The sequence below is a fragment of the Strigops habroptila genome, chromosome 7, assembly GCF_004027225.2.
Source record: "Strigops habroptila isolate Jane chromosome 7, bStrHab1.2.pri, whole genome shotgun sequence".
Taxonomy (NCBI): domain Eukaryota; kingdom Metazoa; phylum Chordata; class Aves; order Psittaciformes; family Psittacidae; genus Strigops; species Strigops habroptila.
In genome coordinates this window covers 378119-500014 of record NC_044283.2, presented here as the reverse complement: position 1 = coordinate 500014, position 121896 = coordinate 378119, and the positions used below count along the sequence as shown (strand labels likewise).

Below are 121896 nucleotides of genomic sequence, written 5' to 3'. Positions count from 1 at the left end.
TTTGGAGGGTGCAGTGAGGGGAGAGGAATTCACTCGATACCGGAGCGACGTCGGGAAAGGGCAGAGGCTGATGAGTAACAGAGCTGGGAGGTGACATTTCCAATGGCGCCGGACGGGGGGAGGCCGAGGTCATGGAGACATGGAACGGTTTGTGTTGGAAGGGACCTTAAAGCTCATCCAGCCCCAATCCCCTGCCCCGGGCAGGGACACCTTCCACTAGAGCAGGTTGCTCCAAGCCCCTGTGTCCAACCTGGCCTTGAACACTGCCAGGGATGGGGCAGCCACAGCTTCTCTGGGCACCCTGTGCCAGCGCCTCAGCACCCTCACAGGGAGGAGCTTCTGCCTCAGAGCTCATCTCAGTCTCCCCTCGGGCAGGTTAAAGCCATTCCCCTTGGCCTGTCCCTACAGGCCCTTGTCCAAAGCCCCTCTCCAGGTTTCCTGGAGCCCCTTTAGGCACTGGAGCTGCTCTAAGGTGTCCCCTTCAGGAGCCTTCTCTTCTCCAGGCTGCCCCAGCCCAGCTCTCTCAGCCTGGCTCCAGAGCAGAGCTGCTCCAGCCCTCGCAGCAGCTCCGGGGCCTCCTCTGGCCTCGCTCCAGCAGCTCCATGTCCCTCTTGTGCTGCTGCCCCAGAGCTGGGTCAGGGCTGCAGGGGGGGGCTCCCCAGAGCGCAGCAGAGGGGCAGGATCCCCCCCTCGCTTTCCCTGGACCCCCAAAGGGAACCCCAAGAGCTTTGGGTGTCTGGGGGTTTCCTTCACCTGCAGCAGTTCAGGCCTCACCCCCACAAGAGCAGGGTCACTCTGGGGGTCCCCATCTGCACACGTAGAGTCCCAGCCCTTCATGCCACCGGTTGGTGCTCAGAGCTCTCCTGGGGGCTCCATGGGCTCCAAGAGGGGTCTTGCACCCGCCGTCCAGCGCCACCAGTGTGCGGGGCTGCCCACGCCATGGTTGGGTGTCACTGGAGAGTGGGACCAGGCTGGTGGCGTGGAGGGGACATGGGGCACCACAGCGTGTTCTGCCCTGACCAAGTCCAAATCCCTTTGTCTGGGGTGTGGGTGCCATTTACCTCCTTAAATGTGGACCTTTGAGACTGCAAATGGGGACACAACAGCCACCAGGCACCCTGGGGTGGCAAATGTGGGGTGCCCTGCTCCGGTCCCATAGGGTCTTGTGCCATGATCCATTTGGAGCAGCTCCATCCCCGTCTCCCTCAGCACACACATGTGGGACCTGGTGTCACCTCACTTTAATTTAAGCCCATCGCCTCCTCGCCCATCACCTCCTTACCCATCACCTTCCCACCCATCACCTTCCCACCCATCTCCTGACCCAGCCATGGCTCCAGGCAGGGTGATGGCATCTCCCCTACCCCAGCTCCCATCTGCCCCCGGTGGGGCGGGCGAGTGGCCGGGTCCTGGGGAGGCCACTGGCCACCCGGGCTCTGAAGGGGACCTTGTCCCTGCTCCCTGGTGGGGAGCACCCGGATGGAGCCGCATCGAGGTCCTCGTCCCCTGCGGAGAGATGGGGAGAGGTGGGTGAGAGCGAAGGGAGAGCCGATGGGGACCCAGCGCTTGGCACCAGGAGGGACCGCAGAGCATCGGCGGGGGTGGTGGGACAGCGAGGGGACACATGGTGTCACCTCTGCACCAGCCATGGAACCAGGGAATGGGTTGGGGTGAAGGGACCTTAAAGCTCCTCCAGCCCCTGCCCCGGGCAGGAACACCTTCCACTAGAGCAGGTTGCTCCAAGCCCCTGTGTCCAACCTGGCCTTGAACACTGCCAGGGATGGGGCAGCCACAGCTTCTCCATTCAACCCATTCCAACGTCCCAGCACCCTCACAGCGCTGATCCCAGAGACTCCTCCCAATCCCTTGGGATGTTCTCCCTCCACAGAGGGCTCATCCAGCCCCGTTATCCCCCCTTCCAAGCCCTTCTCCGTACCAGGGTCCGGCCCTTCCGCGGCCTCATCATCGCTGTGCTCCTGCGGGGCCACATCCAGCGCACGGCGCCGGCGCTGCAGGATGGCCTCGAGCTGCCTGTCCCTGCCCTTGAGGCTGCTCTGCCGCGCTCCAGCCCTCCTGCTCGCCCTCCGCATGGCACCCTGGGGACCATGGTGCGCAGCAGAGGTGCTGAGGGGCAGCATCCAGGCGCTGGGACCGCAGGGATGACAAGGGACAGGGGATGGAGCTGGGGACAGGGATGGGGCTGCTCACCAGGATGCTCTGCAGCTCCAGCGCCGCGCTCCTCCGCTTGCTGCCCGCCACCGATGCACCCTGCAGGAGGGGATGTGGCCTCATCCTGCCCACCATGGGGCTGCTGGTGCTCCCCAAACCCATCCCAAGACCTGGGGTCCCCCCTCAGAGCATCATTCCATGGGATGGGGATCCCATGGTCCCTCCTTACCTGTCCCAGGGGGTCCCGCTCCTTCGTGGGCCTCAGGACCACCCCGTTCTTTATCCGCTCCATCATCTCCTGCACGGCTCGAGCTTTGGCATCCTCAGCTTCTGGCTTGCCTGGGCAGGGAGCACCACACTGAGACCCCACACACTCATTGCAGGGTTCAGTCCCTGCTGGGGCGGTCAGGAGATGCCACCTCCCTGCGGTGTCCCCATTCCCATGGTCCATCCCTTGGTGCCAAACCCAGCCATGACCCAGGGCTGGTACCACCCTGCTCATCCCCAACCTGTGCTGGGACCATCACACGCTGGGCAGGACCAGGGATGCTGTGGCCTTTGGGGACTGGGGAGCTCAAAGGGTGTCCCTTCAATAGCACCAGGACCCCTCAATGGCACCAGGACCCCTCAATGGAACCAGGAACCCCAAATGGCACCAAGACCCTCCCAATGACATCAAGACCAGCAATGGCACCAGGACCCCCCAATGGCACCAGGACCCTCTCAATGTCACCAGGACCCTCCCAACGTCACCAGGACCCCCCAGGGGTGCAATGGGGTGCCATGGGGGGGTACTTACAGCACTGCCGGTTCACCAGTCCCTTCCTCTGCCTGATGGCCAAGAGCGGGCTGGAAGGGAGAGGGGAGGTGAGAGCCCATCCGAGCTGCACCGGGGACCCCACAACACCAGACACGATGCCCAGTGACCCCCCACCCATGCCCCATGGGGTCGGTGCCTGGGGATGGCTTGGGGACAGCCCCCAACATTGGGGGGGTGAAGGTTTGCCCCCAGCCCCACTTATCTGCTATGGTACCCATGGGGGTGTCCATCTGTGACACTTACTCCACGGGCACCGCGGGTGCGGGTGGTGGCAGCGGTGGTGGTGGGGGGGGCGCAGCCACCTCGGGGGGCCGGCTCTGCAGCGGTGGGTCCTGCGCCAGCTTCTCCTGCAGCAGCCCCACTGCAATGGGGTGAACTGAGGGCTGCTGCCCCTCGGAGCCTGAGCCCATCCCTATGGGCATCCCTATGGGCAACCCTATGGGCATCCCTTGGGCATCCCTATGGGCATCCCTATGGACATCCCTATGAACATCCCTATGGGCACCCCTATGAGCATCCCTACAGGCATCCCTATGGACATCCCTATGGGCACCCCTATGAGCATCCCTACGGGCATCCCTATGGACATCCCCATGGACATCCCTATGGACATCCCTATGGGCACCCTCATGAGCACCCCTATGGGCATCCCCTTGGGCATCCCCTTGAGCATCCCTATGGACATCCCTATGGACATCTCTGTGGGCATCCTCATGAGCACCCCTATTGGCATCCCCTTGAGCATCCCCTTGAGCATCCCCTTTAGCATCCCTATGGACATCCCTATGGACATCTCTGTGGGCATCCTCATGAGCACTCCTATGGGCATCCCTTGGGCATCCCTATGGACATCCCTATGGGCATCCCTATGGACATCCCTATGGGTATCCATGTGGGCATCCTCATGAGCAGCCCTATGGGTATCCCTATGGGCATCCCTATGGGCATCCCTATGGGCACCCCTGGGGCTCCTGCTGCACCCACCTTCCTCCTGCAGCTCCCGCAGGCGCTGCTCAGCCTCCTGCAGCCGCGTCCTCAGCCGCAGCTTCTCCTCCTCAGCCACAGCCAGAGCTGCCCGGGCCTCATCCAGCTCCTCTGGCTCTGGGCGCTTCCCCAGCTGCTCCTCCAGCTCTTGCACCTGCGGGAATGGGGGCGCTGGAGGGGTCCTGGGGCTGGGGACCACGGTGCTGTCCCTGCCAGGGACGTGGGTGCTCCACAACCCACATTGGCCTCTTGCAAGGAGCTTCAAGGTGCAGTGAGGACAGTTCTTGGCTGGGTGATGGCAGCTTGGTGGGTGCTAACCCAGAGTGGGGGCTCCCATTGTGTGGTAGCCCAGCCATGGGACCTAAAAGTGCTAGTGGAAACCCATGGAGGAGCAACCCGTTTGGGCACCCAGCATGGGATGGGCATGGAGAGGGTGATGGGGGGTCTGGAAGAGCCTCTTTAGGTTGGACATCCATGTGGGATGGGCATGGAGAAGGTGATGGAGGGTCTGGAAGAACAACCTCTCCATGCAGGTTTGGCACCCAGCACTGGATGGGCATTGAGGAGGTGTTGGGGGGGTCTGGAAGAACCTCTCCGTGTTGGGCACCAGCATGGGATGGGCATAATGGGGGGGGTCTGATCCCGGTCACATCCAGTTCCCGCATCCAGAGGAACCTTCCACCAGCACCAAAGTGGTGCCATGACCCATCCTTATGTCACCCCCTGTGTCACCCCCTGTGTCACCCCCTGTCACCCCTTGGGGACGGCCCTGACCCGCTGGTGCTGCTCCTGCTTGGCCTCCTCCAGTGCCCGCGTGAGGCGCGCCACGTCCTGCAGCGCCGCCAGCAGCTGGGCGCTGGGCCCCGCGCCCTGCAGCAGGATGGTGCTCTGCCTGCTCGCCTCCTTCTTCTGCACCAGCATCTGCCGTGGGGACAATGGGGTCAGGGAGTCCACAGCAGGAGAAGCGCCCTTTCCCAGGGGGAAACGGGCTTTGCTGCCCTTTACCTGGAGGCTGGGAGTGAAACCCTCATAATATCACCCCAGGGAATGATGATGGGTGCCCAGGAGCATCCCCATCCCCTTGGTGCTGAGCCAGCAGTGGGCTGAGTGTTGGGGTGTCTCCATCATAGAACCCCAGACTGGTTTGTGTTGGAAAAGACCTTAAAGCTCCTCCAGCCCCAGCCCCTGCCACGGGCAGGGACACCTTCCACTAGAGCAGGTTGCTCCAAGCCCCTGTGTCCAACCTGGCCTTGAACACTGCCAGGGATGGGGCAGCCACAGCTTCTCTGGGCACCCTGTGCCAGCGCCTCAGCACCCTCACAGGGAAGAGCTTCCCAATATCCCATCTCCATCTACCGCTGAAGGACACCGGCAGCATCAACCCCTTGGTTTCCCACTCCTATGGGTGCCTTTTCCCCCCCAGCACCCATGGCCAGGGTGTCCCAGGCCCTGCCTGCACCTCATGGGCGAAGGCTTCCGCGTGCAGGCGCAGGTCCTGCTCCAGCTCGAGCTGCTGCATCGCCTCGCAGTAATCCTGGGTGATGATGTGGGACACTGCGGGGACAGCGAGGTCTCAGAGGGGTCCATGGCACCCCAGGGACCTCAGCACCGCCACCTCCATGCATGGGGACACCCATGTCCCGGCGCTGCGCCATCCATTGCCATCACCAGTTCACCGGACTGGGCGGCACTGGGAGCTGCCAGCGGGAGGGGACACGGCCATGGGGCCCCAGCACCCATCTCACCTCTCTTGAAGGACCTCAGTGCCCGCTGGCTAGTGGCCAGGGCAGCCCGCAGGCGCTGCTGCTCCTCCTGCCCCAGCTCCAGCTGCAGCAGGACGAGATCCGGGTTCATCCGGGGGGTCCCACCACACCAGCACCCCCCAGGACATCAGGGAGATGGTGGTGGGTCCAAATTGGGGTTTCATACCCAAACCCCCTGTCCTGAGCTCAGCAAGGAGCGACAGGGACGAGCAGGAGGTGAGGAAGGAGGGGAAGGGGCTGGGAGGTCCCATTGGGGGTCCCAGGAGGTACCTGGTCCTGCAGGTCCTGGTTCTGCTTCTGCAGCTCCTGGACCTGGATGGTGAGGTCCTTCCGCTGCTCCAGCAGCCAGGAGATCTTCTTCTGCAGGTCTGGGAGCAAAGCAGGGAATGAGGGGTGGGAATGGGGAGCAGGGACCCACCAGAGCCCATTCCTGGGACTGGGATGCCACAGGGACCTCCCCATCTCGCCCCCATCCTGCTGGAAGCTGGTTCTGGGAGGTGACACAGAGGGACACACACATGGCAATGGGGTGGAAGAGCATCCCCAGGACACATGGGCCGTGCTCAGCACCCTTCTCCCTGCCCAAAGCTGCCCTGAGCATCCTCCAAAGGGTCAACCCATGGGCAAAGACGTTGGATCATCCCCACAGGGAGGGTTTGGCTGGAGAGGGGTGTCCCTGAGGGTGCATCTCCCAGGCACTGACATACAAACACAGCCAGAAGTGGGAAACAGGATGGGAAACCAGGATGGGAAAGGGGGAAGTGGAGCAGCAGCACTTTCAGTTCAGCTTTTCCCTTAGGCTTTAGATTCACTTTCTCCTGATTATCCGGAACAAGGACCAGGAACATCCTAAACCTCAGGGCCAGGCTGAGCCAGGCTTAGGGAACGCCGGGCTGGTGCTTTGCTGCTTCTGATGGGGATGGGATGGGACGGCGATGGGGTTGGGGATGGGATGGGATGGGAATGGGATAGGATGGGATGGGGGTGGGGATGGGAAGGGGATGAGGAAGAGATGGGGATGGGATGGGATCCCCTTGGCTCACCCTCAAGCTGCTGCCCATAGCACTGGGCAGGGTCAGGGTCCTCCTCTGGGGGCACCTCCTCGAGCCGAGCTTGGGGGGCTGTTGGGGCCAGGCTGAGCCTCTTCAGCTGCTTGTTCTCCTGCTTCACCTGAGGTGGGATCATGGAATGGTTTGTGTTGGAAGGGACCTTAAAGCTCCTCCAGCCCCAACCCCTGCCACGGGCAGGGACACCTTCCACTAGAGCAGGTTGCTCCAAGCCCCTGTGTCCAACCTGGCCTTGAACACTGCCAGGGATGGGGCAGCCACAGCTTCTCTGGGAAAAGTCTGTGCCAGCGCCTCAGCACCCTCCCAGGGAAGAGCTTCTGCCTCAGAGCTCATCTCAATCTCCCCTCTGGCAGGTTAAAGCCATTCCCCTTGGCCTGTCCCTACATCCCTTGTCCAAAGCCCCTCTCCAGGTTTCCTGGAGCCCCTTTAGGCACTGGAGCTGCTCTAAGGTCTCCCCTTCAGGAGCCTTCTCTTCTCCAGGCTGCCCCAGCCCAGCTCTCTCAGCCTGGCTCCAGAGCAGAGCTGCTCCAGCCCTCGCAGCATCAATACATTGACACTGTGTTGATGTTCCTGCTGCACCCACTGCACTGGGTGCGCTGGGGATGCACCAGCAGCCTCGCACCCACAGGGGCTGTGGGCACTGGGGTGCTGTGGGGTGACAGCAGCGGGGTCACAGTGCCCACCCCTACCTGTGCTGCGTAGGCTTCGGCTCGCTCCCGGCACGTCCTCTCGATCTCAAACTCGGTCTCCAGCGCCGAGAGCTCGGCCAGCAGCGCCTGGGATGCTGCAGAGGTGCAGGATGGATGCAGGGACCAGCTCAGTGCCGCAACAGGGGTTTTCCCACTTGAACTCCCACTGGCTCCGTCAGCACCAGCTCCAATGAGGGCTGAGGTCACCCCGAGGCACAGGACCGAGCCAGGATGTGGCTCTGGTGGGATGGGGCTCACCTTGCTCCAGCTCGGCCAGGCGCTCCTTGGCTTCACCCGCCTCCTGGGCATGGGCGGGATGCTGCAGGAGAAACATGCCTCTAGTATTCCATTGGGATTGCATTGGCTTGGGATGGGATTGTGCAGGGATAGCATTGCATTGACACAGCATGGCATTGGCATTGCCTTGGCATGGCATTGCATTGGCATGGCATTGGTTTGGAATGGCATTCCATTGGCATGGGATTGCTTTGGGCTGGCACTACATTGCCATAGCCCTGTGTTGGCACAGCATTGCACTGGCATTGCACTGGCACAGCATTGATTTGGCATTCCATTGGCACAGTATTCCGTTGGCATGGCATTCCATTGGCCTGGCATTGCATTGGCATGGAATTGCTTTGGCACAGCACTGTGTTGGCATGGCATTGCATTGGCATTGCATTGGCATTGCATTGGCATGGCATTGCATTGATATTCCATTAGCATGGCATTCCATTGGCATGGCATTGAGTTGGCATTGCATTGGCACAACATTGCGTTGCATTGGCATTCCATCAGCACAGCATTCCAATGGCTCAGCACTCCCGGGTCTCATCGAGCCCTGAGCCCCCCGGATGCTGTGGGTGACGATGTGCCCATGACACTGGGTGATGGCACCAGCGCCAGGCCCAGAGCCGCGGCTGGACCAGCCCTGCACCACCCCAGGGCAGGAGGGGATAAACCAGAACATGAGCCTGTGGGTGATACCTGCACCACGGCTGCTTCATCCTCCTCCTCCTCCTCCTCGCTGCTCTCCGCCTCCAGGATGGCTGCAGAGGAACCAGAAGCACATTGGAAGGTCCCCAGCGTAGGTGGAAACCCAGGAGGTGTCTCAACCCTTTGCTCTCATCATGCTGCTCTGCAAGGAGAGGGGCTGAGCCCCCCTGACCCTCCCTGCACCATGGGCTGGTGACGCCTCTGCTGCCAAATTCCTGGGGAGATGCTGGGAAAAGCCATCCCGGAGCATCCTGCTGCCGATGAGCACAAGAGGTGCCACCACAGAGGGATGCCTTGATGGGCTCGGCTGGTGGGGGGACACTGGGGTGACGCTTGGGGCTGGACAGTCCCCAGCACCACTGAGCTTCCCCCCATCAAACCAGCCCCGTGGCACTGGGGTGAATGGGTTTGGGGGGTGAGACCCCACTGAGGGCACAGGGAGGAGGAGCACATCCCTATGGGACCATCACTGGGGGGGCTGGTGGTCCCCAGTGATGGGGACTGGGGTGCTCTGTTGGGATGCTGGATGGGGGTCCCTTGTCCCCAGGGGCTCTGGGGTCTCCCTTGCTGGGGCAGGAATCCAGCCCCTGCCACAGACCCTTCCCAAAACAGCCTGAATCTGGTGGGGAATTCCCTCTGGAATCTAAATCCACCCCCCCCGTTTGTAATCCAGCCACTGGTGTGGGGACCTCACACTGCCAGCATGGGCTGGGGGTCCCCATGGGACACACCGGGCACTGGGACCCCTCACCAGGACCCCTGTGCCAAGTGTGGGGCTTGGGATGTGCAAAGGCTGCTCCCCGCGGCCTCAGCTCTTGCGAGATGTAGATGTTTAAGCATGAAAACACCAGCAAAGACCCTAAAAAGGAGCTGGGATGGGAACCTCCCGCAGCCCTGAGCAGCAGAGGGAGGGAGGGATGGATGGATGGAGGGATAGAGGGATGGATGGAGGGATGGACGGACAGAGACAGAAGCACATCACGCCTGGGAGCTGCCTGTCCATCTAAATACAACCCTTCACCCCTTCGCAATGGAGCTGAGCAGAGGAAATCCCCTCTCCAAGCCCAGTTCAGGGCTGGTTTCACCCCTTAAGAACCATCTATGAGCCCACAGCACCCAGAGGCCATGGTGATGGTCGCAGGGGACAGCCAGAGCCACCCCACCATGGGATACCCGTCCATGTGTGAGCCCATCGCATCGTTCGGCGCAGGGAAAGGACCTTACCTGTGAGCTGCCCTGTGCCTTCTTCAGCCCAGGCCATGGTGTGGGGCTGGTGGGACCCAGCACCCTGAGCCCAGCTGGAGCCTGCTGCAAGGAAGTGAAACCCCCAACGTCACCAGTGATGATGGGGGCTGAGCACCCAGCTCCAGGCGGAGCTGGTCCTGCCCCAGCCACAAGCCAGGGCTCAGGGGGAACTGAAACTCCTTCTGCCCCACCTACGAGTTGCTTTGAGCCATGAAGGTGCTGAGGGTGCTTCTGCATGAACCTCAGCAGCAAACACCCACCCTGGTCATCACCAAGTAACAAGTGCTGAGGAGATGTCAGTGGTGATGGGAGCTTGGGCAGGGTCCTGCCCCTCTGCACAGGCAGCCTCATGGGATGGGTAAAGGGTGCAGGCAGGCGGATGGGAATGGACCAGAACCCCCCCCTATGTGCTGGGCTGCAACCCCAGAGTGTGAGCAGCAGGTCAGGGAGGGGATCCTGCCCCTCTGCTGCGCTCTGGGGAGCCCTTAGAGCAGCTCCAGTGCCTAAAGGGGCTCCAGGAAACCTGGAGAGGGGCTTTGGACAAGGGATGGAGGGACAGGCCAAGGGGAATGGCTTTAACCTGCCAGAGGGGAGATTGAGATGAGCTCTGAGGCAGAAGCTGTTCCCTGTGAGGGTGCTGAGGCGCTGGCACAGGGTGCCCAGAGAAGCTGTGGCTGCCCCATCCCTGGCAGTGTTCAAGGCCAGGTTGGACACAGGGGCTTGGAGCAACCTGCTCTAGTGGAAGGTGTCCCTGCCCGGGGCAGGGGTTGGAGCTGGAGGAGCTTTAAGGTCCCTTCAACCCAAACCGGTCTGTGAGTCTATAACCGGGGGTGGGGAGGAACCAAGCCCAGCAGAAAGCATAAAGAACACAGAGGGGGTTTGGTGACCACACTCGTTTTATTAGGCAAGAGAAGAGGTTTCTCACCTCTTTTGGATGCTGGTGCCAAGGATGCTCAGCCCCCTGCACTCTCCTGGTATCTAACCCCAGCCAGCCCCACTGAAGGGAACTTTGGCTGGTCTATATGGGTTTTGGGGTACATGATGCTGCTCCCCAGGGCTGGGGGGGTCACAGGGATGTGGTGGCTGGGTCCTGCCCTGGTGCTTTGGTCTCCCGTGGGTAGTACTCAGCCAGGATGCTCTCGGGGATGCGCTTCAGCAGCTGCTTGGGGAAGATGCGCAGGAGCTGCCACCCGATGTCCAGGGACTCGAAGATGCTCCGGTTCTCGTAGGGACCTGGGAGGAGAAGGAGGCAAAGGAGATGGAGAGATGCTGGGGGTCCCCATCCGGTCCTGAAGCTCGCTATGGGTCTGGTTCTGGGGTCCCTGCGCCTCACCCTGGCTGATGAACTGCTTCTCGAACTTCTGCAGGAACTCCAGGTAGAGCAGGTCATCGGCAGAGAGCGCTTCTTCCCCCACCACCGCCTTCATCGCCTGCACGTCCTTCCCGATGGCGTAGCAGGCGTACTGCGGGACAGACAGATGGGTGTCAGGACAGATGGACCCTTATGAGACCCACCAGTGCAGCAGGGTGGGGAGCATGGAAGGGTTTGTGTTGGAAGGGACCTTAAAGCTCATCCAGTCCCAACCCCTGCCCCGGGCAGGGACACCTTCCACTAGAGCAGGTTGCTCCAAGCCCCTGTGTCCAACCTGGCCTTGAACACTGCCAGGGATGGGGCAGCCACAGCTTCTCCATTCAACCCCTTCCAGTGTCCCAACACCCTCATAGAGAAGAATTTCTTCCTTGTATCTCATCCAACTCTTCCCTCTTCCAGTTGGAAGCCCAAATTCCTCATCCCATCCCTCCATCCCTTGTCCAAAGCCCCTCTCCAGGTTTCCTGGAGCCCCTTTAGGCACTGGAGCTGCTCTAAGGTCTCCCCTTCAGGAGCCTTCTCTTCTCCAGGCTGCCCCAGCCCAGCTCTCTCAGCCTGGCTCCAGAGCAGAGCTGCTCCAGCCCTCGCAGCAGCTCCGGGGCCTCCTCTGGCCTCGCTCCAGCAGCTCCACGTCCCTCCTGTGCTGTTGCCCCAGAGCTGGACCCTCAATCTCCCCCTCAGAGCTCTCCTTCAAGCCAAAGAGGTGCCAAAAGCAAGTGCTTGAACCCACCATGACCAAGAGCACCAAGATCTCAGCCCAAGCAGCAGGAGGTTGTTCATCCCCTTCCTGCCCATCCCTTACCAGCTGGTTGGAGACATCCCCATGGTCCTTCCTGGTCATTCCCTCCCCGATGGCCGACTTCATCAGACGAGACAGGGAGGGCAGCACGTTGATGGGGGGGTAGATCTGCAGGGTGAGAGGGACCCCAACACATTCTTCTGTGCCCCCATGCAGGCACGGGCACCACTGCCCCGCTTTGGGCTCCCAATGCCCTCAGCACCCCCATCCTGGTGCTCTCAGGTGATTCCCAGCCCCACATGAGCCGGGAATGGGCTCGGGAACGAACCTGCCTGTTGTGGAGCTGCCGGTCCACGTAGATCTGCCCCTCGGTGATGAAGCCCGTCAGGTCGGGGATGGGGTGGGTGATGTCTGGGGGAAGGCAGGGAGGGGTGAGCCCCAAAAGCGGGTCTGGCTGCATGGCCAGGCATGGGACATGGCCATGCCCCATGCTGGGGGGTCACCAGAGCAGCATGGCCATGGGGAAGGGGCATTGGCCTGAGGTTGTGAGCAAGAGCCAGTTCCCCCATCACTGGGCTGAGAACTGCTTGGTTTAGGCTTGGCACCCCCAAACCAATGTCTGCACCCCCATACCCTCCAAATATGAGTCACTCCATCACATCCTTTGGCTGAAACGCAGCGCTCTGCTCCAGCTGGGGACCAGAGGGATGACTTGGGGGGGGAAACAACCCTAAAGCATCCCAGTGAGCTTCGCTATCCCAATGGATCACTCCGGATCCCCCAAAGCCCGCCCCGGGCGCCGCTGACCGTCGTTGGGCATGGTGAGGATGGGGATCTGGGTGATGGAGCCGCTCCTGCCCTCCACGCGCCCGGCTCGCTCGTAGATGGTGGCCAGGTCCGTGTACATGTAACCGGGGAAGCCGCGGCGGCCCGGAACCTCCTCCCGGGCGGCCGATACCTGCGGATGGGGCTGGAATGAGGGCTGGGGAGGGGGGGAGCACCCCAAAGCACCTCCCCAGCACCCCGAGTGTCCTTGGTACCCTGAGCACCCGCAGCACCATGGGCACCCCAAGTGCACCAGGTATCCTGGGCATCCCGAGCATCCCAAGTATTCTTGGTACCCTGAACACCCCCAGCATCCTGGACACCCCAAGAACCCTGAGCACCCCAATTACCCCCAGTGCCATGGGCACCCTGAACATCCCAAGCACCCCAGGTATCCCTAGTACCCTAAGCATCCCAAGCACCCTGAGCACCCCAAGTACTCCAAGTATCCTGGGCACCCCAAGTGCGCCCAGCACCCTGGACACCCAAACATCTCATGTGCCCCAAGTGTTCATAGAACCACAGCATGGTTTGGGTTGGAAGGGACCTTAAAGCTCATCTAGTTATTCTGGGCATACCCCAGGTACCCCAGGCAACCTGGGCATCCCAAGCACCCCAACTGCTCTGGCAACCCCAAAGCACTGCAGGCACCCTGAGCACCCCAAGTACCCCAAGCACCCCAGGCATCCCAAGTGCCCCAAGTATCCTGGGCACCCGAAGCACCCACAGCACCCTGGTCACTCCAGGTATTTCAAGCTCCCCAAGTACCCTGGGAAACCCATGGGTCCTGGGTACTCCAAGCACCCCAAGTATCCCAGGTGCTTACAGCACCCTGAGCACCCCAAGTACCCTGGGAACCCTAAGTACTCCAAGCATCCCAAATGCCCCAAGTATTCCGGGCACCCCAAGCACCCCCAGCACCCTGAGCACACCAAGTACCCTGGGGACCCCAGGCACCCCAACAGGGCATTTCTCACCCCCAGCCACACAGGGAGGACTCGGATGGATCCCAGGGACAGGCACTGACCTCCCGCAGTGCCTCGGCATAGGAGCTCATGTCCGTCAGGATCACCAGCACGTGCTTCTCGCACTGGTAGGCCAGGAACTCGGCGGTGGTGAGGGCCAGGCGGGGGGTGATGATCCGCTCGATCCTGCCAGGGGACAGGGTGGGCACCCTCAGACCCCAACTCCCCTTCCTGAGCCCCCCTGCAGCGGGCCGGGGTGACCGGGCACCCATGGGCACCTCCTGGGGTCCCTGAGGTGGGACTGGGCGATGGCCCACCCAGGGTTCCCAGTGCTGCAGGATGTGATGGGGACCCACAAGCTGTGGGGTTTGGTGACAGGTTCCCTGCCTTTTCACTGCCAACAGGCCAATGGGATCCTTCAGTGAGAAGGAAAAGGACGATGGTGATGAGGAGGATGAGGAGGAAGGAAGAAGGAGGAAGGAAGAAGGAGGAAAGAGGAAGGACCATGTGCCAGAGCCATGGGTTTGACTCACGTGGGGTCATTGGCCAGGTTGAGGAACAGACACACGTTGTCCATGGAGCCGTTCTCCTCGAAGTCTGACTTGAAGAAGCGAGCTGTCTCCATGTTCACCTGCCCCAGCAGAGGACAAGTGGTCAACAGGAGCGGGGTGGCTCCACGCATGGGGAAACTGAGGCAGGCAGGGATGCAGCGGTGCGGGGAGGTGGCAGCAAGGCTGCCGACAGGTCCTGTGTGTGCACTGAGGGCCCCAGGCTGGGCTGTCCTGCCCCAACTCACCCCCATGGCAGCGAAGACGATGGCGAAGTTGTCCTCGTGGTAATCCATCACATCCTTGGACTTCTTGACCAGCCCGGCCTGGCGGCAGATCTGCGCCGCGATCTGCAGGGGATGGGACAGCACATGGACCCCTCAGAGGGGTCACAGCACCCCCCGGGACCAGGATCCGGCCCCATGAGGGGCAGGGGATGGAGATGGAAGGGACCAGCAGAGAAGGGAACAGCCCACGATGGGCTTTGCTTTACTGCTTGCGGTGATGGGGAAACTGAGGCACGGGGTAGCGATGCACCAACCCATCACCCTGCATGGATGGGGGATCACAACAGACACCCCAAAGTGTGGGTCTGGCCCATCATGGTGAGCAGAGCTGAGCATGGAGCCAGAGCATGGCAAGGGGAGAAGGAGAGATGCAGAAGAGTCTCCAACCCTCCCAAATGCTTCCTCTTCTATCCTCATCTTCCTCTTCTGCCCACCACTGGGGTGCAGTGGGGGCTGAGCACCCCATGAGGACCCACCTCGTTGTGGGGGAGACCAGCAGCAGAGAAGATGGGGATCTTCTGGCCACGGGCGATGCTGTTCATCACATCTATGGGTGAGATCCCCGTCTGGATCATCTCCTCGGGGTAGATGCGTCCATGGGGGTTGATGGGCTGGCCTGGAGCAGCACAGGGAAATGAGGCACCTGCACCCACAGCACCCCAATGGGGAGGGATGGACCTCCCCATGGAGCTGGCTTCCCTCCCACAGCACCCAGAGCCATCACCATTGATGTCCAGGAAGTCCTCAGCCATCACTGGGGGACCACTGTCGATGGGTTTGGCAGAGCCATTGAAGACCCGACCTGCAAGGAGAGAGCTGCTGGTCCCCAGGAGGACCCTGCTGCCCCATGGATGTGGGGTTCCCATCCTGCTCCCACGGGTGACACCACAGACCCTGGGGCAGGATGATGCCAGCATATGAGGCCAGGTCCCCAGAGATGTCCCCAAGCCACCCTCCATCTCCTTCCCCTTGGGTTCCTCAGCTCCTGTCCCCAAAGACCTCTCCAAACCACCCTCCATCCCCTCCCCTTGGGTTCCTCAGCTCCTGTGCATGTGAGGTGACACCAAGGCCCCCCCAAAACCAGCACCAAGGGGGGGCTAAGGGGCTCCCAGAGAGCTTCTGCATCACTATTCCTGCTCAGCCTCATCGACCAGCTCAGAGCCGCGGGATCAATGCTGATCATGCCGCATCCCGCAGCATCCCACCCGCTGCCCCATGGGACCTTCTTCTGGTCCCCAGCGGAGCAGGAGCCATCGCCCTTGTCAGAGCAGATCAGGCTGATGCAGGGCTGGAGCACGGAGCATGAAAGGTCAGTAACGCTGGTGCTCACCGGCACGAAGAGGCAAAGCTCTGGGGGACCCCAACCTCGTGTAGGGGGAGGAAGACGGGGACCCCCCTTTGATATGGGGCAGGGAGGATCGGGATGGCTCCCATCCCATCCTGGGTACTCACAGGCGGAGCCTGCACGGGGATATGGAGGGATCTGCTTGGGAAAGGAGCGGGGGGGTTCGTGGTGCCGGGGAGCCGGGACCTGTCTGGGCATCACCGCCCGCAGACAGGCTGCCCTTTGCGCTGCCCTTTGCAGCAGGGCCCTGCCCGCCCCCCCGCTGCCGGCGCGGGGGGAAGGAGATGGCAGGAGACGCTCATGGAGCGATGCCGAGTGTCAGCCGGGTCCCTGCGCCGGGAACCGCAGCGACCCCTGCGAGCCCCGGGGCTGCTCCGCGGCTGATGCGGCCCCTGATGGGGCTGGGGGGGGGGGCAAGGGCCTGGGGTGGAGCTTGAATAGACGCCAGGGGGGTGCTGGGGGGCTCCAGCACCCGGTTCTGCCCGGGTGGGGGTCCCCATGGCGACAAGGGAGATGGTGCCCTTTGGGTGCTCACACTTGGCCACATCTTAGGGCTCAATAGCAATGGGGAAGGTCATAACATCATGGAATGGTTGGGGGGGACCTTAAAGCTCATCCAGCCCCAACCCCCTGCCACGGGCAGGGACACCTTCCACTAGAGCAGGTTGCTCCAAGCCCCTGTGTCCAACCTGGCCTTGAACACTGCCAGGGATGGGGCAGCCACAGCTTCTCTTGGCACCCTGTGCCAGCGCCTCAGCACCCTCACAGGGAAGAGCTTCTGCCTCAGAGCTCATCTCAGTCTCCCCTCTGGCAAGTTAAAGTCATTCCCCTTGGCCTGTCCCTACAGGCTCTTGCCCAAAGCCCCTCTCCAGGTTTCTTGTAGCCCCTGGAAGCTGCTCTAAGCCCCCCCAAGATGCTGGGCCTCCTAAGGTTAAGGTAACGAAGGTGTTAATGGCACAACCATGGGCTGAAGTTCTCCTGTCCTCATCCAAAAACCTTCTCCCAGTCCAGCCCAAGCCTTTCCTCCTGGGATAACTGGGCATAGAGCACCCAGGGGGATGTTTCCACCCTGTATGAGGGTGACTATCACCATCTCACCACGTTGGATGTGACCCTCCATCCATCTCACTCACTGGATGGGACTGAAGAGCATCCCCAGGGATGTGCTCAGCCCCTCCAAACTACCTGTGTTATGTCCCCCCCATATGGCTGTGCCTGGGGGACAACCCCCCCACCCCCTGCACCGTGCTGTGCAGGGGCTCAGCACCCCTCAGGCTCACCCAGCATGTCCTCGGACACCGGGGTCCGCAGGATGTCCCCGGTGAACTCACAGGAGGTTTTCTTGGCATCGATTCCAGATGTTCCCTCAAACACCTGCAGAGACCCCGAGGGCAGGAGCCCGGCGGGTGGCAATTAGAGGGGATTAGAGCGCCGGGAATGGGGGGGGCTCCATCTATCGGGATGGGATCCGCTCACCCAAAACCCCATCGGGAAGAGGTGAGAAAAGAGAGGGGAGCCCCTGGGGTTAAGAAAACCCCCTTCTGAGGGGCTCCAACTCCAAGGGGGGAGCAGGGGAGGGAGGGACCACCCTCTGTTAACGCATCGAGCCCGAAGGCCTCGGGTCTGGTGCATTAAACCAGAGTGGTTTGAGCCGTATAATATTTGACACCATTTATATGAATTAACCTCCAGATCGCTGCTTTAATTAGAGCTGTGCTGCTCCAGGGATAAAGGGCAGCTTGGGAATGCCGGGAGCATCCCCGGAATGTTGGAGGCATGAGGGCAGGTGATGGGCGCAGCACCGAGGTGGGTGCAGGTACCTGCAGGTCACCCTCCGAGGAAGCTGCTGCTGCAAAAAGCACCTTTTTTCCCCCTTTTTATGCATTTTTTTCCTGTTTTTATGCTTTTTATCCCTATTTTTCCCCTCCCGAGGCTGATTCCCTAATAGGATTAAAAGGGCGCTGCAGAGGTCCAAGTGGCATTAGGGGAGCGAGGTTTGGTGCTCACTGACCACGTTGGCCATGCAGCCACCTCCGTGGGTGGCTGATGAGGGGACACCCAGGCAGGAGGGGACCTGGATAATGGTCCTCTCCATGCTCCTGGATAATGGACCTTTCCTGCCTGGATAATGGTCCTGTCCATGCTCCTGGATAATGGAGCACGACAGCCCCAAACCAGCCCCAGTGCTCCCAGTGAAACCCTGCTGCAGAGCTGCCCCAGTTTGGGGGTACCCCAGGAACATGCTGCCCACCCTGGTCCTGGTCCCATAGAGGGCTGGGCGTGGGATGGCTGGTGGGGCTGAAGTTATCCTGCTGGGATGGAGCAGGAGGCAGCCTCAGGAGGTTCCTAAGGAGGGATTGGGGGTCCTAAGGAGGTCGCAGCACCACCTGGATAGGCTCTTCCCGTTGGGGACACTGGGGGGGACCTGGGTGTGCAGCTTGGGTGCTGGGTGGGCGGCAGCAGGATGGGGACAGCAGGATGGGGACCAGCACAGGGTCATGCCCACATCTGTTCCCTGCATCCTGCTGGTGCTGTGCTGATGTCATTTTGATTTGGTACCCAGATGCTCCCGCTCGGAGCAGGCAACAGCTCCATCCGCACCGGTGCCACATCACCAACCCCGGCACAGCTCCCGAGGGGCCATGGACCAGCCAGGAATCACACTGCCTGTCCCAGGACACAACCTGGAATTGCTGGGACAAGGGTCCTGCCAGCAGCAGCAGCCACCGCTGGAGGGGGACAGAGCCCCAGGACAGAGCCCCAGGGCATGCAGCGCCCTGTGTTCCCATCCCACCTCCTCCCCATCCCACCTAGTTCCCGTCCCACCTCGTCCCCTGTCCCATCACCCTCCCATCACCCTAAACTCACCTGGACGATGGCTTTGGAGCCCATCACCTCCAGGACCTGCCCGCTGCGGTGGGTGCCATTGGGCAGCATGAAGTTCACGATCTCAGCATACTGGGCAAACTGGAGGGACAGGGACAGGGTGAGATGGGTGGGGGGGTCCTCTCCTTCTCCCCTCTCCCCCCAGACCACCCCTTGCAGCCCCTGCCCACCCAGGAGGAGGCAGCGCAGGGAGGATGCTCCTGCCGCATCCCTATAGTGCTCCGTGCCTCAGTTTCCCCGTTACTGTGGGTGCTCCCCTGGCCCCAGGGGTGCACTCAGGCCCACCCAGGACCTGACCACTCACAAGTTCAACCCCTCTCCCCGCCCCGAATCAGACAGACCCATCACACTGTCACCACCATCGGCCAGAGGGGATCCAGCACCCATGGGGGACCAAGGACATTGAGTGACCCCCTGGTCCCCAACCCAGCCGGGACCCCCGGGGTGGATGGAGGGGACTTCTCTGCAGCCCCTTGGCTCTGGTGGCAGCGCTCCGTGAGCCCAGCCCTGTGCCGTATTCCATCTCCACCTCCTCTTCCTCGCCCCCAGCCTCCAGAGCTGGCGCCGGCACTGTGAACTTTGGACTTTAATTCCTCTCTAAAGACCTTTCCATAAAGGACAGTGGAGGGAAGGAAACCTCCGCCAGGGCCCGGCTCTTTCATGGAGCTGCTTCATTTCCATCCTGCCAGCTCGGCCTGAAAGGGGCCTTGGAAACAGCCCCCGGGCAACAAAGCCCCTCGAGGGTCCCGCTGGCCACATGCCGGGTGCCCAGACCCACCCAAGTGAGCCCAGCCCTGCTCTGCGAGCAGGGACAGGCGGGTGACACCGAGGTGACACCCGGTGCTGGGGGCATGGGATGGGATGGGGTTTGTGTGGTGGTGCTCAGACCAGGGTCACTGGTGGGGCAGAGGGACAGTGGAAAAGGGACAGGGGTTGGAGCTTGGATAGAGGCACAGGGGACACGGGACAGGAGCCAGAGCTTGGGCAGGGGGAAAAGGGACAGAAGTTGAAGCTTGGATAGGAGCATAGGGGACAGGGAACGGGGCTGGAGCTTGGATAGGGGCACAGGGGACAAGGGGCAGGGGCTGAAGCCCAGGCAGGGGCAGGAGCTGGAGCTTGGATAGGGGCACAAGGGACAGAAGCCAGAGCTTGGACAGTGGCACAGGGGCCAAGGGACAAGTGCTGGAGCTTGCTCATGGGCACAGGGGACAGCGGACAGCAGGTTCCTGGGTGCTGAGGGACACGGGGCCAGCGCGGGGTGCCCAGGTATGGCACACACACAGCCACCTGTACGCTCACATGTGTCCCCATGCCTGGGCACACACGCTTGCACATGTGTCCCCATGCCTGGGCACACACACTTGCACAGCCACATGAGTGTTCAAGCTGACACATGTGCTCTGCTGCTGCGCGTCCATGGGAGGGAGCTCAGAGCTGGATGAGAGAACCCAAGAGGAGGGGACAGCCCCGGGGACAGGGGACACGCTGCCAGCCGGGACCAGGGCATCACGATGGTCCCCATGCATCCCACAGTGACACCATCGAGGGGTCCCCTCGTCACCCTCCAGCAGACGGGTCCTACCTTCACGTTGTCCAGCACCACCAAGGGCCCGTTGACACCACAGACAGTCTGGTAGGCTGGGGGGGAAGGACACATAGTAAGCCCCCAGGGTGAGGGGTGCTCGCACCATCGCCACCCCCAATTGTTGGGTGCTGGGGCAGGATCCCCAGCACCACCCACTGCTGCTACCATAGAATCCCAGCCTGGTTTGGGTTGGAAGGGAGCTTAAAGCTCCTCCAGCTCCAACCCCTGCCCCGGGCAGGGACACCTTCCACTAGAGCAGGTTGCTCCAAGCCCCTGTGTCCAACCTGGCCTTGAACACTGCCAGGGATGGGGCAGCCACAGCTTCTCTGGGCACCCTGTGCCAGCGCCTCAGCACCCTCACAGGGAAGAACTTCTGCATCAGAGCTCCAGGGCTGCTCCATCCGGTCTCCCCCAGCCCGTGTTTGTGCTGGGGATTGCCCCCAGCCAGGGGCAGGACCTTGCCCTTGGCCTTGATGCACCTCATGAGGTTCACATAGTCCCATTTCTCAAGCTAATCGGCTAATTAGCCTTCTCTCTGGTACCCAGTTCCTCCCAGTTCCTGCTGGTCACCATTCAGCAGCCTGGAGCTGCCACACCAGGAGCTGTCTCTCTGCCGCCAACCTCCCGCCTTTTGTCTCCTTTATTCCCAAAATGACCGTTTTCCTTTCATTTCCCCTCCAGCTCCTTCACAAACAGGGTTTTGTTGGGCTCTTTTCTTCTCTCCCCACGTCCCCTCTGAGCTCCAGCTCTCGGGGAGCCACCCACATGGGATATTGTCCTATGGCCATGGGGATTGTCCCACTCTCTCCCAAGCACGGTGGTCTCCAGCCCAGCCCTGATGGCTGCCAGATCCCTCGGGATCTTCCTGGCTTCACTTACACTGCACCGGGCTGTCCCATCCCACTGAGGGCATCGGACCCTCTGGCAGCACTGCTTGGTGCCATATGGCTGTGGCACTGGATCATCGGCCAAGGTCTCTGCCCATCCATCCACCCCTTCCCTCCCTCCCTCCCTCCCTCTTCTCTCCCTCCCATCCATCCATCCATCCATCCATTCATCCATCCATCCATCCGTCCATCCATCCAATTAATCTATCCTTCCATCCTTCCCTCCTATCCATCTATCCCTCCATGTATGGGTGGTGGAGCCAGGCAAGGCCGGTGCCAGCACCAGCTCCAGGTACTGGTTCTATGGCCAGTTTCATGGTTCCAACTCCCTCATCTCTGTGGTGGAAAGGGTTCTATCACGATAGAGAAGGAGATCACAACAGTAAGACCAAGTGACAGCCCACCAAAGAACTTCAGGGTTGGGGAGAGACCAAGGAGGATGAGGAAGGGGAAGAAGAAGAAGAGAAAGAGGAGGAGAAGAAGGAGGAGGAAGAGGGATGGGGGAGGGGAGGGGGAGCCAGGCAAGACCAGTGCTTGTGCCAGTGCCAGAGCCACCATGCTCATGGCTTCAACCCCCTCACCCATGCCCGTGTCTGCAGTGAAATGGGTTCTATCCTGATAGAGAAGGAGATCACAACAGTGAGACCAAGCAATAGCCCACCAGAGAGGTTCAAGGTTGGGGGGACCGAGGAGGAGGAGAAAAAAGAGGAGGAGAAAGAAGAGGAGGAGGAGGGAAGAAGGAGAAGGAAGAGGAGGAGGAGGAGGAGGGCTGAGGAGGGGAGGGGACCCCTGCCACCGGAAAGCGCTAATTCCGCTAATGAAGCCGCTGAGCTGTGATGCCCGGGGGGGGGGATGTAGCATCGGGGTGGGTGGGCTGCGGTGGCCGGTCATGGCGGGGGGCACGGCCGGGAGCGGGGATAGAGCGGGGGGAAAAGCGGGATGCAGGGGGGAGAGCAAAGAAGAAGTCTTTCAACGTGGCCTTTCCACACCCCCAGCCCCAACTTCACAGCTCCTGTCACATGCAATCTCCGTTAGCGCTGACACTCACGCACTGGTAACCGCCGCCGCGGCCCCGGTGACAAAGGGGACCCGACCCAGCTACACCCGCCACTAATTGCTCCCAGTCAGTGCCGGCGGCCGTCACCGCGCCACACGCCTTAGGGCTCTGCTCCAAAGTGCTCCCGGCGCTCCCGACCCGCTCCCGGGGGCTCCCGGAGCCCCGTTTGCCGCAGGGAGGGGATGGACGGGACCCCGGCTCCATCCTCCTCCTGCTCCAAGCCTGGTGAGAAGCTCCCGAGGGAGTCGCCCCCTCCACGGAAGGGATTGAGGATGGTTTGGGATGAATTTGTCCTGCAAACTGCTGCTGTCACCTGCACAGTGATGGTCACCTTGGCCTCTAGGATCGGGTGTGCAGGGAGGGATGCTCATCCCTATCCACCAACCAAGGGGCTTTGCACAGCTCCTACCCCCAATTTCAGACCCCTATCCTGAATTACAGACCCATATCCCAAACTACAGACCCCCACCTTGAATTACAGACCCCTATCCGGAGTCACAGACTCCTATTCCCAGTTACAGACCCCTATCCCAAATTACATCCCCCTATCCGAAACTACAGACCAGCAGGCTGCATATAACCACCAAAGCCTCCAACCCCTCTCCCACCATCAGCCCCACATGAACTGAAGCCCATGGGGTGGGCAAAAGGGGCACCCAGCTGCAGCAAAGATAAGAAATGGGACTGATAAATACCTCCCAAATCCCAAAATCCAGTAGTCCAGAGCAAGGACAGGGATGAGGAGATGTCTCAGCAGGTCCAGAGCCACCCTGGGGCACGAGGATGGGTCTCTGGTGTCCCTCAGAGACCTGCATAGAGCAGGGGTCCCACCGCACTGCCCCATGGGGCAGAGTGGCCATGGGATGCTTTGGATCAGGCTGGGTGCATCCTGCATCCTCCTTGGATGCTGCTCACCACTTCACCTCATTGATGCCAAGTTTATAACCACACTCCTGTGCCAGGCGGGTGCTTGAGGTGCCACCCAATGACTTCAACCCCTTTGAGCTCCAACCCTCAACCCTTCCCATCCCAGCACCGTGGCAGTGCCCCATCCACCGGGACGCATCCAAGAGCCGGCTGGCCTCATCCTGCCGCAGCCATTGAGCGCGGCAGCCCCGGGGCTGTCCTGGGATTTTTCCGACAGTCCCTAAGTGACCGTCCTCCCCCTCCCCAACCTGCCCATTGTGCCGCGGGTCACTTTGTGCCGCGCTGTCAAACCCACCGGCTGCCCCAGCGCGGCAGAGCCGGTGAAAAGCCCGGCGGGGGGTCACACTCTATGCCACTAATTAGGGCCCGGCCGCCGAGGGTTCCCATACACACCTGCACGTCATGGGAGGGGAGGCAAAGAAAGGCAGGAGCAGCCAAGCGTGAAGCCAACGAGCCAACGCGAGGAAGAAAGAGCCCCAAAACACATCATTTGTGGGGCTGGCGCTGGTCTATGGGCCACAGACAAAACAGGGCTGGTGGGGGAAGGAACGAGCCGGGATGTTGACGGGTGATGGAGGCACCAGATGGGTTAAGGGAAGGAGATGGGCCCAGGAGGAAAGTGATGGAGAAGTGATGGAGAGGGGAGATGTGGGGCTGGGGAGTGCAGCATGTTGTGGGGCAAGGGATTCATGCCATGGGGGATGGTGGGGATGGTGCCATGGGGATGGGAGGATGCACAACTTGGGGTCATGGGAACAACCAGCCTGGCTGGGCTTGGCCAGCAGTGGGATGAGGGCATGCAATGACTGCAGCCCCCGGGAACACACCAGCCCCACCACCAGCCCCACGAACCCACAGCAGCCACCATCTCCTCTAGTCATGGCAAGGACATCAGCCCAGCTCTGCTCCCCAGTGGTCTGGAGGGCACAGAGACCCTGGCCCCTTCTCCAGGTTATCCATGATCGGCAGTGCTGGGATGCGGCAGCGGCAGCACTGGGGATGGGGTGAAGTGCTGGCTAAGCTGGTGAGGTGGGAAAAGGGCCATGGGAGCAGCAAGCCCACATTTCCATCACCAGCAACCCCCATCTCCATCACCAGCATCCCACTCTCCATCACCAGCATCCCACTCTCCATCACCAGCAGCCTCCCTGAGCCCCACAAGCCACTCCCCGCCAAGTGCCCCATGGCTCCTGCATGAAGGCTGGGGGGACCTGGGCTGAGGTCAAAACCTGGTACAGCCGCATGAGCTCAGCACCCAGCCTCTGCCCAGCACAGCCCCAAGGAGGGACATGTCAGGGTATCCAGGGCTTGGGGATCTCCCTGGTTCCTCCTCTCCTGCTTCCCGTGTCCCCACTGGGCAATGTCACATCCCAAACCCAGCAGCCACAGCTCCCAGAGGCACCATCCCTGGCCTGGGGCCAGCACCATGCCTGGACCTAGTGCTTGGTAGGAGATGAGCATCATGGATAACAGGGCTGGTTGGCACATGGCAAGAGAGAAGCCAAGAAGTGTCCCACCAAACTGCCCTTATCAGGCTGTAATTGCACGGCACAGCCAGTGTGTCACTGGGCTGCTGCCCATGACGTCCTGCTCCATCCACTCATCCATCCATCCATCCATAGAATCACAGAATTACAGAATCAACCAGGGTGGAAAAGAGCTTCCAGATCATCAGGTCCAACTGTTCCCAGCACTGCCAAGGCCACCACTAACCCACGGCACTGAGGGCCTCGTCTACACGTCACACTTCCAGGGACGGTGATTCCACCATTGCCCAGGGATAATCCCACCCATCCATCCATCCATCCATGCATCCATCCCTCCCTCCCTTCCTCTCTCCCTTTGCCCCCCAGCCCTTGAGTCACTCCCAGGCTGTGCTTACTGAGTTTAAAGCACGCTGTGGGGCAGGCCGTGGGGCACCCCATGTGCAGGCAGCCCTGAGCCCCCGTGCAGGCGGCGGCATTGCTCGTTGGGCTGTTTTCTGTAAAGATGAGCCAAGCCAGAGGCCAGGAGGTGGGAAGTGATTCTTCCACTCGCTGTGCTAATGGATCCGCTGGGAAGCGGCTGCTGATCCTGTCCTGCCTCTTGGGAGAGCTCTGCCTGCTCCTGCTCCTGCTCCTGCTCCTGCCTCTGCCTGCTCCTGCCTGCTCCTTGCCCTGCCTGCCCTGCTGCCCTGCTCACCCCTGCTGCCCATGCATCCGGGCGCTGGGCTGTAGTGGGGATCTGATGGCTGCTGCCGTGCCCAGTGCCAGGCTGGGACCCTGTGCTGGGAGCCCACACTGCCGGGAGCCCACACTGGCCCCTCACACTGGAGGTCCCATTGTCAGGAGCCATATGGGGACCTCAGGTTGCCATCCACCCAGAGGGACCCCTCAGGAGCTGCTATTACCCACCACCACCCATGGGCGCTGCTGGGACCCAGCCCCTGGTCCTGGTCCTGTCTCCTCCTGGCTCGGGCCAAGAGGGTCCAGAGGATGCTTAAAGGGGCAACTGCTCTCAGCCCAGCGAACCGTGTCCCATAGGTGCACCCGGTGCCAGGGGGAGAAGTCACCCATGGGTGACTCCCTGCTGCCGGCAGACACGGCGGGAGCCGGGCAGAGCCGGCTGAGCTCCGGGCGGCGCCGGTTCATGGCAAGGGAGGGGACAGCGAACAAGGAAGGTCACAGTGAAAGTCCTTGGTGGCTCCGAGCCTGTGGACGGGGTGCCGGGGGGGCTTCGGGATGGACGGAGCTGCAGCACCCATGGGTGCTGCACCGGAGACCCGCACAGCACATGGTCCTGGGGGTACGGACTCAGGGAGGTCACGGTAATGCCACATTCCATAAACGGGTCCCCACGGTGTCCCACATCCCCACTGGAAGCAGCACACGGGGGGTCCCCCAGCTGTCCACATAGATGGTGACCCCCAGGACAGACCCCAGCCACACCCCGGCAGGACCCATGGGACCACCAGCACCGTGTCAAGATCCTCACTGGGGTGGTGGAGCCCCGGAGCACCAACAAGGGTGGGTGGTGTGTGTCATCCCATGCCACGGGGGTTAGTACCAGCTCTATCACCCCAAGGGGCACCCATACCACCCAGAAGCCGCAGCCCAATGCACCCACAGCCCTTGGGGGGGCTATGACACCTTCCCCACCTTCCCCAGCCCCAAGGGGGGTGACAGCCCCACAACAGTCCCTGTCACCCCCCTGTGTACCCTCCAAGCCTCCCCCCCATTGACAAATGGGGGTCCCCAGGGCCCGGAGCCCACCCGCCCGGCGCACCCATGCGGACCCCCAGCTCGGGGTGCACTCACTGAGCCGGGGGCTGCGGCTGTAGTCGCGGGTGACGGCCAGAGCGTGCTCGCGGCCCGCGGGCACGGCGGGCACCGGCGCTCGGGTGGTGGCCGTGGCCATGGTCGCGGTCCCGGTCCCGGTGCTGGTCCCGGTGCCGGCAGCGCTCCGGGATTTGTACCCCCCGCCCCGGGCGCAGCCGGTCCCGGCCCGTCAGGGCCGCCCCGCCCGCGGCACCAGCCCCGTGTTGGCTGTAAACAGCGGGAGGGAGCGGCCGGAGCGGCTCAGCCCCACAGCGGGCGGCGGGGCGGGAGGGTGAAGGTGGTGGGAGGGTGGCGATAGGAGCAGGGATAGGGGTAGGAACTGGGGTAGGGATGGTGTGGGGGTAGGCATATGGATACGGGATAAGAGACTGGGGCAGGGATAGGAATTGGGGAAGGGATAGGTGTGGGGATAGGGATAGGGATGGGGTGGGATAAGGTCTGGGGTAGGGTTAAGGGATGGGGATAGGCATATGCATAGGGGTAGGGAGATGCATAGGGATAGGGATAGGTATAGGGATACAGATAGGGGTAGGTGTAGGGGTAGATGTAGGGATGGGGATAGGAATAGGGGTAGGGATAGAGATGAGGCTGGGGACAGGTACGGGGATACAGACGAGGATGGGGATGAGAATGGGAATGGGGATGGGGAAGAGGATGGGAATAGGGATGGGGATGCAGATGGGAATAGGGATGGGGATGAGGGTAGGACTGGGGTTGAGGTCAAGGATGGGGATACAGATGAATGGAGATGGGGATGGGGATGGGAATGGGGATAGGGATAGGGACAGGGATGGGGATAGGGATGGGGATGGAGACAAGGATCAGGATACAGATGGGGGTAGGAGTAGATGGGATTGGGGTGAGGACAAGCCTGGGGCAGGTTTGGGGACAGGATTGGGGCAAAGACAGACTTTGGGGCCGCATTAGGGGCAGGGATGGGTGTAGCTGGGGGCAGAGCTGGGGTGCAGGTGGGGGTGAGGGGTCTGCACCCCTAAACCCCCCACAGGCTGTGAGTGTCTGTGGAGGGGCTTGTGTTGGAGTGATGGGTGATGGGACCTGTTCATGGGGCAGCTGGGGACAGGGAGATGGGCCGGGGGGGTATCCCCAAGTGTGCATCCTCGGAGGGGTCACCAATGCTCCGGGATGAGGGGGAGCAGGGAACAGCGGGGGGGCTTCCAAATGCTAAAGGTCTCTACCACTGGGAGAGCCATAGAGCAAAACTGATGGAGGAGAAGGAGGAAGCAGGAGCCAGGACATGACTTTTATTAACCACTAAACCCATAAGAAACCACTTTCTTCCTTAAAGTCTTACATCCATAACTTCTTTTTTCCCTTTATTTTCCCCTTTTCCCCCCAGTTGTACCAGTCAGGAGGAGCTGTTGCGGTGGAGCAGAGTCAGCATCCCCATGGAGCCCTTCAAATCCCCTGGGACAGCTTCACTGGGCTTCTTGGCTTTGGGAGAGGAAACCTGGGAGCAGCAGCAGCTTTGGATCAGATTTGGGGTCTTTGGGAAAGCAGCGTTTGGGCTTAAATCCATGGAAAGAACTTGCCGTTCACTGCAGGGCAGCCCATGGCCTCGCTTCCCATCTTTTCCTTTGGGTGCTGAGCAGCAGGAGGAGGATGCAGGAGATCCATGAGGATGCTCCGAGCTGGGAAAACACACCGGAACACCCCAAAATTCCCGGGTTTTGGGGGCTCCTTCAACAATAAAACTGGATCTGCCTTTGGAGATGCCCCCAAACCTCCTTCATCCATGAAGGCAAAGGGGTCACTTCTCCATCAAACCAGACCATTTGCTCTCATTGAGGCCAGGATGGGAGGAACTGGGGATAAGCTGGGAAATTCAGCAGCTCCAAGGGGGAAAATAAGGAAAAGCAAAGCAAAGGGAGTCCTGGGGGGGTGTGTGGGGTGGGCAGGATTCCCCCACCTCAGTTCGATGCCTTTAAATACCACATCTGCAGAGCAGGGAGGGATGAAGAACAGTGATATAAACATGAACGAAGTGATGAGGGAAGGGGGAAGGTTCTTGTCCTGCCAAAATCCCAACCCTTAGCTAAATATGCCATTGGGAATTCGGGGTTTGAGCATCCCAGGAGGAGCAAATCCCACATCCCGGGAAAGGGGAATGACACAAGCCCATGGGAACACAAAGGAGTTCAAGGAGGAACCAAACTCATCCGAAACTTTCCATAAAATCCTTTATTTTAAATATCTCCCTTCACAATCCGGGGCACACGCGAGATGTGTCCCCCCCCATTGGGACAGGGCAGGGGGGCTGCACCCCTCAGGCCAGGCTGGGGGTCAGTCCATGGTGATTGTGGTTATTAGACATCAAACCGCAGCGGGGGGATGCAGGAGCCCCTTGGGTTGGGGTTTGGGGGGATGAGTCCCATGGCAGGTCCTGAGTGATGGGACAGGTCTTGGGGCATCACCCAGCTCCTGTTACAGCAGTGTCACCCCAGGGCTGTGCCATGGAGCATCCCGAAAGGTGATGCCACCACAGAGCATCCAGCCAGGGTGGTGCCACCAAAGGGTACCCAGCCAAGGCGAAGCTATCACAGCTCCAAGCCCACCATCAACCCTATGGAGCTCACACCTCTTCCCACATCCCCAAGCCTGAGAGCAGCCCCAGCACCACACACCCGAGGCCAAATCCTGCCCCGTGGGAAGTCGTCCTCACCCTCTGGGATCTGGGTGCTGAGGTGGGAAGAGCAGCTGAGGGTGCCCCAGGGCCCTGCTTGGTGATGGGAGGAATGGGAGGGGGTTGTGCTCAGGATGGGGCTCACTGCAGTGACAGTGCTGAGCACCCAGCACCCCAGGATGGGGCTATGGGGGCTTTGGGTACCCACTGATGACAAAGAGCCCCCCTGGCCCGACCCAGAGGGGCAGATCCAGTGTCACAACTGTCCATACATCCATATCCCCCTTGGTGGGGTATCCTTGGGTCAGGGGCTCCTCAGCATCCCGGGGGCTTTGCCACACTGGGACAGCACCAAAAGAGGATCTAGACGGTGGTTTAGCTCAGGACAAGCCTGGGGCTGTCTCATGAGCCAGGGTGGTCACTGAGACATCACCAGCACCATCAGTTCCCCCTGAGCCTCCCATCTCCCCTCAGAGGATGAGCATCCCATGGGAACAGTGCAGGGGGACTGGGATGCTCCAAGACAAGCTCATCCATAGCACAAAGCCCTTTGCAGGTGGGGAAACCGAGGCCCAAGGACACCGTGGCCAGGCAGGGACAGAGCCCAGCACTTTTGGGGTGCCCCCTTGCTCCCCGGGGCTTCAGCAGTGACCCCAACACCGACTGGCAGCCCAGAGGGACCAGGGCTCAGGGGTCCCATCTGTAAGAGGCACCAAAAGACCACGGGGGCTCCAACAGCCCCCGAATGTCCCCCCGGAGCTGCTCCTCTCCCAGCCCACACAGCACAGACCACAGCATCATTTTCCAGACCCCGAATGGGTGATACCTGCAGAGGGGATGATGTGGCCCTGGCAGATCCATCAGGACGAGAGATGCGGGATGGGGCAGCACCGGTGACACGGGACACACAGGACCCCCCCGACCAGGTCCAGCATCAGCACTGGGGCGAGGAGCTTCAGGGTGTCCTCCACGGCTGTATCGGTGTGGATGGGGCGTGCACACTCACACACACATGTGCACACTTACATACATGTGTACACACTTACATACGTGTATGCACACTTACACATGTGTGCACACTCGCACGCACACCCGGACGGGTGATCAATGGTTTTCCACATCCTATTTGCCAAACCACCCCCGGTGCGGGATGTGGGGTGCATGGAGGCGGGGGTTGGTGGGTTTGGGGGGAGCCTTTTTGACACTCGTTTCGGTTTAAGGGCTCGGCTTCTTGCTGGGTATGGAATTGTCTTTCCTTTCCAGGCGCGTGTAAGGCTCGAACGCAGAAGTGCCCAGTCCATAAGCGCCAGGGAGGTCGTGGAGGCTGCCCAGGAGCGGCGCCCCGAAGCACAGCGCGGAGCCCGGCAGCCTGGGCGAGGAGGACGAGGAGGAGGAGGAGGCGAGAGACGGGACCTGCAGGCTGAAGGCTCCCGGTGCGGGGGGGCTGCTCCCGCCGCTGAGCCCCGGGGACGTGGTTCCCGGCGTGGCCAGGCCGGATCCGTTGCCCGTAGGACTGGCGATGGGATGGGAGGTGGGAGAGAGGAGGCTGGGGGGGGCCGGGACGGGCAGGAGCCGGCCCTGCTCCAGCAGCCGCAGGATGTTGCAGGTAGCGAAGGACTCGGAGGTGGTGGCGGAGCGTTTCTCTGAGTCCCGGCTCTGGTCCTTCTTCTGCTTCGTGCGGCGGTTCTGGAACCAGACCTTCACCTGCGGATGGGGGGGACGGGGATGGGAGGGATTGGGAAGGGGGGGACACAGAGAGGCACGGACGGAAAGAGAGCGCGGGGGGGCCGGGAGAGAGGCGAGAACCGGGAGAGAGTGAGAGATAGGAGAGAGAGACGTGTTAAAACAAACACCCCAGCGAGATCCAACCCCACCACAGGGAATGCTGCTGCTTCCAGGGAAAGGGCAAATTCAAATGGGAGCCCAGGGACAGGAGCCTGGGGATGGGAGCCCAGGGATGGGGACCATGGGGATGGGGACCTGGAGATGGGACCCTGGGGGTAGGAGCCCAGGGATGGGACCCCAGGGTAGGAACCCTGAGGCAGGAGCCCGGGGCTGAGGCGCTGCCCTGTGCCGGCTCTTCCAGGGATGCTGAGCTATGGGACGTGCTGGATTCTCTGCTGTGGTGACCATCGAACCCAAATCTGTGCCCCCATCTGCAAACCCTTCCCTCGCTGGGCCAAGACACGGGGCAGAGGGTCCCGGGGAACATATTAGGGGACAGGGTGGCTTCTGGTGGCCGTATGGAGGGCACAGACCCTCTTCTGTGCCCCAACCCAGCTGGGGACATCCCCAACCTGCCTCTGGCCACAGTAAGGAGCCCATGGGACCCCCCTGACCCACACAGATGGGACGTGGACCTGGTCCCCAGCCCGTGGCTCCCATCCCCCTGTGGCTGCCCCCCGCTTCTGTCCCTCCCTGGCAGAGCAGAGGGGTAGGAGAGGCAGAGACAGACAGAGAGAGGCGTGAAGGACCAGAGACGGACGGAGATGGAGGTGAGGGAAGGAGACGGATGGGAAGACACTTGGGTTAGAGCGTGGCGGATGGTGAGAGGTGGTGGCACGTGTGGGGATGAGTCGGACACTGTTGGGACACCCCCAGAGTAACCCCAGCACATGGCACAGGCTTGGTCCCCTCTGCCCTCGGGGGGAGCTCATCCATCGGGAACTCCCTGGGGCAGGACAGTCACCGGTGACACAGCGCTTGTGCATCCCCAGCACAATAGACCCACTGTACAGAGCTAATGGAGCATGGAGAGATCGCAGGCCCCCGGCCCCTTGCCAGGGATACAAGAGTCTGGGGGAAGCCAAAGGAGGATGGGGATGCTCCAGGAGGAGCAGCAGAAGGTGCTTCCGGGGATGGGGAGACACCAGGATCATGAGGCTGAACCAAAACCTACTGGGACTACGGTCACTGCCAGCCCATGTCCTACCCCCCCCTTATCCACAGAGTCCCGTGTGGAAGCTCCCGAGGACATTCCCATGTCCCCAGCCATGGAGACCCAATACAGAATTAGCAGGTTTCTGGTGGGGACCTCCGAGAGCTGTGGAATTCCAGGCACTTCAGGGCCCCAAAAGCACAGGACTCACACAGCCCCACAGCCCTGTGTCATCTCCATGAGGATCTGGTGTACACTGGTCTGTACAGTAAGGCACAGCCCCAGCACCCTCCACCCAGAGCATCCCCCAGCTCTGGAAGAGCAAGGCTCAAAAACCCCCTTCCAGCACCATTATGTCCTTGAGGATGGGCATGAAGTGCCCAGGAGCTGCCCCATGCTGTGCACAGCGGAGATGGCACCAGCACCGCCCTTCCCATAGCCAACACCAGGACCCACAGAGCAAGCTCAGCATCTCCCAGTGTTTCCCAGTCCCAGCCTCACCTTGCTGAGGATGGATATTGAGGGATGTGTTGGAGCCCATCCTTTTGGATGAGGATCATTTCCATCCTGAGCCCCAAATCAAGGTGCTCCAGAGCCTGGTGGCCACACACCCAACCCAACCCTGCTTCCTTCAGCCCAGCTCCAGCGCTGGGAACCCACCACCAGCATTCCTCCCACTGCCCCGGTGTCTGAGTGCATCCCCCCAGATACTCTGAGATGCTGATGGGTCTCAGGGGCCCACCGAGGCTGCTCAGGGATCTCCAGAAGCATTTAGCTTGGAAAAAGACCTTTAAGATCATTGAGTCCAACCATGAACTTAACACTGAGTCTGTCACTAAACCATGTTTCAGTGTGAAGGGAAACTGAGGCACTGACAGCCCCTGCATTGCAAAGTGCTCTGAATCAGAGCTTCTAACACAGGAGGAGGCCACAGGACATAGAATCATGGAATCACAGAGTGGTTTGGGTTGGAAGGGACCTCAAAGCTCATCCAGTTCCAGCCCCCTGCCAACAAGGGCAGGGTGTCAATACAGCCCATAGGGGATGAGGACCCATTGGGTTCCTCCTGATCGTCCCACAGGAGGTTCTCCCATCCTCATCTCACCCCTGTGCTTCCCCTCTGCACCCATCACCCCTGGACACCATGACCCAGTGTGAACGTGCTGCTCTAAATAAGGTTTCCTCATGCCTCATAGACTGACGTGAGCTTTGTGGTGCCACATCAGACGAGCAGGGTCACAGCTGCCTTCATGGCTGAAGTTCATACTCAGCTTGTCATTAATTAGTAGGTCCATGTCCTTTTCATCCCCCATTACGATCAAGCCCCGAGTTCCTCTCAGTGGAGATGGAAATAGGCTCAGCCAGATGCAGCCCTTGACAAATCCATGAGTAATTCCCCCCCAGCCCTGATCCTTCTTCCAGCAACACCCTCCACGTCTCCCCTCGGTCAGTTTCTCCTTCACACCACAAGTTCTCTGCTCACTTTCTGCTCAAGTGATGAAACTCATCCATAGCGAGAGCTTTGCCAAAGTCTGCTTTGATGACACTGGCTTCATGTCCTTCCTCTCCTCCTCATCCAAGTCACTGGGTGAACTGGGATGTGCAGTAACACCCTCCCCAGCGCTGCCCGGAGGAAGGGCACGAAGGACCACGCTGGTGGGTACCACATCTCAGCATCTATGGAGGAGATAACGTAGCCCTATGTGCAATGCTTTGTTCCTCAGTTACCATCTGGTTGATAACTGAAGGGCTGTGGGATGAAACCAGCCACCTCCAGCTCTCCCTCCACAATGGGGGATGAAGGAGAAAGTGGGAACAAGGACACCCTTTCCCTGGGAATAGAGAAAGTGGGGACAACTCCCAGATGGATCACTCAGGGAGAGAAGCCTCCTGCTGCTCCAGAGGAGTCCCAAGAAGAGCCCAAAGCTCCTGACGGCTGTAAGTCCCTGGTGTGGGGCTGTGGGTCCTGGGCCACATATGTCAGACCCATCAGGTCAGGGCTGGATGCAGACAAAGAGACAACAAGAAGCATCTGGATGCATCTGGACGAGCAGGACATGGGAGGTCATGCGTTCACCAGCAAGGAAGGAGCTCTCAGAGGACAGGAGGTAAGCGGATAGAGGAGATGACTGTGACAGCCCCAGGAGACGCAGCACGCAAGAAGCAGCCTGATGCTGAAGGTATGAGGATAAGCATGAGCTGCAGGTTGATAAGGCTGCAGGAGCGTGTGGAGAAGGAGTCCTGGCACTGGGTGTCTGATCCATTACTGTGACTACATCTAGTGTCACCCTTTCCATGAGGTGAGCGAGCGGTTGGAGGGATCTCAGGATGAAACCCCTCCTATTTCTGGATCTGGAAATCCTGCTTTGGTCTCTGCAGCAGGAGAGGAGACTGGCAAGAGCAGGGGACTCCTCGTCAGGGTGGGCAGAGGCAGCACATTACAGGTACAAGTCTAGTGCGAGGTGTCCCTGCTCATAGCAGGGGGTTTGAACTAGGTGATCTTAAGGTCCTTTCCAACCCAAACCATTCCATGATTCTATGATTCTATGTCATAGGCACAAGACAAGGTCTAAAAGCATCCAGCTGGGACATGGGTGTGGAGTTCCCACCTCCGGCACCAAGCAAACTGGATGCTCATCCGTCTTTTCCACCTAACCTGCAGGGGAATGTGCTGCTTAGGGACAGCAATGCTTCTGCTTCACTTCATGCTGAGTGTTGAGCATGGGTGACTCCTGACTTTTTATAAGAGCAAGTAGGGACAGGACCAGGGGAATGGCTTTAACCTGCCAGAGGGGAGATTGAGATGAGCTCTGAGGCAGAAGCTCTTCCCTGTGAGGGTGCTGAGGCGCTGGCACAGGGTGCCCACAGAAGCTGTGGCTGCCCCATCCCTGGCAGTGTTCAAGGCCAGGTTGGACACAGGGGCTTGGAGCAACCTGCTCTAGTGGAAGGTGTCCCTGCCTGGGGCAGGGGCTGGGGCTGGAGGAGCTTTTAGGTCCCTTCCAACTCAAACCAGTCTGGGATTCCATGATGATTCTATGGTGGATCCCCACCTTCCTTAGGACCTGTAGGTGCTACAGAACATGACCTGCAATACCAGCAGAACAGGAAGGAGATAACCCCAGCGCAATAACAGGTCTGTCCCAAACCAGCAGAGTCACCCAAAACCTTCAGGACTCATCATCATCATCACCAGGACTCATCATCATCATCACCAGAACTCAACATCTCCCTGACCCACCATAGCTGCACGTCCCACATACAAGATTGTGTTTCCAGCTGCTCTTTTCACCACATCCAAAGCTGAAGATACCTATTGCTTGGTGCAAGGCCAATGATTTCCTTGCTGGTGGAGAGGCCGGACGTTGTGTCCATCCAGCAACGACCATGAGCATGATGCCTCAGCTGCATAGTGGGTGGAAAAGCCATTTGGAAGCTTGGAACCTGCTGCTTGCTCCTCTCAGGAGATGTTTCCTCATGTGTAGTGTGAAACCCAACTGGTTTCACCCGCAGCACCACGGACCTTCCCACCCCATCACCTTCTCACCTCCTCGTGAGTCCTGCTGTCACCAGCAGCACAGGAGAGGGCTCAGCCCCTCCAGGACCTGTGGCTGGAAGTTCGTCCTTTGCTACGTGCCTCTCATCACATTCCCATCGACAGGGAGCAAGGGAAAGAGAAATCACAACAAACACATCCCGAAGCTGCCAGGAGGAGGGTCCCAGTGGAGCTGGTCTCAGCCTGGTGCCACAGCTCTGGAGTAGGGACTTAAAGCTTGAACATATATATATGATACATATATAGTATGTATATATCATTATATAAATGCTGATATCTTCCCTTCTTCCCCCCAAAGCTCCCCCAGGCCTGTTCCCACCCTGCTCCCCCAAGCACAGCCCCAAAGCCGGCGCTGCCCCAGCGCTGAGCAAGGAGAGGGGCAACGGGACACACCGATGGCCACCGGGAAAGCAGCGCAGCAATTCCCTGTGCTCCCAACAGCTCCTCCCGCAGCCAGAGTGTCCCCAGGGCCACCGGCCGCTCGGAAAACACGTGCCTGGGAGTGGGAAGAGCCCTGGGAGAGCCGGGGCAGAGATCCTGCATCCCACGGCTGTGCTGCTGCAGCATCCCCTCTGTCTGACCCGGGGCGGGGGGCGAGGGGGCATTTTATTTACTCTATTTTATTGTACTTTATTGTATTTATTATTTTATTGTATCTATTACTTTATTAATTTTATTTTATTCTCCTTTCTTTCTCTTCTCTTTCCTTCCCTTTCTTTCTCTTCCCTTTCCTTTTCCCTTCTCTTTCCTTTCCTTTCCTTTTCCTTTCCCTCTATTCTGTTTTTCTATTCTATTCATCCTATTTTATTCCTTCCATTCTATTCATTCTATTCTATTTATTCCTTCTTTCTATTCTGTTTATCTATTCTATTCATCCTATTTTATTCCTTCCATTCTATTCATTCTATTCTATTTATTCCTTCTTTCTATTCTGTTTAGTTCTGGGTTTAACTCTATTTTCTTTTCTATCCTGTTTTACTCTATTCTTTTGATTTTATTTTAACTTCTATTCTTGGTTTTCAACGTTATTTTCTATAGTTGATTGTATTTTAAATGCACACACACACACACAGAGTCCCTGCTATGTCCTGACCGAGCTGCCGGGGGTCCAGTGACCTCCTCTCAGCACCCGCCACCCTCCGGGGCTCTCCCTGCAGGAAGGATCCACCCTCAGGAGCTGCTCCGGGAGCCCTCGGGACGCTCCTCGCTGCTGCCCGGCCTCACCCATCGCTGCCCGGCGCGGGGGGAGGAAGGCAGGAATGCCGCCCGGGAAGAGAATGCGACTGGAAATCTCACCGAGCATCTGAGCTTCTCGGGGCGCTCGGCAGAGGCAGCGTGTGTCCGTATGGGCTTGCGAGGCAGCGGGACGGACACATGGACAGCAACCCCCCCCTCCGCTCCGCTGGGGCCCTCAGCACCATCCTGCACCGGCGGGCTGAGCCGTTTCCCGCATCACAACCGCCGCACGCTGTGCACACACATGGAGCCATCCACACGCGTGCACGGAGCACCCACACGTGCGCACAGACCCCCCCACCGCGGAGCATCTGCGCGGGGTCACGTCTCCCCACGGATCCTGGCACGGCGCCGGGAAGGGAATGAACCCGGGCAGCGGGATCCCGGCGCCCGGCACGGAGCCGGTGGCTCGCAGCCATGGCACAGCGGGAGCGCCGGCACGGCGCGGCGCTGGGTGTGCTGAGAGCGGGGCGCCGGCACCGAGCACCAGGAGGAGCCTGGAACCAACCCGGGGAGCTCCTGAGGCCCGACCCCTCCAGTCCCATCTCCGGTGCCGGGATGCTGCCTCTATCCCTGCCCTCCATCTAACACCCCTGAGCCACAAAACAAGTTATTTCCAAGCAGCTAATCCCAAAGGAGACCCCACACCAGCAGGCTGAGCTCCCTGTATTCTCCAGGGATGGAAAGGTGCATCACCCATCACCCTCCCTTCTCTTCAGATTACATTTTATCTGGCACCAAACGGATGCTTTTTACCAGTTTGTGGTTGAGCAGCAGTGGGGTATCGCTCCTGAGGGATCACAGTTTGCCAGCGGGAAGCCAAAACCCCTATCCCTGCCCACCCTGGTCACGCCAGCTCATTAAACCCTGCTCACACCAGCACCCCCCAGAACCGCTCAGCATCCCGGTGCTCAGCAGCCAAATGGCGTGGGATGGTCCTCATCCAACCCGGGACATCCGTGAGCATCATCACAGATTCCGACGCCAACACCAAACGGCGTGGGATGGTCCTCATCCTCCCTTGGGACACCCATAAGCACCATCCTGGATCCCAGCACCCACGCGGGAAGCATTAGGGAATATGTTATGGCTTTTCCATGGTGTTTACTCTTTGGCAGCCCTGCCCCGGCGCTGACCCCGGCGCCATCACGTCACGCGTCCCACGCTGGAACGCCGTCCATCCGGGACTATTCCCATCCGCCGGCCGAGGCCATTTTCCTCACCGGGATTAGCTCCCGCCGCCATCAGCTGATGCCCGCCGCGGCACGGGGGAAGGTGGGACCAAGCTGATGCACCAACGTCTCCCCACGGCACCCCGGACACCCTTCTTCCTCCTCCTCATCCCTCCATCCCGAGTGGTGCCATGGGCTCGCAAGGGCTCAGGCCCGAGCGTTGCATAAGCCATCGGCTCGCTGCCCAAAGCTGCCTCAGACAGAGGTTTCATAACACTGCAGGACACGTCTGCCTCTTCCCAACACAGCAGAAACAGGGATGGAACCATCCCTCAGCATCTCCTCCAGCTCCTCTGCACCCCAACAGCACCAGGGGCCACCCTATCTGCACAGCACACCCCAAACCCTCTGCCATATCCCAGAACAAACACATCTGGGGCTCTGCTTCCAGCCATACCAAGCTCCAGCCTGTGTGCTGGGGATGCCTGAGGTGGGAACTGACCCCAACCCACCGGTAGCCCAAACCCAGAGCAGCCTCTTGATCCCAAATTCCAGCCAGAATCACGCCCTCGGCTTGCTTTTGCTCTGGATTTCAGGATATTTATTCCACAGCAGGAGAACCTCCCGGGTGCTCTTTGCAGATGGAAATGAGAGGAAGAAGCAGGGAGAGACAAGGATGGACTGCTGGGGGTGAGGTGTCCTCCACCATCCAGCCTGGTGGCCCCAGAGCGAGGTGTTCCCAGGGGATCATCCTCCAACACACGGAATGTGGTAGAGGCAGCTCTGGCCTCCCCAGAAGCACCACCAAAGTCTGATGGGTGATTTCTCCCCAATCCCAGGAAGTGCTTCCTGGGATGGATGGGGACAGCACCCAGCACTGGCCATCCCTTCCAATGGCCAGCACCCAGCTAGAGGGTGGGAACCTGGAGCATCGGGTTTGGGGTTCCTGCCCCAGCATTGAAGAACTGTCACCAAACCCAATTCCCATCAAACTGTCATTTTTAGGAAAGAATTGCTCTTAAATTCTATCCACATGGAGTACACTGAGAAAGCCTTGGAATGGCTCTGGGAAAACCCAGTCCCTCTGCAACATCTGGAACTGAAATGTTCATAGAATCACCGACTGGTTTGGATTGAAAAGGACCTTAAAGCTCATCCAGTTCCAGGATGGATGGAAGGTTGGGTGGAGGAATGAAGGGATGGAGGGATGAAAGGATGGAGGGATGGAGAGAGAGAGGGATGGAGAGATAGAGAGATGAAGGGATGGAGGGATGGAATCCTCAGAAAAGAACACACTTGTGTAGGACACCCACATTTTCTGCATGGTCTAGAAAAGGAATTTCCAACAAAACTTTGGGAATTCAGCTTTCCTTGAGGACTGCAGGCTCCAAGGATGAGTGCACTGCTTTCAGCAAGCAGAGCAGCATTACGGTCCTGCCTGTCTCTTGTGCCTTGGAGAAGCCCCAACCCACAGCTCCCATCACCAGGCTCTTGGTGACTCTCACCTCCTCCAGACCACAGCTTTCCTGCTGCTGTCCCCACGAGAGGACAACCTGGGTTGGCACAACCACCACTGCACCATTCTCCTGCTGCAGGACTGGTGGCTGTTAGCAACTCAAGGTGTGATTAATCTTTAAAGGCATCATCTTAATTGCTGGGCTATAAATAGAGCTTCCCACCCCTCCTCTGCCTCAGCTGCTTCCTCACATGTGCTTTGGGGGATCACAGGCCTGCAGGCTCCATGCTGTGAGCACAGGATGCTCAGGGCTATGGGACACCAGCAGTGACGGAGCTGTAGGAGCCTCTGCCAAGGGTGGCCCAAATGTTTGTGCCTAGGAAGGTCTGTCAGACCTGCTGTGATAGAGCCCATCACAGTGAGGGGAACACCAGGAGATACATGGGGGTCTCATGGGCTTTCCAGCAGCCATGCAAGCAAGAATCATGGACTCATGGAGTGGGTTATGTTGGAAGGGACCTTAAAGCTCCTCCAGCTCCAACCCCTGCCCCGGGCAGGGACACCTTCCACTAGAGCAGGTTGCTCCAAGCCCCTGTGTCCAACCTGGCCTTGAACACTGCCAGGGATGGGGCAGCCACAGCTTCTCTGGGCACCCTGTGCCAGCTCCTCAGCACCCTCACAGGGAAGAGCTTCTGCCTCAGAGCTCATCTCAATCTCCCCTCTGGCAGGTTAAAGTCATTCCCCTGGTCCTGGCCCTACTTGCTCTTACATGAAAGCTCTTGCTTTGCTCTTGCTCTTACAAAGAAGCAGGATGCTCAGATCTCTCTCCACTCCGTACCCCACCATCCCTCTACAAAGGGTCTTCAGATGCTGCACAGGAGCCCCAACACTCGCCGGTATCTTGCAGGAGGTGCATGGATCCAAGAGCTGGCAGCAGCGCTCCTGGACATGGCCTCCTTGGCCCAAGACACCCCTGTCCCCAAAGCTCCTGCCGTTGTGAAGGGGTGAACCACCTCTCAGCAGAGGGACAAGGCTCAGAGCTGGGTGCAACCAACCTCCTGGGTGCCCAGACCTCCAAAGGAGCCCTTGTTTGACGTGTCACCTCTCTGTCCTCGCTGGAACGAGGGCACGAAGAGCTGGCACAGACACAAGGTCACTTGACCCTGAGCCTGGCATTGAACTCCTGCCCCAGAGAGCAAATCCCCTCCTCCAGCCCATCCCGCCTCCCGTCCTGCTGGGGGATTGGGGGAATTATCTTCCCTCCATGGTCCTTCTGCCTCCAGCTCCTCTCTGCCTCCCATGTTCCATGGCACTGAGAAGGGGAACTTCACCCCTATTGGGATGCATTGCCTGGAGAAAGCTCAATGCTGGGAGCACGGGATTATGGATGGGTTGTGCTGGGATGGGCTTGGGCAGCCCCTCAAGGGCTCATCCAGGATGTATCTCCAGGCCACCTCTTGGCAAGTTAATGAAGGTACATTCCACAGGCTAATTCAATTCATTTACCACTAATCACATCCATGGATTAATGGGTTTGGATCCTGAGCAGCTTCTAGTGATGCAGAACAGGTATGGGGATCCTTGGAGGGAGGAGGTTAATTCCCAGAGCTGGAGAGAGCTGGGGCTGGTGGTAACACCCTCCTCACCCTCACCTGAGCATGGGGGACTCCAGAACTCCCCCTTGTCCCTGACTCCCATGTCCTGTGTCCCTGAATCTCATGTCCTGCATCCCTGTGTCCTGTATCTCATGTACCAAACCCCATCCTGTGTCTCTGTGTTAACACATCAGGCAATAGCCTCCTGCCTCCAGGTCTGCCAGGAAGCAGGATGTGATGCCAGGAAAGTAAAACAAGAGGCTCAAAGAGGCTCTTTAGGTGGGTTTTGCTCTGGTGGGGTTTCCTGGTCAGAGGACCCATTCATGGGGATGCTCGGCTGCAGCTCTCCAGCAGTGATACCGTCGTGTCTGTTCCTATTCTCATCACACTCTTTGCACCACTCTCTTCTCGCAGAGTGAAGATGAATCATCCTCCCTCCCCTGAACATTCACAGGCACCAAAAGCCCTCTTTAGCAGCCCCTTTGTGCTCCACTTTGCTCTCCATCCATGGTGGGATGTGGCAGGTTCCCACTTTATCCAGGGGTCCCAACAAAGAGCAAAGTCGGGAGGAGCTGACAGGGGGAAGGTTCCTAATCTGGAAACCATGATAGAACGCAGTGAGGGGATAGGAAGGATCCATCCCACCACCCTAACCATGACCACAAGGCAAATGTTAACCAGGAAAGGGCCATGATGGTGCTCGTTGGGAATCCACCAAAACTTGAGATGGAGCAGCTATCCCATATGTCCTGGGAGCTGCTCCTGGGTAACACTGGGAGGAAAACCCCCAAAAGCACTCAAAATAGTTGAAAGTGTTGGGGTTGTCGCTGTCTGAGCTGGTGGACAAGGAGGAACCTGGTGGGACAGGAGTGGCTGATGGTGACTATCCCATCTCCAGGCCACATCCACATTGGACCATGGCATTGGAACCGCTCAGTGCCAGGTCTTGTAAAGCCCTGCGGTCACTCAGCAATGACCAAGGAACCCCCTTAGCCATGGATGGTGAAGGACCAGGCTGGGAGGTGATGCCTGAGTGTGCAAAGAGCTTGAAACCATGGTCCAAGCGGACCTGTACCCACTAATGAGAGCAGGAAACTGTCCCCAGGCATGGTGGTGGTTGGGATGCAACAGGGATCCAGGATAGGACAGCTGGGAGTTTGCTGCAGGGAAGGAAAAGCTGTGAAAAGCAGGAAAGGAATTAAGTAAGACAGAGATGAAGGAGAGAGATGGGAAAACAGAGGATGCTGAAGGAGGAGGGAAGAGGAGACAGACGTGGTCCATGGGTGTGAATTTGCTCACTGGGTGCTGAAGGCAGCGAGCAAGCAGGAAATAAGTGGATGTTAGTCCCTATGGAGAGGGATTAATGTGGCCATTCCGGCTCCATGGAGGTGACAATGGGACCAGGGCTTTGGCTGGGACACTGGGAAGAGGGACCCCCCCAGCTCACTGGTGTGCTTTATTCCTTATCCCAGCACCTCCTCACACCTCTCCTACCAAATAAAACCTGCTCCTGACCAAAAAACACAAAACACCCGTTCTGCCACCAAAAGATCCCAGAGGAATTCTGTTCCATGCTCCCCATTGCAGGACCATGCATGGAGAGTGTCAAAGCACCACAGAGCAACAGGAGCTTCCCAAAACCAGCCCCTTGGCACACGCGGGAGGCTGGAGCCAGGGAAGGTCTGGGAAAATTGGATTGATTTCCTATCTGAATCCATGGATCCATGTAGCTGTCTCCAAAGGCAACTCAGTGGCCAGAGGAGGGGCAGACTGGGCTGACTGGATTATTCCATCATTCCCAGTTGTTATGCACTGCAGTCTCTATTACAGACATCAACATCCCAACCTCTCCCACGCTGGGATCCCTCCATATTGGCCAAACATCCCTCGAACAGAACCAGGAAAATCCCTCCCCGCAGAGTCGGGAATGTCAGGATGGAGAAGAGGTGCCCATGCAAGCTATGGGTCCACAGGGATAGTCCCCACAGCATTCCCATGGAGGTATCATCCATCTGGGAGTGGGAGACCAAAGCCACAGGGATGGGGAGAGACGGGGATGCAGGATCCGGGTGGGATCCATCCAGCTCATACGCAGCCAAACACCCGATCCTGACAGCACCCATCCCACATCCAACCCCACTCACCCACCCTGTGCTGTGGGTGCTCAGGGTGCTCCTGCAAGCCTGCTGAAGGCTCCCCGTGGAGCCAGGGGATATTTCCCATTGGGAAGCTGTGCAGGGTACCTGCAGACCCCACTCAGGGCTGCCCCAAGAGCCACCCAAAACCCTAAACTCCAGCTCAAGAGAAAGGGGTGGATGGAGAACCACGTAGCACCACACACGCTTCCCACCGGACATGCTCCGAAGCATTCCCCCATCCCGACAAGCACTGAGCCCCATCCATCCTCATGGATGTGGGATGTTCAACCCACCCCAGCCCCATTCGCTGCCCCTGTCTCCCCTCACCACGCTGGTGACCATCACACGTGGAGCCCATGGGGCTGGTCCCACCACGGCCCTTACCTGGGTCTCGGAGAGGTTGAGCTGCCGCGCCAGCTCCGTGCGCTCCCGGCCCACCACGTACTGGCAGCGCTGGAATTCCAGCTCCAGGCGGTAGAGCTGCTCCGCAGTGAAGGATGTTCGTGTCCGCTTGGGCCGGTCCAGGTCCAGGCCCTTGGGAAGCACGATCTCCCGGATCGTTCCTTTGGCATCTGTGAGGGAAGTGGGGAAAAGGGTCAGGAAAACATCTCCTGCGAGAAAAACCGCCAGGATGGGGAGGAAAGGGACTGGGAAAATGGTCCAAAATGGTGTTTATTGGGAGGGTAAAAGCTGAATTAAAGCTGGTGCTGGGCTCGCTGCAAGAGCGACTCTGAAAATCCCTAAAACCAGAGCTAAAAGAGCTGACATTCCACAATTCAGGATTCTTCCGGCCCTAAATGCCTCATATTTATAAATCTCCAGGGAAGGGTAAAAAGATGGAATTTGGGTGTCTTAAGGAGCTAAATAGAAACCAAAAAGGTTTTTAGGGAGAGTGTTTAATCACAGGGATAACCATTCCTGAGAGCCAGAAACTGAAGAAAAAGGGTTTGTACCAAGGAACAGTTCAAATGAAAGCTTTATTTTAATTAAAAATCTATTCTAATTTGTATTTCTGCCCTTATTGGGAATACTGGGAAAAAAGTTCTCAATCACCATTCCCTTCTTTCCAGAATCATTCCCACTAAAGGGATACTTCCTTCAAGAGCAGCCCCTGGCTCAATGTGGGGACACAGACACCGGAGGGTTTAGCTCCCACATCAGCCCACACCATGGGATGCTGCTCACAGCCCTTCCAAAGGAGCTCCTGACAAAGCACTCCCAGGAAAATCCCTGGAATCATGAGGTGCCAGGAAGACTGTCCCAGCTCCACGGGTGGGGATGTGTCCAGATGAGCTGGGATCTGGCACCAGGGATTAAAATGAGGCTTGGGAATTGCCCACTGGGTTCCAACCAGCCCCCAAACCCCTCATTTTCCTCATCCCTTGTGCCAGCTTTCCTTAAGCAACTCCAGTGCTGGAGCAGAGCCTGGATTCGGGAAGCTGCAGAGCTCCCCATTTCTCCCCAGTGGCTTTCCAGCCACAGAAGCCACCGTGGGCTCCAGGCCTTGCTTCCAGAGCTGCCGGCTTCCCATCCCAGAGGAACCCGAGCTCCCCAGCAGCCCTGGATGGAGGTAAGTTGCTTTCTCTCCTTCCAGCTGACTCAGGCATGAAAGGATTATGGAATTGCTGTGGCAGGAAGGAGGAGAATAGTGAGGAGCAGCCCGGGAAGGGTGACGGAGCTGGTGTGGGGATGGTGGGGATGGTGTGGGGATGGTGGGGATGGTGCAGGGACAGTGGGAGCAGGGAGCAAGCACAGACATGGGAGAAGGACCCCAATCCCAAAGCCAGTTCCCAGCCTACATAATGGTACTCGCGGGCTCCATTCCACACCCCCAAGCCCCACAGGTGAACATGGGGCTGTTGGAAAGGAAAGGGTTTGTCGGTGCGTTGGAGGTATCTCCGGTTGGGAGATCCCTGGTGGGATCAGGGAACCATTTTGCTAAGGGAAGAGCTCTCACAGAGACGATGCCTGGACCACATCCATGCCCATACTGCGGTCCCCAGCACAGCAGCAGCCAGGGCTGATGGAGGCGCTCCCGCTGCAACTGCAGCTGCAGGATTCGGCCCCTCCATGATGTAGGCATTATTATGGGTATTATTTATTGTTATTTCCACCCTTCCCAGCAGCTGGACACAGCTCAGAGGGAGGGGAAGGGAGGGGAAGGGATGGGATGGGACACAGCCTGTGGTGCCAGCCTGGCATGGGAGAGGCAAAACCCTCACTGCAGCCACTCACTGCAGCCCTATTGCACACCATAGACCTTCCCTGCTGCCCATCCATGTGGATTTGGGGGGCTCGGAGCCATCCCCTCATGCCAGCAAGGCCACACCACCACCCTCCTTGAGGCACCCCATCTTGAGAGCCTTCCCCCATCTGGGATCCCACTGGATCCCAGACCCACAACACCCACCCAGGGGTTTCCAGCAGCCTGGTGGGGCCTTGGGGACACATTTGGCTCTTGGGGATCAGGCTGCACCCGTTGGCAGCACATTCAGGACAAGGTTTGGGAATGACACCCCAAAAGAGATCTGGTGCCACAGGGATCCATCTCTCCTCTGCCACAGCAGCTGAACACAAGGCAGGACAGGCAGAGGTGAGTTTTGGGGTACAGCCCCCTCCAGGGCAGGGGAGCAGTGATTTCAGAGCCCGCACTGCAGCAGGCCCAGAGGGACTCATCCTGCACATCAACACATGCAGCAGAGTCAGGCACATGCAGGTGCTCCCATTCCCCAGGAACAGCGGGGAGGGGAGCACAGTACCCCCCAGCACCCCAGAAAGCAGCGGGGTCCCTAAGGCTGAGCGCAGGAACAACCCCAGGAGGTGGTGGCGGGACACCCCGGGATCTGAACTCCCTTTTCCAGCCTCCGTGGGGCTGCAACAGGACCCGAGCGGCTCCTTCGGCCAGTCCAAGCCCCATTAACACCCCGTTAAACACCGAGCCGGTGCCGGCCCGTACCCGCCGGCCGTACCCGCGTCCAGCGGCCCTGCCGCCTCGACGAGACGGGGATGGCCGGGCCGCCATGGCCGCCCCATGGCGGAGGCTGGAGGCTCCGTCCCGCACGGCCGATCCCCGGTACAGCCCCGTACCGAGCTTGGGGGAGCTCCGGGGACACCCTCGGTGATCCCAGCGCATGAAGGACCCCGCCGCTTCCTTCAATAGGAGCCTGTCGAAGGCGGAGGATGCTCCGGGAGCCCCGGTACCCACCAAAGCCATGGCGGGCGAGCACCGGGGATGGGCCGGAGCGGGAGGGAGATGCCCCCGGATCAGACCCGGCTCGGGAAACATGTTATATATAATATAGGTATTATATTATATATATATGTATAAAAAATAAATAATAATAATAATAAAACCACCCTGCAGAAAATCAACCTGGAGGCGCATTCCGACACCAGCCTGTGCCCGGCACCGACCCGTTCCCGGGAGCGGGACCCCGCGGGCCCCGTCTGTCCCTGTCCCCCCCAGACCGGGTGTCCCCGCCGCGTCCCCCCGCTCGCTCCCGGCCCCGTCCCCGTTCCGTGGCGGCGTTTCTTGCCCGCCACCATTTTGTCCGCGCCGTGGCGGCTGCAGTAAGATGGTGAGAGCAGCCGGTCCCCGGGGCCGGGAGATGCGAGGACCCTGCTCCGGGCACCGGGAGGGACCCCCCGGGCCGGGCCCGTCGGGGCGGCCCCGGTGGGGAAGGGGCTGGCGGAGGAGAGGCCTGACCCCGGCCTGACCCCGGCGGGGATGCGGCAACCGGCTGGGCCCCGGCTACCACCGGGACCCCGGGGATACCCTGGGGACATCCCGGCACACCCCGGGGTGCGCTCCCCATAGCCGCCCGCACCCCCGCCGAGGTGCCCGGGGAAGGCTTGGGCTGCAACAACCGCTCTGTCGGAGACAGGAGCCTATCGCGACAGCCGGGAGAGAGGCTTCGGTGAGCGGCGGTGCTGTTTGCAAAGCCGGAATGCCCGAGTCGAGCCGTGCCAGGCCGAGAACGGACCCGGCTCAGGCCCCGCCGGCCCCGGGCGCGGAGAACGGACACGGCCGAGCCGGGGCCGCGGCTCCAGTCCCTGCCCGAGCGCAGGGCTTGGTGCCGGGGCAAAGGCCGGGCGGCCTCGGCGCTGCTCACCGAGCGGCCTCGGAGCTTCTCCGGGCCCCGGCGGGGAAACGACGACACCGGGGGGGGAACGGGCCACCGAGCATCGCCGGGACGGAGCCGCGCTGCAGCCCCGGAGCCCCGAAGCGGGCAGCTCTCGGCACCCGCCGCGGACCCCCAACTTCGGGGGGTCACCACAAGCCCGGCGAGCCCCGGGCCGCTGGAGGGTGGTCGAGAGCGGGATGCACCGGCCCCGGGTCCCGGAGTACCGGGCCCGTTGGGTCCCCCAGCCCAGGGCGAGCAAGTGGTATTATAAAGAGGAAAAAATAACATAAATATATATATATATAACCCCTCACTCGCCGCCGCTCCATGACGCTTTTCTCCTGCGACAACGGTTTAAAAGCGGAGCCTAGCGCTCGCACCCCTTTCCCGCTGCTCGCGCATCCCCCCGGCTGTCCCCGGCCCCATGCCCCGGCCCGCGCTCGGTCCCGGAGCCGCACGGCGGAGCGGGCTGCGGACCGGGCCCGCCGCACGGAGCGGAGCCGGGGGAAGCCGCGGTGGCGGCGGGGCCGGGAGGCCGGGGCTCGGAGCCGGCCAGCGCCCGGGAGCGGCAGGGGATGGGCTGGAAGCGGGGCTGGGGATGGAGGCTGGGGGGTTCCCCATCTCGCTATCAGCCACGGCGGGAAGCGGGGACGCGGGAGGCGGCGGGGAGCGCAGGAGGGGAGTGCCCCGGTGTGGGAAGCGGGGCCCGGGGCCGCTGCCCGTACCTCGCACCAGGATGCGGCGGCAGTAATCCGCCTCGCCGGTTCCCGCCGGGCTCTCGCTGTCCGGAGCGCACTCCTTGGAGGAACCGGGGCTGACCGACGACGTTCCTGGGATGTCCTTGAAGCCGCCGCCGCCGCCGCTGCGCAGGGCGTTCTCCAGCTCCGCCCGGGTCCGTGCCTTCTCCCGGGACCGCCCGGTAGCGGAGGGCTCGGCCCGTAGGACGGGGCTCCCGCCGGGCTCGGCCCCTCCATCGCTCATCCCTGCGGGTGCCGCGGCGGGATCGAACATCGGGAGGGAGAGAAGGAGACAGAGGGAAAGGGAGAGAGGAGGCGAGGCTGGGCGGGGGGGCGGGGAGGGGAGCCCCCCCCAGACCCCTTCCCCTCCCCGCCCCTCCCGGCCCCCCCTCCCGGGGCTCACCCCCATAGCTGGAGACCCCCGGGGCCGTCGCCCTCCCGCCTCTCGGCGGCGGAACAGGCTCTCTCCCACTCGGGGGGGCTGGCACTTAAAGCGCACCCCCCTTCCCCGCTCCACCACGAAGGCGGGGGGGTCCCGGGACCCGTCGGGGCGTCCCGAGAGGGGGCGAAGGGGGTAAAAAAGAGTTTAAAACTTTGACAACCGGCTGAAGCCCCCCCCCCGAAACCCCCGTCCCCAGCTCCGCCTCTCGCCTCACCTCGCTCCGGGCGAACTTCAGGCCCTCCGGTCGCCGCCGCTGCCCTTCCATGGGGCGCCGGTGCCGGTGCCGGTGGAGAGAAGCCGCCTGTGCCCAGTCTCGCCGCGCTGCGCTGGGATTCGTGTGCGGGGAAACCAATACCGGGAGGTGGGGAGAAGCGAAGGGGGGGGTATTTTAGGGGGAGGAGGGAGCTGCGGAGGAAGCGGCCGGGGTGGGACCGGAGAAGCGACGGGTCCTTATTCTGCCGGCCCTTTCCCCCCGCTCCCCGCGCACCGCTGCGCATCCCCGGCCCCGGGAGCGGGCGGCCGAGCCCCCGGCGCGGCGGGAGCGGTTCGGGGGCAGCCGAGGCGCGACTTTAAATTAACAGCCCTCACAGGCGCAATTTCCTGCGCTCCCCGTCCCTGGCACCGATTGGTAAACAAAGAGCCCCTCGGCGGCCCCGGGACAGGGGGTACCCACTTGTCGGGGTTTCACCGCGGGGAGCACCAGAAGTTTCAGCCGCGGTGGAAACGAATAAAGAGATAACCGGGTCCCGGCTCTGTTCCCACCACCCGCGCCCCTCGGGATGCTGGGGGGCCTCCGGTCCCCCTTCCCGCGGTGTCCCCCCGCAGCCCGGTAGGCCGAGGGTCCCCGTTGCCACCGGAGTTACCCGGGATCGGGCAGGGGGGAAGCCCCGAAATCCCCTTGCTCCGACATGGCCGCTCCCGGTAGCAGCAACCCCCTCAGGCCGCCTCCGGGACCGGGAGCAGAGTGAGCCGCTCCCCGTGCCCACCTGGAATGGACGCGCCCCCGGGCACCGTCCCAGGCCGGGGGTCCCCGTTTCCAACGGGGAAAACGGCGGAAATGCGGCGGCGATGCCTCAGCCCGGCGGCGGGTGGGGGGACCCCTCTTGGCCTCACCCCGACCCCCTCAAATGGAAATGGTTGTGATTGACGGTGGATTAAAATCAATCAATTGGCTGTTGATGCAGCTGCAGCACCCCCAGAGCTCATTCCCCAGCGCATGGGGGTCCAACAGACCCCGATACCGGGGCCGGATACCGGAGAGGGCTCGGGCTGGGTCGGTTCCACCGGGGAAGAGCCCGGCGGAGCCCGGGTTGGGCTTCGGGCAGCGTCGGAGGGTTCAAGGCTTCCAAATCTGCCCTTGGGCCAGGGTCGGCCCGAGTGTCCGTGTCTGCGGCGGCCTGTGCCCGTCCTGGAATAACGGGCACAGCGTGGAGAGGGTAAAAATAGAGGGAAGAAGAGATAAAAGAAAGGGGGGATGAAATAAAAGGGAGAAAGGAAAATAAAAGGGAAGGTGGAAGGAAATAAAAGGGGAAAAAGGAAAATTAAACGGGGAAAAGGGAAAACAAAAGGGAAAAAATAAAAGGGGAAAGGGAAATACAAGGTGAAAGAAAATAAAGGGAAAAAAGAGAAAATAAGGAGGAGGAATAAAGGGGATAAAAGCAAGTGAAGGTGGGGAATGAGATAAAAGAGGAGGAAAGGAAAATAAAACAAGCAGAAAAGGCAGAGCAGGGGAGGGCTGGAGGAAGGGCCGAGGGCGAGCGGGATGGAGCCGCCGGTTCGGGGTAGGGGCTGGCGGCGACAACCGGTTCCCTGCTCCCGGTTCCCTGCTCCCGGTTCCCGGTTCCCCGCTCCCGGTTCCCGGTTCCCCGCTCCCGGTTCCCCGCTCGCGGTTCCCCGCTCCCTGAGCTGCGGCCAGGCCCGGGCTCCTCTCCCGAGTGTGGTTCCTGGGACTTTGGGCAAACGATTCCTAACGAAAACCGGGATCAGCCACCGCCACCCACAGCACTCACATTCCCAAGGTCCCCCCGCAGACCCCGGGCACCGCTTTAACGCGTGAGGACTGCTCCGGGCCGGTTTCCAGTGGGGAACCGGGGGGCAGCCACCTCGTAACGAAATCTCCTCCCTCCGCAGAGCCCGGGCACCGGCCCCGCCGCCCCAGCCCGGTTGTCCCGTGATGAGGGTTAATGGTAAGGGGAAGCGATTTGTTCTGCGTGGGTCTGAGATCTCGGGAGGGCAGCGGAAGGGAAATACGGCATCTTAAATCCTGCGGTGGTAATCATTATTAATAATAATAACTACAAATTATACTGCTCCTCTGTCTCCTATCAGTATTAGTGTTGATGATCTTGGTTTTGCGCGATTAGTATCATCCTTCTTCTTTTTTTCTTCTTCGTCTTCCTTTTCTTCTTCTTCCTATCCTTCTCTTCCCTTTCCTTCTTCTTTACTAATATTATCATCATTATTATTATTGTTATCATCATTATTATTATTGTTATCATTATCGTTGTCACCATTATTATCGTTATTGCTCCTATTTTCTCTCTCCCTCCCGGCCGTACGGAGCAGGACCGAGCCCGGGAAGCCCATCCCGGATGGAGCAGCCCCGGTTCAAGCCCCGGTTCCAGCCCGTCGCCGCCTCCGGACACCGACACCCGCAGCTGCCGACTCCCCCCGCTCCGAGGCGGTGAAGGGATGAAAACGAAAATCCCGATATTCCCTCATTTTCCCGTTTTACGCCCTGGCGAAGGGCCGCGGAGCTCCCGGGCCCGGCACCCCCGGCTCGCCGGAACAGAAGGTAACGGAGGGCCGGCCCGGTACGGCTCAGCTCGGCCCGGTGCGGCTCAGCTCTGCTCGGCTCTGCTCTGCGGGGCTCAGCTCGGCTCAGCGCGGCCGCGTTTCCCCGGGCCCAGGGCCCACACCGGCGGCCTGCGGGCCCCGGGCCCGGGCGATGGGGATGGAAACGTTTACCGGGAGAGGAGCAGGGGCTTCTCCCGCCGCCAAACACGGAGGGATCCTCCTCATCCTCACCGCGAAGAACCCGGGCCCAGCCCGGCGGTCCCCGTTGCTACCGAGGTTCCCCGGTGTTGACGCGGGTCCCCGGTGCTACCGAGAATCCCCGGTAATGTTGAAGGTCCCCAATGCTGCGGTAGCAAGGCCTGGGCCCGGTCAGGGCAGCGGAGCGCTAACTGCCCGGGGCGGCCGCGGGGACCGGGGGGAAACGGGAACGGGGACAGGGGAACCGGGACGGGGACGGTCACGGTCACGGGGGGTGTGAACGGACGCGGGGGAACGGGAACGAGGGTTGTGCATGAACACGGGGGAATGGGAACGGGTACTGGGGAACTGGGATGGGCACGGGCACGGTGGGTGGGAACGGGCACGGGGGAACGGGAACGGGCACGGGGGAACGGGTACGGGGGTTGTGAACGGACACGGGGGAGTGGGAAAGGGCACGGGGGAATGGGAACGGGCACGGGGGAGTGGGTGCGGAGGGCTGTGAAGAGACATGAGGGACAAGATGGAACGGGTACGGGATGTGTGCAGGGGCACTGGGGGACTGTGTAAGGACACGGGGAAAACGGAACGGGCACGGGGAACCGTGTGAAAACACGGGGGGACCGTGCAGGGACACGGCGGGGCTGTTCATGGACACGGGGAACCGTGTGAAGACACGGGAGGATTGTGCAGGGATACGGGAAAAAGGTGCGTGGACGCGGAGCAAACGTCCACGGACACAGTGTAAGTGTGCACGGACAGTGTAAGTGTGCACAGACAGCGTAAGTGTGGACGGCCCCTATGTAAGTGTGCACGGACACAGTGTAGATGTGCTCGGACACACGAACACGGGGCAGCCGCGTGTGAGCACCGTGTGACCGCGCACCGCCCCCTTCCCGTGAGGTGGTTGTTTGGGGGGGCTTTTTGTTTGTTTGATTGATTAATTGATTGATTAATTAATTGATTGATCGTTTTAAAGCACCCAGAGGAGCTGCACCCGCAGCGTGTCCTGTTCCCCGATACAGCCGTGCACGGACACACCATAACGGTGCACGGACATGGGTGAGTGTGCACGGGCACACCATAACGGTGCATGGGCACCCCGTAATAGTGCACGGACACCAGTGAGTGCGCATGGACACACCATAACGGTGCACGGACACAAGTGAGTGTGTATAGACACCCCATAATAGTGCACGGACACCAGTGAGTGTGCATGGACACACCATAACGGTGCACGGACACCCATGGTTGTGTACAGACACACCGGCGGTGGACCCGTGCAGGACAGGCGGGCGGCCGTACCGTGCAGTACAGCCTCGGCGGCTGTACCGGGGTCCCCACCGATGCTGGGGAGTCCCGGCGGCACACGTTCGTCCCGAGCCCTCCCGGGGGTGCCCACCCCGTCGTGTCCCCCCCGTCCCGGCTTTGGTAGCGCTGATTTCGTTAGCGAAGCCCAGAGCCCCGGGTGTCCCCGGGAGCGGGCGGGTTGGGGACACTCCAAGTTGGGGACACCCCCCCGGGGCTGCGGCCCCCCGCACGCCCCACCGTACTCCCCCCGCCCGTGGGTGCGCTGCCGCCGGCCCGGCCCCGCTAGGATCGAAAGATATCGAACGAAATCAAAGGAAATCAAACGAAATCTGGGCGGGCCGGTACCACAGCATCCCCGGCACGGCTGCCCAGACACCCCGGCACCGGATGAACCCGACGGTACCGGCGGTCTCCGTCTATCCCCCCCGGCCCTTCCTCTGCCCTCGGGGATCCACACCCCAAACGAGTTGCCTGCTGCGGGGCCATCCCAATGCGGGGAGCGGCGGGGCCGGAGCCCCCACATCCCTCCGCACCCCTCGGACCCCGCTCCCGGGATTCCGTCCTCCAGCACCCCGGTTTCTGGGATCCCCCATCCCACCACCCTCTGCTATCCCGGCTCCCGGGTAATGTCACACATATCCCCCCCCTCCAGGTCCCCACCGTCCTCAAGACCCCACAGCATAAGGTGGACTCCGGACCATGGTCTGGAGGACGGGGGCATCCCCCAGCAGCCCCAGCTCCACCACACCGGTTTATCAGTGCCTCAGTTTACCCTCTGAGGGGTGCACGGGACCCGGGGGGGGATTGACGCAGCCGGAGCCCCTCTTGATTTCGCTATTGGGAACACTGGCACGGCTGGTGCCATCCCACAGCCAAGGCTGGAGGCACACGCGTGTCCCCAAACCAGCATCTTCACTGGAAGCATCCAGAGCACTGAGGGATGCAGAGCCACAAGCTGGGATGAGCCAGCGGGCACTGAGATGGCATCCAACAGGGAAGACAGGGAGGAGGACGATGGTGAGCAGGTCCCCCCCATTGTGCCCCCCCATCCAACTGCTTCCCAGGGTGTGGAATAGGCTCCCAACCCCATTTCATGCCCTGGGCACCCATCACTTCTCACACAGGCAATTCCAGTTAATGAGCAGCAAATTAACATCACCTGGGGCCTTGTCACACCTCCTGCATGAGGGGGGGCCTCCTGTGGTGGCCCTGGTTGAGCTGATGCTCCCAGTAGACAAGGGGGGCCCCAAAGAACCCCAATAAACCTCTGCAGGGGGGTTCTGATGGTCCATAGGCAGAGCTGGGGCTCTGCAATGGGGCTGCGGATGCTCCAGCAGCCTTCATGGGGCAGACACCCCTAGATCCCCATTCCTGGGGGGCTTGGCAGGACCCTCATGGCCATGGGAGGGCAGAGACCAGCCCTTCCTCCTGGCTTCCACAGCACAGGGGGGGTTGGTGTGGGTTAAGGGGGCTGCAGAGGGGCAGTGGGGACAAGGATGGGGGGGTCTGTCCGGCCACCCTGCCTGTGTCCATCACTGCTGTCTCAAGCCCAAAGAGGAGGTTCAGGTTGGGATGTCCCACCACAGCCACCAAGCCTTTGTGCCACAAGCCTGCATTGATGATGGTGGTGAGGAAGAAGAGGGATGGATTTAGGAGGCAGTACAGAGGGCACTGAACTTCCAGGAAGCCCCAGTGGTGGGATGGAGGGGGGTGACCCTGGTTGGGGACACCCGGGGTGGGCTGGGGACAATGCCTGCTTGGAATGGGGTGTTTGGCTGGCAGCAGTTTGGGATTAGGGGCAATTCCTGGGAAGCACAAGGACACGGTGCTGCCCCACATCTCCCACCCTGCCAGCACCCCTCATCCCACAGCGCCAAGCTGGCGTTCAGAGCTGATCCCATCACATCGCTGAGGCCTATGCAGTGGTGATGGCCACATCTGCACAGGGACATCACACCATGGCTCACCCCGAGCACATCTCCTGACCTCTGAGCCTCCAGAGCAGCAACAACCATCGCCAGGAGGAATCAGCATCGTTGTTGTGACAGCCCTGCCCTGAGCCCGCCCTGGTGTGATCCTGCCATTCCCGGGATTACTGTACAGCAAAGCAAAGCACACTCTGATTGATCCAAGGGGAAATGCCCAGTGCGCTCCTGAACGTTCCTCCTGCCCCGTGGCAAAGCCCTGGCCTCCAGTTCACCTTCTGACCTGCCCTTATTCCCTTCCTCTGCCTTTAAAACCATGTGACGGGAGGATTTGGCCTAATGTGTGTGGCTCCAGAAGGGAGGAGACGGAGCTCAGAGGGCCCAGAGGTAATCGCTGCTGCAGCGTTCCTGCAGCCGTGGGGCTGGATTAAGGCGTGTGTGTATCCTGGTCCTGTCCCAGGCCCCACCGCTGCTGCTCCCCACATCTCCAACAGCATCCGTGTGGGTCAGAGAGGTGGTTTCAAAGGATCACAGACTGGTTTGTGGTGAAGGGACCTTAAAGCTCCTCCAGCCCCAAGCCCTGCCCCGGACAGGGACACCTTCCGCTAGAGCAGGTTGCTCCAAGCCCCTGTGTCCAACCTGGCCTTGAACACTGCCAGGGATGGAGCAGCCACAGCTTCTCTGAGCACCCTGTGCCAGCGCCTCAGCACCCTCACAGGGAAGAGCTTCTGCCTCAGAGCTCATCTCAATCTCCCCTCTGGCAGGTTAAAGCCATTCCCCTTGTGCTGTCCCTCCATCCCTTGTCCAAAGCCCCTCTCCAGGTTTCCTGGAGCCCCTTTAGGCACTGGAGCTGCTCTAAGGTGTCCCCTTCAGGAGCCTTCTCTTCTCCAGGCTGCCCCAGCCCAGCTCTCTCAGCCTGGCTCCAGAGCAGAGCTGCTCCAGCCCTCGCAGCAGCTCCGGGGCCTCCTCTGGACTCGCTCCAGCAGCTCCATGTCCCTCTTGTGTAGCTTCTTTGCATGACCAGAGCAATCCCTCAGCTCTCCTCAGTGTTCCTGCTCTGCCCCATCCTGCCCACAGCCTGTGCTGCCCTCGCTCCAGGTCGGATGCAGGTCCTGTAACCAGTGGAACCTTCTCCTCACCCTCTCTCTGCCGCAGCCCCAGTCTGCACCAGTTGCGCTGCTGGGAAGATCCAGCATCTGTCACAGACAGCCAGCAGCAGCTCACGGGGCCCGACGTGTGCGCTCCAGCTGCCAACATCTGCCCTGTCCCCGCCAGCACAGAGAGAGGAGGCACCAGCTGGAGCAGCCCGGCCACCATGGGGGGGTCAGGCAGGAATCCATCAGCTCCGGGCTGAGGGGATGCGGGAGGGAGGGAATCGATGCACATGGGGACCCTTTGCCAAGGCCAGGGTCTCGGAGGAGGAGGAGGAGGAGGTGGGTGAGATGAGGCTGTGCCATGGAGGGACCTTGGAAAGGTGATTTCCAGCCGGAGGGAGGGACCTGCCCGGGTCAGCCCAACTCCATGAACTCCTCTGTTTGGTTTAACCTCGCTGCTGCCAGATGCTCCCAAGTGAGGCAGCGGATACTGTGATGGGATGGGGAGGGGGATGCCTGCTGCCACCCTGCTGTCACCCATGAGCTCAGTGCTGCTCCCATCCCACTCCATCCCATCCATCCCATCCCACCCCATCCCATCCTGTCCCATCCATCCCACCCCATCCGGTCCCATCCATCCCACCCTATCCCCTTCATCCTATCCCGTCCCACCTGTGCCATTCCATCCTACCCCATCCCAAAGACAGAGCACAGACCCTTGCAGGGTGCTCAGGGGAATGCACTCAGGGGTCACTCTATGCGTCTAACCCCCCTCTCCAAACTGGTGTCTCCATCTCCCAGTGCTGCAGGAGCCCCTGGCTGATGGGAACTGGTGTTCCACACCTGCAGATACCTGCTGGCAGGAATCACTTCTTTTGGAAAGCTTGTGCCAAATGCTTCCAAACGGCTGCTCCGGAGCCAGGGCACCTGGTCACACATTGCGTGCCCGGTCACCCACCACATCCCTGGTCACCCATCACATCCCCAGTCGCCCAGCGTCAGGATGGAGACCTCAGTCAGCACCAGTCCCACAGACCCCCTGCATCAGTTCTGCTCCCCACTGCTGGCATTGCCCCTCATCACTTCAATGGCTCTGGAGGGGTTTTGGCTGCCTGGATGTGGGGATTTGGCCAGGGCTGTGGCATCACCCCCAGTCCCATCACCAGCCTGAGTGGGTGCTGGGAGCAGCAGCGCGATGCTCCAGCACAGGAGAACAAGCGGATAAGGGGGGATTAAGCACCTACGTGAGCGCGGTGTCCCCCCCCCCCAGCCCCCGCCGTGCCCGGGAAGCTCCAGCTCCGTGCTCCGAACACCGGCTGGTTGCGGAGCCCTGGTCCGGTGCGGAGGTGGCCGCAGAGTGACATCTAACGGCGGCGGGACCAGAGGGGATACGGCAGCCGCTGTCCGTGGTGGGGTGCAAAGACCCAGCCCCAGCTGACAGGACAGGGCTGCTCCGCATCCTCTGCCTCCCCCTGGGCACCGAGGGGTCACGTTTGGCTTGGGGACAACGGGCTCACCAGGAAAACGGGGTGCTGTGACCATGGGCTGTCTCAGAGCGTAGAATGAATCATGGAATCATGTAATGGTTTGTATTGGAAGGGAGCTTAAAGCTCATCCAGATACAATCCCCTGCCCCGGGCAGGGACACCTTCCACTAGAGCAGGTTGCTCCAAGCCCCTGTGTCCAACCTGGCCTTGAACACTGCCAGGGATGGGGCAGCCACAGCTTCTCTGGGCACCCTGTGCCAGCGCCTCAGCACCCTCACAGGGAAGAGCTTCTGCCTCAGAGCTCATCTCAATCTCCCCTCTGGCAGGTTAAAGCCATTCCCCTTGGCCTGTCCCTACAGGCCCTTGGCTAAAGCCCCTCTCCAGGTTTCCTGGAGCCCCTTTAGGCACTGGAGCTGCTCTAAGGCTGCTCTAAGGAGCCTTCTCTTCTCCAGGCTGCCCCAGCCCAGCTCTCTCAGCCTGGCTCCAGAGCTTAAAGCCATCATGTCCCCGATGTCCTATGCCCAGACCCTTGCTCCACAGTGGCCACAGGCCAGCTCTGGGGGACAACACGGAGGGGAAGGGATCACACACCAGCACAGGAGTGAACCGGTGCTGCGGTTCCCGGTTCTTCCGGGCTCTCCACCCTTCCCAATGCAGCACAATAACCCCCTTCCCATCTCATCCCAACACACTCTGGCTGAGCTTTGCTCCGGGTTTTATTTCCAGACAAAGGAATATCACATGGGGGCAGCAGCACCCCGGGGTGGTGGCTCTGGGCAGGGCACAGGAGGGTGCTGGGGATGGAGAGGATCCCCCAGGCTTGAACCACCACTGGGAGGTTACTTTTCCCTGGGTTCCTGCTGCTGGAGAGCGGCTCGGAGCCATCACAGCACGACCTGTGCCTGGTGTGAGAACAACGTCCATGGCAGAGGGATGAGGGGTCGGGGTGAGGGGAGAGGGGATGGAGATGGGGTTGGGTTATTTCCAGCACCAGCGGCTACACTTGCTCCTGGGCTAAAGAGCCACCGGTTTATGAAGCTCCATCCACCTGGGAAAGATTTGGGATGGGTTGGGAAAACTCTGCCCATGGTGGAGCCCGAGGAGCATCCCCAGAAGGATCAGCGCCCCTGTGTGCTGTGAAGCAGCTCTGGGAGGAGTTGTAAGGGATAACCCTGGTCCTTATGGGGTTCTGCTCCTCCTGCCCTTTCCCTGGCTCCATGGACATGTCCCCATGGACACCCTGTGGGTGCTCAGGGTTGGGTGTCCTCAGAGCAGGTCCCTAACCTGCCTCTGATCCTGTTGGCTCCTCAGCTCGAAGGTGTCCTCAGCACCGGACCAGCCACAGAACTTCCTTATCCTGGAAGGGAGGAATGGAACATTCCACCACTGCTTGTCCCCATGGGCTGGCTCAGCCCAGGGTCCCTGTCCCACGTCCCACCCCATCCCACCTCATCCCATCCCACCCATCCAAACCCATGCAGGGACATTACCTGGGCCCCATCTTCACAGCCAGAAGAGCCAGGGCAGCCACACAGATCAGAGCCAGGAGCAGCCCAGAGAGGACAGTGAAGGCCAGGAGGTAGGTGAGAGCTGCGGGCAGAGAGGAGACAGGGCAGAGCCACCCCGCTATGGGGCTGCCACCTCGGGGGTCGGGGGTGGCCTCCCCATGGTCCTTTCCCCCCATGGCTGCAGCCACAGTGTGTGGGGTCAGTGTCTGTGGGACCCCCCCAAGGGTTTGGGGTGCCCAAAGAGGGGTGGAGGGGACCATGGAGGGTGGATGTTGCAGCCGGACACCCCTCAGCACCAATGCCAGGTCCCCAGGGCTGGGGACAGCCAGTTGGTGGGTCAAGGACACACTATGGGGAGGGCGTCACAGCATCACGCTGGGACCCCATAGGGACCTCATGGGACACTCACTGCTCCTGCTTCCCTCTGCCCATGTCCCTCTGCCAGGGTGGGGGGAGCCACCCAGCACCCAGCACCCCACCAAGCACCAGCACCATGTTTTCTGCCTGTGGAACCCAAGCCAATGCCTCTTTGCTTATTTTTGGTCCTCCTGCATCATTCCATCCCATTTCCTGCCTTTTTTTAGCCCTTTCAGCGTCCTCCCGACTGGGGCTGCTTCAGAAGAAAAGCTCCTTGAAAGGAAATACCCAATTCCTGCAGGAAAACCTTCCCTGTTTTCCCTTCCACCTAAAAACTCGTGGCTGATTCAACCCACTTCTGCTTCTGCCCATCACCTCCATTGCTCCAATAGGATTATTCCAGGTACAATTCCCTACGGAGCCCACACAGAAAAGCACCCCGGGGGTCCCATCCCAACTCACAGCACATCGAGGGTCCCATCCTCCTGCACAGCACCCTGAGGGTCCCATCCCCACTCACAGCACCCGGGGTCCCATCCCCATAGCAGAGCACCCTGAGGGTCCCATCCCCACTCATATCACCCCGGGGGTCCCATCCCCACTCATATCACCCCGGGGGTCCCATCCCCACTCACAGCACTCCGGGGGTCCCATCCCCACTCATATCACCCCGGGGGTCCCATCCCCACTCACAGCACGCCGGGGGTCGCAGCCCCATAGCAGAGCACCCTGAGGGTCCCATCCCCACTCACAGCCCCCCGGGGGTCCCACTCACTGTGCACATCGAAGTGTGCTGTGGCCGTGGCATTGCCCAGGGCATTGGTGGCCACACAGACGTACTCCCCCGATGCCTCCAGCCCCACATCGCTGAGCTGCAGGCGGAGGGCGTTGTGCGAGGGGAGGGCCCGGAGCCCCGGCGCGGTGGCCGCGGCCCCGCTGGAGGCCAGGAGCCGCCCCCCGCGGTACAGCGCCAGGGTGGCAGGCGGGTGGCTCTCGGCCGTGCACTGCACCATGCCCACCCGCCCGCGGCGGTTCTCCAGCAACGTGCTGATGGAGACGTCCCGGGGCGGGTCTGCGAGGGGAGATTCGGCTGGAAGTGACCCCCAGTGCTGGTCCGGATGCTTAATGCATCCCTCCTCCAGTCTGGGTCAACTCCAGCTCATCCAGGCTGAGGATTCACACCCTCTCCAGCCCTTCTTTCCCATTCCAGCTGGAGATTCCCCCCTAGATCAGAGCACCTTGTCTCGAAATCTGACTTTTGAGGGTTATCTGCAGCCAACAGTAGATGAAACCCCAACATCCTCTTCCCCAGCTCCAAAGGGAGAGGAGCAGGGCAGGGAGGGGGGGAAGAAGAGACACCAGAAGGGGAGAGATGGTGAGACACAGCACAGGGTGCCCAGAGAAGCTGTGGCTGCCCCATCCCTGGCAGTGTTCAAGGCCAGGTTGGACACAGGGGCTTGGAGCAACCTGCTCTAGTGGAAGGTGTCCCTGCCCATGGCAGGGGGTTGGAACTGGTCCCTTCCGACCCAAACCATTCCAGGGTTCTATAGGGTTCTAGTGCAGACAGGACCCCAGTGATGCTGAGCTGGATGTACCCAGTATGTCAGGGCTCAGCACCCCATGGGGCCGGGGGACACTCACAGAGAACACTGAGGCTGAGCAGGGCCGAGGTGATGCTGCCCCGTGTCCCGCTCGCCCGGCAGCAGTAGGAGCCGGTGTCGGCGCTGGTGACATGGGGGAGGACGAGGGAGCTGGACGGTCCCTCCAGCAGCCACCGGTTGTTCCTGTACCACGTGTAGTTGGCGTCTTCCCCCACCCAGGGGGTGGCCGAGCAGGTCATGGTGGCGGTGGAGCCTTCGGGCACTTCTGGAGAGGGCTCAACAGTGACCCTGACCCCTGAGGAAGAGGAGGGACAGTGCCCAGGGCTTGGAGACAGCATCATCCCAAAGAGATGCCACCCATGGGACACCCCACTGGGACCCCAATCTGGGTCTCAGGACCACCCTTACCTGCCACATCAAGGCGCAGGGTCGAGGATGCGGTGCCGAAGCTGTTGTTGGCTGAGCAGACGTAGACCCCCTCATCCCCCGGCTCCAGCGCCCCCATCCCCACCCGCAGGGAGTTGGGGGTCGCCTGGACAGTGACACGGGGGTCAGATGGGCCCCTTGTGGAGGCCAGGGGTGCGTAGCCATCACCATGGTGCAGTGTGATGTCGGAGGGGGGGACGCTGTCGACAGTGCAGAGCAGGACGGTGTGCTGCCCCCCCCCGGGGGTCCACCAAGGAGATGAAGGACGGCTCTTGCGGGGCATCTACAATGACAAGGACAGTGTTTCCCCCCTCCCCAAATGACAAACGAGGTTCGGGGGGGGCCGAGTTTGCTGCTGGATGAAATGGGGAGGACACGGAGGGGATGTGATGCCCGGGAGCACCGAGGGAACCCTCCCTAGTGCCAGGGTCCGGTGTCTCCATCTACACCCCTATCGCGAGATGTCACCAGGTGGCGACATAGACCATGCTCCCAATCGGTGCTCCTCGACAGCGACATCCCCAGTGTCCCCCCCTGAACCCCCTCACTCACAGAGCACCCTGAGGGCGGCGGGGGGGGCCCTGCGGCCCCGCAGCCCCGTCCCCGCCTCGCAGCCGTAGGCGCCCGCATCCGAGCGGCGGGCAGCTGGCAGCGGGAGCCGCGCACCGGGGCCCCCCGGCACCCACCGACCGTCCTTGTACCACGAGTACACGGTCCCCGGGCCAGCACCCGCGTCCCGGCAGGTCAGAGTCACGTCCGTCCCCTCCAGCACCTCGGCCGAGGGATGTATCAGCACCCTGGTGGCTGCGGAGGAGGAATCATGGGCTCATGGAATGGGTTGGGTTGAAGGGAGCTCAGAGCTCACCCAGTTCCAACCCCCTGCCCTCCTCGGCTTGCCCGGCTCCAAAGCCACCATCCACCATTCACCGGAGTGCGAGAACAAGGTGGGTGCCCACTCCACGGGCAGCAGCATCTCCCTGTCTTTCCACCAGCCCCGCATCGTCCTGACCCCCTGGATGCTCTGCTTACCCAACGGCAATGCTTATTTGGGCTATATCCCTTGATGCCCACATGAACCCACTTATTTGCTCCATACCCCTTGCTGCCCACACCACCCCCTTATTTGGGCCATACCCTTTGATGCCCACACCACCCCCTTACTTGGGCCATACCCTTTGATGCCCACATCACCCCCTTACTTGGTCTATATTCCTTGACGCCCACACCAACCCTCTTAATTGGGCCACAGCCCCCAAATCCCACAACACCCCACTCATTTGGACCATACCCTCCCAGCGTTCATAACACCCTCTTGTTTGGGCCATGCCCACAATGACCACTCAGGGGTCCCCAGCCCTTGTCCCCCCTCACTCCCCGCAGTGAAGCTGGACTCACCCTGCACACGGAGGGGCAGGGACCCATGGATGCTGCCAAGGGGGCTGTGTGCCCGACACTCGTACTCGCCCTCATCCTCCTCGGATGCTTCCTGGAGCTCCAGCCTCAGTGTGTTGGGAGAGGGGGAGACGCTGCTGCTCTGCCAGGGCAGGTCACCCCCAGTGGCAGGGCTGGAGGCCACCACCAGCCCCTCCTTGAGCAGGGTGATCTCAGACAGGGGGTTGCTCTCCACGGTGCAGAGGAGGATGACTGCTGTCCCCTCATTGCTCTCCACAAAGGCCTTCATCTGCAGGTTCCGGGGGGGGTCTGCAGGAAGGAAAGAGGAGGAGCTGTAGGAAAAGCAGCATCTCAGTGAGTTAGAGCATCCCCAGATGCTGTGAGATGCTCCACTGCCTGCAACGCAGCATCCGCAGTCCCCTAGCGAACCTGACACTCAAAACCTTAGACCTTAGGCAGAAAAATGGAACCGGATGAGCTTTAAGCTCCCTTCTAACCCTTCCATGATTCCATCATTCCACGATTCTGTGCTGTGGAGCTGTGTGGCCAGGTCTGCTTACCAGGGGTCTAACACAGCTAAGCCAAGCCTTGCTACCTCCCACCCCTCCGCACCATGTCCCAGGAGGGTTCCCAGCCAAGAGGACCAGCCCATGGACACCCCAAGGGTTCTCCCTGCCCTGGGTGGGCTCTGGGCACCCCCCTCCATGGCATGAAGCCCCCTGGGGACTCACAGAGGACGTTGAGGGTGGTGGGTGCAGAGCTGCTGGTCCGTGCCGGGGTCCTCACGCTGCAGTGGTACGAGGCAGTATCGGTGACAGTGACATTGGGGAAGGAGAGAACCGGGGACGAGCCGCTGCTGACCCAGACCTTGTTCTTGTACCAGCTATAGCTCAGCACATCCACACCACCGCTCCCCACCACACAGTTCAGGTTGACAGCTTCGCCTTCCCGGACATCCGGAGATGGGGAGATCCAGACCCTGGTGGCTGCATTCAGAGTGGAAGGAGGTGATGCTTGGGGTGGGATGGAAGTGATGGAGGACAGTGGGCTGCTCGGTGGGAGAGCTGGTCCTGTGCAAGGCTTTGCTTGGGGCTTTTCCCATCATTCCAGACAAAAAGTGATGAAGATGCTGCAACCCCCTCCCTGTTAGCCCCCTGCCTGTGGTGATGCTGGTTGTGTGATCACAGCCAGGACGAAATCATGGATGGATACCTTGAGGGCGCTGAGGCACTGGCACAGGGTGCCCAGAGAAGCTGTGGCTGCCCCATCCCTGGCAGTGTTCTAGGCCAGGTTGGACACAGGGGCTTGGAGCAACCTGCACTAGTGGAAGGTGTCCCTGCCCATGGAACTAGATGATCCACGATACTACGATTGTATGGCAAAGCCAGCCCTTTGCATCACCTCTGAGCAGAGATGCAGCTCCTTCACTATATATGGAGGGATACATGCAGCTCTGGCATAGCCATAGCCCCCCATCCCCATAAACACACATCTCCCTCCACTTCCTCTTCATTTCTGTGCATTTCTGTTCCAGCTTCTCTTTGCCTGGTACTGAGTTACCTACTGGGTCTAAACCACAGCACCCTCCTTCCCCCATGAGCATCCTCCAGCAGTGCTTTGCCTTCCCCCCTTCACCACAACCCCCTGCACCCATCTCTCCCCCACTGCTCCCAGATCTCCATCCCCCTCGGTGCCACCCCAGCACTCACTGCCTGCGGTGAGGTTGGCTGCGGCACTGGCATTGCCATAGGCATTGCTAGCAGAGCACACATACTGCCCCTCGTCCTCCAGCAGCACTGGGCGGATGCTGACCCGCAGCATGTTGAAGGCCGAGGTGACGCTGAGCCGTGGCCGGGCGCTGGGCTGGGGCAGCGCTGTGGAGGCCACCAGCGCCTGGTCCTTGAAGAGAGCCAGCTCTGCCCGCGGGTTGCTGACCACCGAGCACTGCAGCACTGCCCGCTGTGCCGCGGGGAGCTCCAGGAGCAGCGTCAGCACTGGCACCCGTGGGGGATCTGCAGGGGTGTTACACAGAGGGTAAAGCATCCCCCACTTAGAGAATAGGAACCATTCCTTCTCCAACACCATCCCATCCCCACCACCATCCCACCCCATCCCATCCCACCCTGTCCCATCCCATCTCTAGCACCATCTCATCCTCATTCCATCCTTTTCTTAGCACCACCCCACCCATCCCATCCCACCACGTCCCACCCAGTCCCATCACATCCCCAGCACCATCCCACCTGTCCCATCCTGTCCCTGGCATCATCCCACCACAGCACCATCCCACCCCATCACATCCCACCCCATTCTGCTCTGTCCCATCCCACCTGGTCCCACCCCAGCACCCTGCTCCCACATCTCAACCCCAGGAGGCCGCACTCACAGGACACGTGCAGGGCAATGGCCGGGGACACGCTTGTCCCCGTGGGGCTGCGGGCTCGGCAGTGGTAGGAGCCAGCAGCAGCGCTGGTGACATGGGGCAGTGTGAGGACATTGTCAGGGGTCTCCTGGAGCCACTCGCTGTTCTTGTACCAGGAGTAGACAGTGTCACCCTGCAGCTCTGCGGCCATCTGACACGTCAGGGAGACGTCATCTCCTTCCAGCACATCCGTGGATGGTGACATGAGGACTTGGGCAGCTGGAGCATGGAGAGATGCCGCTTCCATGATGTGCATCATCATAGCACAGCATGTTCTGGTGCTTTTAGAATCATAGAATCAACCAGGTTGGAAAAGAGCTTTCAGATCATCAAGTCCAACCATCACCCCAGCACTGCCAAGGCCACCACTGAACCATGTCACAAAAGGCCTCATCTACACAGTTTTCCTCTTCTTCTTCTGGCCAGGGAAGCATGGGCAGCCCTAGGCCTGGCCCTGTATAAGAAGTTCTCTGTTTAAGATGTCTATCTACCTTTGGACAGGGTGCTGGGACATCTAGTCTAGGTCGTGCTTTGCTTTGAAAGGTCAGAACAGATGATCCATGGAGGTGTCCACATGGAAGTTGGTGTCTGTGCTCCCACCCATCGCTCCTAGATCCCACCCAGGCTCTGGCTGATGCTCCCGAGGTGCCAACTCATCCCTGTACTGGTCACCAAAACACCTCAGCCCCATCCCTGGGCACCACAAGTAATGGAGTTTGGCTGGATGAGCTAATGAAGACAGGGAACAGAGCCTTTTCTTAAACCTAGGTCATAGAATCCTAGAACCATGGAGTCCCAGCTTGAAGGGACCTCATGGGACAGCACCGGAGCGTGCACCCATCCCAGCCATCCAACAGCAGCAGGGACCACATGGAAAAGGTCATATCCCTGCCAGCCCCCCCCGGCCACCCCCAGCCGCGATGCCGCGCTCGCTCCAGAGCAGGGCACTCACCCTGCACACGGAGGTAGAGGTGCTGCTCCGCGGTGCCGTGCGCGTTGGTGGCGGTGCAGCGGTAGCTGCCCTCGTCCGCCGCCGTCACCTCCCGCATCTCCACCTCCAGCGCGTTGGGGGCGGCCGAGACGCGGAGCCGGGGGGTGCTCCCGCCGTCGCTGGAGGCCAGCAGGGCCCCGCCGCGGTGCAGCGCCAGCCGGGCCGCGGGGCTGCTCCGCACCGAGCACCGGAACACGGCCACGCGGCCGCGCTGCGCCTCCACGAACGCCGTCAGGAGCAGGGCCCGCGGCGGGTCTGTGCCGGGAGAGGTGGTGCTGAGCGGGAGCTGCTGCCCGGTGTGCGGGTACTGCAGAGCAGCGGCTGCCCCGCGCGTCCCGGGGTGAGAGGGGAAGGGTGCATCGCGTTCTGAAGGGAAGGGGATGGGGAAGGGGAAAGAGGAAAGGGAAAGGAAAAGGGAAAGGGAAAGGGAAAGGGAAAGGGAAAGGGAAAGGGAAAGGGAGAGGGAGAGGGAAAGGGAAAGGGAAAGGGAAGGGAAGAGGGAAGGGAAAGGGAAAGGGGAAAAAGAAGGAGAAAGGGAAAGGGAAAGGGAAAGGGAAAAGGAAAGGGAAAGGGAAAGGGAAAGGGAAAGGGGAAGAAAAAGGGAAAGGGAAAGGAAAAGAAAGGGAAAAGGAAAAGGAAAAGGAAAAGGAAAAGGAAAAGGAAAAGGAAAAGGAAAAGGAAAAGGAAAAGGAAAAGGAAAAGGAAAAGGAAAAGGAAAAGGAAAAGGAAAAGGAAAAGGAAAAGGAAAAGGAAAAGGAAAAGGAAAAGGAAAAGGAAAAGGAAAAGGCAGAGGAGGAAGAAGAGACACCATAATGGGTGAGGGTGCTGAGGCGCTGGCACAGGGTGCCCAGAGAAGCTGTGGCTGCCCCATCCCTGGCAGTGTTCAAGGCCAGGTTGGACACAGGGGCTTGGAGCAACCTGCTCTAGTGGAAGGTGTCCCTGCCCGGGGCAGGGGTTGGGACTGGAGGAACCTTAAGGTCCTTCCAACCCAAACCATTCCATGACCCCATGATGACACAAACTACAGATCCAATATAATAACCCTGTACATACACAGCACCTCCAGGGTCACGGCGGGGGAGCTGCGGCTGCTGCTGTTGGTGGTGGCTGTGCAATGGTAGAGTCCCGCATCCTCGCTGGCCACATGCTGCAGCACCAGGGATGAAGCTGAGGCCTCGGTGAGCTGCTGCCTGTTGTGGTACCAGCTGAAGGTGGGCAGAGCCGTGGAGCTGCTGCTGAGCTGGCACGTCAGGTTGGCAGTGTCGCCCTCCAGCACGGATGTGGATGGAGCCACCACGATGCTGGCAGCTGTGGGCAGGGCATGGGGGCAGTATTAGGGTGACTAACCCCTCCCGAGGCTGTTCACCCACCAAAGTGACTCTGTGGCTGCTCCAGGGGATGCCAAGTGGATCCTTAATGCTGTAATGCCATGGCAGGGACAGCTCTGAGCTGGTGGTGGTGAGGTACCAGCCACTCAGACCTCAGCAGCACAGGGTGGGAACTCCTCTCAGCACCCTACATCAGAGAGGAGAGCAGGGAATTCCCACCAGGAGCTGTAACCCTCACTATGGCCATGGGGGAGACATCCAATCCCACCAGGAGAAGCTGGAGGGGCTGGAATCTTCTAGCAGTCTCCCTTTAACCCTGTTCTACCCTCCCACCATGACTTGTGCACGGCAGCTCTTTGGGACAGATGCTTTTTGATGCCTGGTTTTCATAGGCATGTCCCCATTTCTGCTCCATCTGTCCTTCTGCCACCATCACCATGAGCTTGTCTCCTTCCCCAGCATTCCCTTCCCGCTCTCCTCTCTCCCAGAGTTTTCCAAGACACTGCACGTGGAACCTGGATCCATCCTGCCCCTGCACCACACTCACTCTCAGCTCTGAAGTCCATGGTCGCAGTGGTGTTGCCCTCCGTGTTCCCAGCCCAGCACATGTAGGTCCCCTCGTCCTCCAGCACCACATCCTGGATCTCCACCTTCAGGCTGTTGTAGGACGAGGTGGTGTGGACCCTGGGGCTGGGGGCTACAGGGCAGCCCCCTGTGCAGGCTATCACTTCTTCTCCTCTCCATAGGGTCAGGTTGGCCTCCGGGTCACTCTCAGTGGTGCACTGGATGATGCCCATGCGCCCGCCCTGGGTCTCCAGCAAGGAGCTCATTACTGGTTGCCTTGGTGGGACTGCAGGGTTAAAACATCTCTGGTGAGGACAGGATGGATCCCTGAGGTTCAGAGAACCCCAAGATCCCAAGGGATTGCTGCTCTCCAAGCAGCTCTTGGGCATCCCATGACCCTGCAGCTGCCAGGCACCAGGGTCCCACATCTGCAGGCTCTTTACAAGGGACCCACATGCCCCAGGCACCTCTGATGGCACCTCTCTCATCCCCTGCCTTGAGCTCAGGGTCTGCTGTTGGTGTTCAGCCCTACCCCAAACCCTGGGGCAGATCAGAGCCCCCAGTGTTCTGGGTATGTGGGGACCAGCTCTGATCCACACTTCATAGAATCACAGAATCACAGCATGGTTTGGGTTGGAATGACCTTAAAGCTCATCCTGCTCCAACCCATTCCCCATCCCTGGCAATGTTCAAGGCCAGGTTGGACACAGGGGCTTGGAGCAACCTGCTCTAGTGGAAGGTGTCCCTGCCCGGGGCAGGGGGCTGGAACTGGAGGAGCTTTAAGGTCCCTTCAACCCAAACCAGTCTGGGATTCTGTGCTCATTTATTATTCTGACAAATTGAATTTAACTCCACAGGACATTTAAAAACTCTGGTTCTTGGGAATTTGGGGATTCTCCAAATTTCTCCTCCCTGAAATCCACAGATTTAGCTGCAAGGGGGAATTCTCCACACTTTCTGCCCAAGAGCTCCTTGGCTGAGCTTGGTGGGAGCAGCAGAGCAGCCCAGCTCCAGAACTCCCCAGCCCAGCCCCAGCACCCCTGTTGCTCACAGCAGAGCCCCCAGGACCGGCAGCAGCGCTCTGGGACCCGCAGCAGCGCCCCGGGACCTACAGCAGCGCCTCAGAACCTGCAGCAGAGCCCCGGGACCCACAGCAGCGCCCGAGGACCCGCCGCAGCACCCCAGGACCCGCAGCAGCACCCCAGGACCCGCCGCAGCACTCAGCAGCACGCACAGAGCACACGGAGCGGGGCGGCCGCGGACGTGTCGCTGCCGTTGCGGCTCCGGAGCCTGCACTGGAAGGCGCCGGCGTCCTCGGCGCGGACGGAGCGGAACCGCAGCGCCGGGGCTGAGCTCTCCCGCAGCCGTTTGCCGTTCCGGAACCAGGCGTAGAGCGTGTCCTCTGCTGCACCCCACGGCCCCACACACGTCAGGGTGACCGCTGCCCCTTCCCGCACCTCCGCTGAGGGCTGGATCAGGACCTCTGTGGCTGAGGGAGGGATGGGAGAGGGATGTCAGGGATCAGAGAATCAGAATCAACCAGGTTGGAAAAGACCTTTAAGATCAGGTCCAACCATTCCCCAGAACTGCCAAGGCCACCACTAACCCATGTCACTGAAGGCCTCATCTACACGGTGTGTGAACACTTCCAGGGATGGTGATTCCACCACTTTCCTGGGAATTCCAACACTTTCCTGGGATGGATTCCCTTCCTGGATGGAAGAGAATCCTCTGCTGCATCCTCCACCCTTCCCCTGGCTCCATCCAGTGAAAGCCTCATGCTCAGCTTCCCTCTAAAGCAGGATCTGAGCAGACCCATCCCTTGCAGGAGCAGATGGTGTCAGTGGCTGCATCTTTGGTGGGTGATGTTCCCTGGGGATGCTGGACATCATCTGGGATGTCTCCACTGGAGCTGTTCACCCCAGCTCTCTGCCACCAGCCTTTCCTGAGCCTTCACCCCTGTTTGGCCAAGTGAGCTGCTCCCAGGACACGCTCGGTCCCTTCTGCCCAATATGGACCCAAACAACCACTGCAGCACCCAAACTCTCTGGAATTGGACCCTGAGGTCTGTTTTGGTTTCTTCTGGCATCCTGAGGGATGTTCCTCTTGAGCATGGTTCTGGGGGGCTGTTCTCTCCTCATTTTCCATGGCTGCTATTTATCTCACCCCAAACCACCAATGCTGGGGGAGCCCCAGGGTGCAGCGGATTGAGGGATGAAGCAGGAGGAGCCCAGATGTGCTTGTGGGAGCAGGGAAGACACAGCTTGGACAAACCTCACTATAGATGCTGAAATACAGAGCCCAGGAGCACCTCTAGCTCTGCAAACAGCTTCGACACCCCAAGGTGGGGAAGGGCAGCAGGGAGGGCACTCCCACCGTATGGTCCCCAAGACACTGATGTCCCTGTGCCACAGGGGTCCCTCCAGCTCTCAGGGCTGCAGAAACAGCCCCAACAGCCCCAGATCATCAGCACCCAAGACCCATGGCCAGGAGCTTGGAGGTCTCCTCGCACCAGGAGCAATGGAACTCACCATGGGCGATGAAGACCTTGGTGGCACTGGCATTGCCATGGCCATTGCTGGTGGTGCAGCGGTATTCCCCGCTATCCCGGGGCCCTGCTCCACGGATCTCCAGCCTCAGGGTGTTGCGGGAGCTGGTGACACCGAACTGCTGCTGTGGGGCTGCTTGTGACCCACTGGCTGCCACCAAGGTGCCATCGCGGTACATGGCCATGGCGGCCGGAGGGTGGCTGTCCACGGCGCAGCGGATGATGGCCAACCGGCCTCCATGGGCCTCCTGGAAGAACGTGATGGTGGGGGCCCGGGGGGGGTCTGCAAGGGGAGAGGAGGGAACACAGTCACAGAGGGGTTTAGGTTGGAAGGGACATTAAAGCTCATCCAGTTCCAAGACACAAGGTCCCTTTAGGTGACATCTACCCCTGGCTTCTCTTCCAAGCTGCTTTCTCCCTTATGTAAAGTGGTTGTATTTACTCACTGAAATGTCAAAGCTAAACCCAGCACTGTTTGATTTCCCCCCTGACTTGCAGGAGCTCCTGAGCTGTTATTATCATAGCTGGTTCTCACTTAGTGACATCCCTGCAGCTTATGATGTGTATGGAGGAGCAGGAGATGCTGCGATGAGCAGACAGGTCCATGATTCAGCAAATACCACTTAATGGTACCTTCAAACACAGCTTATGACCAGAAATTGTTGCCCTTACAGCAACTTCCACCCAGGAGGGCTTAAAATCCTCTTCCAACTGGACACAAGGTGTTTGGGAAGAGGTTTGGGTTTGACTTCTTGCACAGCCCATGGCACAAAGAGACCCTCATTGAGGGACTGTGGGTACTCACACGTCACGCTCAAGCTGGTGGCCGGGGACGTGTCGCTGCCCCGGTCGTTGGTCACCTTGCAGGAGTAGTAGCCGGTGTCGCTGGCGGTGACGTGGTGGAAGAGCAGGGTGTGAGCGGAGCCCTCCTTGAGCCAGGCGCCGTTCTTGTACCACGTGTAGTTGAGGTCCTGGCCCTCCCGGCCAGGCACATCGCAGGACAGGGTGGTGGCCGTCCCCTCCTGCACCTCGGCCGCGGGGCTCACTGAGATGGCTGCAGCTGATGGAGGGGGGAGCATGGTCAGGATGGTCTCAGGCACAGGAGAGCAGCTCTCACCACCCCTGAGGCATGGGACAGAGTCTGGGGACAGACAGGAGCTCCTCTGACCCCCAGTTTGTTCCCTGCCACCACCAGCACCTTGCAGCTGGGGTTTGAGTTCTGGCTTTATCACACAATCCCAGCCTGGTTTGGGTTAAAGGGGCACCTTCCACTAGAGCAGGTTGCTCCAAGCCCCTGTGTCCAACCTGGCCTTGAACACTGCCAGGGATGGGGCAGCCACAGCTTCTCTGGGCACCCTGTGCCAGCGCCTCAGCACCCTCACAGGGAAGAGCTTCTGCCTCAGAGCTCATCTCAATCTCCCCTCGGGCAGGTTAAAGCCAGTTTGCCGCAGGGACAAAGCTCATGGCAGTGTCCTTTGCCTCTCCCAGTCTGCCCAGGGGTCTCTGTGGGGAGCAGACTGGCCCCACCATCTCCAGACTGACAGAGATGCTCCCTATGGGACCCTGACACAGGCATGCTCCTGGGCAATGCAGTAGTCTGGGGCTGGTCTCTACTGGTGGAAGACCCTGGCTATGAACCCCCCATGAGCTCTGAGAACCCCATTCCCCTCTCAGCAGTTGGAGATCTGTCACCTCCCTGTCTTTGGGGATCACCACAGCTCTGCACCATGAACGATGTGGTGTGATGGAGTCACTGCAGTCCTTCACCATGGACTCCTCAGCTCCTGGACCACCAGCCACTACCAGCCACCTCGCTGCCAGCCCCTGCCAGGACAAACTCCCTCCCATGTCCCTGCTCCATCAACGCTCCATCCTTGGACAAGCTCTTTGGCACTTACAGAAGACATAGAGCATCACAGCAGGCGCCACACCAGCCCCGAGGGCGTTCTCAGCCTCGCAGTGGTACTGCCCATAGTCCTCACGGCGGATGTCCCGGAGGGTCAGGATCTGCTCGGTGCCCATGGCCACCCCGTCCTTGTACCAGCGATACACCGAGACCGGGGGGTGGCTGCTGCTCACCTCGCAGGTGAAGGACACGGTGTCACCAACACGGATGTTCTGTCCCGAGGGGTTCACTGACACTTGGGTGTCCTTAGGGGCATCTGCAGGAGGACAGACAGACACAGTGGGCTCCGTGGGATGCACTATGGGATGCTGCCATGGCCCCTCCTGCTGTCTGGATGCGAGGGGCTGGGAAAGGGGAGCTGGGATGGGGGACAAAGCTGCCACACTGGCCACAGAGAGGATGTGCTGCCGCAGAGCTGGGACAGCAGCAGGGGGTTGGAACTGGATGATCTTAAGGTCTTTTCCAACCCAAACCAGTCTGGGATTCTACGGACACTGGTCTGGGCATGGAGAGCTGTGGGGGAATGGGAGAAGCCAGACGAAGCTCTGCTCTGGCTCTTTGAAGGAGCCCCGTGAATGAGGAAAGGGATGAAGAGGCACAATGGGTGGCAGTAGGGGGACCAGGGTGCTGTGGCCATGGCAGAGCTGTCCCCATCCCACCGCCCTGCTCAGCATCCCCACGTACGTCTCACCCGCAGGACAACCTCCCTGGTCGCCTTCCTGGAGCCATAGGAGAGTTCACAGAGCAGCTTTTTGGAGTGGTCCCTCCAGGAGAAGGATGTGGTGAGGGTCAGGTAGTGCCCGACCCCACTTGTGTCCATCTGCACCCGGCCGGACACCACCGAGACCTGTGGGTCGTGGCCCTGCCAGCTCAGGGTGATGTCCCCCGGTGGGCACACGTAGGGTGTGGAGCACTCCAAGGTGGACGTTTGCCCCTCGGTTTGCTCCTCGCTGGTGGCAATGCTGGGGATCTCAAGGTCATCTGGGGATGGAGAGCACAGGGGGGTGTCCCCATGGGGTGGGCAGGAAGGGAGATGGGGGAAGATGGGGTTTGCTGTTCTACCCACCCGACACTCTCAGCACCACATCCTGCGCCGCCGACCACCGGTCTCCATTGACGATCTCAAAGCGGAACCTATAGGGCCCGCTGTCCCCCACCGTCACCCTCTGCAGCTGCAGGGTGCAGTTCCGAGCTGACGGGTCCCCCAGGAGCTGGGCACGGCCCCTAAAGAGAGCATCCACCTCCTGGGCTGCCGAGTGGAACACGAGTGTCTTCTGGTCGTTGTAGTCCTTGTACCAAATGGCCACCACGCCATCATCAGCCACCACCTTGTCCGGGAAGCTCAGGGAGCAGGGAATCACCACGCAGGAGCCGCTGATGCCCCGCAGGGATTTGGGGTAGGTAACACCCCACGAGCCGAGGGCTGTGTGGGAAAGGGGCAGAAGGACGGAAGGGTCAGGGTGCTGGTTGTGCCGTGTGGTCCATAGCACCCTGCTGCTCTCCTGGGACATTCCAGGGCCACATTGACCTCCTGAGCTGCTTGAATGGGCAAGGAAGGGCTTGGGGTGGGGAGAGGTGGGAGAGGAGAATGGGAGGAGAGATAAAACCCTTCCAGGAGGAAATCTGAGGGGGAGATGATGGGGAAAAGGTGGATCTGTGGGTCGTGCTTTGGGGCAGCACAAGGCACCGGTGGATTGGAAAAGCAAAGGCCTAAATAACCAGCAAAAAGGGTAAATTTGCCATCCTGGCTCTTCAAAAGCTCATTTCCTTACCCTCCTCTCTATGTCCTTGTCCTTTCTCTCATGCCCTGAGTGTCCCCATGATGCCCACCCCATCCCTGGTGCAATCCAAGGCAATGGGCCACTGCAGGGCACTGGACGGTAGTGGGGCAGGAGGCAAAGGGTCTCTTGGTGGCACCAGCACTGTACCTGGTGGGATGAAGCTGGCCAGGAGGATGAGCCACGGGCACAGGAGCATGGCAGCACCCCGGGCACTGGTGGGGATCCTGGGGGGCAGAGGCAGGGCAGGAGCACGTGGCGATGGCGGGAGCGAGGTGCCGGTCTCTGAGGTCAGCGTTGGGCAGAGAGGACCCTGCCAACAAGAAGAGGTGGCCAAAGGCCTTGGGAATGTCAATATGTCATTGATACATCGTGGAATCATGGAATGGCTTGTGTTGAAGGCACCTTAAAGCTCCTCCAGTTCCAACCCCTGCCACGGGCAGGGACACCTTCCACTAGAGCAGGTTGCTCCAAGCCCCTGTGTCCAACCTGGCCTTGAACACTGCCAGGGATGGGGCAGCCAATTGATCGATTTCAACTTAGATCTTGGCAACCTGCCCCTGCTGCACCAGGCGGCTCTTTACTCCCCGAGCCAACCTCTTCCTCCTTCAGGGACGTGCCAACAGCTTTTATTCCCGACATCTGCTTTGTGTTTGTGCTGCTCATTTGGTTTGAGGAGCTCTCCCCGACTCCCGAGCACTGTGAGAGCCAAACTGAAGCACTAAGAGCACACGAAATGGCCCCTGGGTGACCATGGGGGGACGGGGGGGTGGAAGGCCAGAAATAGCCGTGGGCTCGGGTGCGGGAGGAAGGAAATGCTGGCTCAGCACCAGGTCCTGCTCATGCCGGCACCAGGTTTCGTTTCTGCCCCGTTCCTCCCGGTTTCGGTTTCTGGCCTCGAGGGGACCTTTGGTGCAGGATGGGACCCGGCCCCCAGAGCAGAGGCTGTGGCTGGGGCTCTGTTGCTGGTTGATCAACAACGTTAAGGCATTCGCTGGGATTTCTCAACAAACCCTTTTGCAATGGGGATGGGTGGTGGACACGTGCTCAGGGCAGCGGTGGCCTGGGACAGGCATTGAACACGCAGAGCAGGACGTGCTGAGCACTGTCACCTAATATCGACCAGGCAAGATGTCATGCACTGGGTAACAGGGGAAAGAGGAAACAAGAGGACCCTGTGAGGGTCTCCTCTGCATCACATTCATGCTTAGCCTGAGTTGCCACCAACCAAGGAAGTCCCCACAAGGGTCCTGTGCGTGACAGCAAAGGAGACTCTAATGTAGAATCCCAGCCTGGTTTGTGTTGAAGGCACCTTAAAGCTCCTCCAGCTCCAACCCCTGCCCCGGGCAGGGACACCTTCCACTAGAGCAGGTTGCTCCAAGCCCCTGTGTCCAACCTGGCCTTGAACACTGCCAGGGATGGGGCAGCCACAGCTTCTCTGGGAAAAGTCTGTGCCAGCGCCTCAGCACCCTCACAGGGAAGAGCTTCTGCCTCAGAGCTCATCTCAATCTCCCCTCTGGCAGGTTAAAGCCATTCCCCTTGGCCTCTCCCTACAGGCCCTTGTCCAAAGCCCCTCTCCAGGTTTCCTGGAGCCCCTTTAGGCACTGGAGCTGCTCTAAGGTCTCCCCTTCAGGAGCCTTCTCTTCTCCAGGCTGCCCCAGCCCAGCTCTCTCAGCCTGGCTCCAGAGCAGAGCTGCTCCAGCCCTCGCAGCAGCTCCGGGGCCTCCTCTGGCCTCCTTAGAGCAGGTCACCACTTCAAGCTTTAGTAAAAAGTCACCTACTGGCATAGGAATGTGGCCAAAGTGGGGCTGAGCACAAAGAGGGGAAACTTCTTGTGTCAGTCCCTCCAGCCTCCACCTTCTCTCAGTGTAAAGATGCACCCCAGCCCTGCTCCACCACTGCCCTGGCACTGATCCTGTCAGGTTCCAAAGGCCGTCACTGCATCCTCCACATGGCACGGAAGTGTCCCAGTCCCCCACCACCTTCTCCCTGCTGTCATCATGGCTTTACCAATCTCTTTCACACAGGGACATGCTCTAAGGGGTGCAGTTGGCTGCATCCCACACTCCAAAGCCATCCCCAATCCTGGACCCAAACCTGGAGGTCTCTGGGTGACTTCCCCATCCCCAGCAGACAATAGATGAGGCTCAACCCCATGAAGGTGCTCTCACCACCACTGCATCACCTCTGCCATCATCCACCCCATGAGAAACCAGTGCCACCCTCATACCCCATCCCGGCCCCACAGCATGGACCCCATAGCCAGTCTCTGCCCGAGTGTCCCCATCCCGGGCGGCAGTGACATTACCTGGCAGTGCCGGTGGCTCCGGTGGTGCGGGCTCCCAAGCTGTGGCATTGGGAATGGTGACTGTCCTTCACCACCCCGGGACTGTTTATGTGGTGGGGGGGGTGAGGAGCCCAAACCCACATCACTTCCCTGTTCAGGGCTTTGTCCCTGCCGCTGCTTTTGGGAAGTGGCTGCAGCCATGAGCTGGTTCTTGCCTTGTGCTGATTCGGGCTGTTTTGGAGACCCACAGAGGGGTTTGCAGCATCCTTTGACGTGGGTTAGTGGTGACTTGGCAGCGCACCCTAGACCCTGAACCAGAGCAGGGTGATACCCAGCCCAGGGGCACCCACACAGCACCCCAAGAGGGTCTCGGGGTCTGCTGGGACCCCGCTGATCCCACAGTGCAGGTGCCTGTGGGGATGGTGATGCTGCTGCAGCCCAAGTCCCCGCTGGGGCAACCCATCCCCCAGAGACTTCATCCTTGGTGTTAATTCACGGAATCCCAGAATCTCAGAATCCCAGACGGGTTTGGGGTGAAGGGACCTTAAAGCTCCTCCAGCTCCAACCCCCTGCCCCGGGCAGGGACACCTTCCACTAGAGCAGGTTGCTCCAAGCCCCTGTGTCCAACCTGGCCTTGAACACTGCCAGGGATGGGGCAGCCACAGCTTCTCCGGGCACCCTGTGCCAGCGCCTCAGCACCCTCACAGGGAAGAGCTTCTGCCTCAGAGCTCATCTCAATCTCCCCTATTGATGGGTTTTCATGGGTATTTGTGGGTTTCCATCACAGCACTCCCAAACCAGCCCTCCCGGAGGGGGTTCCCAGCTTGGCACACCGAGACACGGGCACCATCCGCCCCGGTTCCTGGGAGGAGGCTCCAGAGAGGTGATGGGGAACCTGGATGTGGAACACCAGGAGCACATCACCCCATCAGCTTGGCTGATCTGCGGCTGGTTTGGGGCAGGATGTGGATCCAGGCTCTGGGGCAGGTACCTGGATCTAAAGTAAAGGAAAAATAGGGTAAAACAATGAAATAACTGGGGGGTGCAGCAATAGGGGCAGCTCTGGGTGACTCCAGAGAGGAACCCAACAGATATATCCATGGGAAATTATATCGTTATCATTTATGTACCCACCCCTTATGTGCCTGTTAGTCCAAGGGTGATTTTTGGTCTAGGGTTCCTCATTGAGTTCCTTTTCCACCTCATCGAGTTCCTTCTCCACCTCCATACATGAACTGTTCTTATCCCATCGAGTCACAGCTTCTGCTGGTGGTTGTAGCCTCCTTATCGCCTGCTTTCTGCTTCTGGTGCTCCTGATCATCAGCAGACTGTGGGACACTAAAAACACCAGGATCTTGGACAAACACGGAGCAACAAGCAGAACATGAGCATGTTGTCAGCATTCCTCCCACTGAGACAGCACACTGAGCAGCTGGTAGGAAATTCCTGAAGGACAACTCCATCCGCAGCACTCAGCAAGTCACCTACTCATGCGAAGCAAGTAAAGCTACACCAAGAGCCTATGAAACCACACAACACTGTAGCTCTAAGTGGCTCATTCTATTTAAAACATACTTATTTAAGCTAAATATCATCTCTCAACATAATGTTTATGCATTTCATGAAGCATCCCTGGTAATGCACTGAGCAAACCTAGTGAGATCTGTCAAACTGTGATTGTTCTCCACAATTCCACATCCAAGGTGACTACCAGCAGGTACAACAAGACAGGTTGGACGAGGCTTGGAGCAACCTGCTCTGGTGGAAGGTGTCCCTTCAACTCAAACCATTCCATGACTCCACAAAGCGAGGTTCTTCAGGAGCTCCCGTGCCTGCTCAGCATCCCCACATCCCCCTCATGGGACCAGCCAAGCCTCAGGGACCCACCAGCTTCCCCACATTGCTGACATGGGCAGGGCAGGGCTCGCTGCTGCGCTGGATCAGCCACTCGCAGGGTGCTGGGCACGCAGGGGCTGCCTGATGCCCATCCCTCTGCCCTCGGCTTCATGTGGGCAGAGCCCATCCGGTTCCTCTTCCCCGTCCCGAGACATGCTCCCCGGGGCAGTGCCCATCTGCAAAGGGGAACCTGATGAGGAAGCCAAAACAAGAGAAGGAAATCAGGAAATCAGTGAAAGTGCAGTGTGGCAACAGAGCCCCATGGCCTGGGCCCGGGGAGGGAGGGGTGGCCAGGCTGCAGGGTGGGGATGAGCATCCTCCTGGGGATGAGCATCCTCCTGGGAACCAGCATCCTCCTGGGGACCAGCATCCAGGATGATCAGGGGCTGGAGCACCTCCTGTATGGAGACAGGCTGAGAACATTGGGGCTGTTCAGCCTGGAGAAAAGAAGCTGCGTGGAGACCTCAGAGCAGCTTCCAGTATCTGAAGGGGGTCTACAAGGATGCTGGGGAGGGACTCTTCCTTAGGGACTGTAGTGGTAGGACAAGGGGTGATGGGTACAAACTGAAACAGGGGAAGTTTAGATTAGATGTAAGGAAGAAGTTCTTTACAGTGAGGGTGGTGAAGCACTGGAATGGGTTGCCCAAGGAAGTTGTGAATGCTCCATCCCTGGCGGTGTTCAAGGCCAGGTTGGACAGAGCCTTGGGTGACATGGTTTAGTGTGAGGTGTGCCGGCACATGACAGGGGGGTTGGAACTAGGTGATCTTAAGGTCCTTTCCAACCCAAACCATTCTATGATTCTATGATCCTCCTGGAGATAAGCATCCTCATGGGGGACAAGCATCCTCCTGGGGACAAGCATCAGCCTGGGTATGAGCATCCTCCTGGGGATGAGCATCCTCCTGAAGATGAGAATCAGCCTGAGGACAAGCATCAGCTTGGGGATGAACATCGGCCTGGGGACCAGCATCCTCCTGGGGACCTGCATCCTCCTGGGGACAAATATAGTCCTGGGGATGAGCACCCTCGCAGGGGCAGAGCTCTCCCAGCCTTGCTCCATGGGGTTCCCGTGATGTCTGCTGGTGTGTGCCGGTGCGGCTGGTGTCCATGTGTGCTCCCCAGTGCTGGTGGAGCCACATCCCAAGGGCAGATGTGGGAGGCAGCTCCCAGCCGGGAGGAATGTGGGCCGGCCACATACCACAGTGATAAGGGGCTGCCCTGGGGCATCCCAGGAATGTGAGGTGTGGGCTGTGGGAGGGAGAGGAAAACATCCCTGGGGAGAGGGGCCATAAACCAGCTGGGAGGCTCCTGCTGCAGGGATGTGCCAGGGGCCACCCCCGTGCTCCAGATCCAGCTCCACAGTGGGAATGGGGGCGAATCCCTGCTCCCCCCCTGCAAAACCTGCCTGTGGGTTTCGTCTCCCGGGATGGATGTTTCTGGAAGCTGGAGGAAAGGGGGTCAATCTCCCTGTATCCCGCCCCCCCAAGCCTCTCCTCAGCTCTCAGTGGTGAGAGGCTGGAAGGATAAATAAAGAACTGCTCCATTGGGATATAGGCTGGAAAAGCAGGGCCAAGCCTGTGCTCAGCGCTGGCACCTGAGTCAACACACGCTCGTTCGCTCTGGGGGGGGAAACTGGGAAGCAGCATCTCAGACATGGGGGTCCTGGGGGCTGGAGGGAGAGGAGCTGCTCCATGGGGAAGCTCCCAAATCCCATTCCCTCTGCTTGGAGCTGGATGGAGGTGGCAGACCCCCATTGCTCCCAGCACAGACCCCTCCAAAGGCATCCAAGAGGATGCACATATGGATCCCTCCATCCAGAATGTGCCCCATGGAGCCGGGGCAGTTGTGGGGTGAAAGCTGGTTCACACCATGTCCCCCCCACCCCAGTCCCCATCACTGGTGGGACACTGGGGGTGCCCCAGCCCTGGGAACCGGCTGTTTTGGTGCTGGGTCAATATTTGCTTTGGCAGCGGGGCCGGTGCGAGGCCCCCGCTGAGACCAGGAGGGGGCCTCCCCCTGCTCCCCCCCCCACAGGGTCCCCCCCCCCAGCGCTGGGTTCTGCAGAGCTGGGGGGGTCAGAGGGGATGCAGTGGGGCGGGGAGACAGTAAAGGGGGTCCTCATGGTGGTCCCCCCATATCTGGGGTGGCTTTTGTTCACCTCAACTGTGGGAAGAGAGGGGCAGGATGAGCCCTCATGTGGGGAGTGGTTTGAGGGCCCTTGGGAGGGGATGGGATATGGAATAGGATAGGGTGGGATGGGATGGGATATGGAATAGGATAGGGTGGGATGGGATGGGATGGGATGGGATAGGAGCACCCAGGTGAAACCCAGCGCCCTGGCTTGGATCAGCCCCGGCATCTGCTGCTGGTTCCTGCACTCTGAGAGCAAAGCTTCAGGCCAAGCTGTGGCTTCACTGGAAGGGAAGGTTTTGGGTCAGATTCCTGTCTCCAGGACACTTTAACACACACGTGTAGGAGCACAGGGAGCGTTTGAGCGCAAAACCACTCTCAGCTGCACGAATCTGACTCTTAAATGGAGGCGATGCAGGAATGGGATGTTGGAATGTTTCGAGTCACTGATCCCAGACGCTTCATTAGCTCCGGAGCGAGACGGGGGGTTCCGCTGGGAAAAGGCCTTAAATTCTTCCTGTGACACCATGAGCAATAATGTCCAATGGAATGGGATATGACACGGCAGCACTCACGGAGCTGGTGAGGTGGGACGGGAGCTGCTGCAGCCCCGAGGGCTGGTGAGGGGCACGCTGGGGACCTGCAGCATCGCTCCCACTCCAACCGCTGCTGCAGCAGCACAACCGAGTGGGTCCTGGCAAGACCTGAGCTGGACATTAAGCCCAGCTCAGCCTAAACCCAAGGGTTTGCCTTTCCTGAAGCACTGACATGCTCCCTTCTCCCTGGGACCAAAGACCCCAGAGCTGAAGCTGAGGCAGCCCCAAGTCCTGACCCAAGGTGATGCTCCATAGAATCACAGAATGGTTTGGGTTGAAGGGATCTTAAAGCTCATCCAGTTCCAACCCCCTGCCATGGACAGCATCGGACCCTGCGGGGTATTTAGAAGCTCCTTGAATGCCTGGGGCTGATGGGGCCCAGCGTGTCCCCAGGAGCAGGGACCCAGCGTGTCCTTGGGAACACGCCTGGGCCAGGATGCCCCCAGAGCAGCCCAGTTAGCTATGGGACAGCTCTGCCCATGCAACACTCACTATCAGCAAGGGTGCTGAGGCGCTGGCACAGGGTGTCCAGAGCAGCTGTGGCTGCCCCATCCCTGGCAGTGTTCAAGGCCAGGTTGGACACAGGGGCTTGGAGCAACCTGCTCTAGTGGAAGGTGTCCCTGCCCGGGGCAGGGGTTGGGGCTGGATGAGTTTTAAGGTCCCTTCCAACACAAACTACTATGGGATTCCATGATTCTATGACCCCCCCCAGGGCTGTCACCACCTGGGGAATGGGGACCCCCATCAGGCACCTTTCCCCCCCCAGCACCCCCTCCATCCTCAGTGCTGGAAGCTGAACCAGCAGAGCCACGCTTGGCTGCTGTGGGGGTACAGACTCCCCCTCCCTGCTCCCACCACCCCTCGCACCACACACGGAGCAGCACACAGAGCCCGGCGCTGAGGCCACTGTCAAGCCGATGTCCTCGACACGGCTCTCGCCTGCATCGCGTTCCTAACAGCTCCCCCGGGTGCCGGGAGCGGGTGCGGATCCCCCCAGCGCCGCTCACTCCTTGTTGCCGCCTGCAGACACGCTGCTACAGCGCTTTGCAATTTGGCTCATCCCTTTTTCCCTGCTCATGGTTACCAGGACCTGACACATCCACCTCGGGAGCGGAGCGGGAGGCCCACCGGAGCCCCCCCATTCCCACTGCACTGATGGATCTGTGCGAGCAGGACAAGGCTGGAGGGGGGCCAGGACATGGGAGGGTGGAAAGATCCATTTTCATCTCAAATCCTCCTTTTCTCTTTGGAGGACCCCTGATGGCGATGCTTCAATGGCTGTGGATGTATCCCCCATCCCAGCAGCCAGCCGGGAGCTGGGTGTGGGATCCTGAAGGAATTCCAAGCACCCCAAATCCCTCTGGCCTCACCCAATAGCGCTGCTTAAACGGATCCAGGAGTGTGGGGTGCCCTTGGTTCCCCCAGATGTGCCCTGCCCCAGGCAGAGGGTGGGAGATGCAGGAGCCCACCCGCTGCAGCCTCAGCAGCACCCATGGGTGCTCTGGGGAAAGGCCAGCGCTGGGCTGAGCAGTGATTTAGGGCCACCTAGGTGGGGACTGTCACTGAAGAGGGATGGAGGAGGGCACAAGGGCGCAGCTGGGCACAGCTGGGCACGAGGAGGGGACGGTCCCAGCGCAGAGCAGCGGCGGGGGCCGCCCCGTCCCGGTGCCCCCGCTCCGGGCCCTCTCTCCAGGTTTATTTTCCTTTCCCGGAGAACTCCCGCTGACCCAGCTCAGGAAACATTCGCTGAGTGGCGGCGGGAGCGGGGGAGCGGGGAGGGGGGAGCCGCGCTCAGAGCTCCCCTCTCAGGCGCTATCCCGCCTGGATAATGCGTTCCAGACGCCCGGGCGGCGGAGCGGGGCCGGGACAGAGCATCGCGCTGCCAGCGCGTCCGCGGCCCCTGCGCCCCCCTCCTCCCGCCTGCAGGGAAGGGACAAGGGGGAGCTTAGAGCAGCTCCAGTGCCTAAAGGGGCTCCAGGAAACCTGGAGAGGGGCTTTGGACAAGGGATGCAGGGACAGGCCAAGGGGAATGGCTTGAACCTGCCAGAGGGGAGATTGAGATGAGCTCTGAGGCAGAAGCTCTTCCCTGTGAGGGTGCTGAGGCGCTGGCACAGACTTTTCCCAGAGAAGCTGTGGCTGCCCCATCCCTGGCAGTGTTCAAGGCCAGGTTGGACACAGGGGCTTGGGGCAACCTGCTCTAGTGGAAGGTGTCCCTGCCCGGGGCAGGGGTTGGAGCTGGGGGAGCTTTAAGGTCCCTCCCAACCCATGTTTCTCTGACCCCAGGGCAGGGATGAGGACCTGAGTGTCCGTTCAGGCTGGCAGGATCCCGTGGGGTGTTTGTCCTCTGCTGTGCGGGCAGGGGAAGGGAGAGGCCGGGAAGGAAGCTGGCACGGGCACAGGCCAGGGGCAGCACCGGCCTTGGGAGAGGAAAGCTCTGGTGAGCACGGCAGGGGAAGTCAGGGCACGTGTGCACATACGTGTGCGTGTACGCATGCGTGTGCAGGGCGTGTTTGGCAGGAAAGGGTGGTGGTTGTATGGGGCTGTACATGGCTGTGGTTCACTCTGTGTGTGTGTGCAACAGCACACGCGTGTGTATGTGTGTGTGCGACAGCACATGTGTGTGTATGTGTGTGCAAGAGCGGGTGTGTGTGTTTAAAGCGCCTGTGGGGCTGCACACATCAGCCATGCAGGGGGGATGAGTGGATCTTGGAAGCATGGAATGGTTTGGGTGGGAAGGGGCCTTAAAGCTCATTCAGTTCCAACCCCTGCCATGGGCATGATGGCTGGGGGTGGGCATGGCTCCACGATGTGGATCATGTTTGGGGGGTCACAGCTCCATATCATGTCCTGAAGACCAAACACCCAGGGTCTGGGGGGTCCTGGTGTCCATAGGGAGAGTGGATGGGATGTTCCCCCTCTGGGATCAGCCCCATGGTGATGGCACATTAGCTGGCATCACCCAGGGAGATGCCGGAGCTTCAGCAGCTCATCCCCACCAGTACCCCGAGCCATGGAGGGCAGGATGGGGTGTTTAGGGGAGCCACAGGCAGCTTAGTGGGGTTCAGCCGATGAGAGCCGGGTCTCTGCACCTCCCTGCCCAGCACAGCCCTCCGCAACAGCTCCAGCAGGATATCTATGGGGAAACCGAGGCACGGGCTGCAGTTTGCTGACAGCCTGTCCCAAACCATGTCCAAAACGATAACAGGTGCCCTCTGAGCTTCGGTTCTTCCCATCTCCCTGTGGTTTCCATGGGAAGCTGGAGCAGGAGCCACCAAATCAAACCCCCCCACAGTAGGGGACAAGAGCTCAGTGAGATGGGGGCAGGACCACAGGGGGACCCAAAGCATCCCAAGGGAGCTGCAGCTCCGCTGGGAACAGCGGGGATGGGCGGGATGGCCAACAATGGATGGGAAACTGGGAATTTGGCCGGAGCCGTCCCCGCCGGCCGCAGCACGGGCTGTGCTGTGAGGAGGAAGCGACCGGCCCTTCCCAGCCTGGGTGTGCTCCCTCCTGCTCCCGGTGCGCCGGCGCGGGAAGAGGAGGGGCCGCGGGTGCCAGCACCCCTTTCCCATGGGAGCCATTGGCAGCAAGGTCACAAAGATCTTGGTTTAGTTGCGGCACCTTCCTTCATCCCCGTTTGCACTGGTCTCATCCCGCTTTTCATCCCTACATTGGAATGCCTGGCGATGGGAGGTGATGGTGATGATGGTGATGAAGTCTGCCCGTGCTGCAGGTCCTGGCACAGGAAGGACCAGCTCCCTGCTCGCCCCAGGGGATGCTGCCTTTGGAGGGGCAAACTGGGTGAACTGGGCAGGAGGGATTGCTCTGCCCGCCCCATGGCTGCCCCATTCCCGGCGATGGGAACACTGCTGCCAGCCCCGTTGGGCACACACCAGCCGCGGGTCGGTTTTGCCCGCCGGGCAGGGCACAGGCTCCGGTTCCCGGCTCCGCTCCCGCGCTTCCTGTCGCACGGAGGCATTTCCATGGGCCTTGCCTCAATTCCCGGAAAGCGCTACCTCATCCCTTGTCCGGGAGCCAGGGAAGCAAACACAGGCGGAGCCCCCCCGCCCTCCCCTCCTCCTCCTCCTCCTGCTCCTGCTCCTGCTCTCCCTCCAGAAGCTTCCCTGGCTCCGGGGCTGAGACCTCCCAGCGCCTGCCCCACACCTCGACCCCACCAGCACCGGTACAGAGCCGGTACTACCCCAGCACAGACCCTGGTAAAGCTCCAGTATGGACCTTGGTACAGCTCCAGTCCTGTCCCAGTACTGGCCCATTTCAGCCCCAATACAACCCCAGTACAGATTCAGTACAGCCCCAGTACAGATCCAGTACAGCCTCAGGAAAGCCCTAGTATAACCCCAGTTCAACCCCTGTACTGCCCCAGTACAGCCGCAGTAAAGCCCCAGTTCAGCTCTGGTACAGCTCCAGTACAGTCCCAGTAAAGCCCCAGTACAACTGGGCACCTGCTGCTCTGCCTGTCCTGGAAAGCAGCTTGTTGTGTGCAGCCAGTGCAGAGTGCAACACGCTACATGCACATACATGTGTGTGCACACCCATGACATGGCCATGCATGTTTATGTATGTATGCGCACACACAGCCTGCTGTGCCCACAGTGATCAGCCCCAACCCTGTCCTTTGCCCAGCTCCTGCCTGGCCTGCCTGCCCAGTGACTGCAATGATCCCAATGATCCAAAATGAGCCCAGTGATTTCAATGATCCCAATAGTCTCAATGATCCAAATGATCCCAATAATCTCAATGATCCCAATGATCTCAATAATCATCACAATGACTTCAATGATCCCAATGATTTCAGTGATCCAAATGATCTCAAGATACAAAGGATCTTGATGATTCCAAGATCCAAATTATCTCAATGACCCTAATGATCCCAATAACCTCAACAATCCCAATGATGTCATTGATCTGTCCATGCTTTTGAGCCCTCCCTGGATGGTTTCTTCTTGGCCTGGGGCCCTTTGGAAGCCGCAGGATGAGCCCTCGCCTGCCTCCTGCTCCTGGGACACCCCAGCACTGCTTCCCGGGCACATCCAGAGCCGGGAGAGGAGCACTGGGAGAAATGGAGCTGTGAGGCCAGGAGGTGGCCGGGTGCCTGGACAGACAGACAGACAGAGCCAGGGGAGGTAAAGGGGCACGGCAGCCCTGGGGGTGATATGTGGGGAGTCATCCAGGATGGAGAGTGGCCAAAACTGGGAGAGAAACGTGCGTGGGGACACAAACACAAGGGAATGGGGTGGGAGCACCGCGGCCGTGGGGGGTGCCGGTGCTCCCCCCCGTCCCAGCCGGGATGCTCTGGGATCCTTTCCCCCCTCGGGGTCCCGGAGGCAGCGCGGAGCGGAGTTCGGGTTTCATCGCTCCTCCCGCTCCCACATCTGCAGCAGCTGGAATTGCAATCTGAGGCTGGGCCGGGCCGGGCCGGGCGCGGGAGGAAGGCGCGGGGGAAGCGGAGGGAGGCGGGAGCGGGGGCGCAGCGCTGCGGGCGGCAGCGGCAGCGGCAGCGGAGCGGGAGCGGAGCCGCTCGGCACCGCCGGCACCCGCGGGCACCGCCGGAGCGCGGAGGGGCCCCGACCTGTCCCGCACAGAGGTAAGCGGCGGGTGGGAGCGGGGGACCAGCAGAGGCAGCCCCCGACGTGTGGGAACAGTGGGGACCGGCTCGTCCCCTGGCACCCCCCGGTGTGGTGAGCGCACTGGGGACACCGGGAGGGTGCCAGGGGGTGGTCCCCAGTGGGACACGGGCGCTGGTGGGAGGGGGGGGTTGATGTGTTGAGACCCCCTCCGAGCTCTGGTGGGCCCCATGTCCCCATCCTGGGGTCCCGTCAGGGATACCACAACAAGCCACACGGACAGTGCCAGCACCATGCAAGCACGGCAGCAGCCCGTGGCAGGGCAAGACACACCAGGGACATCCCACCAGCTCCCACATCCCAGCTGGAGCCGAGCGATGGCAGCGGGAATGGATGAATCCCACAAATGAGCCCATGCTCGACACCAACAGCGAGCCCCCGGTGCCTGTCCCCCGCCTGGCTCGGCTGCCCTGAGTCCATCCCAGACTTGTTTCCTTTCCCTGTTTCCGCGAGCCCCTGCCGAGGAAGAAATGGTGGAAAGTCCTCAAAAACGCTGCTGGAGCAAGAACCAGGATCCACCGGGATCCATCCCCAGAGCCGGGGGCTGTGGGTCAGGCAGCTCCATGTGAAGGCAGCTCCATGCACAAGCAGCTTCATGTGCAGGCAGCGTGGTCACCGCCTGGATGGAGCTGGAGGACACCAGAGCTCCATCGATGTAGGCAATGGGAACTGGGGGATCCACTTGCATCCTCCAGCCGGGACTGTGGGATGTTGGGCTCATGGGGTGCCCCAAAGCCTCAGCAGTGCCTGGGCATCGGGTGCAGGGGCTGTCTCTCCAGAGGGGAGGATGAAAGCCCTTTGGGGGACTGGAGGACACCTCGGTCCCTTATTCCACTGCCACCACTGCCAGGGTGGGCTGAGGCCACTCATCTTCCTCATGGGACCCAAGGCAGGGGCTGGGCAGGTCGGGGATGGAGGTGGCCAACAGCCAGTCCCCCAGTGAGACCCAGATCCTGAGGGTCTGCACGGGCTCCAGAATGACTGCCTGGACCACCCCATGGCCATGGAGGGGCAGGAAGGAAACCATTGGGTCGCCACAGCCCAAAGTCTTGCTTCTCCCTCAACTCCCTGCCAGCTCTGTGCATCAGTGGGATGCAGGAAGCCTCCCCTGGGAGCTCAGACCCCGGGGAAGCGGATATAAAGGATCTCTGCACAGCCACATCGGGCTGGGGTGGCAGACCTGCAGTTATCCCCCACCTAACCCTGGAGCAGCACAAGGGGTGTGCAGGACAAACAGACACCAGAAATGCAAGCTAAGCACTGGGCAAGGTTCCTGCTGGAGGAGACCCAAATTCCCAGCGTTGGAGGGGAGAACCTCTTGCAGGACACTCTCACAGCCACTTGAGAAGCCCAGTTTGCACCATAGAATCACAGGATCATTTAGGATGGAAAAGCCCATCCGTAGCACAGGGCTTTCTCCTGGGGAGGTGCTGGGAGCAGCATGTGGTGGGTTTGGTTTGGCCGGGACCGAGGCCGCTCCCGATGAGCTCAGCCTGGTCCTGAGCCCGCGGCTCCGCAGGATGGGAGCAGCCGGAGCCAGGCAGTGACCCCTTCCATTGAGAGCAGAACTGTAAAGCATCGTCTGCACTTGGTTTGTGGCCCTGGTCAAGCCTATGGAGCCAGGCTGAGAGCTGGGGGTGTTCAGCTGGAGAAGAGAAGGCTCCTGAAGGGGAGCCCTTAGAGCAGCTCCAGTGCCTAAAGGGGCTCCAGGAAACCTGGAGAGGGGCTTTGGACAAGGGATGGAGGGACAGGCCAAGGGGAATGGCTTTAACCTGCCCGAGGGGAGATTGAGCTGAGCTCTGAGGCAGAAGCTCTTCCCTGTGAGGGTGCTGAGGCGCTGGCACAGACTTTTCCCAGAGAAGCTGTGGCTGCCCCATCCCTGGCAGTGTTCAAGGCCAGGTTGGACACAGGGGCTTGGAGCAACCTGCTCTAGTGGAAGGTGTCCCTGCCCGGGGCAGGGGGTTGGGGCTGGAGGAGCTTTAAGCTCCCTTCAACACAAACCACTCTATGAGTGTGCCCAGGGGTGCAGGGTCCATGGGCTGAGGTGTCCATGGAGTCTCCTTACCCCTCTGAGCGTCTCAATCTCCCCTCTGGCAGCTTAAAGCCATTCCCCTTGTCCTGTCCCCAGTCCCTGATGGAGTCGCTCATCCCACCATCCCTCCCCTTCTCTTGCAGCAGCCGGGAAGACGATCCCACCATGGCAATGCTCCTGGAGCCCGGGATGCAGAGCCTGCGCCTGGGTAAGGCTGGTCCCAGGGAGAGGGGGGGGGTCCCTGTCCCCATCACCCCCCATTGTCAGTGTGACACCCCAGGGCCCTCTCCCTTCTCCTCCCCACTCCCCACCGCAGCCACTCTCCCATGGGGAGCCCCCAAAGCTGCTCCTGCACTGGGTAACCAGAACAATCTGCACAAAGCAAACCTGACCCTTCCAGCACCAGCCTGAGCACGGAGCTGGTGGCAAGAACAAGCTCCATGCAGGGTCCCTCAAATCACTGGGAGTCCAGAACCCACGCTCTGGTGCTGGCTCCGGACCCATGGGAATGATGCTCCATTCCGGATGGGTCTCCGGAGCCCCACGCTCCAAGCCTGGCTCATCTCCCTGCCTAACCTGGGCGATGCTTTCCCCCCACAACGGGGGGCACCGGCCTCCCCCCGCTGCTGGCACATAGAGACACCCCGAGGGACATTCCTGTTTGTCAGGGATCAAATATTCATGGCACAGACACGGATACAGGGAAAGGCACTTATGGAGCATGAAGGGACCGGAGACGCATGATGGCGGGGTGCAGCCGGGGGGGGGGCACGGGGCAAAGCAGGATCCGGGATGTGCCAAGTGATGCAGCTCTGGCTGGACAAGGAGATGAAGCACTGGGGTGAGCTGGGACCCCCAGCACCAGCGGGGGGCCGAATCCAGCCCCAGCCCCATGGCTGCTGCTGTTGGGGGGCCCTGGAGCATCCCCAGTGCAGGCTATGGGGCTCCCGAGCTGCCAGAGGGATTTAGGGAGCTAAATAGGGATGCGCCAGGATGCTCCCCCTGGCATCCTGGTGCAAACTGGCTGCACTGGGAGCTGGGGTGGACTTGCCTGGACACAGGCACCCACTGGCAAAGCAGAGCTGGAACCTTATGCTTCCATGAGGAAAGGTGGAGGAGCCTCCTCCAGCCCCAAACCTCTCCGGAGCCCAGCTGGGTCCTGCTGATCCCTGCTCCTATCATCCAGATCCCAGCATGGAGCAGCCTGGCTGGGACACAGACCCAAAATGCGGGTCCCATCATAGCCATGGCGTGGTTGGATGGTCTCATGTCACTGCCTGGACCCCACATCCCATTCCCAATGTGTCCATAACCTCTGGGAAAGGCAGCCCTGCTCCATCAGCAGCTGGAGCCCGTCCATGGTGATTAATCCCCCTCTGCTAACTGGAACCATGTGGCAAGAGGAGCTGAGGCGGCTCCATGGGGCCAGCACACCAGGAATAGCCGGGATCCCAGGACAAGATCCTGAAGCTGGAGGGGTCACTGAGGAGGCACAGAGCTGCTGGTGGCACAGGAGGAGGAAGAGGAGGAGGAGACAGACACTTGCTCTGCCTCAGAGCCCCACCAGCACCTCTTGTCCCAAGTTTTCCCCCCATTCCCACTGGATGTAAGCTGTTTGCCACCGGCATCCCTTGCAGCCACCCCCGACAGCTCTTGACAAGCTGAATTTGCCCCTTACTGATGGGATGAGGCTGCCTTGGTTCAAAACAGGCAGCTCTGGAGAGCCACCACGTCCCTCACCACTGCAGGCACATCACGGGCTTCCAGGCCTCACTTCCATTGCCAGCTCCAAGGAATCAGACCCGGCTGCTCCATTGCTGGTCAAAGACCCTTCCCTGGTCCCATTCGGAGGCGCAGGGCAGGATCCATCCCACCTCGGCTGGCTCTTCTGCAGGGGAAGTGTCTCCATCCACAGCCACCCCAGGGAGTCTCCAGAGGCAATGGGCACACACTGGGCTTGCAGGTCCTTGACTTGCTTTAGACACCAGCTTCAGGATGACTCTTCCTCCATGTGCCTTTTGCTCTCTGGTGATGGAGGAGACATTGAGTGTCCCATTACCAAATCCTGCCCATACCACGGAACCCATCCCTGAAACCACAACCAGCTCACCCTGACCCATAGAACCCCAGCCTGGTTTGGGTTGAAGGGACCTTAAAGCTCCTCCAGCTCCAGCTCCTCCAACCTTCCACTAGAGCAGGTTGCTCCAAGCCCCTGTGTCCAACCTGGCCTTGAACACTGCCAGGGATGGGGCAGACATCCTCTTGATGAACAAAAGCTGATGTCCCCAAACCCCAGAGGAGAAGATCCCTCATTCCTAGAGCCCTTCTCTAGCCCCTATCCCCCCCATACCCAGAGAGAAGAATGCTCATGAGCTCACCAGTGCTACCACCAAGTGTAACTGGTTCCTGCACCTCCTTATAACACTTCCAAGGGGTTCCTCATTTGCTATTTAACCAGTGCTGATTAACTCCTTCCTTACACATGCTTGAAACAAGTGAGGGAAGCCCCCACCATGCCCGGAGCTGCCCTGTGTGAATCCCACTGGGGCCAAAGGCTGTGACCCATTGGGATGTCTCCATGGGGATGCTGTGTGCTGCCATCCCCTCAGGGAAGGGTTTTGAGGAGGATCCAGGTCCTGCTCCATCACCATCCCTGTCCCTCTGTGTCCGCAGGTGCCAATGGTGAGCGCTGCCCCACACCGTCCCCCCCCGGCTCCCCGGGGACACCCCGCGATAGCTGCAGCATCGCCCCATTGACGCCCTCCCAGTCACCGGTAAGGAAAGGGGGGTCCCTGGTCTGTCCCTATGGCAATGCTCCCCCTTGGTCCTTCCATGGTCAAGGATCACCCCCCACAACCTCCCGTCCCAGTTTCCATCCCCAACAGCAGCCCAAGGATGGGTCAGTCTGACCCCAGGGCCCAAATCCCATCCTTTAGCCATGGGATTGACGGGATGGGGGTGGCAGGAGAGGAGCTGGAGGAACACCAGCAGAAGTTTAAGTTCAACTCCTTGCAAAGCTCCGGCCTCAGCTTGCTCCTATGGACATCCCAGTGGAAGGATGGAGGCAGGGAACGTGCCGGAGCCTGCTCCTGTCCTTGCAGCTCCTGAACATGGACATGTCAGAGACAAGCACCTCACCCGTGTTCCTCCCGGCTCTCTGCACGCCTGGCTGATGCCTGCATTCAGCAAAGCGGGATGTGTTAAAAGTTAATGAGGGCTTTTAGCTTCCCGTGTCTGTCCCACACGCTTGGGAGGCTCCGGCATGGATACAGGGATCACCGTGTCTTCACGGTCCCTTTGGCACCTCCATCTGCCATCGCCAGCCGGGAGACAAGGGATGGGGACAGCACAGTGGGGCCAGGAAAGCATCAAATGTAGGAAGCAGCAGCAGATTCCCCCCGAGGCATTTGGGTCAGGAAGGGTTTTGTATGGGGACACTTGGGATGAGGTTCCTTGGATGGAGATCAGGAGCAGGGAAGGTTTTGGGGAACCTCAGCTGAAATCGCAGTCATGGAATCCTGGAATGGTTTGTGTTGAAGGGAACTTAAAGCTCCTCCAGCTCCAACCCCTGCCCCGGGCAGGGACGCCTTCCACTAGAGCAGGTTGCTCCAAGCCCCTGTGTCCAACCTGGCCTTGAACACTGCCCGGGAATGGGGCATTTGCTGGCTTCAAATGGGGGCTCAGCATCACCCCAACCTGGGGAGAAACAGGGACCAGGACCATGTGCAGGGGCTGGCAGCACCCGTCCCTCTCTGGTGCTGCCCAAATCCCCTGTCTCACGGAGCTTTGGGAACCGCTGTAGCATCCCCATGGAGCCCGGCACCAGCAGAGCCTTTGCTCCATGATCTGGAGCTGTGCAAGAGGAGGATTTGCCCCATGTTGTTGGCATCAAAGCAAACCGCAGCATCGCCCCATCCCTTGCCCTGGTCCAGGGACAATTAACCCCTTCCCATGTTTCTTGGGCAGCACCCAGCCCTCTTTGGGCGCTCGCCCTCAGGATAGATCCCATCCCTAACGGCTTTCCTCATGTTCCAGAGGAGCGAGGCTCGCTCCCAGCAAACCGCCTCCTTCGCCGTGGTGGTGGCCATTGACTTTGGGACCACATCCAGCGGATATGCCTTCAGCTTCTCCAGCGACCCCGAGGCCATCCACATGATGAGGTGAGGAGCATCCAGAGCCCGTTCTGCCCAGTGTGGCTGGAGGTCACCTTGCTGGGAGGCAGGGATGGAGCCGGGCTGGGCAGCGGGACCCCACAGCACCATGGTGGGGTGGAAGGAGCCCATGAGATGGGTCTCCGCTTCATCCATGAGGACCTCCTCATTAGGGCTCTGTTCTAACGAGCTGTGTGGGTGCAGAGGAGCCCCGTTGGGTTGCACAGGGAGTAACCCAACCTCCATGCACGGCCTTGCCAGGGACCTTGGTCCATTCTTTGTCCCTTGAGGTGGTGCCCATTGAATAAACACAACGGGGCAGGACCCGTTCTCTGGCCTTGAGCTTCACAGGCTCCTGTTTGCAGGAAATGGGAAGGAGGGGACCCGGGGGTGGCCAACCAGAAGACCCCGACCAGCCTCCTGCTGACACCGGAGGGCGTCTTCCATAGCTTCGGCTACACGGCCAGGGACTATTACCATGACCTGGACCCCGAGGAGGCCCGCGACTGGCTCTACTTTGAGAAGTTCAAGATGAAGATTCACAGCACCAGTGTAAGTCATGGCTCAGGGAATCATGGAATGGTTGGGTTGGAAGGGATCAACCCCTCATCCAGCTCCAACCCCCTGCCACGGGCAGGGACACCTTCCACTAGAGCAGGTTGCTCCAAGCCCCTGTGTCCAACCTGGCCTTGAACACTGCCAGGGATGGGGCAGCCACAGCTTCTCTGGGCACCTTGGACAACCAATTTTCTGTTATTGCTCTTCCTGCAGGACCTCACCATGAAAACGGAGCTGGAAGCCGTCAATGGGAAGAAGATGCAGGCGCTGGAGGTGTTTGCCCATGCGCTCCGCTTCTTCAAGCAGCACGCTGTGCAGGTAGGGCACCGGCACCGGGCTGGCTCAGCCATCACCACCACAGCCCTCCTCTGCCTCCCCACACGCAGCACCACTCACACAGGGCATTGCTTCTCCACCTTCCATCCATGATGCTCCATCCCAATTGCTTCTTGCCCACCAGGAGCTGAAGGACCAGTGCCCGTCGCTGCCGGAGCGAGATGCCATCCGCTGGGTCATCACCGTGCCGGCCATCTGGAAGCAGCCGGCCAAGCAGTTCATGCGGGAGGCTGCCTACAGGGTGAGGGCCGGGCTGCGGTGTGCTGGGACGGGAAGGTGTTGGGGTGGGTGGTGGGATGGGATGAGCAGGGGTGGGATGAGCAGGGATGGGATGAGCAGGGATGGGATGAGTAGGGGTGGGATGTGCCCGCCTCCATCCCGATGTCCCATTATCCCACCAGGCCGGGCTGGTGTCCCCAGAGAGCCCGGAGCAGCTCCTTATCGCGCTGGAGCCCGAGGCTGCCTCCATCTACTGCAGGAAGCTCCGGCTCCATCAGCTGATCGACCTGAGCTGCAAACCCGCGGCCAACGGGGTGGCGCCGGAGCAGCCCATCGACTCCAGCTTCCGGCAGGGTGAGCGGCCCCGGGAGCTGGGATAGCGGGAGAGGGAGCGGGAGAAGGGATCCGGCCCCATATCACATCCCGAGGTCCAGCAGCAGCCACGGTGGGAAGGGGGTTGAGGACACCAGGGTCCCTATATGAGCACCATGGATAACCCCGGAGCGGGGTGCTGCATTCCACACTGGGAATGCATCTATCCGGGTGGTCCCACTGCCCAAGGTCCAGGTCCTGCCCTTCCAGGGGGGCCATTCCCACAGGGATGAGCATCCTGGTGAGCTCCCAGGGCAGGGATCTGGTTTGAATTAGGGACCCAGCGAGTGCCTCTCGCTTGGCGCTGGGATGGAGCAGAACCGCAGCTGGGGAAGGAGCGATGGCTCCGTCCTGTCTCCTCTGCTCCAGGCCCTTTTCCACTCTCCCATCCCCTTCCCTATGATTTTCCTTCCCCGGATATTCCAGCAAACGAGACTGATCCGGGCAAAAGCCTCAGTGGAAGGACAGGGAAGAGCTGGAGCCGCCACCACAGGGACCGGCAGCATCTCCTAGTGGTGGGGAAACTGAGGCAGGGACGAGTGGGGCATTGTGCCAAGGGTGCAAATGGGGGCCCATGGACTCTGCTTCCCACTTTTCCCCCCATTCCTCCCTCCCAAGCCCATCTGAGCCGTGCATCCGCCATGGTCTCAGCCCCTGTCATCAGCCCAACCTGCCCCTGACCCCAACCCCAGCTCCTCAGGCCGCCTCTCCCCTTCCCTTTCCCGGCATTCCCGGTTCTGCTGCCTCAGCTGGAATTACTCTGGATTCCTCCCAGCAGCTCCTCTTGGCCCTGGCCACCCCGGCGCCTCCATAGCGGCCGAGCCCTCGGGCTTCCCGATCCCACACTGACCTCCCTGGTCGATGCTGTAACATTGGGATAGGGAGAGGATCCCTCCATGGAGCCACCTCCGGGAATGCTCCCCCCATGTGTGGTCTGGTGCTGGGATCAGCCGGTGGCTCCAGCCCTTGTCTTGGCTGGGGTCGCATCCAGATTGACGGAGGGGTTTGAGCTGCATCCCAGGGCTGAGGATGATGGAATCGGTGCTCCATGTGCATCCCAGCATGCCAAAACCAGGCCGGGATAACGCCACCTTCCCAAAGAGTTCCTGCCCTTCCGGGCTGCTTTGGTGATGGCGGGAGCACAGGAAACCCCACCCGGGAAGAGGGAAGGGCACTGCAGGCTGGATGCGGTGAGGTGGGATCCCATAGGATCCTGTGGGATAATGGGAAGAGCAGCAGGATGGCTGCTCTACATTGGGTTGGGGGGATTGGGCAACCAGTGTTCCCAGTGCATCCCACTGCATCATTCCCAGTGTGCATGGGGGGATCCCAGGGATGCTCCTGACCCCCAACCCTGATGCTGTCCCTTCCACTGTATCCCACAGCCCGGGAGCAGCTCCGGAGATCCCGCCACAGCCGCACGTTCCTGGTGGAATCGGGAATGGGGGAGCTCTGGTCGGAAATGCAGGCAGGTAGGAGAGGGGATGGATCTAGAGAGGGGGACAATTGGGATCATCCTGGGATGGGAATAGGGGTGGGATGTCCCACCAAGGGACCCCAAGAGAAGGGTCCTGCATGGGGGTGATGCTATTGGGGTCTGTTGTCACCATGTCACCATCTGGTTGATGCCAAGCAAAGATGAAGCATCCCTATTCCCCCTTCCCAAACCCCCCCAAATCCACATTGGGTCCACTGGGACACCCATTCCATGTGCTTGGAGCAACGGGACATATCCGTTGGGACACCCACCCCATGGGCTTGGTTGCTCCAAGCCCATGGGGTGGGTGTCCCAAGGGATCAAGCCTGATGCAGAGTGATGATCTATGGGGCTGGGGGGCACCCAGGACCCCCACTCAGCCACTGTCACTGCCCATAGGTGACAGGTACATCGTGGCTGACTGCGGCGGTGGCACCGTGGACCTCACCGTGCACCAGATCGAGAAGCCACAAGGGACACTGAAGGAGCTGTACAAAGCATCAGGTAAGGGGGACACCCCAAAGGGACCCCCCATCATAAGGGGCTGGGGTCCCCTCGCTGGCACCAGTAGGGTCGTGGCTGGGGTGGTGGCGCCACCTGGTGGCAGCGGGGAGAAGGGCAGGGATGTGGGGACAGGGATGCTGGATGGGGGGCAAGGTGGGATAGGGATGCTGGATGGGGGGGCAAGGTGGGATAGGGATGCTGGGATGGGGGTGACCGTGGGACATGGCTGTTGGGCTGGTGGATGCTGCATTTTGGGGTGATAGGGAGACAGGGATGCTGGGTTGGGCTGGGACAAGGCGGGACAGGGGTCCTGTACTGGGGGTGACAAGGTGGGATGGGTTTAGGTGGTCTGGGGGTGCTGGGTTTGGGGGGGACAAGGTGGGACATGGGTGGTCAGCTGGGGGGGCTCATGTGGGACAGGGGTGCTGGTCTTGGGAGGTGACAGTGGGACAGGGGTGCTGGGTTGTGGGGTAATGGTGGGACGGGGGTGCTGGGTTGGAGTGGGATAAGGTGGGACATGGGTGATGGTGGAACAGGGGTGCTGGGTTGTGGGGTGACAGAGGGACTGGGTTGGAGGGAACAAGGTGGTACAGGGGTGCTGGGCTGGGGCTATTCAGATGGGACAGGGGTGCTGAGCTGGGGGGTTCAGGTGAGACAGGAGTATAAGTGGGACAGGGATGCTGGGCTGTGGGGTGACAGAGGGACAGGAGTGCTGGGTTGGGGGGGACACAGTGGGACAGGGGTGCTGGGTTAGGGGATGACAGAGAAACAGGGGTGCTGGGTTGGGGGGAACAAGCTGGGACAGGGGTGCTGAGCTTGGGGGTCAGATGGGACAGGGATTCAGGTGGGACAGGGATGCAGCACTCTGGGGTGACAGAGGGACAGGGGTGCTGGGTTAAGGGGACCAGAGGGACAAGGGCACTAGGCTGGGGGGGGTCAGGTGGGACAGGGGTGCTGGGATGGGGCTGGCAGGGGTAGGAGGGGGACAAGATGGGACATGGGTGCTGGTGGGACAGGGGTGCTGCAGGGTGGGACAGCGTCAGAAGCTGAGGCCCAGCACACCCCACCTGAGGACATGAACCCACGGGTGTCCCCATGTGCCGCGGCTCCCTGTGCCACCCAGGACAGCACCGGGTGACACTGGGCAGTGGGATGGAGCCTCTCCCATGTCCCCCCACCCTGACCCTGCAGAGGAGCCCCAGTGGGGCTGAGGACTGCGGTTGTGCACCCCAAACACGGGCTTTGATGCGATACCAATGGGGGTGTGAGGACATGGATACAGGGAACATGGGGATGCGTTTGCCGTGGGGACACTGCCTGATCCGCCCCTCTGGCTGCCCAGGGGGTCCCTATGGGGCCGTGGGGGTGGACCTGGCCTTCGAGCAGCTGCTGTGCCACATCTTCGGGGCGGATTTCATCTCCACGTTCAAGGCCAAGCGTCCCGCCGCATGGGTGGACCTGACCATCGCCTTCGAGGCGCGGAAGCGAGCGGCCGCCCCGTCCCGCGCCAGCGCCCTCAACATCTCCCTGCCCTTCTCCTTCATCGACTTCTACCGCAAGCACCGCGGCCAGAACGTGGAGACGGCGCTCAAGAGGAGCAAGTGAGGCCCTGGATGGGGGGACGGGGCTTGGGGTGCTCTAAACTGGGGTGCTCGGTTTCTGGGACCTGGAGCCTTCGGTGAGGGGCAACCCTGGGTCATGTCTCTTTCACCAGTGTCAACTTTGTGAAGTGGTCATCCCAAGGGATGCTGCGGATGTCCCCGGAGGCCATGAGTGAGCTCTTCCAGCCCACCATCAGCCAGATCATCAAACACATCGGTAAGTCTTCATGGAATCCTGGGATGGTTTGGGTTGGAAAGAAAGACTCATAGAATCATGGAATGGTTTGGGTTGAAGGGAGCTTAAAGCTCCTCCAGCTCCAACCCCTGCCCCGGGCAGGGACACCTTCCACTAGAGCAGGTTGCTCCAAGCCCCTGTGTCCAACCTGGCCTTGAGCACTGCCAGGGATGGGGCATCTTCCTGCTGAGCATCTTCTTCTTGTACCTGCTACTGATCAGTAGCCATGGGCAGGGCCACCTCACACTGGGTGTGTTGAGGGGTGGGAGCAGGCATTGCAAAGGGGGTGCCCCTGGGACCTGGGTAACCTCCCACCATCACTGGGGTAGAGGCAAAAGTTGGACTTGGTGTAACGGGTTGGCCTTGATCTTAATGGTTGGATTTGATGATCTCAATGGTTGGACTTGATCTCAGTGATTGGACTTGATCTTAATGATTAGACTTGATCTTAATGGTTGGGTTTGATCTTAATGGTTGGACTTGATCTCAATGGTTGGGTTTGATCTCAATGGTTGGACTTGATCTCAATGGTTGGGTTTGATCTCAATGGTTGGACTTGATGATCTTAATGGTTGGACTTGATGATCTTAATGGTTGGACTTGATCTTTATAATTGGACTTGATGATCTCAAAAGCTGGACTTGATCTTTATGGTTGGACTTGATCTTAACGGTTGGACTTGATGATCTTAATGGTTGGACTTGATCTTTATGATTGGACTTGATGGTCTCAAAAGCTGGGCTTGATCTTTATGGTTGGACTTGATCTTAATGGTTGGACTCGATGATCTTAATGGTTGGACTTGATCTTTATGATTGGACTTGATGGTCTCAAAAGCTGGGCTTGATCTTTATGGTTGGACTTGATCTTAATGGTTGGACTCGATGATCTTAATGGTTGGACTTGATCTTTATGATTGGACTTGATGGTCTCAAAAGCTGGGCTTGATCTTTATGGTTGGACTTGATCTTAATGGTTGGACTCGATGATCTTAATGTTTGGACTCAATGACCTTCAAGGTCTTTCCCAACCCATTTTGACTCCACGACTCCAAAGCACCCCCCACAACCCCCATCTCCTCCCCACTGTCCCCTTCCCTCCCCAGACGAGCTCCTCAAGAAGCCGGAGGTCCAAGGCATCAAGTTCCTGTTCCTGGTGGGGGGCTTCGCGGAGTCGCCCATGCTGCAGCGCGCGGTGCAGGCGGCCTTCGGCGCCGCGTGCCGCGTGCTGGTGCCGCAGGACGTGGGGCTGACCATCCTCAAGGGCGCCGTGCTCTTCGGCCTCGACCCCACCATCGTGCGCGTGCGCCGCTCGCCCCTCTCCTACGGCGTCGGGGTGCTCAACAAGTTCGTGGAGGGGAAGCACCCGCGGGAGAAGCTGCTGGTGAAGGGCGGCCGGGCCTGGTGCACCGACGTCTTCGAGCGCTTCGTGGCCGTGGACCAGTCGGTGGCGCTGGGGGAGGTGGTTCAGCGCAGCTACTGCCCGGCGCGGCCGGGCCAGCGCAGGACCATCATCAACATCTACTGCAGCGCCACCGACGACGTGCTCTACATCACCGACCCCGGCGTCCGCAAGTGCGGCACCGTCAGCCTGGAGCTGGACGAGCTGGGGGGGCCCGCGGGCGCGCGCAGGGAGATCCGCGCCAGCATGCAGTTCGGGGACACCGAGATCAAGGTGACCGCCATGGACATCAGCACCTCCAAAACGGTGCGAGCCACCATCGACTTCCTCTCCAACTGAGCCCCGCTGCGACGGAGCCCCAGCGCGACCCGCGCTGGGACACTTATGGGTGCTCTGGGACACACATGGGTGCTCTGGGACACCCCATTGGTGCTTTGAGACACCCCGTTAGTGCTCTGGGACACCCATTAGTGCTCTGGGACACCCATTCGTATTCTGGGACACCCACGGATGCTTTGGGACACCCATTAGTTCTTTGGGACACCCACTGCTGTTTTGGGACACTCATTAGTTCTTTGGGACACCTACAGGTGCTTTGGGACACCCATTGGTGTTTTGGGATCCTATGGGTGCTTTGGGATGTTCATTAGTGCTTTGAGACACCCATTTATGCTTCGGGAACCCCACAGGTGCTTTGAGACACCCATTTGTGTTTTGGACCCCCATGGGTACTTTGGGCCACCCCATTAGTGCTCTGGGACACCCATTGGGTCCTTTGGGCCACCCATTGGTGCAAGGAACCAGGTAGACACTGAGCGGCCATGGACCCCTCTTGTAGATCCTCTACTCATGGGACACCCCAAAGATGCTCCTCCCATAGGAATGGGTTGGGGGTCTGCCTGACAGGAAAGGGGCTGAGGGCTCAGATTGCCCCCCAAGTGTGAGTTGTGGCCACCAAAGCACCCCTGAGACCCCAGCACCACGTTCTGTACCCATCTCTATCTTACATAGATCTATTCTGCCATCCCCTGAGGGCAGCCCGGTGAGGACAAGGACAGGGACACAGGACAAGGGGGACAATGCCACAAGGAGGGGCCCACACCCCCTTTGAACTGGACTTTGCAGCACGAAGCCCCTCACCCCATCCAGCACCACTTGGAATCATCCCCATCCCCACACAGGGACAGGCTCATGCAGCCCCTCGTACCCTTGGGGGGGACCTCGGGGTGTCCCTTGTCCCCTCAGTGTCCTCCACGGGGTTTAATGGGGTTGCAGCACCAGCCCCAGCGCTCCTTTGGGGGTTCAATGGGGGTGAACGGGGCTCCAGCCCCCCCCAGCTGCAATTTATTCTTTACCTCTATAGGTTTGTACTTAACCCCCACACATACATGTATATATATATCTATATATTTATATCTATATATATAGGCACATGAAGCCTCCTGTTGCTGTCAGAACTGAGCCACTGCTCCTGGTCCGTGTACCATGGGGCTTCCTGGGTGGAAAACCAAGGAAAGAGGGGGGAAAAGGGCAAACTGGGGGGGGAAAGGGCAAACTAGGGGGGGAAAAGGGAAAACTGGAGGGGGAAAGGGCAAACTGGACCAAGACCAAGGCGATGGCTGCAACACGAGGACACGGACGGGCTCTGTCCCAGGGGCAGCCCTGGGGACCTGGCCCCCTCCACTGCCGGATCCTGCCCTGGTCCAGCTCAGCTCCGCACCCCAAGAGGCAAAACCTTCCCCTGAGGGGCTCCGACACCCCCAAACATCCCTTTCCTGGGGTGCTCTGAGGAGGAAAGCGGGGGGGAAATCAGCAAGAGAGCCGGAGGCAGCGAGTGGGTCCCTTCCCCGAGGCTCCGGCACTGGGGGACCCCCCGCTCATGGTGACCCCATTGACATGGGGGGGGGTTGGGGTGGGATTTGTCCCTGTTTCCATGTGGGCTCCATCCTCACGGGGGGGCGGGGGGGTCTAGTCGAAGCCGTGCCAGTCGCTCTGCTCCGAGTCGTACTCCAGCTCGGCGCCGATGCAGCGCACCCCATCCAGCAGCATCGGGGTGCCGTGGTGCCGGTCTGCAGGAGGGAGGGGACAGTGGGGACAGGGACACAGCTGGGGCACAGCCACAGCACCCCCATGCCGGCCTATGGGGTGTGCTTCACCTTTTGGGGGTGTTCTGAGGCCCACAAGCGCTTGCCCCCCCCCTCCCGCCATCACCAAACAAGGGATGCTGGTACCCAAGGGGATGGGAGATGCAGGGATGCTGCACACCGTGGCTGCAGGGGGATGGTGCTCAACGCTGGTGTGCCACGGTGCTGGGGCCACAGGGAGTGACCCCCAGCCCTACCCAGCATGGGGACCCCAAAACCAGCCCCATGGAAGATGCTGGTGGAAGCAGCCGCTGTGCCACACGAAGCAGGGGGAGCAGAGCTGTGAAACATGGCTCTGATCAACCAACCATCAGGCAGCAAAGGGGGGGGAAAGAATAATCATTAATGACTCTGCTGCCTAATGAGCAGCTGTGGATGGAGAGGGGGGACCCCAGCGGGGTTGGGGTGAGGATGGGGGGGACAGGGGGTGTCCCCAACCCACCCACTGCAGCCCCGTTCCATGCGTCCCTTCACTGGGGAGATCCACATCCTCAACCCTTGGGATGGGGATTTTTGGGGTGAAACCATGCAGTTTAGGCAGTTTCTCAGGTGGGAAACGGCTGTGGGGGTGAACTGGGGGAACTGGAGGGAGCTGGGTTGGGAAGGAGGGAGCATGGAGCAGGCTCATGGGACGCAGGGAGCATCCCTGGCTCCCCAGCACAGCAGAGGGCAGCGGGTCCCCAGCCAAGCCCATGAGCAACCCCTGTCACCAGCTGTTCCAGGGAGGAATTGCCGCTCCAGAGCCGGCCCCAGCACCCCCTTACCCATGACACGGGCTTGGACCACGACCCTGATGGTGGCTCCTTCGCCGGCCTCGCTGGCCAGGACCATCTCCTCCTTCAGCACCCCCTCCTTGTGCGCCGTGTACTCGCACTTCACACTGTAACCTGGGGCACAGACAAGGGGCTGAGAGAGCTGCCTGTCCCTTCCCTGCCAGGCTCTATTCCCATCCCTGTGCCTCAGTTTCCCCACCCACGAGGCAGGGACAAGGATGCCGAGATGTGGTGAAGCACCACAGAGATGCAGATGAGGTGTTGGGAATGCTGCTCTTCCCTGTGCCAGGCTGAGGGTACCACTGAGCATCCCACCTCCAAGACCCGCTTGTCCCCATAAGGACCCTAAGGACAGACACCACGAGGCACCAGATCCCATTGGAGCTGCTCGTGGCTCCCAAAGGGCTCCTTTCCCCGCAGCTTCCCTGGCTCCAAGCCCGGCCGAGGTGGGAAGCTCCAAACAAAGGGAGCTGTAAGTGCTTTGCTGGGCTGGAGCCAGTGGGAGCGCGGGAAGAGCCGCGGATCCAGACCGGGAGGTGAGACGCAGCCCCACGGGGACAGGGATGCGGGAAACAGCACCCACGGGACATGTGTCAACAGGAGCCGCTGGCACGGGACCAGCTGAGGTGTTCCAGGAGCGGATCCATGTCCCCAGCACGGCTGCCACCGAGCCCAGGGTGACACTTGGGTGCCCCATCCTGTGGGTGTGCTGGTGACAAGGGGACCCCAAACTGGAGCTGGGCTGGTGCATGAGCCTGGTGCCTCCTGGAGCAAACCCTGTCCTTGTCCCCATCCCCACCAGCCCGTGGGCTCTGCTCTACCAACCCACATCCACTCCTCACCTCCCACATCCCACACGGATCCAAACCCACAACAATCCGCAGGTGATTGATGCATATCTGGGATAAAAGAGCTTTCAACCTCCCAGTTGCAGGTGATGAGTAATGGTGAGACGTGGGGCTGCAGGGGATGGAGCAAGAGCTGCGGGGATGGGATGGACTGAGCAGGACCGAGGGAGCCAGGAAGGGAATGAGGAAGGAGGAAGCAGAGGGACAAGTTGGACGGGGCTTGGAGCAACCTGCTCTAGTGGAAGGTGTCCCTGCCCGGGGCAGGGGTTGGAGCTGGAGGAGCTTTAAGGTCCTTTCCAACCCAAACCATTCCATGATTCCAGAGGCGAGCCCCGGCTTCTGCAGCAGCCCCTTGGCGCAGGCAAAGAGCAGACAGAGCAAGTGCTAAAAATACCACCGAGTCTGGGCTCTGTTCAGCAGGTTCCTGCGCCCAAATGCCACAAAAGCTGCTCTTTAAGCACGTGGGGTGGCGCTGGGAGTCTCCTGGGATGCACAATGGAAACAACGTGGATTTCTCTTCCACGGGGTAAAGCTGCAGGGCTGGGCACCGGCAGAGGTGCTCAGAGAAGGATGAGGTTTGGGAAGTGCTTTGGGGGACACTCACCCATGGAGTTAGAACCATGGAACCCCAGCCTGGTTTGGGGTGAAGGGACCTTAAAGCTCCTCCAGCTCCAACCCCTGCCCCGGCCAGGGACACCTTCCACTAGAGCAGGTTGCTCCAAGCCCCTGTGTCCAACCTGGCCTTGAACACTGCCAGGGATGGGGCAGCCACAGCTTCTCTGGGAAAAGTCTGTGCCAGCGCCTCAGCACCCTCACAGGGAAGAGCTTCTGCCTCAGAGCTCATCTCAGTCTCCCCTCTGGCAGGTTAAAGCCATTCCCCTTGGCCTGTCCCTCCATCCCTTGTCCAAAGCCCCTCTCCAGGTTTCCCCCAAGGCAGGAGGAGGACACGGGGGGACACTTTACCTTCAGGCAGGGGGGTGATGCCGGTGACGCGGAGGTTGAGGTTGGGCAGGGGAACAGCACACACGTCCCTGCCCAGGCTCCGCAGCGGCGGCAGCAGGAACGTGATCTCGTACTTGTGCAGGATCTTCAGGAATCCCACCTGGAATGGGGGCACACGGTGGGATCACACCATGGTTTGACACGGGAAGGGGTCCCACGCTGCCACGGTCCTGTCTCACCCCATCCCCTTCCACATCCCGCCCCTGGGACCCATCCTGCAGCCATGGGAAGGGGGGGCTGTTCCCTGACTGACTGGGATAACAAGAGAACACATTATCCATGAGCTCAGCCGCTGCTCCTGGGCTCTCAAAGCCAAGATGCTCCCAAGAGCACGCCTGGAAATGTCATTTCTGCACTGCTGTGATGCAAACCAGAGCCCTCCGAGGCGGTCACAGGGTCCATCTCCATACGAAGCTATTTGGGGAAGAAGGGATCAGGCTCCCAATGTGCTGCAGCGCTCCGGATGCACCTGCAAACCCTCCCTGTGGCAGAGCCGGGATGAGGGTGATCCCATCCCGGATCCATGGGGCACCCACTGCACCAAACCCTCCAGAGCTCCCAAATCCTCCATAGGGAGCAGGATGGGGGATGCAAAGCGGGTGTACAGGCAGTGCTGCAGGTGCATCCCAAACCATAGGGAAGAGCTGCAGCCCCCACATTCCCGGTGCGGCACGTGCGGTGCCGGGTGCCCGTGCACGGCACAGGGGGAAAACAACAACATCCCACCCACAGCCCAGCGATTGCTAAGCGATTCCGTGCCGGATTGAGGGAGAAATCCCATCACCCACCCGAGACAAAGCACTGACTCAGAGCTGGGGGAGCTTCACACCCAGCGCGGCAGCACGGGGCGCACCGGGCGCTGCACGGTGGGACGGGGGGGCCAAAGGAAGGGCTGGATGGAGCCAAGGAGTCATGGAATGGTTTGGGTTGGAACGGAGCTTAGATCCAGTCCCAAGCCCTTGGCACACGCAGGGACACCTTCCACTGGACCAGGTTGTTCCAAGCTGCCTTCGAGCGCTGCCAGGGCTGGATCCAGCCATGGCAAAGCAGCTCCAGGCGCCACCAAGGTGCCCATCGCACCCATTGCCACCAAAGCCCGCGGTGGATCAGCACGCAGCGGGCGAGGAGCTGGGGGATGAGGCGCTATGGGATGGGGCTGGCAGCTCGTGCTCGTGGCTGCAAACCTGCCACGCGACAGGATGAATCCCTCGGTGTCATTAGATGATGACTTGATCGTCCCCGTTGTCAGCACCGGGTTTAGGAGCCACCATCAAACCTCAGCCCACGCTCACCGGCACGTGGCAACGGGAGCGATGAGCACCCACAGCACCGGCTCAGCCCCGTCCTCCCAAACAGGGCACAGGAGATGGTGCCACGTTCCCCCTGGGTGCAGCAGGAGCAGCGGGTCCCCCAGTTTGTCCCATCAGGAACGGGGACCCTCCAAACCTGCCCCATCACTGGCAGAGGCGGGAATTGGGTGTTCAATGAGTGAATCTGGAGCGTTGGGAGCAAACAGCCGCCTGCAGGGAAGGACCTGGGTTACTGGGGTGCCCCCCGGGACAAACCAGGGGGATAATGGGGCCAGGAACATTCCCAAATTGGAAAACTAATGGAGATGGAGCGATGTTCAGATGGGCACCGGTGGGAACCCCCCTGGAGCGGGGCAGGAGCCCCATTGCTCAGGGGGCTGCAACAGCCCCACGGGACGGCCCCAGCCCCACTGGGACACCCCGGGTGACGCTGGGACCCCCCCCGCCCGGCTCCCACCTTGACCAGGAAGCTGCCGTCCTTCTCCTGCGTCACCATCACCGCTGAATCGTGGAGCTTCTCCTCGAAGTGGACGTGGCCGTGGGTGCCCTCGGGGGGCTGCGCCGGGGCGAAGCGCACAGACCCCCCCTTCGCCTTGCTGCCTGCGCGGGGAGAGGAGAGCCCGGGGTCACCCCTGAGCGCATGGGGCCCCCAGCATCATCCACAGCTCCATCCTCAGCTCCATCCCCAGCTCCACATCCCCAGCATCATCCTCAGCTCCATCCCCAGCTCCACATCCCCAGCATCATCCTCAGCTCCATCCCCAGCTCCATATCCCCAGCATCATCCTCAGCTCCTCATCCACAGCTCCATCCCCAACATCATCTCCAGCTCCATATCCTCAGCTCCATCCCCAGCCCCATATCCCCATCATCATCCTCAGCTCCACATCCACAGCTCCATCCGCAACATCATCTCCAGCTCCACATCCTCAGCTCCATCCCCAGCTCCATATCCTCAGCTCCATCCCCAGCCCCACATCCAAAACTCCATCCTCAGCTCCACCCCCAGCTCCATACACAGCTCCATACACAGCCCCACATCCCCAGCTCCATCCCCCCATCCCCACATCCACAGGGAGCTCATGGATCTGCCACCAGTGATGTCCAGAGGCTTTGTGGTCCATACACCCCTAGGGCTCAGCACCATTTGCTCATTCCCATGACTTCCTCAGCAGAGAGGAGCAGGATGAGTGGATACACAGGAAGGGGACATGGATGGGACGAGGGCAACATCCCCACGGAAGGGATCCTGCACGTCTCGGGGCTCTCCAGGGAAGCAAATCCCATGGGAAAACCCAAATCTGCACCATCCCTGCGAGGCCAGGCACCAGCCTGGGGACACCGATGTCCCCACAAACTCCTCTGCAACGGGATCTGTGAGCTTCCAAGGGAAAATCCAGCCTCTCCGTCCTCCTGCTCCTCAGCACAGCCCCAGACCCCCCCGCCCGGCCGCCGCTCGCATCCATCTGGCAGCAGCCGGGAGCAGATTGTCGTCTCCCTAAAGAACAGGCTCTTTGTGCTGGGAATCGCCGGGATTTAATGACCCAGCATTGTCCAGCCGGGAGCAGCAACCCCTTCCCTGCACGCAGGGATAGAACAGGAGACACGGACACCGGCGGTGGGGAGGGAGACAAGAGGGGACCCCCCAGGCAAGCTGAGCCCCTCCCGGTGCCATAGGGCAGGATGAGTCCACGGATCCCATAGACCAGGAGCTGCAGCGATGGGCGAGCTCCCAGCCTGTGGCTGCCATCGGGAATCCCAACGGCAGCGCCAGGCTCGGAGCAGCCAAACCCTGATTCCTGCCAGGAAACGGGCAGGGAAAATCCCAACTATGTGGCTTTGTCACACAGTGCTTGGAGGGGGCGCCCGGGATGAGGTATCCAGAGGGAACCCGGCCTGGAGATCCTCCGCAGGGCGGGAGCAGGGGAAGGTGGCAGCCGGGAGCCGCGGCAGCTGTCCCGGGAACCGGATCACCGCCCGCATCCCGGTGACCTTGAGGGGCCCCGTGTCCCATCCCGGATCACGAGGAGACAACAGGGATTGCCTGGAAACCACCTGGAGCTGCCGCGGGTCACCCTGGGTGTCACCACAGCCATGGCAGGGCGGCACCGGGACCCACCGGACACCGGGGGTGGGTTTGGGGGGTCTGACCCATAGCGGGGGGGCGCCTGTATCGCACATGCCAACAGGAATCACAAACACTGGAAGCGGATCCCACCATGGAATGAGGATTCCCCAGGCCCCAGCAACCCGAAGGAGGCAGAACTGGGAACAGGGAAGCACCCGAAGGACCCCCAGCCCCTCTTCCCAATGCCACTGGGAACAAGATTCCCAGAGCAAGGCAACCTGCTGGCCTCTGGCATCGCCACCGATGGACCGCTCACCCGGCCCTCATCCTGCTGGGAAGCCCCTCATCCCGCTGGGAAGCCCCTCATCCTGCTGGGAAGCCCCTCATCCCGCTCCAAGCCGGTCGGGAGGAGGGAATCCCGCGGGATGCAGCAGCAGGGAAGGAGCCACGGAGGCTGGAGCACACAAAGGAGGTGGAATCACGCCCCGCAGCAGCACAAAGAGCCTCTTCACTCTTTGTCTCGGCGCTGCCACAGGGGGCACCTCGCACCAGACGCACTTTGGGGTCCCCCCCCAGCACCCAGCACCCTGAGCCGGGGCTTCCAGAGCCTTTTGGGCTGGGAGACACCGGGAGCACCCAGCACCCATCGCCTCCCACAACAGCGCTGCTGTGCTGGGTCACTGGGGAGGGGACACCATGGCTGAAGGGTGCTGGTGGCACCCCAATAGACATCCCCCCTGCCACAAGCCCCTCGGGGGGTGCTCGCTTATGGCTTGTGGTGGGGAAAGGGTGACAACATCCCCTCGGGAATCGCTAACCTCCGACACGGAGCAGGCAGAGGGATCCCATGGGGAAGGAGCATCAGACCTGGGCCGGGGCAAGGGGGGGACATGGGGACAAGGGACCGGAGGGGGGTGCGGGACTCACCCTTGCTGGCCGTGGCCATGTGTCCCCGCAGCGATCGTCCTTGCGCCGAACTTCAAAGGCACGGGCAGGAAAAGGCCATCCTTTGGGATCGCCGCTGCTCGGGAGCTGGGGAGGGAACGGGCAGGGATGGGCAGGAGCAGGCAGAGCCCTCGGGCCCGGGTTTGGGGCAGCCCCGATGGGTGCGGGCAGCAGCAGGAGCCCGAGGTGTGACCGAGCCGGCGCCCGGCTCCTGCTCCATCAGCTCTTGGGGTCCCTGCCTGGAAAAGGGGGATTCACACCCGAAACCACCCCGTGCCTCAGTTTCCCCATTCCCGCTCCACATGGAGGCTCCAGGAGCTGCCACATGAGCCCAGAGCTGAGCGGGAACAGCGCAGACCCCGGCGTGGAGCCCCCACATCCCTTTCCCTGGGCTTTCCCATGGGAATCGCTGCTCTCTCCGGCCTGCTGATGGCTGTGCCCCCCCCCCGGATAACGGGGGGTCCCCACCAGCACCCCTCGGGTGGGTACATCGAGACTGGGGGGACACCGGGGCTCACACCCCCCCCCGAACTAGGGTTTCGGGTCCCGGTACCCCAAACCTGAGGCTCAAACTCCCGCTGCCCCGCCCGGGAGCCCCAACCCGGGCCGGTAACACCCGTGATTCACCGGGAACACCCGAACGCACCCAGGACGCGGGGCCCGCGGGCTCCCCGTGCCCTTGAGGGGGTCAACGCCGCAACCCCGGGGTACGCGGTGACCCCGGGGCCCCCCCCGGTACCCAAGCGGCAGACACACCCCCCGCACCCCGCCCGGTGGCCCCAATCTGCCTCCGCCATCACCCGCACGGCCCCGGGGTGTGTGTCTCTCCCCTCCCCGCCCCCAGCCCCGGTGCTGCGGGAGGGGACGCGGGGCTGGGCCCCCGGTTCCGGTGCTCCCGTCTCGGCCATGGGCTAACGACCGGCACGGGCGAGCGTCCGCCGGGACCGGGGGACGGGGACCCCCCCCCCGGGGCGGTGACACCGGGGAGGGGAAGCCCCGGGGGTCCCTCCCGTCCCGCTGCCCCGGGCCCGGTCCCCCCCGCCCCACGGCTCACCCCGCCCGGTGCGTCCCGGTCACCGCCGCGCCGCGCTCCCGGCTCCCCGCTTCCCACTACCGGGACACGCCCCCTCGCCTCCCATTGGCCCCGACACACCCTCCGTGCTCTCCTATTGGTCCAGCCCTCTGGCGGTCACGCCCACCAAGCCACGCCCACCGGGTAGTCTCCGAGGGGTGGGGCTGTCGTTAGGGGGCGTGGCCAAGTGCTGGGACAGCCAATAGGCAGCGAGCGGGGGGGGGGTGAGGAAGGGGTACCCCCTTTACCGGGTGATGCGGTTGCCATAGCAACACGTGATCATCGTTACCGTCCGCGCCCAGATCGCGATAGCGCCACGACATGTTGCGACAGGCCAGACGATATATCGCGACAGGCAGGAGCTTCCACCGGCGCCCGGAAAAACGGGGGGAACGAGTGGGACCCCCGGGATGAACCCACCGGTTTGGGGTTAATTCGAGTGAAAACAGGCAAAAGGCAGCACTGCAGGGGGCAGGCAGCACCGGCCCCTCTCCGCGGGTGTCGGGGGCCGCGGGGAGCAGCCCCGGTGGCGCCAGTGCTGGAGCCGAAGCCCTGGCTGGGTAACGGAAGGTGGACGTGGAGCTGGAGCCGTGCCCCTGTTGTCCCAGTCCCCCCCCGGCACATCCCGGGGCCACGGGGGAGGCTGGAGGGTGCTGGGAACCGGGCTGGGGCTCAGCCCATGCCATCCCATCCCATATCCCATCCCATCTCATCCCATCCCATCTCATCCCATCCCATATCCCATCCCATCTCATCCCATCCCATCTCATCCCATCCCATCCCATCCCATATCCCACCCCATCTCATCCCATCCCATCTCATCTCACCCCATCCTACCCGATTTCATCCCATCCCATTTCATCCCACGCCATCTGCCATCCCATCTCGTCCCATCCCACCCCATTTCATCCCACCCCATCTCACTTCATCCCACCCAATATCTCACCCCATCCCATCCTGTTGCATCCCATCTCATTCCATCCCCATCCCATCTCATCCCACCCCTGTCCCATCCCAGTTCATTCCATCCAATATCCCATCCACTTCAAACCTACCCCATCCCGTCCCCCTCCCAATCCCATCCCATCTCCTGCAGCTCCCATCACGTGTCCCCATGAACCGGAGCACGGGAAAGGGCCACATGTGCCGAGAGGAGCGCGAGGGATGGCGGGAGCTGCTGGGGGAATAGAGGGTGGGAAAAGCCGCTGGAGCACGGCCCCATTGGGACAACGTTCCCTTCGGAAGCGCACGTCTGCCCGCCGGGAATGGGAGCAGCCGGCAGCTGCCAGAGCGCTTAAAGTGGTGGGAGCCAACACGGGACAACGCGTGATAACGCGTGACAACACGTGACACTGCACATGGCTCGGCCCGGGATGGGACATGCCGCATCCTCATGTGGGAAAAATGGGGAAAACCAACTGGGTTTCACCCGGGAAGGTGCCCTGGGTGCAGCAGGGAATGTCGTGGGGTGTCACCGGGGAGGTGACATGGAATGTCACCAGGGAGGAATGGTGACATTCCCATCCCTGGCGACATTCCCACCCCAGCGTGGCTCGGGCTGCCCTGCCCAGACCCTTTCCAAGACATGGATTTCCTCAGGGATTACAGAACCAAACAGCTTTGGGAACGGGATTAAATCCCGGCCTCCAGCCAAGCAGCATCCCCACGCTGCTGATCCCACTCCAACACCGGATCCATTGGGAAATAACCCCCCAGGACCCCCCCACAGCCTCACAGGTTGTCTCCAAACAACAACATGGATATTTAATTCCCAACATCCCTGTCACGGGAAGGATGGGATGAAGCAGAGCCGTGCCCTGAGGTGGGCACCGCATTCCCACTTCTGCAAATGCCACCTCTGGCTCTTGGCCTGCGAGTCGCTGCTGGGAACTGGTGTCACTGGGAACACCGGGAGCACCGGGAACACCGGGAGCGCCGCGCTCAGCGCTGCTGGGCCTCCCGCAGCAGCCGGCTCAGGTCGTCGATGCGCACGTTCTTGAGGCGCAGCAGCTCCTCCAACCTCCACACCTTCAGCTGCAGGATCTGAGCGACATTCCCGCAGGGATTGGGGCGGGGAGGTCCATCCGTGCGCCCCAGCCCCGCTCCGGGAGGGGGAACTGCGAGCTCGGGGCACCCAGGGCCACCCACCACCTCTTCCAGGGGGAAACCGAGGCAGGCGAGGACCAGCGCCAGGTTTGGGGTCCCTGTTCCAGTTCCCACCACCCACACTCTGTTAATACCCTAAAACACAGCCCAGGATTCCCAGGACCTGGAATTTTACCTGGATTTTACATCTTAGGAGATGTTTTCCGGTAGGAAACCATCATTTTTAGGCAAGACAGAGCCACAGCCCTGCAGGGCCTCAGTGCGCAGAGGGTCTGTGCCCACCCTGCATCGCCCTCATCACCCAGCAGAGAGGATGAGGGTTGGGATCCCTTGGGAATCATGGATTGATGTGTCCCGCACCCAGAGGTGCCACCGGAGCCGGGTGCAGCCCCGGAGGGTGGCACAGGATGGGGGGGAGGCAAAGGGAGCCTGTCCCTGCCCCGGTGCCATCCCACGGGCTCACCTGGATGGTCTCTTGTGCCAGGAGCAGGGCCTGCTCCCGCTCTGCCTGCTGCAGGCACACGGTGCTGTGCCCCGGGGGAGGCTTCTGCGCGCTGGATCGGGAATGGGAACACCGGGATAACCACTGACCCCCCCTGCAGCATCACTCACAGCCCATGGGGCTGCACCGGGCACAGCTGCTCCTTACATCCCCCAGAGCCCCATCCCTGCACAGCCCCCCAGCACCCCTGCAGCACCCCTGCAGCACCCCTGCAGCACCCCTGCCCTTACCCTGCAGCCTTGGGAGACTCGTGGGTGCATCCTCCTGCCTTGGAGTCCCCTGGATAACACAGGAGTTAGAGCAGGATCTGCCCCCCCTCCATGGGGACACCCCATTGCGGCAGCACCTCCTGCCCCTCAGGGCTGACCAGGGTCGCTATTGGTGCCCCAGCATGAGGCAGGGCTGTGTGTGCCCCCCCCAGGGATCAGGAATGTCGCAGTGCAGGGGTGGGATATGGGGACATCCTCCCCGTTCCCACACTGTCTGTACCTGTCTCCAGGTAGCTGAGCTCTCCCAGCGCCGCCCGGGCACCGGGATCCTGCATGGAGAGGGCAGGAAAACACCCATCAGGCCTGGCCATGAGCAGGGGGTCACCCCATGGGGGCCCCACACAGAGCAGGAAGGGGGCTGATGGCAGGGAATGGGGGAACAGGGCACCCCAGTGTGTCCGGAGCATTGGGATGAGGGGTTCGCTCCCAGAGGAGGAGAGGCTGGTGCAGAGCAGGGGGTTACAGCCCGAAGGCAGGGCTGGGATGCCCCTGCCTCGATTCCTGCCTCATTCACTGCCCTGAGGAGGGGCTTAGAGCAGCTCCAGTGCCTAAAGGGGCTCCAGGAAACCTGGAGAGGGGCTTTGGACAAGGGCCTGTAGGGACAGGCCAAGGGGAATGGCTTTAACCTGCCAGAGGGGAGATTGAGATGAGCTCTGGGGCAGAAGCTCTTCCCTGTGAGGGTGCTGAGGCGCTGGCACAGGGTGCCCAGAGAAGCTGTGGCTGCCCCATCCCTGGCAGTGTTCAAGGCCAGGTTGGACACAGGGGCTTGGAGCAACCTGCTCTAGTGGAAGGTGTCCCTGCCCGGGGCAGGGGTTGGAGCTGGAGGAGCTTTAAGGTCCCTTCACCCCAAACCATTCCATGACTCCCTGTGCCATGGGCTGGAGAGTGATGAGGGCAAGAAGCCACCGCACGGAGGGGTCGGTGCAGTCAACCTGAGTCCCTCTCCGGTGATGAAGGTCCCACTCCAGCACCCCCGTAGCCCCCTTCAGACACTGCTCCGGTCCCTTCCAGCCCATTGGGTGCCCCCTTCCCGCGGCCCCTCGGCCCCGGCCTGGGCCCGCCCGCACCTTCTTCTGCCTGAGCTTCTCCTGGATCCTGCTCCGCAGCAGCAGCAGGACCCGCTCGGCCGCGCCCGGCCGGCACTGCACCACCTGCCGGATCACATCCTGCGCCAGGCAGCAGTTCAGCTTGCTCAGCACCTTCCTGCGCCGGGGGGGGAAGGAGCACCCGGGGGTGCAGGGAGGAGGCTGCTGCCCCTGCCCCACAGCATCCCCTGCCCCACAGCACCCCCTGCCCCACAGTGCCCTCAGCGAGTCCCTGCTGGGGCAGGGACACTCTGTGGAGCAGGGGGGTGCTGTGCGGCAGGGACACTGGGGCACGGGGGTGCTGTGGGGCAGGGACATGCTGTGGGGCACGGGGGCTGCTGTGCGGCAGGGACACTGGGGTGGAGGGGTGCTGTGAGGCAGGGGGGTGCTGTGGGGCAGGGACATGCTGTGGGGCACAGGGGGTGCTGTGGGGCAGGGACATGCTGTGGGGCAGGGGGGTGCTGTGGTGCACGGACACTGTGGTGCAGGGACACTGCGGGGCCACGGGGTGCTGTGGGGCAGGAGGGTGCTATGGGGCCGGGGTGCTGTGATGCAGGGACACGGTGGGACCGGGGGTGCTGTGGGACACAGGAGGTGCTGCGGGGCCGGGGGGTGCTGTAGGCAGGAGGGTGCTGCGGAGCAGGGGCACTCTGCGGGGCCGGGGGGCGCTGTGGGGCACAGGGGGACACTGCGGGCACGGGGGGCGCTGCGGGACCGGGGAGCGCTGTGGGGCAGTGGTTGCTGTGGGGCAGGGGCACTCTGCGGGGCCGGGGAGCGCTGTGGGGCACAGGGGGACACTGGGGGCACGGGGGGCGCTGCGGGGCCGGGGGGCGCTGTGGGGCACAGGGGGACACTGCGGGCACGGGGGGGCGCTGTGGGGCCGGGGGGGCGCTGTGGGGCAGTGGTTGCTGTGGGGCAGGGGCACTCTGCGGGGCCGGGGGGCGCCGCCCGCCGCGGTACCTGTTGAGGTGGCCCCAGTTGGCGAGTTTCTGCGCGGTGGAGCTGGCGGGCACGTAGCTGTGCAGCTGCACCATGGCGGGGAAGAAGAACTTCACCACCTCCGCGGCCAGCACTGGGGGGACAGCGGGACGGCGGTCACGGCGGGCCCTGCCCCCGCCCGGTGCGCGGTGCCCGGTGCGCGGTGCCCGGTGCGCGGTGCCCCCCGTCCCGCACCGCCGTCGCTGAAGTCGCGGGCGATGTCCCTGCGGGGCCGGGACAGCGGCACCGTGTCCAGCCACGCGCACAGCCCCGCGCCGCCGCCCGCCGCCATCATCAGAGCCGCGTCCCGCCGCCATGGCAACAGCCGCGCGGGGCATGCCGGGAGCAACGGGCGTCGCCTGGCAACGGGCGGCCTCGGGGGGGGGTGATGGAGGGGCGATGGGGGGGCTGAGAACAGGGGGCCTGAGCGATGGGGGGGGCTGAGTAGTGGGGGGGCTGAGTAATGGGGGGCTGAGCGATGGGGAGCTGAGAAATGGGGGGGGCTGAGAAATGGGAGGGCTGAGCAATGAGGGGCTGAGCAATGGGGGGCGCTGAGCAATGGGGGGGCTGAGAAATGGGGGGGCTGAGTAATGGGGGGCTGAGCGATGGGGGGCTGAGTGATGGGAGGCTGAGAAATGGGGGAGGCTGAGTGATGGGGGGCTGAGCAATGGGGGAATGCTGAGTAATGGGGGGGCTGAGCAATGGGGGGGCTGAGCGATGGGGGGATGCTGAGCAATGGGGGGGCTGAGCGATGGGGGGGCTGAGTGATGGAGGAGGCGCTGAGCAAGTGGGGGGCTGAGTGATGGGGGGCTGAGCAGTGGGGGGGGACTGAGTAATGAGGGGGCTCTGAGCGATTGGGGGGGGCTGAGTGATGGGGGGGGTCTGAACGTTGGGGTGGCACTGAGTAATGGGGGGGCTGAGCAATGGGCGGGCTGAGCAGTGGGGTCGCTCTGAGCAATGGGCGTCTGTGGGGTTTAGAGCAATGGGGGGGTCCTGGGGGTCCTGACTGGGGGGTTCAGAGCAATGAAGGGGGCTCTGAGCAATAGGGGGGGTTGAACAATGGGGAACTGAGGGTTTCGAGCAGGGGGGGATCCTGAGCGATGGGGGACCGGGGTCTCTGAGCAATGGGGGACCGGGGTCTCTGAGCAACAGGGGGGGCTTAGAACAAGGGCTTCACAAGTGAGCGACGGGCTCTGTGTGTGTGTGTGTCCCATCAGCTGGTGGGACATGGGGAAGGGTCTGCCCCAGCTGAGGTGCCCATCCCAAAGAGGTGTCCCCCCAAAGGGGAAGGGTCCATCCCAGCCACGGGGCCCATCCCAGCCATGGGGCCCATCCCAGCCATGGTATCCAGCCCCGGGAATGGTCCATCCCGGTTGAGATGCCGGTCCCCACCGAGATGTCCATCCCAGCAGCGGTGGCAGGCCCCGGGCGCAGGCTTGGGGTGCCCATGGCCAAGGGCAGCACCTCAAACTGATCTTCATCCTGGAGGCCGGACCTTGCTCAGCACCCCATCAGCCGAGCCACCTCTCCCAGCCCGGGGCTGCAGCAGAACCAGTCACGGCTGTGGGTGGGCAGCGGGGACCCCCCGGGACACCAGCACCCCGGTACCCCCGGCACCAGCACCCATGGGGCTGCTCCAGCACCGGCGCACGGGCAGGAGCGGGCAGATTAGGGCACTGTGGGCAGCGATACCGGGGTGGGTGGGTGCTGGGGACACCGATAAGCCCCATCACGGGCTCCATCCCCGGGGAGGTGGGTCGGGGCAGCCCCCGGGGCTCAGCCCCGGCTCGCTCCTCGCTGCAGATAAAACCAGCCCGAAATGGGTTATTTGTGGCCAAACCAGAACCCACCCGGGTGTGAGGAGCCGGAACCCGCTGCCCGCGGTGGGGCCGGGCCCGGCAGCAGCCCCGGTGCCGCAGCAGCGGAACCGAGAGCAGCAGAACAGGAAGGGGGGGACGGAGCCGCCCTGGGCCGCTTCCTCCCGCCGCCAGGATGCTCCGGGGTGGGGAGGGCTCAGCGCAGGAGCCGCACCCGGAGCCTTCCCCGCAGCCACGGCTCTGCCACCGCCACCGAGCCGGGGAGGGCTGGGGTGGAGGGACCTTAAACCCGCCCAGCTCCAGCCCCTGCCCCGGGCAGGGACACCTTCCACTAGAGCAGGTTGCTCCAAGCCCCTGTGTCCAACCTGGCCTTGAACACTGCCAGGGATGGGGCAGCCACACCGTCATCCTCCTCCTCCTCCTGTGCTCCCCCATCTCACCCACTTTAGAGCCTTTAAAGGTGTCCCAAATCTGTCAGTTTTGGTGCCAAGGCTCCCAAAGCTCCACATCACCCATGGGCTGGGGGGGGGGTGACCCCCGGAGCTGGTGGTTTGGCAATGCTGGGGGTGACACCGGCCACCTCGGTGTGTGCTGGCCACAGGCTGCCCCACAGGACCATGGGGACCACAGGATGCTCCATCCCTCATCCACAGGGCACCAGCAGGGAAGGATCCGGATCCTGCCGTCATAGAACCATGGACCTTAAGGTCATCCAGTTCCAACCCCTGCCATGGGCAGGGACAACAATCCTGCCCCACAGATCCCTTGGGAACAGCACCAAGGAGCCAGCACCGATACAAATCTCCTGCTTCCTGCATCCCTGCATCATCCCATTCCCGGTGCCAGCACCGAGAGCACCGGGGTCCTTCCACGGTGCCCCCACGCACGGCACTGAGCCCCCCCATCCACAGCCATAAAAACTTGGGAAAAGCAGCTGGACGGATTTGCCATGAGAGGATTTTGGGGCAGAAAGTGGGTTTTCCATGGTCAGGGGAAGGATGTTAGGGAAGATTTGGGGATTTCTGGAGCAAATCCCCACCCAGAGCAGCCAGGCTGGGAGGGAAAGCGGAGGGAAAGCGGGATGCTGTGGGATTACATCCTGTTGAGGGGGGTCTGTCCCCCATTGGGGCAGCCCAGGCTGGCTGAGGGGCTCGGGGAGGCCCCAATGGGGTGTGATGCTGTGGGGCCCCCCCAGTCCAGCCCTTCCACTGCAAACAGTCCCCCCCCATCCCCATCCCCATCCCCATCCATTAGAGCCATCCCCATGGCAGCTCCTGCTGTGTGGCCATTAAAGTGAGCCAGCCCCTTGCGGCCCCCCCACAGCGCGCCCCACACCCCGGGCATGAGGGGGGAGCTCTGGGGGTCACCCCTGATCCCACATCCCCCCATGGGGTGGGCTCGGGCCCCCCCGGCCCATCCGTGTGTGGCTGGAAGCAATTAAAGCCCTTGGTGGCCATGGAGCACGTCCTGCAGCCACCCAGGAGTGGGGGGGGGGGGCCGGGTACCCCCCCAAGGGCTGCCTGACCCCATCCATGGGGCACCCCCATGGCCACGGGACCCCCATTGCCTTGCACAGGCTCATGGGGGTGTCGGGGAGGTGGTACTGCTGACCCCCCCCCGCCTGTCCCTGCCCTGCCCTGGCTGGGGGGGGGGTCTCCATCCCGTCCCCCCTCCCTCCTCCTTTCTTTCCCCTCTGAAAGGCAGGAATGGGGCCGGGACAATGGATGGCGGCCATGGGGCGGCCACCCAGGCCGCGGCCGCGCCACATTCCTGCCGCCTTCCCACCGGGAAGCCCCCGCCGGGATGGAGACACCCCCCTCCCCGGGACGGAGCAGCGCTGGGGCCAGGCCGGGGTCAGCGTTTGGGGCTCGGCAGCACCGTGGCACATGGGGCACACGGTGACATGTGGCTTTGGCACGGGGGGGGGCAGCGGGGCGAGGGGCAGCTCTACGGGACCCCCCCCCGCTCCAGGCCAGGAGCTGGCACATGGCTGGGGATGGGGATGGGGATGGGGGGGACTGTGTCTGAACACTGGGACCCCCCAGGGTCACACCATTGTGCACGGGCACCCGTCTGTGTCCTCCCACCCTCCCCAGCTGAGCGCCCCCCCCCCACGCACCCCCAAACCGTGGACCCGTCTATGTGCCCCCCAGCCATGTCCCCCCAGTCCATGCACCATTCCATGCCCCCCAGCCATGGACAGCCCCACAGCCATGTCCCACTCCCTGCACTCCTCAGCACCCCACCAAGCCATGCGCCCCCCCGTGCTCCCCGGCCATGCCCCCCCGTGTTCCCCCAAGCCATGTACGCCTCCATGTACCCCCCAGCCATGACCCCCTCCATGCATCCCCCAAACCACGCAGCCCTCCATGCCCCCCCAGCCGCATCATTCCAGTGATGTCCCCCCCACCATGTACCCCCCCAGCCATGTCCCTCCCAGCCATGCACCCCTTCACACCCCCCCAAGCCATATACCCCTCCATGTGCCCCTCAAACCACGCACCCCTCCAGCCATGCCCCCCTCTATGTGTCCATGTCCCCCCCCGGCATGTTCCCTCCATGTGCCCCCCCAGCTATAAACCTCTCGCGGTCCTTTCCAGCCAAGCAGCCTTTCACATGCCCCCCCCTGCTATACCCCCTCCATGCACCCCCCAAACCATGCACCCCCAAACCATGCCCCCCTCCATGCCCCCCCAGCCACACCCCCCATGCCCCCGTGCCCCCCCCGCGGCTCCGTGGCCCTGCCCCGTGTCCCGGTGCCGCCCCTCGGCTCCCGCCCCGCCGCTCCCCTGTTATTTTTCGAATATAAATAGGGGCGGCGGCGGCGCGCGCGGCCCGGGCCCGCGTCCCGCCCCCCCCCCCCGGAGCCCCCATCCCCGGGTACCGGCATCCTGCCCCCCCCCCCCCCCATCCGCGGGAACCGGCACCGAGCGCGGCCCGCGCCGGGACGGGACACAGCCACATCTCCCTCTGGAGCAGGATTAATTCATTGGTTTCGGGCCGGTCCCGCATGGCGGAGCGGGGCGGGCGGGCGCTGCCGGCCCGGGGGGGCACGGCCCCGGCGCCGGTGCCGGTGCCGGTGAGCTCCCCGGTCACCACGCTGGCGCTGGACATGGACAACCTTGCGGGGCTGGGCAGGTGAGGGGGCTCGGGGGGTGCCGGGGGGCTCCGGGGGGGGGTCCGGACCGTGCCATGGGGGGGTTCGGTTTGGAGACACCCCCCCCATAACCTCAGTAGTTTAGAAGGGGGAACCGGGGGGTCCCCACGGGCTGACACCCCCCCCCTTTCCTCCCTGTCTGCAGCCATTGGGACACTCCGAAGCGGCGGGTGGGGGGGGTGACCCCCCAAAACCGGGGCGGGGAGCCCCCCCGGGACTCCGTTTCCTCCGAGTCGTCGGATGCGGGTGAGTGGGGGTGCTGGGGGGGGGTTCCCCTCTGTTGGGGGGTGCTGGGAGGCGGGGAGTGCTAGGGGGGGTCCCCGCTGCCCAATGGGGTCTGACCCCCCCCCCCCGCTGCTCCCCTGCCCCTTGTTCCCGCAGGACTGGGGCTGGACTCCCCCCCGCAGCAGGACCCTGCGGTGCTGGAGGACGTGTGAGTGCCCCAACCCCGTGTCCCCCCCCCGGGGCTCCCCACTTTTACCCCCACCCCAATGCTCCCGCAGCAGCACGGCCCTCCCCACCCTCGCTGGGGGGCTGAGCCTCCCGCTGTGCCCCCCACATCTGCTATGGGGGGTGAGACACCGCCGTGTGCTGGGGGGCACCCACCGCAGGCAGGGGCTGGCAGCGGGTGCAGGCAGGAAGCCCATGGGTGCTGCTTGCCATGGCTCGGCCAAGTGCTCTTCCGGGGTTGGCGGCATGGATGGGGGGGGAATATAGGATTGGGGGTGGGGGGGAATATATATATATGGGGGGGAGACGTATATATGTATATATACACATATATATGTAGGGAGGATATATGTATGGATGGAGAGAGAAATATATATACATGGATGGGGGATATATGTATGAATGGGGGATATATATATGGGTGGGGGGGTGTATATATATATAGATGGGGATATATATATGGAGAGGGGGATATATATATAGATGGGGAGATATATATTTATATGGGTGGGGGGAGATATATATGGTTGGGGGGAATCTATGGATGGGGGGATGGCTGCCTTGTGAGGGTGCTGAGCCCCCCCTGGCTCCCAGCACCCCCCGGCCAGCTCTGGGGGTTCCATGGGGGGGTCCCGGTGCCGGTCCGAGGCACAGCGCTGCGCAGGGTGCGGGGCTCTGCAGCCCCCCCCCCCCCCGGCTGCCGTTGGCAGGGTCCAACCGCGGCAGATGTGCCGGTGAATGGGAGCGGGGGGGGGGGCAGATGGTGACGCGGGGGCAGCTGGGGCGGGGGGGGGGTCCCATATGGCCCCCGGCCCATGTCCCGTTGCTGCGGGTGCGGGAGCATTTACATACAGGTGGAGAGCGGGGCCCCTTTGTGTGCGCGGGGAGCGGGGGGGCCGCGACCACCCCGGCGCGGGGCTGGGACCCCCGGCCTGGGCCAGATGGGGCTTTAACCCTTTGTGGGGCTGAACCCCCCCCACCGCGGGGGGGGGGCACGGTGAGGGCTGGAGCTGCCTCCCTCCCCCCCCCCCCGGGGGTCTGCGCTGCTCGGTTATGGGGTGCACCCCCCCCCAACCGCGGCTTCCCTCTCCCCACAGCTTCGAGAAGGCGGTGCTGGAGGCGGGGAGAGTCCTCAAAGAGTGAGTGAATGGGGCTGGGCCCCCCCCCGGGTCCAGGCTGTGCCCCCATTCCCTTCCCAGCATCCGCATCACGCTCCAGCCGTGTTCCTTGGACCTTCTATGGGGAGCTCTGGGGGGGGGGCTCACCCCACTGTGGGTCAAGGGGGGGCCCTGCCAGCCCCTGGGGGGGTCGGACACCACCCATCCAGAGCATCTTCTCCCATTCAATCCCTTCTTTTCCCGGCCTCTTGCAGCAATAAGCTCCCCATCCGGAGGATCCACTCGCTGCCGGTGAGTGCTGGGGCTGTGCGGGGCTGAGCTGGATCCTGCTGGGATGGGGATGGGGATGGGGATGGAGCAGGGGCTCTGCAGCCCCCCTGACCCCCCCAATTCCCACCCCACAGCCGCGGCTGCTGGGCGCCAGCCCGGTCCTCAGGAACATCTCCCACTGCCGGGAATTCAACGGGAATTGCGCCCGCAGGGGCAGCGAGCAGGGCAGGAGGGAGCCCGAGGCCACGGTGAGGGGCACGGCACGGGCCGGGAGGGGGGGGGCCGGGGCCGGGCCACGGGGGGTGTTAACACCGTGTGTCCCCCCCCCCGCATTGCAGGAGGGGTTTGTGTTCAAGAAGCCGCAGAGGCCGGGGGGGCGCAGCCGGGTGCCCACCAGCGATGGGGCCATGGGCAGGGACCCCTTCGCCCAGAGACCCAGCTCCGCGCCCGACCTGCTGGTGAGAGGG

The 121896-nt window shown here is 61.3% G+C and overlaps 8 protein-coding genes and 1 long non-coding RNA gene across 11 annotated transcripts in view; 3 read left to right on the top strand and 6 right to left on the bottom strand.

The window, feature by feature from the left end:
- Positions 1-1202: 1202 nt before the first annotated feature.
- LOC115610594 (shootin-1-like) lies at positions 1203-9889 on the bottom strand. 2 transcript variants are annotated; one of them, XM_032920047.1, is made up of 17 exons: positions 9713-9889; positions 8480-8541; positions 7751-7811; positions 7493-7587; positions 6780-6906; positions 6007-6104; positions 5719-5800; positions 5433-5527; positions 4748-4894; positions 3974-4127; positions 3233-3350; positions 2969-3018; positions 2399-2508; positions 2209-2268; positions 1937-2096; positions 1325-1506; positions 1203-1240 (listed from the first exon to the last, which is right to left on the bottom strand). In XM_032920047.1, exons 1-16 carry the CDS (start codon positions 9747-9749, stop codon positions 1361-1363), a joined length of 1602 nt encoding a protein of 533 aa, XP_032775938.1. In that variant the 5' UTR covers positions 9750-9889; the 3' UTR covers positions 1203-1240; positions 1325-1360. The 2 variants fall into 2 exon arrangements, with proteins under 2 accessions (XP_032775938.1, XP_030348212.2); XM_030492352.2 differs by having other exon boundaries at positions 1223-1506; positions 9713-9888.
- A 722-nt stretch (positions 9890-10611) lies between these two features.
- Positions 10612-26616, bottom strand: ATP6V1B1 (ATPase H+ transporting V1 subunit B1). The gene is made up of 14 exons (XM_030492346.1): positions 26450-26616; positions 20280-20335; positions 18680-18778; positions 17092-17185; positions 15191-15268; positions 14943-15082; positions 14428-14529; positions 14165-14262; positions 13694-13817; positions 12649-12799; positions 12170-12252; positions 11905-12009; positions 11067-11196; positions 10612-10966 (listed from the first exon to the last, which is right to left on the bottom strand). Exons 1-14 carry the CDS (start codon positions 26547-26549, stop codon positions 10800-10802), a joined length of 1527 nt encoding a protein of 508 aa, XP_030348206.1. The 5' UTR covers positions 26550-26616; the 3' UTR covers positions 10612-10799.
- LOC115610605 lies at positions 25796-28199 on the top strand. Its single transcript, XR_003992283.1, has 2 exons — positions 25796-25959; positions 27828-28199. It is a non-coding gene; the product is annotated as an uncharacterized LOC115610605 (long non-coding RNA).
- Positions 28200-28650: 451 nt separating this feature from the next.
- On the bottom strand, positions 28651-48274 carry VAX2 (ventral anterior homeobox 2). Its single transcript, XM_030492739.1, has 3 exons — positions 47989-48274; positions 43524-43711; positions 28651-30815 (listed from the first exon to the last, which is right to left on the bottom strand). The coding sequence occupies exons 1-3, from the start codon at positions 48272-48274 to the stop codon at positions 30327-30329; spliced, it is 963 nt and encodes a 320-aa protein (XP_030348599.1). The 3' UTR covers positions 28651-30326.
- A 9677-nt stretch (positions 48275-57951) lies between these two features.
- SIGLEC1 (sialic acid binding Ig like lectin 1) lies at positions 57952-76453 on the bottom strand. The gene is given in 23 exon segments (XM_030492738.1): positions 57952-58301; positions 58542-58610; positions 58744-58843; positions 59894-60190; positions 60760-61014; positions 61128-61308; positions 61310-61428; positions 61698-61949; positions 62541-62846; positions 63269-63523; positions 64247-64549; positions 64924-65178; positions 65912-66205; positions 67004-67258; positions 67826-68128; positions 69077-69331; positions 70374-70673; positions 71196-71450; positions 72289-72552; positions 72981-73277; positions 73363-73719; positions 74225-74387; positions 76383-76453. Coding segments are annotated over 23 exon segments (5217 nt in total). The 5' UTR covers positions 76431-76453; the 3' UTR covers positions 57952-58267.
- Positions 76454-88826: 12373 nt separating this feature from the next.
- HSPA12B (heat shock protein family A (Hsp70) member 12B) lies at positions 88827-100946 on the top strand. Its single transcript, XM_030492337.1, has 12 exons — positions 88827-88869; positions 91335-91435; positions 92697-92821; positions 93178-93364; positions 93584-93688; positions 93831-93947; positions 94108-94279; positions 95683-95769; positions 96174-96278; positions 97621-97879; positions 97993-98096; positions 99220-100946. The coding sequence occupies exons 1-12, from the start codon at positions 88827-88829 to the stop codon at positions 99852-99854; spliced, it is 2040 nt and encodes a 679-aa protein (XP_030348197.1). The 3' UTR covers positions 99855-100946.
- C7H20orf27 (chromosome 7 C20orf27 homolog) lies at positions 100809-109741 on the bottom strand. The gene is made up of 6 exons (XM_030492364.1): positions 109660-109741; positions 108588-108692; positions 106050-106192; positions 104244-104382; positions 102424-102546; positions 100809-101584 (listed from the first exon to the last, which is right to left on the bottom strand). The coding sequence occupies exons 2-6, from the start codon at positions 108604-108606 to the stop codon at positions 101484-101486; spliced, it is 525 nt and encodes a 174-aa protein (XP_030348224.1). The 5' UTR covers positions 108607-108692; positions 109660-109741; the 3' UTR covers positions 100809-101483.
- Positions 109742-111420: 1679 nt separating this feature from the next.
- On the bottom strand, positions 111421-114947 carry SPEF1 (sperm flagellar 1). Its single transcript, XM_030492360.1, has 7 exons — positions 114813-114947; positions 114600-114711; positions 113622-113757; positions 112775-112823; positions 112516-112564; positions 112247-112337; positions 111421-111720 (listed from the first exon to the last, which is right to left on the bottom strand). The coding sequence occupies exons 1-7, from the start codon at positions 114910-114912 to the stop codon at positions 111619-111621; spliced, it is 639 nt and encodes a 212-aa protein (XP_030348220.1). The 5' UTR covers positions 114913-114947; the 3' UTR covers positions 111421-111618.
- A 4279-nt stretch (positions 114948-119226) lies between these two features.
- CDC25B (cell division cycle 25B) overlaps positions 119227-121896 on the top strand; it is a 10516-nt gene continuing 7846 nt past the window's right edge. For both annotated transcript variants that reach the window (XM_030492345.1, XM_030492344.1), the window contains exons 1-7: positions 119227-119572; positions 119737-119837; positions 119973-120024; positions 121139-121180; positions 121414-121450; positions 121564-121677; positions 121768-121887. In XM_030492345.1, coding sequence (XP_030348205.1) covers positions 119445-119572; positions 119737-119837; positions 119973-120024; positions 121139-121180; positions 121414-121450; positions 121564-121677; positions 121768-121887 — 594 coding nt within the window. In that variant the 5' untranslated portion in view covers positions 119227-119444. The remainder of the gene's footprint in view (positions 119573-119736; positions 119838-119972; positions 120025-121138; positions 121181-121413; positions 121451-121563; positions 121678-121767; positions 121888-121896) is intronic.

Excerpts from the sequence above, each read along its gene's own strand:
- LOC115610594 (XM_032920047.1), bottom strand. The coding sequence starts at position 9,749 with ATGGCCTGGGCTGAAGAAGGCACAGGGCAGCTCACAG. Across the intron at positions 8,542-9,712 it reads AGGCACAGGGCAGCTCACAG|CCATCCTGGAGGCGGAGAGC; the intron begins GTAAGGTCCTTT and ends GTTCCTCTGCAG. Across the intron at positions 6,907-7,492 it reads CCGAAGCCTACGCAGCACAG|GTGAAGCAGGAGAACAAGCA; the intron begins GTAGGGGTGGGC and ends ATCCCACCTCAG.
- ATP6V1B1 (XM_030492346.1), bottom strand. The coding sequence starts at position 26,549 with ATGGCCACGGCCACCACCCGAGCGCCGGTGCCCGCCGTGCCCGCGGGC. Across the intron at positions 20,336-26,449 it reads CAGCCGCAGCCCCCGGCTCA|CCTACCAGACTGTCTGTGGT; the intron begins GTGAGTGCACCC and ends CTTCCCCCCCAG. Across the intron at positions 10,967-11,066 it reads GAAGCAGTTCATCAGCCAGG|GTCCCTACGAGAACCGGAGC; the intron begins GTGAGGCGCAGG and ends TTCTCCTCCCAG.
- VAX2 (XM_030492739.1), bottom strand. The coding sequence starts at position 48,274 with ATGTTCGATCCCGCCGCGGCACCCGCAGGGATGAGCGATGGAGGGGCC. Across the intron at positions 43,712-47,988 it reads CCGCCGCATCCTGGTGCGAG|ATGCCAAAGGAACGATCCGG; the intron begins GTACGGGCAGCG and ends CTTCCCTCACAG. Across the intron at positions 30,816-43,523 it reads TCAACCTCTCCGAGACCCAG|GTGAAGGTCTGGTTCCAGAA; the intron begins GTAAGGGCCGTG and ends CCCCATCCGCAG.
- HSPA12B (XM_030492337.1), top strand. The coding sequence starts at position 88,827 with ATGGCAATGCTCCTGGAGCCCGGGATGCAGAGCCTGCGCCTGG. Across the intron at positions 94,280-95,682 it reads CGACTCCAGCTTCCGGCAGG|CCCGGGAGCAGCTCCGGAGA; the intron begins GTGAGCGGCCCC and ends TGTATCCCACAG. Across the intron at positions 98,097-99,219 it reads CCAGATCATCAAACACATCG|ACGAGCTCCTCAAGAAGCCG; the intron begins GTAAGTCTTCAT and ends TTCCCTCCCCAG.
- C7H20orf27 (XM_030492364.1), bottom strand. Across the intron at positions 102,547-104,243 it reads CATCACCCCCCTGCCTGAAG|GTTACAGTGTGAAGTGCGAG; the intron begins GTAAAGTGTCCC and ends TCTGTGCCCCAG. Across the intron at positions 101,585-102,423 it reads GGTCCAAGCCCGTGTCATGG|ACCGGCACCACGGCACCCCG; the intron begins GTAAGGGGGTGC and ends TCCCTCCTGCAG.
- SPEF1 (XM_030492360.1), bottom strand. The coding sequence starts at position 114,912 with ATGATGGCGGCGGGCGGCGGCGCGGGGCTGTGCGCGTGGCTGGACACG. Across the intron at positions 114,712-114,812 it reads CCGCGACTTCAGCGACGGCG|TGCTGGCCGCGGAGGTGGTG; the intron begins GTGCGGGACGGG and ends CTGTCCCCCCAG. Across the intron at positions 113,758-114,599 it reads AACTGGGGCCACCTCAACAG|GAAGGTGCTGAGCAAGCTGA; the intron begins GTACCGCGGCGG and ends CCCCCGGCGCAG.